This window comes from Galleria mellonella, unplaced genomic scaffold, assembly GCF_026898425.1.
Source record: "Galleria mellonella isolate WM207_F2 unplaced genomic scaffold, CSIRO_AGI_GalMel_v1 utg28, whole genome shotgun sequence".
Lineage (NCBI taxonomy): Eukaryota > Metazoa > Arthropoda > Insecta > Lepidoptera > Pyralidae > Galleria > Galleria mellonella.
In genome coordinates this window covers 4,073,527-4,196,503 of record NW_026442064.1, presented here as the reverse complement: position 1 = coordinate 4,196,503, position 122,977 = coordinate 4,073,527, and the positions used below count along the sequence as shown (strand labels likewise).

The window sequence follows — 122,977 nt, the reverse complement described above, 5'->3', positions numbered from 1 at the left end:
AGATGCCCATCAGCAGTGCGAATATTAACGGTTGTTATAGTGATCTGATGATGACCGCATTTTAAACATTTAAACAACGACAATTATAGTTATTATCAGTCCATCAGTTCCTATTATTGTCCTGTAAAGATTAAAAAGAAAATAAAACAGTCCAGCAATTTCTAACCTTGCCAAGTTGGGGACTGTTGGTGATGTAATTTCCAACATTCATTCGTAAAAGATCAGAAACAGAAGTACATAGATACTGTTCTGACATTAACACAAGTTGCGTTAGAATAATGAAGTAATTAATGAGATCAAATGAAAAAGTTACGTATATATTTTATTTTATTTTATTTTATTTTATTTGACAATAAACACAAAGTTACAAAAACAAGATACAATGGGCGCCACACTAGGCGAACCTGTATCGTGGGCACCCGATAAAGATTAACAAATCACAAATGTGTTGTAATAAAAAGTACATAGTGGGCGGGTATTAATATAAAAAGGAATATAAAATTGAAATAGTGAAAAAAGTAATAAAATCAACAATATAGATACAGAATCAATTATTAAACACTAATAATATAAGCCTTATTATTAGGAACGATTTTGTATAGTAAATTATTGTTCAAATGTGTTGTCTGTTGATATTTTCAATCAATTTCAAAGAGAAGAATGTTCTCAATTCGATTGTCTTTTTTAATGTTTGTTATCTTAACCTTTTGTTAGTTGTAAACCGATTTAAAAATTCTTTTCTCATCTGAAAGAATGTACTTACAGATTGCTTCCATAGAAATTTTTATCAAAATCGATTCACTAGTGAAGTTTTTAAATCAAAATGACTTGTTTTGCCACAGTTTTTGCCGAGTCGTTTTTCTTTCTGTGAAACATAATTTAATTACATTAAGAAATGTTAATTAAAAAGAGCGCTGTGAGTTATATATTATAAAAAAATATGATTAAAAAAATGACAATAGACTAGGTGGATTAATAACTAGCTACGTGCTACCGCATTGCTAACCGAGTTTATATGAATTTACATTGAATTCACTAAAACCATTTTATAAATATCGTTCAACCCTGCATCTAAATTGCGTCTATGCAAAATACGCGGGAAATTTAATCAGAGTAAAATGTAGAGATTAGGGTTGTGAAAAACCCTTTTGCTTTATTTTACCGGCTAAACTTTTAAAGACACTTTGTAGATGGTGTATCTACAAACAATCATAAACTCTACTGCCTTACGTTAAAATCCAAAATTGTTAATTGTATTTGTAATACTTTTGTTGTACTTTATTCAAGACTGCGTTGAGGGCACATTTGCCATGGAGGTAATGGTGGAACCTATCGGGTTACAATAAGGTCCATAATTGCAAAGCGTTACTCTTTATGTAATTTAAGTTGCCATTACCGGGACACACTTCTATCCAGGGAGTGACAAGTCATACTCCATATTACATCATTCCATTAATATTTTTCTGTGCGTAAAGACTATTATATATAGTCTACAGTAGGTAAGTAGATAAAATAATGCCCTAGGAATTTTTGGATACAAAGAATGTAGTAACATAGGCATATATAGCTTTAAAGGGCTTTTTTTAATGGGTGAAAATGGAATGGTAACCCCGTCTGCGCTAACGGTATATACTTACTGGCGGGGCACCAGTGAAGGATGACAGGTGAGAATGAAAAGGCAGGTCAGTTAGCCCATCACGATGAATACACATGGGATTCAGCACAATGGTTTCCAGGAGGGACCACGTGAAGGTCGACCTGACAGGACATATTGCTAGCAATAGGTTTTGTAGTTCTCATTACTAACAATCCCTTCCTCCCTGATTTAAAGGGTGGGATATAGCAGTAACATTACAGGGCATAGAAGTATAACATCTTAGTCCTTAAGAATGACAATGCTTGAGTTGTATCATGGGTGACACAGTATACTTTATTATCATGAACATAACTGTTCAAGTCTATATGCGACGTTTATTACTTTCCATCAGGTGGACCGTCAGCTTGTTTGCCACTATAAGTTGAATAAAAATATTTTGTGTTTTAAGTTAAGATTTCTTTACTGCATTTTTGAACGATCAAATGTGTTATCGTATAGTTTTAATAGAACAATGATAACACCCCGTCGTTATTCGGCGTCGGGGCTTAAAAAGGTTATTGAAATTACGTTTTTTTTTAAGTTTTATAAAAGTATTATTGAAATTACACAAAAATTCTTAATAGAGTAAGAAATTCTACTACGCATTATAAATGTGAAAGTTTTTTTTTTTATAGATGATACTGACCCCGCCTGAACTATTGGTATACACTGGCGGGGCACCCGTGAGGGATGATAGGTGACGATTAAAGCAGCCCATCGTGACGAATTCCACTAGATTTTTTTTTTATACAACTTAGAATAGCAAATAAGGTGACGGCACTATTAGATGCTATTTTAATTTCAGCCTTCCATCATCGTTATCATCATCATCTTCCTACCCTTATCCCAATTATTATTTGGGCTCGGCGTTGTACGGTTTTATCCATATAACTAAAGGATTTGGCTTATAGTTTTACGACCGGCCGCCTGCCTGACGTCAACCTTCTTTGGGAAACCCTTTCATCATCATCACCATTATATTAGCCGTTAATTGTCCAATGTTGACCATCCTCCTTTTTTTATACAACTTAGAATGGCAAACAAGCTGACGGCCCACCTGATGGAATGTGGTAACCGTCGCCTATAGACATGAGCAGTACCATGGACATAACAGAGTATACTGTTTCGCCCATGATACCCCCCATGCGTTGCCATTCCTGAGGACTCAGGCGTTATTCCTCCGTATCCAGTAAATTCACGTCATATCCCACCCTTCAAACTAAAACACAGCCATGCAAACACAACTGCTTTACGGTGGAAATACAAATGAGATAGAGATACGCAAGCAATCGAGTTTTGTACAAAGTCTCCCTCTGGTAAACTACGATGGTTTTCAGGGGGAACCGCGTGGAGATCGAGCTGGTAGGGTGTATTGCTAGTAATGGTTTCATTAGATCCCATTACTAACAATTCCTTTCCCCTAAAATGTGAAAGTTTGTAAAGATATTTGGAAATTTGTTATTCAATTACGTTTAGACTCCTGAAGGGATTTCAGTGAAATTTTGTGCACGAGGTGGTTGACACATAGGATTCTTTATATTATGATGTACGTATTGACATCAGCAGACCATCTTATATATAGTTGCGTCAATTATTCTTTTGTTTACCATTACCATTACATTTTATTGAAAAAGAACACACCTGTCCTATTTGTTTTTATGCTTGTTCATAATTTTCGACATATGCTCGTAATATCAAAACGAAAAATTCAAACGTTAACGACGCGATAAAATACAGAGTAAGTTCAGTTTGCGAGAGTCCATCCGTTTATATCCACCTTTTATAATATCGTGAAATTCAGAGGTTTCATGAAGTCTCAATGTTCTAAGGGACACAGAAAAATTAAGAGGTGTTCTATTTACCAGTTTCTTTTCGTTGCATATCCTTACTAATATTATAAATGTAAATGTGAGTTTGTTTGTTTTTTACCTTATAGCTCTTTAACGGCTTAACCAATCGTTTTGAAATTTGGTACACACGTATTACACGGGATGGAGGAGACTATAGGCTAATTTTTATTACGGTCAATAATAATATTCCTGTCATGCGGACGAAGTCGAGTGTAAAAGCTAGTAATTAATAGTGCTCATATTTTTAACAACAAATATTAATATTCATTTCACGATATTGGATACGATACGACTTATTTTGTGCATGTGAGTGTAATCCCTGAATGGAAATTGAATACGAGCACTACTTATTCAATAAATGAAAGTGCCTTGTAAAAATAAAAAGCTTAAATTTTTTCCTCGTTTTTGACCGATATTTTTACTGTGAAAATGTTTAGTTTCGTTAGTAGAACACTCCCACTATTAGATGCTATTTTAATTTCAGCCTTCCATCATCATTATCATTATCATCTTCCTATCCTTATCCCAATTATTATTTAGGGTCGGCGTTGTATGGTTTTATCCATATTACTAAAGGATTTGTCTTATAGTTTTACGACCGGCCGCCTGCCTGACGTCAACCTTCTTTGGGAAACCCTTTCATCATCATCACCATTATATTAGCCGTTAATTGTCCAATGTTGACCATCCTCCTTTTTTTATACAACTTAGAATGGCAAACAAGCTGACGGCCCACCTGATGGAAAGTGGTAACCGTCGCCTATAGACATGAGCAGTACCATGGACATAACAGAGTATACTGTTTCGCCTATGATACCCCCATGCGCTGCCATTCCTGAGGACTTAGATGTTATTTCTCTGTACCCTGTAAATTCACGCCATATCCCACCCTTCAAACCGAAACACAGCCATGCAAACACAACTGCTTCACGGTTGAAACACGAATGGGACAGAGGTACCCAAGCAATCGACTTTTGTACAAAGTCTCCCTCTCCTATTATAAGGAGAGTTTTCCCAGTAGTTGCCACGATTCATTCTTTTAGTAGCCTCTTACGACCCATGGGAAAGAAAGGGGTAGCCTATCTATACCTGGACCATACTGCGTTCACAATTTCACCCGATATAAATAAGAAACATGGATAACTGAGAAACCATAATAGACCTAATTAAGGTCTATCCAACTCCTTCAAGTTTGATTTATTGTATTTCACAAAATAAGTACTATAAACATATTATTTTCATCTATATTTGTAAGGAATGTTCTTCTACGGGAAATGTTGTATAGAAGCAGCCAAGAAATGAGATTGAACTCCGAAGTTCACTCTCATTTCTTGGCTGCGTAGCATAGTACTATTGTCCATGCATCCCACTCATATCTACCTCGTATATCTAGGTTGTGAAATGACCTTCCGTTTTCAGTTTCATCCTTAATCTGTTTCAATAAACGTGTCTATAAACATTTAAAAGACCGGCAATGCACAAGAAACTTCTCTCGTGTTATAGGTATTCATGAGCGACGCTTTATCAGGTGGATCATCCGCTTGTTTGCCTTTCCAACAATAAAAAGAGTATGTATGAAATTACATGAGTGAAAAAAATATTTTACAGATAATTATATTTTCAAATTTTTATGAGTATACCTAAAGTGCATGTGTTATGTCCATTATTGCTCATGTCTATAGGCGCGGTTACCACTTTTCATCAGGTGGCCCATCAGCTTGTTTGCCATTTCACGCTGCATAAAAAAAGTACCAAATATACGATGCTTCAAGATACAAATAAACAGATGTAATAGAAAAGCTTGATGGAATTACAAAGATTCTATTTAAAAAAGAGCTTTAATCACGTAACATCTTACTCCAGTACTAGAATAAAATATGTATTTATGTTACTGTATTTCACTTGAATTATTCACTTGTCAATATATATTTTTATTTATGGTACAATAAAGAGTTAAATAAATAAATAAAATCACTGATAATATCATAAAAAAAATATCAATGAATTTTGATGATCAAATTTATGAGTTACCAATACGACGGTGAAATAGGCGACAATATAAACTAATTGGAACATCAAATAACTATAATTTAGGTCAACAATTCATCTCTAGGATACTAGCGCAAAGGGACTAATCTCGTTGTACAATCATAAATTATTACTCCACTAACCGAATTATCCATATTTATAGCGGAATGAAAGTGGACAAAACCTTACTTGAATTCGTAATAGGTATTTCCTTAAAGTGGGAAAATTTATACAGACAGGTTTACAGCTTTTATAATTTTTTTATATGCAACTTAGAATGGCAAACTAGCTAACGGCCCACCTGGTGGAATGTGGTAACCGTCGCCTATAGACATGAGCAGTACCATGGACATAATAAACTGTTTCACCTATGATACCTCCTTAATAAATTATTAAGTAATAATAACCATGGGTACTGATTTATAATTATTTATATACCTTTCCACTAAATGGAATGATCTTAAAAACATTGCAATGTATCTTTATAGTGGTTTTAAGGATTTTTTTTTTATGGCCTGTCGTGATGCCAATGAGAGATATAATTTGATTGACAGTTCAAATTACCGTTGTTTAAATTTTGATACAAACTGAAATTTGTGTAATCGGAGTTCAACAATTTAAATTGCTAATTAAAAATATTTTTCCTTATTTCATGCTCATGGGTTTCTTAAACTAATCGGGCAACACCATGGATTATCATACGTGAGTAAAACCGATGATAAACCGATGATACGTGAAACCGATGATACGTGAATAAAACCGATGATGATGATGTATCATCATCATTATAATTACTAACTACATTCTGCGACTTCGATCGCAGTCATATCATCATGTGAAATAGCTTAGAACTTTTTTCAAGAAATAAGCAATCAAACGCAAAATTTTTCAAATCCGACTAATAAGTTAGTAGTTCCAGATATTAGTGTATTCTAACAAACTTTTCCGCTTTTTATATACATAATTGTATACATTTACATAATATATATTTACATAATAATTTGTATACATAATTGAACATGATTATCGGTCGTATTATTTTATTTTTTAAGAAAACTTTATACGAAGTCCACTGCATAGGTATCGCTGTCTTATTAATTCTGTCGCCAAGCAGCTTGCTTGCACGCTGTGAATTTAAATGGCGAGATAGGGCAGTTAAATGGATACTCAAGACTCAAGATCTTCATGTTTTATGACCAGTGACGCCTGTGGTGTTACAGTTTTCATCTATTTACCACGAGCTTACATTACACATGCTTGTTTGCTATCTTGTATTATACTATTTTGTATTTTATTATTGTATTATATAATTATGGTTGAAAAATAACAGTCATGAAATTAAAAAATAAAGTATTAATTTATAATATAAAAAGTACAACGTAAATAAAAAGTACAATGAAATAAATGACTCCATAGGGATGAGGATATTTGCAGTCATTCATTCGTTTTCCCTTCTAAACTTGAGTTGCCGAGAGAAATCTCTGGAGTAATTATTATGAACTTCTTGATATTATGTAACTACGTTCTATGAAAATTTCAAATGACAAATAAAAATATAAAATGTTTGCTAGATTAAATGTTTGCTACATGTAAAGTATTAAATAACTTTTTAACATTTTTTTTATATGTAATAATATTGTGATTCTGGACGGGTTTAAAGTGAAAACTTGCCTATCGCCACCTACATGCACCAACGCCTTCAGTACTTTGAAATATTTGAAATTTTTAACCAAATGTGACCTAGACAATTAAGATAAGCTCATTGTTATCAGTGATATAGAAGGAAATAGGGATCGAGAAAGTTCATCACCAACACGATGCACTGATATAGTGATCGTGCCAGCCACATGAAGTATACACAAAAGTATAAACGGATGTCTGAAGATCACACTGCTTGGAGAACAATGGTGATCCTCAGATGTTCATGACCCTCAACGACGAGAAAACGGGAGAAATATAGTCGGTTGTACTATGATTCAAGAGAACAAGGTTTTAAGAGTAAACAAAGGATTAGTAAGTTGCAAGATTAACCCTTTAATGGTTGATTTATAAGGTTTACCAATTCACAAACCCAATTTTAGAGGTTCATTTAAGTAATGCCACCAAATTGCATGCATATGTGATTAGAATCCGACCCTTTGTTTAAAAATACGAGTATTCGGGTCATTGTTATGGTTGTCAACCTGTGTTACCATTGACGTTAATTAATTAATTATTTCTGATACATTAATGTGGCAACTTTGATTTTATATTTTTAGTGACAGTTTCCATGAAAAATAGTTATTATATGTATCATCATCATCATATCAGCCATTAACTGTCCATTGTTGAATACAGACATCTCCCATAGACTGTCATAAGGAATGGCCTTGAGCTTCCTAAATTCATTGATTCCTTGCAATGCATTTGAGGGCATTGCTTATCTACTGGGGGTTCGTTCTAAACTTCGTTTACTAATATGGAATTGCCTTTCAAGAACCTTTCTTCCCGGTCAGTTGTCAGTTCTTCGAGTTATGTGACCAGCCCACCACCCGCCCAGTGCCACTTCAGCTTGCTTTTCCTTCGGGCTACGTTTACGTGTAGGCAATACCCCCGTATTACTTATACGTACGTCACTAAAATGCTATAATAAATAATATATAACCAGAAATTAGACACAGACTTATTTTAAAATAATTATTTCTTATACCTAAAGCTAAAGAATGGATTTCTCTTCTGGAGTTTGTATTTCTAGACGTCGTAAGAGGCGATTAAAAGTATAATCAAGGCTGGACAGCAGCGTCCTTTTTGAAACATCACCAAAGGCTAACTGCGGTTGTGAATACGCCTTCAAATGCAACCACTGGCAAAACTCTCCTTATAGGGAAGGCTTATGTTCAGCAGTGGACAGTCAATGGCTGATGTAATAAATACAATAATATCACAGTTTTATTTAAAAAGTTTTAATTTAATAATTAAGCACTTATTCTACTCTAATAATACAGTTTTATAGTCTATGCTATATATAAATTATTCAGCTATACTTAAATAACATTATTTGTACAGGGTTGTTGTATATAATTTAAACAGAACCCTCGGTTGTCTATATCCACAGGCGCTTCTACATTGTCTGTATGAAACCATAGACGGAAAGGTTTGACAGTACCTGAAAAAAAAGTAAAAAATTAATTAAGTACACGTATAGTTTTATTACTTATTTTACTGAGTAACTACATTATTAATTCTTTATTTACTAAAGGGAAAATTTGTATAAAAGTTGTTAAAAATTGCCACTGATTTATTTATTTTTATTTAACTCAACTTTAATGCACTAAATACTAAATACGACATGAATATTACTAGCTGTTTCACGTGACTTTATCCTCCATCATAAGTATATTAAAGTATCCTACATGCTAGGGTATTGTACCAAATTTTATTTAAATTCGTTTATCCGTTTATACATAAACAGCAAAACAAAAACAAATATTTTTGCAAACTTGGACATTTATTTAAATAAAAATCAAATGCCAAATATACGAATATGTAAACATCTCATATCAGAATGACTGTACCAATTTGACGCTTTTCTTATTGTGTTTGTAATTTTAATACTAATAACTGCTGGTTTAACTTACGTGTAATTAGATCGAGAAAGCTCGACTAGTTTCGGGATCAATTTGCATCCTTAGCAACTATAACGCGAGCGTGAGTGTGTTTGTAATTATCAGGACAAGATTTATATGAAAGAAATTATTTAAAAAAATATTACGGGGAAAAATAAAAATAAAACAAAAGAAATACTACACCCGAATGATACCTAGTCTATAATATCAATAAGATTACTACTAATTTTATTAAAATAGAGAGACATCAGGTGCAAAATATAACGTCATATATGTCCCAAAGGAAAACAAGCCCAAATTGCCAGTCGTGTATTAAGTTACATTTACGGTTGGGGAAATTAGACGAAAAAGCCTTGATGTCGCCAGCATACCGTAATAATTGACGTTAAATTAACAGTATTTTATATAAATGTTTTGTCTAGGTATTTCATTAGAGCCATTAACTGACTGATGCTGTACATAAGCCTTCCTCATAAGACGAGTTTTGTCAGTAGTTGCCACTCTTGGCAGGTGGACTGGCAACCGCACTTAGGCTTTTAGAGATGTTGGAAGAGAGACGCTGCTGCCCAGTCCTCTATTATTAAATTTAACGTATTTAAGATTATTTCTTGAGGGGCAGGGTGAACTTTTGACAAAAGTGCATATATACTCTTTGTCATAAATTTGCCCATTTCTGAAGGCTTTGCTCCTGATTTTTTGTCGGCTATCAGAGGATTCACTTCCCCCTCCCCGTCGTTCTAAAATAGTCTTACTTATAAACTTACTCAGTACAGTGGCCGGTTGCATAGATAAATCTGCAGAGAAGGTTCCACCGCAAATCCTGTCTGTGCAAAGAGCCTGTGCTGGTTGTATTCTGCCAACATTAGCAGCGCAAGGCACCAGTAGCCAATCGTTGGCGCAATTGTTCGGGCCAGCCCCCGAGCCGATCATAGCGTTCACTGGACTGTTACTGTTACCACTCAGTGTGAAGGATCGGGAGCGATTGTTGACTGAAAAGATTTTTCCAAATTCAAATATCATATTAATGTTATAAATGCGAAAGTTTATAAGGATGTATGAATGTTTGTTACTCTTCCACGCAAAAAACTGCTTAACAGATTTGAATGAAATTTGGTCTACGGATAAGTTATATCGTAACTCAGCACATAATATACCTTATATAATGATTAATAAGGGCGAATCCGCTGGATATAGCAAGTCGTTAATAAAATAGGTTTAAAATATATTTTTCAACATATCGATTTGATGAAATTCAAATCCACTATCTCTTTGTAATTTGGGCCGAGTTGGATACATATTTGTCCTATATTTACAGCATGGATTACTATCAGTACCAATCGAGTGAATCTCCTAAATTTTGTTTTTAAGGAAAATCAATATATATTGTAATATCGATAGATGGTGGCTATATCAAACGTAATTACTAGCTGGTAATAAAGAAAAATAGAAAGAATTTACTCATAGCATTATACGACTCATACAGTTGCATATATAAAAAAAACTAAGTCTAACAATATTAATTACAAACGTAAATAAAATAAATTAAAGAAAAAACTACAAAATCCAATTTTAAAAGCATCTACTATTCTCTGCTCAAATAAAGCCGCAAATGTGTGTGAAGTGACGTAGTTTTTTTTTTAGGTGAAATAATTTTTTAAATCAATTAATTTTTGTTTATACATTGCAAAGAAATAAAGTAAAATCTATCATTTTTATAATAGTAGTTTATATAAACGAGTATACCGGTGTCAGGGCAGGCAGTGTACTGGATGCCACAGAAGTTCCTCTCCATCCTGATACAGATACCGTAGTCCTGGTTACTGAGCTGAAGACCTGACGCGGGGTCGTAATTGAAAGATCGAAGTTGGCCAGAGACACCAGTATAGTATTGAAGACACCCTTCGTCCGCTAACAAACAATGGTTCCATTTAAACAGAAAATACGAAAGTCGTAATAAATAATGCTGGTTTGTAGTACAAATTATAATTATTGTGAAGATTATTATGAAAGATTTAATTTCGAAATAAGTAGTTTTTTAATCTAAAAATAGCAGCTTCATGTATACTTATAAAATCATTTGTCCTGACCAACTCACAGCCATAACATCGTTAACAAAGGACGAAACTGCTGGATACAGCTAGTCGTTAATAAAATAGAAAAAAAAAATATAAAAATACTAACTCTTGAAAGCTGAAGTTTAGAACATAAGTATATTTTATAATGTAAATATCCGCTAAAAGGAGGAACACTACACCATGCGTGCATAGTTGCATTGCATGCAGTTACACCTAGCATTACAAAATCTGTTCAAATCTGGTGATGTTAACTTGTAACATAGTCATCCTATTATTAACATAAATATTATTAATACAATTAAGAGTGAAAAATTTTAAGTATAGATGCACGTTTGTTAGTCTTTCAAGAAAATATTACTAGACGGATTTGAATGAAATTAGATGGCTAAGTTATGTCCTAATTTAGCACACAGGATACTTTAGGTAACAATTTACGCGGGTGAAGCCGCAGGATTAGAGCTAGTTAAAAATATAGACGAATTGAGAACATCTTAATTTGGAAGACATTTTAAAAGATAACCACATTATACCAAAAAGAAATTTTGTGTATAAGTTGTTCGCATGGGTCTCAACCATATTTCTGCCGTGAAGCAGTCGCTTACAGGACAATGTTTCATTTAGAAGGGTGGGATTAAATTAAAACACTATTTTACTATAACAAATTTACAAAATACGGAGACATAACACCACATTCCTTAATAATGACAATACATAAGGGGTACCATGAGCATCTGGGTACTCTGTCTATGGTGCTGTTAATATTCTTAAGCGGCAGACACTGCTTTACGATATGTAGGCTGTCAGCTTGTTTGCTATTTTAAGTATTATAAGAAAAATAAAGCGTTGGAGAGGCAATGCAGGCATGAATAGTACAGGGCTTGCATTAGATAGAATGATAACCTCAACATCGTTACAGGGAGTCGATACGTGCAAAAAACGGGATCGTGCTTTGTGGCGAAATATGAGAAAGACCATAGGCATATATGATGGATGAGGAGTCAGGGTGCAACTGTGTCCACCCCAGAATTGACTGGTGCTCACACCCACACCAGGTTTTGATCATAGCTTCACAAAGATGTTTCTGAGAGTGCATTTACGTCTTTATTAGGGGGCTAGGCTTCTCTGGAAAATAATTCTAAACATGTCAATGAGAAAGACAGAAGTTCAGCAGTAGAAAAAAGTCGGGTTGTAATTACAATGGTGCTAATTGTACCTTTGTATATGGTGTTACATGGAATTTGCGTAACTTTGAGTTTCCACATCCGTTCAAATGAATTGCCACTCGTTACAAACGTCAGTTTAACTGGATTCGTGGTACCAACACCCGCGTCTATGTACACTGGAAAAATTAAAATAAGAATTACTATAATGTTTACATTATGTGACATTATCTACAATATATGTATTACTACTATTATGTACTTGTGTCCGTTATTACAAAAGGGGAAACAGAGCATGAAAATATTAAATGACGGTCTACATCTACTGTCAGTAATGTTTACAAAGTTTTATTGTAAAGAAGAGAAAGTTAATAATTGATTGATAGCAATGAGAGTGTTGTACAGGTTGAAATATTACATTATGATATATGTATGTAATATTACTGTTTATTTCATAAATATAATTCAACAGTGATCGTTAGAAAAATGACCATAATTTAAAATTAAAAAATGAATTTAAATTAAAAAAAAATTAATCTGGGAAAGATCTACAAATGTTAAATTAGTCAAAAATAAATAAATAAACAAGTTGTGACTCATTTTTAACTATGGATTACGTCGTAATGTGTCTAGGATATATGTTCAATACTTACTATGGCTGCCCTGGTTGACACCACAGATAGCCGGAACTGGATTACCTCCTGACACAATGAACTGATCCTGATTACACACATGATTCATCTGCTCCGGGCCAGCGATAGAGAATCGATTGAAATCCAGTCTAAGGACATATGAATATTGTAATAATTATACAAGAGTCCAGGTATCCAATATATAATAATAAAATAATATTTCAATACAGTCCATTCAATATATCTTTTTTTTTTTCTTAATCGAAGTAAAATTAATTAGTCCTTCGAGCGGAGGGAAAGGGATTGTTTGTAGTGGGGTCTAACTGACCCATTGCCAGCAATATACCCTATCAGGTCGACCTCCACGTGGTTCCCCCTGGAAATCATCGTGGTTAATTTTAGTGGAATTCGTCACGATGGGCCAACTGACCTGCTTCATCTTCACATATCATTCCTAATTCATCCATTCCCGTTAGCGCAGTGTGACTACTTCATTTTCATCCATTAAAGAAAAATAGATAATAATTGATTTACCTAATTTGACAAACGTCAGGATGTGATTTGATTATCGTGAGCTCACAGGAACCAGTGCCGTCGTAAGCCGATGGGTATCCAGAATTGACGAAGTAGGTTCCATTCTCAGATGTACTACTACCACAGGACGTCATAACTGTGAAAGTATCGTGAATTAACTGGCACATTTGTTTATTAATATTAAAAGAAAGAAAGAAATAAAGAAAAGAAAGAAAATTAATGTATTTAGTGAGATATATAGACATTATAAAAGCTAACAATAAAAATACAAAAAAAAATTCGAGCCACTAAAAAAGATATTACTCTGCATCAGTCCTTACGGCTCACCGACACTGGTCTTCCGTAAGAGCCTATACAAAGAGTGCTGTTCCCAACAATGAAATTAAATAACAAGCAATAATAAGACAAATATTTGTGCTAAAATTAAGTATATAATATAAAATATATATGAGACACATGCAATATATTGATAAATGCATAATAAATGATATGGTGAATAGAAAATATTAATGAAATGTATTTTGTGATATTACAATAAATAGTTATTAATTATTCGACTGACAATAAATAGATAAAAGCCTCTGACTATCCAAAAAGAGATTACAGTACTGAATATGTATTTTTATTTATACAACTTGATGTATCATTATTTATATAAATAAATTTTTGAAAAAAGTTTAATTATATAAATGTTCTTCTTGGCTTAAATTGCATTTCGAAAGGGCGGTAATGAAAAAATGACTATTCAAAAATGATTAAATCTAAGTTACTTGAATATTTCTTTGTTTCTTATTTTTATTATCACGCTACTAAGGTTCTCGAGTTTAGCGCTTAGAGATACATTTAACAATTCATTTATGTTTAATATTTTTAGCTGTGTACTACTTTTCATTACTTTATTATTATTATTACTTACATATGCAACAAAGTCCGAAGCCATTAGCGCAGTACCCGTTTGCTGAGCCGCCCCGGGAGGAGCACTCTCTTGCCGTCATACATGTGCCGTTGTCTCCGGATGCGCCCGCGCATCCACCGTTTGGGAACGTCACCACCGTAAATAATGATAGAACTAAAAATATGTGAAGAATGTACATCATAAAAGTAGTGTGATGAGATATAGTATCAATAATTTCATGTGTCCTCTACTTTCGTAATGCATACGTAAACTACGCGCAGCAACTAATAACTCTGGGTCTCTTCCATAAGGGGGTAAAAATATAGTTAATAATTTATACATTTTAAATACTAATACATATTGCAACATAAGATTTAGTGTTAGAAGCTATGAATTGATATATTTTATATTTATAGAGACAAAATAAAATTATTTAATAACTTAATACGTAGCAAGCAGTGATGAAAATGTTCGCCATGCAACATACGGTGAAAGTTTAAATTGAGCATTGCAAGATTCTGTACAGTTTAAAGTATCATATTTGAAATACATAAATATAGTTAAGTATTTAATAACATTTAGAGAGTGCAGTTAAAATTATTAGTAACCTTTTAAGGAAACAACATATGGGTGAAATTGAACATTGTTCTCAAAGAAAAATAGGCTAAAAAGCGACAAAAAAATCTTGAGTCCAATGCAAATAAATAGCTAAGTACACCATGTTAATATAAGAGGCTAAAAAATTTTTGTCGTCTGTATAATACATATATTTTGACATCTGTTTTGATACAAACATTATTTATTACTTACACCTACTTTCCTTCTGGGCGGGAGGCCAAAACCTCGCTTCAGGATTCTGCACTTCTCGATTAGGTCTGGACACGATAGAAGACGCTCTATTCCGCTTAGGTAAAGACACTCCATTCAATATACCTCGTCCTATTATGTTTTTTGCATAATTTTTGTTATTAACTTCATTTCCCTGACAAATATTTAGTAGAACGACAAAAACGAATGCATATTTCACAATCATCGTAAACTTCTATTTTGAAACATGTGTCAACGCGTATAAAATGGATATAAATGTGACATTTCAATATATAATATATGTACAGGAAGGGGAACAATTGCATTAAATTTCTCCATTATTATAGCACACAATGCTCGTTTTGGTGACAATTTCTTTGCTTTTGTGTATATTATCCACGCATGTTACATACGCGGCAGCGGCTCGGAACGATTGTTAAATAGTTACGTCTAACGCGCGTAACATAACGTGTAAATGTTTATTTAATGTGCGTATACAGAAACAATAGAGCAACTAAACCAAAATCTTAATATTCGCTCTTAATTTTTTTTTATGTTACTTAGAATGACAAACAAGCTGACGGCCCACCTGATGGAAAGTGGTAAGCGTCGCCTATAGACATGAGCAGTACCATGGACATATAAAATGTAAGCATTGCAAAAAATTTTCTGAAAATTGAACTGAACTGAATTGAACCTTAAAATATATTTTGTTTTGCAAGAAGTAGGATTTTAAAAAGAAAATCGCCAGTTTTAGCTGATACAACATGGTAGGTATTAAAGCATTCTCTATCGACAGGAAAAAAGATCTTTTTGGAAATTGCATAAAAATAAAAGAGAGAAAGAGAAAAATGGAAAGTTTGACATTTACTATTTTACCTCATATTATAATTATTAATAAGAGGTAAAAGAAAGAGAAGCACCAAAAAAGAAGAAGAATAAAGAAAAATAAGTTAAATACTATTTTGTTAAGTTGGTATGGATTTTGATCGAAGGTTAAAAACCTATGGATCTAAAAGGATAGAATGCTTTTTTTGTACTTACGTCAACTTTTTGAATAATATTATTATTACTACTAATTTATTTATTGATATACTGAAATTTATTTCAGTATGTTAATAAACAAATAATACTACCTTTTGTCCACAACTTTGTAAGCAGAAAAATCAAATAAACCACATTTCTTGATGTTGTATCAAGATAAAGTATTATATATACCACATTTTAAGTTACAGAAATGCAATTATTACAACATTGTAACATTGCGGCCAATTCCATGCTTTTGTTTTGTTTGTTATCGACATAAATATAAAGATAAATAGACAAACATTATATAAATAGACTTCCTGATATTAGAAAAAAGGCACGGACATATTCATACTCAAACGAAGGGATCAATGAATCATGATGAGTAAAATAATCATTATATTGTACAATTTTTATCACAATTTCACGATCAACGAGTTGTCACTCTCACTTGACATCCTCCCATTATTCAACAATGTGCCACTATGACCATTACGTTATTAAATATTTAATTTTGTCCGTGGCTACTACTATTTTCATATGAATAGAATACATTTAGAATCATACACATAGATGTAACTAGATGTAGCAACCGCTAGTATTACAAGTATAAATGTCTGGGTTTCAGCTCAAGATTTAGCGCGTTAAGAGCGTTATACTATAGTGCGGATGAGAGACCACTAAAATCTTATAATATTGTATAATTAATAAAAGTAAGTTATGGATTCAACACAACATGTAATCGTGTGTTTTCTTTTTGTTAATTTTGAAGAAACCTCACTCATTAAATATTTTTTTACCGTTAGAAATGCTAAAATTAAACTGTCACTTGCACCATGACACAATGCATAGAATATAAAGTAGACATAAAATTTCTTTTGTCTCATTTTAAACTTCGGTTAAATTTAAATTCCAAATTCCTATATGAAAGTTGCAAAAAGTTAGACAATAAAAGTAGTATTACAGAATGGTAATTTGAAAGATGCAAAAGGGTGGTTTGTTATCAATATTTACAGATTTTGTAATGTTGCTGTAAATAGTTTCGTAATGGCATTTAGTTTTCAGATAGATTGCGTCGTCTATGTTCATCCATGTCTATGTGTAAGACCTTGTCCGAAAGCTACATATACATACGTGCATACATCACGCTATATATGTTGTATACTTTCTATAGGGGTAGGCCATAAAAATATATTGGCAAATTTTTATCCTTCAATTCAAATAAACATTTTTCGCCTCCTCCTATGTTTATAACATATTCATAAAAACTTGGCCATTCTTAACTATATCACTTATTTAATAAATAAAAGACTTAAAAACATCTTATATAATTATTTACTTCTACTAGAAAGCTGAAATTTGAAAGGTGAGTTTATTTTAAAAAGTACCTAAATTAAGAGAACTTTTGGATAGTTCAACTAAAAGGGAAAAGGACACAATGGGTTCAAAGCCACGGGCAGCAGCTTGTAATTTTTGTTCCAGTTACCAGGAAGCAGACCTCTGCTATGTCTATATGTGTAGTTTATAACCTTATAAACAACACAGATAGTAACATTTCTATTACATGAAACTGTAATAAGCCTCTCACAGTGAGGCTGTAATACGAGTATAACAGATTACATGGTAAGAACAGTTTTTTTTTAAATAAAACAAAATTCATCATCATCATCATATCAGCCTTTAACTGTCCACTGCTGAAAATAAGACCCCTTTGGGGGGCCAGTAGTTTTCATGTTTTGCACTCGGATTGGCAACCGCAGTTAAGCTTTAGAGACGGACGCTGCTGTCCATCCCTCGCCCTTCCTTAATCGCCTCTTACGACACCCACGGGAAAGGAAGGAGTGACCTATTCCATGCCAGGGCCACTCAGCCATGACGAAAATTAATTCAGTAAAAATAAGTCATTGGAAGCAAAATATAGCTTATATATATTAAAAATAATATTTTCTTAAATCGATAATCTGGCTTCTGTTGCTTTACAGTAAGATTAGTTTTATTTGGTTTAATGTACTATTTTCATTCAAACCTTTAATTTCTAATCTTACAAATATAATAAAATTGTAAACAAACGATGTCAGTATAAGGTATTTAAAAAAAATATTAGGGATCATAATAAGAAGAATAGATTCCAAAACAATATTTATAAACATTTTGTCTGTTTGTCTGTGTGTTTATATATATATATATATATATATATATATATATATATATAATTTATTTTCTTAAAGTTAAACTTTGGCATAATTGACTTAATATGTGATTTTTTTATTTAAAATTAGACGCATGTAAAATAAAATAATATACAAAGGTAAAATTTTATTACTTAAACCTTTAGATACAATAACATATCAGGTTTCGGTATATGAAGAAAAAAGTTTAACTTTGATATAAAGAAATGACAATAGCTGCTTATAACATATTAGCGGCCCGGCTCGGCTTCTCACGGGCATTTTTACAACATTTTACATTTTTATCTGTACCCACCTAGTTCATAGATGAGCGCGTCCCCACCTGCCCCTCTTCCGCACCGCTAAAATAGGTACGAATAACATGTACACACGTACACACACAAACACACATACGCACGCACGCACACACGCACGTACGCACGCACGCACGCACGCACTCACGCACTCAAGCATGCACGCACGCACGTTTTCACGCACACACGGACGCACGCACGCACGCACGACCGCACGCACGCACTCACTGATGCACGCACGCACACACGCACGCACGCACGCACGCACGCTCGCGCGCACGCACGCACTCACGCACGCACGCAAGCACGCACGCACGCACGCATGCATGCACGCACGCACGCACGTACGCACGCTCTCATGCATGCACGTACGCACGCACTCACGCGCGCATTCACGCACGTGTTTATTAAGTTCTGTTGAAACAGACTATACTGATATAAATACAGTATGCACCTATCTGTATTCTCTTTATAATTATGTTCTTATACTATTCTATACTGGAGGAACACTATGAAATTAAACAAAGAAATATGGCATAAACATATTTTATTGACGTAAAAATAGGTAAAAAAGTTAAAAAGCAAGTTAATAATAAGCATGAATAATTTTTTTTCATTTACAACTAAAAAAGAATACATACAGATCAGGAATGGCACAAATAATAATAAATTATAAACTAAAGTTAATATAACAATATAAAAAAGAGTTTATTATTGTATAATCGCTTAGTATAACCGTCCATCATTTATACCTATTCTACGAAAATATAATACATAGTTATAAACAAACAGCACTCTATGAAGCAGAAGCTTGCCAATTATTCCAATTTAAAGTAAATAATAAAATGGAGTTTAATAAATCCTAAAACTGGGATACACGTTAAAAATATGTCGAAATATATCATCATTTATCTTAAAATTAAGCTTGGTCTAAATTTTCTTACACCTTAAATATTATTAGGTTTATGCATCAACATAACAAACCATAAAGCAATTAATATAAAATAAACAAACATAATAAACTTAAAATTATTTATGAATTATAAAGAGTAATTTTTTTTTAAATTTAAGCCAAAATTAACAACCAATTAATTAATTAACTTAATTCCAACTGTATACTTATTCTTATATGGCCAATTGGTACCCTTTATTTTTAAATTTCTACAGTATATTAACATCTGCTTAATAACTTTTTATAAAGATATTTAATCTTTTGGATAACAAGCACCTTATCTGGTCCTCTACGCCAGTGCAAAGAACTCATTTCCAAATCTATTTTTAGTTGGGTGTGGTTTTTAATTTTATTTTGTAAATTTTGTAACTTTGAAACTTTGTTGTAAACAAAAAAATTTATATACTGATAAATTTCTATATATCTAAATAATTTATTGAAATATGAGATTTATAAAATACGAAATATATCGTAATAATTTAACAGTAGGACTCACTGAGTTAGTACCGGAGACTCGACATTATTTGTCTTTTTTTTTTTGGCAAACAAGCTGACGGCCCACCTGATGGAAAGTGGTAACCGTCGCCTATAGACATGAGCAATACCATGGACATAACAGAGTATACTGTTTCGCCCATGATAATCCCCCATGCGTTGCCATTCCTGAGGACTCAGGTGTTATTCCTCCGTACCCAGTAAATTCACGCCATATCCCACCCTTCAAACCGAAACACAGCTATGCAAACACAACTGCTTTACGGTTGAAACACGTTGTCGTTTATTAAGTCATGTTTTTTCGGGAAATATACTCAGTTTACCTGGTAAAAAGCTACTAATTATAAATTTAGCCTGTATTTTTACGTATATTATATCCTTTACTGGATTTAAATTTGCTTTTACAATCTTTTTTATTAAAAGATCATATTTGATGCCAATGAATTTATCTTCACCTTTATGTGTGTTGCTGATTTATATTTTCTCCAAGTGGGAAAGTCAAATTTCATATTCAATTCTATCAATGATTATGAGACGATCGACGATTTGAAAGTCATTATATTTATTTGGTCTTTAAGCAGTCTTTAACCACTGTTTAGAGGGCCAGATAACTCGTATAACTTTATCCATACCCTGTTTTAGTTAATAATCTATTTGCTGACCTACAACATCTGTAATAAACTTTTTATAAAATCTTAATCAATCATTATTAATTGAAAACATTTATTATAAACATTTGATAATTCCGAACGATAATAAATGAAAAGATAAATATCTAAATAATAAATGCAAAACATTCTACTAAATAATCATTGTAACTGGATATTTAGTATTAATTCTATGGAAGAAACATTAATGTAATTAATTAATTAAAACATAAAACCAATGTTCTTGATTCATAACCAGATCTATATGATTACATTTCTGTCATATAAACACGTCGTTCCAAAAATACGATTTATTCTATTACTATTATCAATTTAATAACTAGACAATTTATAATGTAATGAGATATGGTAATACGTTGCTTTAAAGTTAAAAATTCACTCACAAAAAATATATGCAATTTTAGTAAAAGTGTTATCTCTTGTCTTATGTATAAATTGTAATAATAGAAGCCAATAATATATAGGCTTCTTTTGCCATTGATAATACAGAATATAAAAACAATTTATTTATTACTACGTTACCAGAATAATCGGTTTTAAAAACAAGAAATTTTATAATTATATTAAAAGTAAGTCCTAATACAATTCCATTAAAAATAACACTACAGCTTATTAACTATAAAAAGATACTGTACAAAAGTGCATTAAATAATATAAAACTTTATATTACCTGCATTATTTGCAACATAGAAAATAATAAACGTATCGTGACCAATATTAATAAAGACAACAAAAATAATTGAATTTAAAAAAAATTAAATTAAAATTTATTACCAGCATCAATGTATTTGTAAATTAAAAATAAGAAATAAAACACGTTACATGAATAGTAAAAATAATTACAAATCTAAAAAAAAAATACAAAAATTTAGTAATTATGAAAAGGAACCATAAAAGGTAAAAAGTGAAATAAAAAGTACAAGTCTACAAAAATGATAATATGCTATTTTAAGATTAAATCTCTGTTCTGTTTTACTAATAGAACGAGGTTTTAGTCCATTTTATTATAAGCAACAATTCACTCACAAAATGTATGAAACTTAAACAGAAAATATAGAAAACAGAAACAATTTAGTTAAAATTACCAGAATAATTAGACTTAAAACTAGAAATAATACAATTATATGATAAGTAAGACCTAATGCAATTTATTAACTTTAAAAAGATACGGTAAAAAAGTGTATTAAAAAGTATAAAATTTTTCATTAAACGCATAACTTGCAATGAAGTAAATAATAAGTCAAAAATAATAAACTAATAATTAACAAACCTATACAGTAATGTCTTCTCTTCACTTACAATATATTTTTTTTATCTATATTGTGTAGAAAACAAAATTAACTGAACATATATTATTATACATATTTTAATTAAAACTTCATTACCAGCATCAATGCATTTATAAAGGAATAAAATATTCCCATGAATAGTAAAAATAATCCATTATTTAGGATTTAAGAAAAAAATAACACTACGATTTAATAACTATAAAAAGCAGCATGACAATAAAAAATTAAACAAAAGGTATAAAACTATAAACAATTTAAAAAAGAAACAAAAAAACAATAAAAAATAAAATTAATATTGCTTTTGTAGCTCGCAAATGAGGGGAAAAAAATAATAAACAAAAGGCATAAAATCATTACATATTCTTGTATGTCATGTAACAAATGACAAATATAGTCAATAGGAACTACCTACCGTGTACTCAAAAATGAGACGTTTCCAATACGTTCTCAAATAATTAATAATTCAATGACAACAATTATAAGAAACATTAGTAGAAGGATTTTTTTTTCATGCATTCGTTACTAATGTGGATAATTCAAAATCAATAAATAATAACTCTATTAGTGCAAGGTATTTTTTGTCCTCAATAACAGATATCCATTCCGATCCTATATTTAATTCCAGAGCATTCTAAAAAGATTTAGTAACTATGTATAAAATAAAAAGTGAAATAAAAGGTCTGACAATCTATAAAAAAAAAAAAAAATTAAAAGCAACTATATTACTAGAGACCTTGATTTTTAAGTAGATTAAATGCAGGAAATAAAGTAATCATATTAATGGGGAAAATAAAATATATTACAATTCTTCAAAGAAATTTACAACGATATTTATGTTCTTTTTTTTTATATGAAAATACGACAAACTGGCATTTATACGTATTAGTATTTACAAGAAATAAAAAGCGAAATATAATTATTTTAGCCATTAAGAACTGAAACATTATAAAAATACAGCTGAATAAAACAAATTAAAATGAATGTAGATAATTTAACATTTATATTTGCAGCTGCAAATGGGAAACAAATGGCATATTACGTAGTAAAATAAAAATTACGTGTCATTATACTTTACAATTGTAACATAATTCGTACTTAGTAAAATATATGAATTTCTAATCTAGAACTTAAACAATTATGAGTATATGCGAGGTAGTGTGTTGTATATTAAACTAAAATTATATATATATATATATATATATATATATATATATATATATATATATATATATATATATATATATATATATATATATATATATAAAAGACATTAGTGAAGGTGCAGGGGATAACTTTTTTTCAAATGTATTAGCTCTCAATATGAATAATTAATAACCAATAATTAATGAGTGTTGTAGAATAAGGTTAAAAAGAAATTATTTCAAGTAAACTGCTACTAGTAATTAATTTCAATAAAATTTTTATTTCAGAAATTAGTGTGTTTTAAATAAAAATTGTGGAAAAAATTAAAATGCGATTCAGAAAGTGTAAAAAAAAGTTATGTAGAAAGTATGATAATATATAAAGCGTAAAATTTTGAGAAAGCGACTTCATTGCTAGAATAAAGACTTAAGTAGATTGAGAGCAGGAGAAAAAATAATCATATTAATAACAAAAATAAAATATAATACAGTTTTTGAAAGAAATTTACAACGATGTTTATTAAAAAACTTCGACTTAGTAAATTATATGAATTTCCAACCTAACATATACAAATATGTAAACTTGAGAGGTAGCGTGTTGTATAGTAACTTAAAATTCACTTACATAATACATAGAGAATATTAGTAGAGGCATTATCACAATTTTTTATTAATTAATTGAAAAAAAATTGTACCCAATATTTGATAAATTATAAGGCATTTTTTGTCCTCAATTATACAGAAGAAATCATTTCAAGTTTAGCGGTACGAGGTAACGAGTTCAATTTAGTAACTATAAACAAAAGTTAAGTAGAAAATGCGATAATATATAAATCATAAAAATTATTAAAAGCGACTATATTCCTAGAGTGAAGGCACAAGTGAATTCAGAGCACGAAATAAAATTATAATAGCAAAACTAAAATACATTATAATTATTGAAAGAAATATACACCGATATTTATTATAAATATAAAAAAAACTCCGACTTAGTAAATTATATGAATTTCTAATCCAGAACATAAACGATTATGAACACATGGCAGGTGGTGAGCTGTATAGTAATTTAAAATTCGCTTATATAATATGTACAAAATATTATTTGAAGTACACAGGTAGTAGTTGTACCCACTTCAATCAGAGTTATATCCAAAATCAGTGTGTTTTAAAATAAAACATTGTTATCAAATGTTAGAAAATTTATAATGAGATTTAGTAGCTGTAAAAAAAAGTTCAGTAGAAATTATAATACATAAATTTAAAAAAAATATTAAAAAGTAATTGATACATAAAAATAAAGTAAATTACAATTCTTGAAAGAAATTTATAACGTTATTTATTGTTCTTTTTTTCTTTTTTTTAAATTTTTTTCTTTTTTTTTATATGAAAAGGCGACAAACTAGCATTTATACGTATTAGTATTTACAAAAAGCAAAAAGCAAAATAAATAATTTTACCTATTAAAACCTGAAATGTTATAAAAAAGCAGTAGAATATCTTAAAGTATATTAAAAGCGACTATATTCATAGATAAAAATAAAGTATATAACAATTATTGAAAGAAATTTACAATAGTATTTTTTGTACTTTTTTATTTTTTTTCCTTTTTTTCATTTTTTTTTTTTTTTATTATACAAAAAGGGGACAAACTAGCATTTATACTTATTAGTATTTACAAAAAACAAAAAGCGAAATAAAATAATTTTACCTATTAAAAAATGGAACATTGTAAAAAAGCAGTTGAATATTTTAAAAAAATGTTACTAAGTATAATGATGGACAAAAATTAAGTATATTACTAAATTAGTATATTAGAATTCTTGAAGGAAATTTACAACGGTATATATATTTTTCTTTTTCTTCTTTTATATATTTTTTTCTTTTTTCTTTCTATATGAAAAAGGAACAAACTAGCATTTATATGTATTTACATGAAACAGAAAGCAAAATAAAATGGTTTTACTTACTAAGAAATGGAACATTATAAAAAAGCAGCTGAATATTTTAAAAAATGTTAGAAGCGACTATATTGATGGATAAAAATAAAACATATACAATTCTGGAAAAATAATTTACAACGGTATTTAATGTTCTATTTTTTTAATCTTTTTTTATTCTTTTTTTTTATATGAAAAGAGGACAAACTAGCATTTATACGTATTAGTATTATAAAAAAGTAGCTGAATTTTTTTTAAAATATTGTAAGTGACTATATTGATGGATAAAAATAAAGTATATTACAATTCTTGAAAGAAATTTACAACGGTATTTATTGTTCTATTTTTTATTTTATTTTTTCCTTTTTTATCATTGTTTTTCTTTTTTTAATACGAAAAGGGGACAAACTAGCATTTATACGTATTATTATAATAAAAAAGCAGCTGAAAATTATAAAAAATATGAAAAGCAACTATATTGATAGATAAAAATAAAGTATATTACAATTCTTGAAATAAATTTACAACGGTATTTATTATTGTTTTTAATTTCTTTTTTATTATTTTTTTATTTTTTTCATATGAAAAGGTAACAAACGGGCATTTATACGTATTAGTGTTTACAAAAAATAAAAAGCGAAATAAAATAATGTTCTCTATTAACAACTGGCACATTATAAAAATATTACAATTCTTGAAAGAACTTTACAACCGTATTTATTGTTTTTTTTTATTTGGTTTTTGTTTATTTTAATTTTTTTTTAATATTTTTTATATTAACAGGGGACAAACTAGCATTTATACGTATTAGTATTTACAAGAAACAAAAAGCGAAATAAAATAATTTTACCTATTAAGAACTGGAACATTATAAAAAAAAACAGCTGAATAAAACTAATCAAAATTAGCCTAGATAATTGCACAATATAAGTATATAGGAGGTAGTGTGTTGTATAGAAACCTAAAATTTGCTTGCATAATGTATAGAAAACAGTTGTGGAAGGCTTATATTTTTTTAACGTATTAACTGTCAATGTGAATAATTCTAAACCGATAATTAATAAGTATAATAGTATAAGGCATTTTTTGTTCACAGTAATCGAGAAATAGAAATTATTCTAAGTATACTGGTATAAGGTATCAATTTCAATTGGATCTTATATCCGAAATTAGTGCGTTTTAAACTAAAATTGTAAAAAAAAAATTAAAATGCAATTTAGTAACTGTAAAAAAAGTTAAGTAGAAAGTATGGCAATACGTAAAGTCTAAAAATTATAAAATGCGACTATATTCCTAGAATGGAAACTTTATTCAGAGCAGGAAGTAAAATTATAATGTTAATAGCAAAATTAAAATATATTATAATTATTGCAGGAAATATACACCGATATTTATTATATATGTAACGAAACTCCGACTAACGAAATTATATGAGTTTCTAATCCAAAACATAAATGATTATGAGCATATGTCAGGTGATGTATTGTGTAGTGGTGTAAATTCACTTATATAATATGTACAAAACATTATTATGAGGGTTATCTGTAACCCTATAATTATTTAACCTATTAGTATAACGTTTTCTTTTCCCTCAGTAATAGAGCAATAGGAATTATATCAAATACGAGTATACCATATTTAAATGGGTACTAGGTACCCATTTGAATCAGAATGTAATTTCCAAAATCAGTGCGTTTTAAAACAATAATTATTATCAAAATACTAGAAATTTTATAATGAGGTTAGTAGCTGTACAAAAAAAATTCAGTAGAAATTATAATAATATATAAATTTAAAAAATAATAAACGCGACTAATAATAAAATAATAAAGTATGTTACAATTCTTTAAAAAAAATTACAACGGTATTTATTGTTCTATTTTTAATTTTTTTTTTATTTTTATATTTTTTTTTCTTTTTTTATATGAAAAGAAACAAACTAGCATTTATATGTATTAGTATTACAAAAAAGCGGGTGAAAAGTATAAAAAAATATTAAAAGCGATTTTATTGATGGATTAAAATAAAGTATATTACAATTCTCGAAAGAAACTTACAACGGTATGTATTGCATGGTTTTTATTTATTTTTTTGTTTTTTCATTTTTACTTTTTTTTTATGTAAAAAAGGAACAAACTAGCATTTGGAACTAGAAAATTATAAAAAAAGTATATTACAATTCTTGAAAAAAAAAAATGTTCTATTTTTTTTTCTTATTTATCATTTTTTTCTTTTTTTTTATATGAAAAGGGGGCAAACTAGCAGTTATATGTATTAGTATTTACAAGAAACAAAAAGCAAAATAAAATTATTTTTAACATTATAAAAAAGCAGCTCGATATTTTAAAAAATATTAAAAGCAACCAAGCGATTGATGATATTTTTTATTTATTTTTTCCTTTTTTCTATAAAAAGGGGACAAACTAGCATTAATATATATATAGTGACTATATTGATGGATAGAAATAAAGTATATTACAATTGTTGAAAGAAATTTACAACGTTATTTTTTTTCCTTTTATTTTTCATATTTTTTTCTCTTTTTTATATGTAAAGGGGACAAACTAGCATTTATTCTTATTAGTATTTACAAAAAGCAAAAAGTGAAATAAAATAACTTTACCTATGAAGAACTGGAACATTATAAAAAATCAGCTGAATGAGCCTAGATAATTTTACAATTATATGGGAGGTAGTGTGTTGTATAGTAACCTAAAATTTGCTTGCTTCTATACATTATATAGAAAATAGTTGTGGAAGGCTTATATTTTTTTAACGTATTAACTGTCAATGTGAATAATTCGAATAAGTATAGCAGTATAAGGTTTTTTGTGCAAATTCGAAAAAGAAATTCTAAGCACATTGATATAAGGTACCTATTCTAATCAAATGTTTATTTCCAAAGTTAGTGCGTTTTAAATCAAAATTGTAGAAAAAAATAAATTTGATTTAGTAATTATGAAAAAAGTTAAGTAAGAGTATAATAATATATAAAGCATATATTTAAAAAAAACTACTCAATTGCAAGAATTAAAATTAAGTACATTAAGAGCAGGAGAAAAAACAACATAACAAATAAAATCATAAATATATATTAATTATAAAAATAAAATATAATATAGTCCTTGAAAGGATTTACAACGGTATTTATTATAAATGTTATAAACTCAAACGTATTTAACTATGCAAAATTTGAACCTAAAATATAAAGAATTATGAGTATGTGATTGGTAGTGTGATTGATGTACAAATTATTATTGAGAGGGTATCTCTAGCCCAATAATTAATAAGTGTCTAAGTTTTTTTTTATTGTAGAGAAAAAAAATTAGTTATACTGTTATTAGATTCCAATTTCAATGAATTCTTTATTATCAGAAATTTTTGAATAAATTATAATGCGATTTAGAAACTTTAAAACAATTTAGGTAAAAAAGTATGATAATACTTAATATATTTAAAAATTATTAAAACTAACTATACTGCTAGATAAAAATAAAATATATTACAACTCTTGAAAGAAATTTACAACAATATTTATTTTTATCTTTTTATTTATGGAATGTCGAGAAATCAGCGATTATACGCGTTAATATTTACAAGAAATAACAAAAAAATTGAATTCTTAAAAGTAACTATTAAAAAGCGATATATTATAAAAAAGTGAATGAACAAAAATAATAATCAAAATGAACCTATAACATTTAACAGTTATATTTGCAGCTGCAAATGGAGATAAACAGCATATAACATAATAAAATATTATAAAAATTATGTATTACTTATTTTGCTTTGTAAATGTAACAAAATCGAATGTAATAAACTATATGAATTTTCAACCTAGAACATAAACGATTGTAAGTATATGAGAGGTAGTCTGTGGTATAGTAATTTAAAACTCATTTACATAATATATACAAAACATTAATAGAAGGGTTACCTTTTTTTTAAAGTCTTTTAATTAATTTCGTTATATAGTTTTGTTTTGACTTCTATAAATTATTTTCAGTATACTAGTACTAAGTATATATTTTAATCAGAACTTTATTTTCAAAATTAGTGCATTTAAAACAAGAAATCTACCGAAATTCTAGAAAAAATATTCTTGCGGTTTAGTGACTATAAAAAAGTAAAATGAAAAGTGTGGTAATATATAAATGCCAAAAATTATTATGATTAAATTATGTATGAATTGCCAAAGAAGATAATTCCAATTATTAAATCAAAAACTACTAATTTTATAATGACAAGGTATCCATTTCAGTAAAAACTATATAACCAGAGGTCACGTAAATGTAATAAGATAATAAAATTTTAAAAATATAATGGTACGGTTTTTGAATAATGTTTATAAAAAAATAAAAGATCGAACGGTTTTATTTGCCTTCATTTATGTATTAGACCAAAAAGAAAAATTATTCGTATCTGGAAGATATTTCTGTAAAAACTATGTTAATGGAATCAATGCATTAATGTTGGTAATTTAAAAACATGGAGTAACTTTTATATGTTTATTAAAAATAAATCCTTTTGCAATTAAAAAAATAATAGTACGAGTATTACGATTTAGCGACTATAAAAAGCTCAAATATTATAAAAACAATTGAATCAAAATAAAAATCAAAATTATTCTAGGTAACTTAACAATTAGGTACATTTATAGCTGCTAATAAAACAAAAATTACATATTACGATAAAATAAAAAGTATGCATTATTATGCATTTAAAAGTAAACAGGAATTTAATTAGTTTTCTACGTTTATCATTATCGATAATTGTTTCAACTTAATCCGGGCGTGAGGGTCAGGGTGAGTACGGCGATAGCTATGTCGCAGTATTTGCCCCAAAGAAAATTTCCGAATGAAGTCGAAATATCGTAGTGAGTTCATTAAATTCCCGTTGTCTAGTTACATATTAATTTAAAAAAAAATCGTTCAGGTGCGAGTTGAACTCACATGCCGAGGGTTCCGTACGCAAAAATATAAATATGTATATATATATATGACCTTTACTGTATTTCTTAATTCATATAAAAAGGGACACCTAATTGTTATTATTAATAATACTACAATTTAAAATTTCTTATTTTGAATAAAAAATAGTTAAAAACTGTACCGCATAACTATGTTGGATGGAGTTTTGAATTAAATTTTTTCTTATATTTTTTTTTATAATTTCTCTAAAATTATGCTAGTTAGAAAAAATATTTTATTTCTCCTGTAATATTCATATTTCTCCTGTAATTTTGAAACTGTAATTATTTAAAAATTTTCACGTGAGAATATCAGAGATAAATTTTCAAATTTTGAGCGTTCATTTTGTACCCCGTAGTCAAGAAAATAGAAATGGTTTTTCAATTATTTACATTGTAATATATGCGAGCCAATATGTAAAACTATTCCAAATTTCACATTTATTCAGCATGACAGATTGACAGATGGGAGGATGGATGAACAAAGTCATATTATAAGGGTTCCTTTGTCTTTTTCTGTTACGGAACCCTAACAATATACAACTAATTTTAAAAAACAAATGATTAAACGTAGTTAATACTTATAATAATGAGTTAAACTAACATTTTCATAATAAATAGTTTATACTTTGAATTACAAATTTACAATTGCTCAACTACATGAAAATCGATTTATAGTTTGATATATGAAAAACTATAATAATATAATTAATTAGGTACAAAAGACTCATTATCGTTCGTAATAGTGTATTCTAAACTAATGTACTAAATATATATAGATAGATAGTCAGAATGTATAACAAAAATATATCAAACGTTTTTAAAAAAACACGAATGGCTGTTGTAAAGTGCAATAAATTTTGAATTTTACCGACTTTGTGTAAGAATAATATTGGAATAATAATTACTAACTGTAGTAGCATTGATAGGTGATCTTTCTTTCTAGATTACTAATTAAAATAAATATGGCAGCGCTAAATTAATACTTCACTAATTAAAACAGAACTCAAATATTTCATCCGATAACTGAAGATTTCAAACAAAAGTTTAATGAACTATTTAATTATTTTGAAGTAATGATTTTTGTTGTGACAATTTTAATGTTCTTTTCATATAATTTACATTAGAAATACAATTTATAAAACGTAGTATTAAACTGAGTGAAGCTTTGTCCGCTCGGCTATTTTTGACCTAAATTCATGAGAAATTTATTTGGTGTTATTGAACAAAGGTTATAGATATTGAATTGACAGTATAAACAGTGACTAATCGGGAAGAGAACTAAGGATTCCAACGATTTCTATTCCATCCTATATATAGGGCTGAAAATTCAAAACGTAAATATATAATATGTAAATTATTCTATTTTACTAAAGTGAAATAGAATAATTCACATATTTATGCAGCTTATTATACAGGGCTAGTCGTAAAGGCGAGCAAGCCGAAACTCGGTGATAGTATCTACGAAACTGCACAGGCTACCTCATAGAACATATTTGAAATATTAAAATATTTTTTTTTTATACAAGAAACATGATTACATGAAATTTTTATACAAGAAACATGGTCACATTATAGATTTTGTGTATGAGATTGAAAAAATACTGCCCGATTTTAATATGTTCTTTTTAAAAGGAAAAAATGTTCACTTCCTTCAGTTTTATCATCGAATTTGGGTTCTGAAATTTTACTAATATAATTAAATTGTAATTAGTCGATGTTTGTACATGGTATTGATTTAAGAAAAATGCATATGAGGGACCTAACAAGAGCAATAGAAGCCAAATCAATAATTTTGTCTGTTTATCTGCCTGTGCGTTTGTTTCGTCATCACACAGAAACTACTGCATCCAATTGAATGAATTTTAACATTTGTATTTTTGAAGGTTTAATTTAAAAACTGGTATATATTTTATCTTGATAATTTCATTGGTTTTACTACTTCTAAAATCCACGCTTACGCAGTAGCGGTCAAAATGCTAGTTTCAAATTTAAAAACTTTAAAATTTCCGTAAAAATTTTGCGTTCACGTTTATTCCTTTATTCATAAAAATATCAAACCTCTCATAAACCTTTTTTAGCTATTGAACTGTTTGGTCTCTTTGTTTTGTGCTGAATTCGTAATTTGAAAAAATTAATAAAGTTGTCCAAAAATTTAAATAAATTTGTTGAATTTCTTATATATATACCATTTACGAGAAAGTTTCAATAAATATAGTAAGTAAATTATATTTTTAATAATATATTTTAATACAATGTTTTGCCGCTTTCTTTCAAACTGATAATTTAGTTTTTTTTCTTTTTTTTATGACACAAGCGGCAAACGATCATGCGGCTCACCTGATGGTAAGTGACTACCGCCGCCCATGATCACCCACAACACTAACGGCATTGCAGGTGTACTGCCGGCCTTTTAAAAAGGAATATGCTCTTTTCTTGAAGGTTATGTTAGTACAAAATAAAGAGACAAAACAGTACAATAACTAAAGTAGGTTTATGTGATGTTTGACGTTTTTATGTATAAGAAAGTGTTTAGGAATTATGAATCCTATATACAGATTACAAGATAAATTTGTCAAAAATTAAAAAAAAGTCCGGGACAAACAAATCTACACAAAACAAAAGCTTGATCATTACATGTCTAACAACTACGCATCGAGACCATTGTAATGAAATATCAGTAAGTTGATGAGGAATTGGATATTTAACAATCTCCTTGATGTTACAGCGTCAGGTCAAGATTACCATGTTATGGAATACACCCAATTTCAAATTAATCAGATGTTGGTGTAATCTCTTCGTTAAGTAGAGAATGAGTTGATAGTCTTTAAAGAGAGATGATAGGTGAGAATGAAGCAGGTCAGTTAGCTCATCGTGACGAATTCAAAAATAAATCAATCACGATGATTTCCAGGGGATACCGCATGGAGGTCGACCTGATAGGGTATATTGCTAGCAATGAGGTTTATAATCCCCATTACTAACAATCTCCTCTCCCCCGATCTATCCGTTTGGAGAGCTATGACGCCATAGACCTACACACAGACAGACAAATAGACATGTTAAACTTATAATCCCTCTTTTTTGCGAAGGAGGTTAAAATAGAAATCGCTGGAACCCTTTAAGATAGTGTTTTATTAATGTTTGTGTGTGTGTGTTTGTGTGTGTGTGTCTGTGTGTGCGTGTGTGTGTGTGTGTTTGTGTGTTTGTGTGTGTGTGTGTGTGTGTGTGTGTGTGTGTGTGTGTGTGTGTGTGTGTGTCTGTGTGTTTGTGTGTGTGTGTGTGTGTGTGTGTATGTTTTATTACTAAACATTTGTGAAAACAAAACAAACGACGGTCAAAAATTTTTCCATAATAACTAGTTGTTGTAGGGGTTACTTAGACAATGTGGAAAGTAGGATATTTTTGTTGTATTACAAATCGTGTTTTTTTTTTTTGGGAAAAATATTGAATACGTGATATTTCTTTAAAATTAGTGTCACCTGTATTTTTTTGCGCTCTTTCCGATTTCAATTTATAGTATTTTTGAAAGATTTTATTCTTAAATCTAACAGTTATTATCAATTATATGAAGGTATAGTTGAGCAATTGATATATAGTATAAATATTTATTCAAACACTACTACTACGGTCATAATTAATTTTTAACGTCGGATTTGTCACGATGATCTTATCGACTAATACGAATTATTATGCTTTACTTGGATGTCAAATCAATGTACAGAGACTAAAAACTAATAATTAAAATATAATATTATACATAAAACTTAAGGGGATATTACACTATCAAATATTAGAATTTATATGTACATATATATTCTCGATAAATATTTAATTGAAACAGTACTATCATTTCGGCTAAATTGTGCTAGGTGCAGATCGTTCATTCTATCATGTTCAGCAGCTCCCCCCCCCCCCTATTCATGCTGTATAACTACAAGCGCCCTCTGTTGCACGGAATGCGATTGTTAGTTTTTGACAGTTAAAAAAGAACTCATGACGTGTGGTGTGTGTAAAAGATGAAAATTTCCGAAAGGCTGAAAACTAGTGTCCTGGGACTAAAGAAATGGCAGCAGACGAAATCCAGTAAGTCCTTATCCTTTCCCTTTTATTCGGTTCTCTATTAAATAAATAAAAGAGCAAAATTTTAATATAAATCGAACACTGCCCACTGTTGAACACAGACCATCCCCAAAAGGAGGGCCAGTAGTTGTCACGCTTATCAGGCGAGTCGGCAACCGCAGTTATGCTTTGGTGACGAGGGACGCTGCTGCCCATCCGTCGACCGTTAAGTTCCCTTAGTCGCCTTTTACGACACCCATACGAACAAAAGGGGTGGCCTATTCTATGCCGGAACCACACGGCAACTTTCATTGTATGTTCGCTACAAATGTGGACGTATGGGGGGAAAGGGATTGTTAGTAATAGAGACAGAGAATCCCATTGCTAGCAATATATCTAACCAGGTCGACCTCCTCGCGGTTCCCTCTGGAAACTATCATGGTTAATTCCTGATATATTCATCATGATGGGCTAACTGGTCTGTTTTCATTCTCATCTATCACTCTTCACTGGTGCTCCGCCAGCGTATCCCGTTAGCGCAAGCGGGGTTACCATACCATTTTCATCCATCAAAAAAAAAATGTGGACGTATTGCGCGTCTGAATTGTGCATTCGCTACCTACCTTGCTCGTGCAACTGTTGTAATACTGCGAACAGCCAAGTTACTTACTCCACTCGTCGTCAGCTCATCCTATGTTTCAATGCTTGCACAAGCGCGTCTCCCAATCGCCCGTCCACGCTGCTGTCCATATGTTATTAATGCGCGTGAAATGCACAGTTCACGCGCCCAAGGTTTCCATACTATTTGAATTGTATCCAAAGTGTATCCATGATAAATTGTATCAATTTAGACGTTATATTACTTCAATGCATGTTAAATTTCATATTATATTACATCGATCTGGACCCAGCGTAAGAGAAAGCGGCAAAATTTTCAACTTTGTAGTTGAACAAACATATTATATTTTTACTTGTAAGATTCAAGATATTGCAAAATGTGTTATTGATACTAAAAATGTCCATTATCTTATATATTTGACAGTGTAATACAACCCACAGAGTACCTCGAATTTAAGATCCTTTGTTGAAAGATTGCGCCGTGCGGAGCTTTTTGCGGATCCTCGGGGAACTCCAGCGGGGAACGACCTTCGTGTCGGACGGTGACACACCTTCGTCAACGTCATCCGCTTCAGTTTTTATTTCCATTTTCTAGAGAAGGGACGAAATACAATTAAGCATGCCTCTTATAACGTCACTAGAAATCCATCCCGGCTTCGTACATTTTTTTTTTAAATAAAATACAGTCATCGTTACTCGCTGATAATTATAACTTTTTATAAAAAGTGAAAAAAAAAATTAAATGGGTTAAAAATTTTCTGTGTTTATCCATTGCAAACAAATTTTTCAAATAAGACGTTACAAGGTAAATGTAATTCGTGAGGCTATCAAAGTGTTAAGAGATAAGTTTATAGAAACGACGTCTCAGAATCGACCCCACCGCCAAATAATTTAAAAGGGTTAAAGTTCAATCATTAAAACGGGAACAAAGGTGGCTTGGTGTCAGTCGTTTGTTCGGAAGTGAATACAAAAGTTATAGTGATGCTTATTAATCTTCATCCAAGCAAAGGTATCCAATATCTACTTATTTCTTTTATTTTAATAATAGCTATTTTCTACAGCCTGTAGAATATTTTGTCTATGTTTTAAGTTAGGACATAACATACATGTGTACCCAAATTACATTAAAATTCATTCAGTAGTTTTTACATAACAGACACCCATCTATATATATATATATATATATATATATATATATATATATATCCATGGTTATGAATTTTCCTATTTATTATACTAATAGAAGAGATGTATACTAATAAATGTAAAGAAAAATCTACCTGTACAATAAGCCGGACGAGTACGTGCTGCTGCTCCAATAACTGCGACATCTCGCGGAGACGACGCTTCTGTTTGTCCAGCTGAGCTGTTATGTAGTCCTCATTGCTTTCCAGCACCAAGTCTAGGCCAGCTGATGGACAAATAGAGATTTTACTTCTTATAGTACTTAAGAAAACAGCAGGTGTCACGTCATATAGAGTGGTTAAAAAGGTATGACCTGGGATAGAGCTGGCTGGAAGAAAATGCATGAACTAGTTGCACCAACAAGAGGAAACTCTTAAATGAAAAGAAAAAGACTACTCAAAATGGTAAGCTTACAACTTACGTGATGGAAAGTGCTAACTGTTGCCTGTAGACATGAACAATACCATGGATATTTCAGAGTACCTACACTGTAATATCGATGGTACCTCTCATGCATTGCCATTCCTGAGGACTAAGATATTATGCCTTTATACCGTGTAATTTCTCTGCCATATTTCATCCTTCAAAATCTCTATGCAGACTAGTTTTGAACAAAATCTTATATAGTGTTATATGATTTATTATTTTACTTATAATGTAATGGAAATCAAGTTAATAACACACTCGATGAAAAGTAATAATTACAGGAATTTATGTAAAATTATAATAATAATAACAAAAACTAAAAGATAATTTACTATAAAAAGTTTGTTATTATGTAACAGTTATATTGTTATTATTTACAAAATTTATATAAGTAAAATTTTAGAATTATCAGTATTATTGTATTTACAGCTTTTAAATTATCTAATTATAAATAAAATAGCGAAAGATTAAGATAATCATTCGTTTTGGAATCGTTTTGGAATTATAATATTAGCAGAGTATAAAGAATTACTCTCCTTACATTGTAATACTAGTCAATAGTATAATTACTTACTGATAATGTACCTTTCTATAGATGAAATAATTTTGAAAAACGGTTGAGTAGTTTTTGAGTTTATTATTTATAACAAATAAATCGTCGAATCTTTTAATTTTATAACATTAGTATAGTATTTTTATAGAAGATACCATGTGGTCACGGTATCGAATGGGTCATCCCTTCCCATTCTCTGGACATTGTAAAAGGCGACTAAGAGAATTTAATGGTCGAGGGATGGGCTGCTAACTGCAGTTGCCAACCCACCTGCTAAGCGTGGCAACTACTGGCAATATCCTCCTTATAGTGAAGGTTCAGGAAATTCATGAATGGACAATTAACAACAGATATAATATGACATTTTTATAGATGGTCTGAAGTAGAGAAGTTACAATAAAATTATGAATTTATCATGTACATACCATCATCAGTGAATGGATTGCAGAACCATTTTCTCAATATAAAATCGAGAAATCCAAGTTTGCATTTGTTCGTGTTGGGATACTCTATCAGTTCGTCTTTATCCACTTTCTCGAACAAAATAGTCGGCAGCTTACGTTCCAACTCCGTGTGCAATACCACCTTTAAAAAAACAGTTATTATATGTTGACATAAGGATTTTACTAATATATGAGTAATAATTTTAGTTCAAATACAAGAAGATACTTTTAATTTTTACTGTTTTGTAGTAAAATACACTAATATCTGTTATTCATTAATAGTCCAAGTAATATAAAAAAATTAATTGTCTGTAAAAGCCTTGAAAAGGAAAATGGCGTATACAGGAAAAATAAGAGTGGATAAAACAAGAAATCTTTTGTGTTCAGGTTTCTCTGTCTATCTTGTAAGAGATTTGTCGTAAAGACAGATAAATTTAATAAGTATCAAAATCTTCAAAATATAACTTATAAAAAAAAATTATCAGCGTAAAATAAGAACAGATAAGAATTATATTAAAAAAATGATTTTAAAAAACTTACTTGCATAGCTAAGCGTTTCAACTGCGCATTCCTCCTTACACTCTCAATGTCGCCTACAGCCAAACCGATGAGCAGGTTCATCAGAAGGATCGGCATTAGTACCATAAACACTCCCAAAATTAGAAACGTCGGTAGGGGGAATGGTAACATGATATCTGCTTCCTCTTTGTAATACGGTATGACGTATGTGCCAACGAAATCTATCTCGCCCAGCATCATAGCAAATGTCCTCATCAAAGCCATTGGAATACTGCTGAAAGATAAGTGCTGACCCTGGAAAGTATTTGAGTCGGTATTGGACAGTAATGTGGTATTATAGATATTGTTTGACAAATGATTTAAATTACTGTCGTTAGGAAGAGAAAGTTGTTTGTAATTCGATTTAGCAATACCATAAGTAACAATGGTCAGGGTATATCTTTTCAGATAAGATTTTGGAAATTATTGTGATTAGTTCCTGTTGAATTCATCATGATGGATTAAATGACTTGATTTATCCTTGTCTATCATCCCTTAATGGTACACCGCTAGAGCAAACATAGAATCATTTCGCTTCGCAATTGTAATTCGCATTTGCTAATATTTCGACTCAGCATCCAGTTATTCAGTCTTGACTTTTAAAATTATTCATAAATTAGTAAGTAATTTTTGATATTATATTAAGTATCAAAATATATGAAATATTAATAATAGCGACAATTAATTATTATATAGTTATTAGGAAAAAAGTCAATTGATGAATAATTAGATGAGTCGACAAAAATATTTAAAAATTATTTTTTTGATATAAATCCCTAAATGATTATAGTTTTCATGACGTCATGATTGCAAGCCGTGATTTGGTAGGTCTACATACATAGGGTCTGGTAGGTATAAACGAGTATGTTTGACATTATTAATGTTTGTTTCGAACAAACGCAAATGTATCGACTGTGAAGATACAAAACTTAACGAAGTGAGTTAACAAGATTATGACCTTGTTATAATGTGCATGAAAAATAAAAAATGTGAAAATTATATATGTAGACTTAGCACGATCATATTTTTATATATGAATAGAATAAAAAATTTGTACATAATAAATTTGTATGTAAAAATAAAGTCTCACTGAAGCTCACTTTAGAGAGTAGAATATAAAATGCCAATCCAAATGCTATGATCAGAATGGAGAAGACCATAAGCACTTTGATGAGGGTCTGCAAGATCTCCAGGAACATCACCACGTAGATTCCAACTTGGTCGAATCTCTGAAGGAGCAGCAGCAACTCGAACCACGACAGGAACACTGTTAGAGACGCCGCTGAAAACTGTGAAGAAAGAAATAAGGAAATTAATTTACATAAATCGACACACACTGATAAAAACATGCTATGATAAAAAAAATAGCATAAAAATATTTTCAATTATAACAAAATAGCGATGCAGACACCTTAGATGGAAAATATTTTATTGTAAAACGCGGAATATTGTAAATAAAATTAAAGGGAAAACATTGGTCTGAAACGGGGCCAGAAACACGGCAAAATTAATATGGAAGCAACACAGTAAATGCTATCGATTCAGTTCCATTCATGTAGAAATTGTAATAGTTTTGTAAAAACATACTTTAACAGGATTTCTAATTGACAGTAGATTTTATGTTTTTAATAAAAATTTAAAAAATAGGAAATTTAAATCTTTAATTGGATAATGTAGTAGTTATGATTTGGTAATGATTATGTATTAGTTAACAGATATGAAGTTATTAACTTTAGTATTATAGTACGGCTGATTATAGTAACGATTCATATGATGGACAAAAAACGAGTATTTACAATATTGTTAATAATAAGTATATTTTAGCTTACCTGTATGTCAGTATAGTTGGCAGCTAATGTTGGAACGACCATAAGTGTGGAGCAGATGTACAGACTCCAAGACACAAAGTTCGATGGGTCTACCAAATAATGCCATTTCTGTTCCTTTATGTTGACAGCCTCTCGAATCAAGCAGATGGCGTTATATACCAGAATACATATTGTACTTGTATACATGGCTACGATGATTTCAAATTCTAGAAAAAGAAATTAAGTTTATGAAATGAAACAACAAAAAATACATTCGACTATCAGTGATCAGGAGATGAAATTTTTTATATTTTCAACAAAATAAAATTGAATTTTTTTGCGGAAGTACATAAAAGTACACATAATAAACTACTAGAAACAAAGTAAATTACCTGCATGAAATTCTGAATTTCTTCTTATAGTTGCATTATTTTCTAGAGTGTGTGATTCGGAAATATTAGTCGTATTTGAAATATCTGTTAAACATTTGTTAGTCTTCTTGTTGTGCGAAGAGACGGCGCCGGGGGTAGCACTCGTCATCAACAGATATGTATAAACAGTAACAAATGTGAGATAAATACAGTAAAATAGCAAGTTTGCTAAGTGAAAGTATTTTCCGTAAGAATTCCACTTCATTTGCAGATATTTTTGACTCAGAGGATGTGCTAATAATTCAACACGTCCATGAGCAACCATAGCCTGAAAGGAATATAAGATCAAATTTATTTAACATAAGGTACAAAAAATTATAATTTAGAGGTCAATAAGTTTAGTTAATTGAGGTGCTTATACAAGTCTCAATTAAGAGGACGTAAGATAATAATGAATTGAGACTAAATTGTATTGAATGGTAAAAAAATAGTGATTAATAAATAACATCATATTTTACATAGTAATATTATTATTTCCAATCGGCTTTATCAAATTTAAATATGAATAAAATATAAAAGCCAGGTACATGTGCATATCAACAGTGAAATACATAAAGCAAACATTAAATTCCAACCACCAAATACCATATCAACGTATGTGTATTATAGTGAGACATAAGCATTGCTTGTGAACGTGATTGAATGCCATCAAGTTATTGCTTATGTAATATATACAAAACAATTTGATTTGTCAAAAGCTTTAGTTAAACCATATAAATTTAAATACGTTCCTTTAACTGTTTAGAAAAAGGATAGCAAAGAAACCAAATCGAGAAATTATGTAATTAGATTGCACACACATTATTCTATTAAAGCTTTTGAAAAATCAACCAAAACCATATGAGCAACTTGAACACATTAATTTGTTAAATCCATGGCACTCTTGGACTGACAGACAAGCTATTGTGCTGTAGTGACTTTCCACTCACGTTGATTACACACAACGGTTCTGGTCGGAATTTTGGGTCATTCAGTGCCAGTCTTAGCGCATCTACCTCGAGTTTCGAGCGTTGGTAGAATTTGAACGAGTATCTAATCTGTACCAAGTGAGAAATATTTAATGATTACAGTATCTTAGTATACAACTTACATTTAGGGCTGGCAAAGGTATTTTCTGCGATTTAGGAACACTGTCCGTTTTCTTAATCCCATCTTCGTCCTTCAATTGAGGACATAGTGCGTCGAAGTTGTACTTGATCTAAATTTGGCAAGATTATTTAATTTCCATTTTTATGTTAGTAATTTGTATACATTTAATAATTATACCAGCTCATAAACAAAGAATATAATGATTATAAAATTGTAATTAAACATTAAACACTAGTATGAAATGAGACAAATATGAAATGCATGATTAATTTGAATAATTTAAAGAAGCTTGGATTAAATGGAACTTTTATAAAGTTAATAATACATGTAATTCATATCATTGAACTAAAGATACAATATTAGACTCACGTAAAAGCTTTTCGAGTCCTTCTTGCAGTTAGCTTTGGTGATGCATTTATCTTGAACTGCTTCGAATACTCTGGGCATGTAAGCGATAAGAGCTAAAGTCACGCAGGGATGACGATCTGAGCGAAGAGCCATTACTTCTTTTGCTCTGAAATTTATTCATAATTCTCTAGTATTTATATAATCAATATTATCAGCTTTTAAATGTAACTTTCTAAATTATACCATACTACAACTATGTAGGTTTAAATATACAAATGTAAATTATATTCATTTAAGGCAAAATTTATTGAAATCCGTTTAGTTATTTTCATTTTAAAAAATAAGACTTAACAAAAGCTTGTATATTTATAATATTAATGACTTTTATTAAAATATACAGTAAATAAATCTAAAATTAGACGTATATAAAACATAATGAAAGATTAGATGATACCTTTGCTCATGGGTGACCATAGCGAGAGCAGCTTCAGGGAATTTATAATATATGGCGTAATCGATAGCGCTCATGTCCAAATTGTTATAGCTAAGTCTACATCCCATCGAGAGGAGCAGCGCTATGGAGTTTGGTTTGTTCTCCATGGTAGCTAGATGCAAAGGAGTATTCTGAAAGAAATAATTACATAAGTGAAACTTTATTTCTTATTTTCCCTTATTTACAAATATTTGCGGGGATTTTTATTTAATTAATTAAGTTGGTCCAACTTTAAAATTTAAAAAGATCCTATTATAGCTAATGTTTATTTTGTGGATCATTTTCATTATCCTTAAGGAAAATTATGTATTATTTTACTGTATTAACTATTCGATTTTATGGGGACGTTAAATAGCCAAGCCGTTAATAAATCCTTATATAATTTTTATTTGATTTTTTATTTATATTAAAAAAAATTTATTAAAAAAATATTTGATACTACTACAATTTAATCTGTGTCTATTTTACGCCCAGTCGTAAATGACTGTAATTTATATTGACTTTTTTTAAGGCTACTTAGAATGGCAAACAAGTTGAGTGATAGTATATTTTTAATCGAATCAATAACCTCCTTTTTACGGAACATATTTAAAAAGGCACAATTTTAGCTTTATTTTTATGTAAACCAGACTGGTAAACAAGTCGAGGGCCCACCTGATGGAAAGTTGTAACCGTCGCCTATAGATATGAACAGTACCATAGGCATACTGTTTCGCCCATGATACCTCCCATGCGTTGCCATTGCTGAGAACTAAAGTATTATACCTCTGTACCTTATAAATTCATTGTCATATCCCACCCTTCAAACCGAAATACTGCCATGCAATTATAACTACTTCACGGTAGTAAAATGTATGATTACATAAATTATTGGGAAATTCTAACAAAAAGTATCTAAACAAAGCAAGTGTTAATAAAATAAATAAAAAGTATAAGCACTAACCCCGTCTTTGTCCACTTGGTCCAATAGATGGGAATGAACGGAATGTAGCAATTCGATAGTTTGTGTGTATCCGCTCATGGCGGCCAGGTGGAGAGGGTTTCTGCCATTATGGTCTCTATGGAGTAAAGCACCCCTATTGAGGAGCAATTGAACAACCCTCGTGTGACCTTCCCGAGAAGCGATATGGAGAGGGGTAAGACCTTCCCCATCGCTTTCATTGATAATAAATGTTCCCTTGTCAGAGTCTAGGAGCTGGCAGGCTGTATGATATCGCCCGTATCTAAAAATCAACGTGGACATAAATTAATATTTATTTTTCTATAATATTGAAATAATAATTTTTATAGTATTGATAAAACTGAAAGGATTAAATAATTAAAATATATAGTAAATAATTAATTCAGGTTTTTTTAATACAATTTAGAATGGCAAACAAGCTGACGGCCCACCTGATGGAAAGTGGTAACTGTCGCCTATAGACATGAGCAGTACCATGGACATAACAGAGTATACTGTTTCGCCCATGATACCCCCCATGCGTTGCCATTCCTGAGGACTCAGATGTTATTCCTCCGTACCCAGTAAATTCACGCCATATCCCACCCTTCAAACCGAAACACAGCCATGCAAACACAACTGCTTCACGATTGAACCACAAATGGGACAGAGGTACCCAAGCAATAGACTTTTGTACAAAGTCTCCCTCTGGTAAATTATCATGTATAGATTAATTGATATTTGATTTAATATTCGTTCTAAAAGAAAAGATTAGAATAGGAAGAATAGAAATTATAAGAAAAATATCACACTGAGACAACGTAATTATGCCTAATTATTTTTCAAGCGACATTCACCTATAGTTTTTAACGTAAAATAGGAAAAATATGAATATAGATTTATAACTAATTGCATAATATAAACATACATATTTTGTCATATAATAACTGCTACAATTTTGAATTAATTAAACAACAATGTTTTTTTCTACCTGGGATCATATCTGTTTTGAATTAAATTATTTAACTTTTTAAGAAATCACAAGAATCATACCTGGCAGCAAAATGCAAAGGACTCTCGTTATTATTGTTTTTCAGATTAATACAAGCTCCAAGCTTGATCAGGTTTTCCAAGGATCTGATGTGACCTTCCCGGCTAGCGTAGTGCAGCGGCGAGCAACCGGTGCTGTCTTTTTCATTAAGAAGCTGTGCAAGGCTTTTGTCGCAGCGATTCTGTGATATATGAAATGAAAACATGTTATATGTGTTGGAAACAGTTATAAACTTATTATCATATCATATATCAGCCTTTAACTGTCCACTGCTGAACATAAACCTCTCCTTTAGGGGGTTTTTCCAGTTGTTGCCATGCTTAACAGGTGGATTGGCTATCGCAGTTAGACTTTAAAGATGTTTTAAGAGGGACGTTGCTGCCTATCTTTCGACTTCTCTTAATCGCTTTTTACAACACCTACGGGAAAGGAAGCGGTAGCCTATTCTATGCTGGAACTACACGGCTTAATTTTCTCCGTCATCGGATATAAAATATTCATAAATATTAGTAATTTGTATATATGTTATTACTAGTTATAAACTAGTAATAATGTATATATACATCACACACACACTTTCACACAACTTTGTCTGCGTAATTTGATATGCTCTTTAACTGGGATAAAAAATAGCGTACGTCCTATTGTAGCAATTAATTGAGAAGTTATTACGCTAAGAGGTCACAAGGTAACAAAAAGACCTACTTTTAAATTTATAAAATTAGCAAAAATAACAAGAATTATACCCAGTGATATATGAAGTAAAAATTCTATTTATTATATTATGATTTGATTTTTTTTTTATATTATCACAGAAATGGCTTTGCTAAATCGAAGCCACATTTCCTATTATTTAAGTTTAATATGTTTAAACCATACATTATATTAAACGTCATTTTAAAGTATGCCTTCGATGTTTTGCTCTGAAACCCAATAAAGACTAACCAACAAATAATCTAATTAGAATCCTTTGGAAGCTACCATGCAGTTAATTTCTAGACGTACATATAAAAATATTTAGTTAAATTACTTGTGAGCGCAACATTGTATTTAAAATAGTTTGAATTTCTCTTTCAAGATAATCATATGTATATATTTATTTACAATGCTAAATAACACGTTCAATGACCTAGTGTTAGACTAGGTTATAAAGACTGTCTTATAGGTAACTTTTACCAAGTTTTTATAGTCAGTAATAAATATTAAAATGATGAATTTTGATATACAAAAAACCCAAGATGCACAGTTGGGGACTAAAGAACGCTGCTGAATATCCAGTGCATTCAAGCAAATGAAACTAATTTCTAATCATTGAATATTTGTACTCTAACGGACGAAAATAGTGGATGATTATATTTCAGATGTCCTAATGATTATTTTAATTTAGAGCACTATTGGGTGTAACTATTTTTTATTTATACGAACGTGAATCTAGATTATTTTTTTTTAATCTACAGTCATACATACAATTGCCTCTATTATATTAATATTACATACTAATAGTACTAACATACAAAGATAATATAATTGCGAATACAGAAGCATCAAAATTATAATACATCAGTGCTTTAAGATATTAGTTTTCCGGCAGTTAGCAAGATGTGCACTACTTTAAAATTAATTTAGCAAACTCCAGTTCCGTAAGATGTTCGCAACTATGAGACAATTATCATCTGGATCTAAATTATGTATGACAGAGTAACTTTCTCTAGATATACAATGCCAAAAATATCCCCACTTTTGGATTTATGACCGTGAATTGTCACGTATGGTTCCACGATTCATCAGTATGTGCGTTAGTAGAGATATCAAAAATTACGTTCACATCAAATACAAATTTTAAACAATTTAATTTTTGCAATGTAGAGTAGGTATTTTTTTCTTAATAAAAATAATATTTATTCAAATAGATTTGTGTACAAGATCTTTTAAATTGACATTTTTTATGACTATACTGTTAGGTTGGGTACGAATAGTTATATTAATTCCAAAGATCAGATTTTAAAGAATTATCTTAATTATAATTATATTATAATTATAATTATTTTATTTATTTATTTATTTAAGGATTACCAACATAAGATACAGCTAAACATTTTAGTACAATACACTGGTAGATTAAATCTAACTGTTCTTACATTTATAGGCAACCACAGCATGCCTTGTGTTTGACAAACATTAAAATAGAATTACATTAAATTAATTATTATTATAATAATAAAGAATTATATTAATAAGGACTTTTTGTAAGAGAGTTTCAAAAGAAAGGAGGTTTTCATTTCTATTTTTTATATCTGTCTAACAACTTATACTTTTAAAAATTATGCTAAAAACTATTATTTAAATCTACAAAAAGCATGTAACTCCTTGTGATTGCATAACATTGCTGCTTCGTTGTATAATGTAGTGTTGTTGTATTGTTATTGTATTATTGTTGTACATATCTATATGGGTATATCTTGTCAGTTAAGTGTATGTATGTATGTATATGTATGTGTATGTGTGTGTGTGTGTGTATGTATGTATATGTAGGTATGTATATGTGTATGTGTAGGTGTATATATATATATATATATATATATATATATATATATATATATATATATATATATATATATATATATATATATATATATATATATATATATATATATATATATATATGTATATGTATATATATATATGCGTATGTTTGCTGTCGTCGTTCGTAATGTCACGTATGGGCACCACAGAATATCAGCGCTGTAGCAATTAAATTGCTGCAGCACATGCTGAGTGGTGACCATGTTGGCAATAATAAATGTAAAGTTTTTTTTTTAATTCATAATGTATGTAACTTTTTGTTGTTGTCAATAAATGTTTTCTTTCTTTCTTTCTTTCTATCTGTCTTCAATTTTTAAGCGATTTTTCTTTTTTTCTTGTAAATGTTTGTTATTTGATCATTTGAATAAATATGAGATCAATACAGAACGTAAAATTTAACTTGTTCTTTCTTTTTATGTATTATAAGTAATAATAATAAACTCTTTATTGCGCACAGTAGAGATGTATACAAGGAGTATTTATACAGAATGTGCATATACAAAAGGCGGCCTTATCGCTAGAAGCAATCTCTTACAGACAACTTAAGTACCCATTTAATTAGATATACCTAGAGTAAAATTATAATATTCTTGTAACCAAGTGTCAAATAGTTTTATCCTTATAACTGACTAACCTAATTAGGTTACACTAAGTTTCTTGTGCCTAATTATAAACTTTAATAGGTTTAGTAAAGATTTAATCTATCTTAGATTTTCAATATTGAATAATCATTAGACGATGTAATTAATTTTTATATACAAGATGAGAATTGAGCTATTTGAAGTTGTGTTGTTGAATTTATTGCCAGCTATTTTATTAGTAACGTTTAACAAATTACTACCAAAAATTGTCTATTTGCCATGTGGTCCCATAGTGACATAGAATGGGCCATCCCTCCCCCCACTTTATACGTAGGTGTGGTAAGAGGCGAGCGAGCAACTTCCATCTTAAAACCTCACCATAAGCCATACTGCCAAGCGTGGCAACTGCTCGCAAATTGTAAACTGTCAAAAGGAACGCTTCCATTTCTTATGGCAGTCTGTAGAGAAGGCTGTGGTCAGTAATAGACAAATAAATTTCGATCCAGGATTTAAAGGGACTTATCCTCCCATTTTTTTTAAATCCTCTCATGAGCTGTATATGTAAGTCTATATTTAACTTTTTTCGTTATGTATTTGTGAATATTCCAAGAGTCATGAATAAAACATTAAATAAATATAATGGAATTATATAAGAATTTTGCTCCGGAAAAACAATGATATCGAGCATGCAGAATCAATATGGTAGCGACCAAAACGGCAATAAATTGTATCAATCGCAAATAAAATTATTAAGATTGAATCGGAATTCTTGAAGACAACGCGTAATAGTATATTCGTAATCGAATAAATAACCTCCTTTTTACGGAACTTATTTAAAAAGGTACAATTTTAGCTTTTTTTTTTATGCAAGCCAGAATGGTAAACAAGTTGAGGGCCCTCCCGGTTGAAAATGGTAACCGTCGCCTATATACATGAGCAGTAACATGGATATAACAGAGTATAAAGTTACGTCCTTGATACCCCCCATGCACGGATTGCTATTGCTGAGAACTTAGGTGTTATGCCACTGTTCCCTGTAAATTTACCGCCACGTCTTACCCATGCATTGCTTGAACCAAGTGAGATTTGTTAATAAACTGAGAAATAAATTGAAATAACACAATCGTAGAAATTATAGACACTAATATTAACACAGTTAGTATTATTTTTACTTACTAATATTAAAAATATAAAAGTTTGTTTGTTTTTGTCTGTTAGTCAACTCTTAGCGTATTAACTGCTGAACCAATGGGCATGAAATTTGCTATATACGATGGAGAAGGTTACTATAACCCGAACTATAATGCCGATGAAATTGTGGGCAAACATTAGTAATAGCAGATATAATAAACTATTGCCTAATAAAAATAAATATAAAATTGGCATAATGATCATTTACTAATCAGGTAATTCTAAAACTTTTAACATTAGTGAAATCAAACAATTATAATGCACAAGCAATTATAAGATATTACTAAATATATGTAAATATATATAAGAGAAATAACAAGTTGCTTATTAAATTATGGAATTATGCAGAAGTATAAATGAATGCGAGTACGAGTATGTTCGTGAATAATTATGTGAAAGATGTATAGTACGTATATGTTATTATTTTCCAGACCACAGTTTTTCAGTTGCCTTGTAACATAATGATAAAAGATATAAAAGATATATATTATAAGTAAAGATTTACTTACTTTACAATTAGCCGCGAATTCCTCCAGTCGCCCACCATTCATTACGACCAAATGAAGAACGTTTCTCGAATTGATGTCCTTAAGTTGTATATCAGCTCCCAGTTTAATCTGTTGAATTATAAATAAAATTAGAAAGAAAAATAGAAATAAAGTAATAAAATTTGTACTAAGTCTTATCAGGGATACTGGATAGTAATGATAAATAAATAAAATCCATAAAGAAATTGTTATTCTTTGAGAGCATACGAGTATTGCCTAAGGATTAAGATTTTCCTTAAGTTCTGATTTGTCTTAAGTTGTGAAATCTACATTTCTTTAAATGAGTAATTCAGTTAAAGCCTTCTATTTTGAGTTAAATCCGTATTATATTGATACAACCGTACGATCGATAAAAAAAAATTCTTTAAGACAAATAAAAATACGTTATAGTGCTTTAAGAACGACGTCATGTTTACTTATAATTTATAATTATTTATAATAATATCATTGAGCCGTAATACAAATGTTAATTTTAATATTGCATAATAGAATGCAAAAGATATATATGTAAACAATTTTACAATAACTTTTTTTTTTACTTATTATACATTTTCTGTATCATATATAAAAAAGCAATGTCTGAAGTTTTCAATTTCCGAAAAAATAAATGGATTTCCTTAATAACTCCTTGAATGTTGCTGAATGTTCGATGTTATTTTATTTTTGAAAATACATATTTAAGTATGTATAGAATGTTCTATTGTGTACATTCTTCCCATGTGAAATTGAATGCAATTTTTTTTGTTACACATTTCAAAATAGAATCCTATTTTTCTCAAAAGATACGCTAATAAGGGTCAAATTCAAGTAATACAATGGGTCTCATACAAAGGACCCTTTATATAGTATATGATATATTATGTGAAAAAATATGAATATGAATCTTATTTAAATATAAATCTGAAATATTATTCCTGTTTCTTATTTGTCGTTGTACCTAATTGAGAAGACAAACTATTTAGAGAACTTCAAAAATAACACTTTTTAATTGCCAATAATACAAAATTTTATTAATTATTTGTTCGACCTGTTTGTTTACTTGCTTATTACCAACAACTTTTAATAGGGTTACAATATACAAGAGTTAAAGGGAGGAGTATTAGTAAAGTTCTTATTTTAATTAATGTGTACTCTCTTGGGAGTATAATATTACTATTGTAAATAACACTTTAGCAACGGTAATTGTCGTTTATAAAAGTGTACAACACACAACACGACGGAGACCACAGAATATATTGTAATTCCCGTAGTATCACTTATGTAGTGGTTTTGATTCACTGCCATATTAAAATAATACTGCTTTGTGATACAGAAACACCCATGCAGACATTTTTTTTGTCAGTCCTTTTGCTATCAATATACCCTATCAGGCCGATCTTCTCGGGTTCCCCCCTAGAAACCACCGTGCTTAATTCCAAGTGATCGCAATGGTTTAATTGAACTGCTTTTTTATCCTCACTTATCATCCCTCACTGGTACTTCATCAGCATATACCGTTAGTACAAATGGTATTACAATTTCATTATCACCCATGAAAAAAAAACTTTTGTACATAGCCTCTCACTGGTGAAACATCAATACCTGTCGGGATTAAAAGACATTTATAAATAATTTACTAACTCACCAGTATATGAACAGTTCTCCAGCCCGCTCTGGATGCCGCAAGGAGTAATGGCGACCTTCTCTCCTTATCCAAGGGATTTATATCGGAACCTTCGGATATTAGGTAGTTTACAATATCCGGATGGTCAAACATGGCAGCACAGTGTATCGGCGTCATCTTCTGTACATCGCAAGATGTCAAGCAAGCCAATTTCTCTTTGGGTTGCATTGTAAACATTAATTTTACAATCTCTAGTGCACCCTGGAAAGAAATGAGAGTTCAAAATTACTAAATCTCGTGTTCAGCAAAAGAGCACGAATATTAAATAAAACAATAAGAATATATTTGTGTCATGTCAATAATCCAATATATAATAAATTACATTAATATTGAATATCAAATATCAATATAAATTCTGAAAAATATGTCAATCTATAAATAGCTTTTGTCCACAACTTCGTAAGTGTCGATTCTGGAAGTCGGTAATCATTTTTAGATGATGTATCAAAATAAAACATACATGATATTTTAAGTTTAACCTACAGGAATGAAACTATGAAAACCGTATCTAATTTGGTGTAGTAGTTTTTGCGTATTAGGAACTTAGGAATAGGTTATTAGGAACCTTCAAATATTTTTTTCATCAATTATATAATAACTAATGTAACTAATATATTTATATATTAGTTACAATTTTATCAGAAAACTTTTTGTTCTTATTAGCTATATACTAGTAATCATAGACTATACATAGAAAACATATAACAGACTTACGTTATATATTTTCTATATAAAGTTTCTTGTAAACATTATTTTTTGAAAAAACCGTATCTAATTTGGTGTAGTAGTTTTTGCGTATTACTGGAACAAACATATAGACACACAAAAATCCTAAAAAATATTATTTTGTCTTTCATTACTGTTATTAAGAACCTTCAAATATTTTTTTCATCACTTATATAATAACTAATGTAACTAATATATTTATATATTAGTTACAATTTTATCAGTAAAACTTTTTGTTCTTATTAGCATATAGCTAATCATAGACTATACATAGAAAACATATAACAGACTTACGTTATATATTTTCTATATAAAGTTTCTTGTAAACATTATTTTTTGAAAAAAGGATTCAATAAAAAAATTTAAACGAGGTATGGTTGATGATAATATTTAATATTTTTTCCTTTCAAAATAATATCTAAAGTTTAACAATTTTGTAACATTATTTTTTTACAAACAAAACTCAATTAAAAGTTAAACTCGCAATTAAAAATAAGAACAGACTTCAAGGTGACTTTGTAACCTTTTTATATTTTTCTATAACGAATATAAAATTAATGATATTTTTCTTTTCCTTTAAATAAATTATTCAAAGTAATGATGAGCAGTAGACTGTTTAAAGATTTACAGACATTACGATCGTTTAAAACATAACAAAGTTACAACAGACACTTGTTAATCTAGGCGGTTTAAATAAAATTTTGTATAAGGGAAAAATATGACGTTAGTAACTAATATTAATATTATCAACCTTGGTAACGAAATAACAAGTTGATATCAACGAGAAGTTACGAAAATCAATTATAAAGTTTTTTTTTTTATACAGTCTTTATATCATGTACATATTTTAATATTCTTTATAGCTATAAATAATGTAACGTAAAAGTTTATATATGCCTTTTATATTATAATATTTATGCCTAAACTAATGACAGCAATACATTAAAAGAAATCTAAAAAAAATAATAATGAAATAAGACTCTTTAAAAATATTAAAAAAAAAAGCTGCAGCTATTTTAAAATTATGTCATTTATTTTATCGTTACCTACTGTTCAAACCTTTTCATTTGATACCTATAATTAATTAGATAGAAATAATATACACCATCCGCCATTTTGTGGTGACGGCCATTTTGAACATATTATAATGTCGAGTACATATTTGTATTGTGGCGTGAATTTACTGGGTACAGAGGAATAACACCTGAGTCCTCAGGAATGGCAACGCATGGGGGGTATCATGGGCGAAACAGTATACTCTATTATGTCCATGGTACTGCTTATGTCTATAGGCGACGGTTACCACTTTCCATCAGGTGGACTGTAAGCTTGTTTGCCATTCTAAGTTGTATAAAAATAAAATAAAAATAAAAAAAATGTCTCCAGAACTACAATGTATGTAAAATTCAAGTAAAATCGATTAGGACGAATTGTTTCTATTTCAGCTTGAAAGATTAGATCTAAACAAACAGAATAACAAGCAAACTAAACAATAAACAAACATTGTAAATCAAACAAAATTTTATAAATAATGATTATATTACCTGAGCGCAAGCCAAATGAACGGGTGTCGATAAATCATGTTGCTGGGTGGATATCTTTGCGCCTGATCTAAGGCAAAGCTCAACTGCCTTGATGTCTCCACCATGAACTGCTGAATGGAGCGGCACATTTCCTTCGTTATCGTAGAGAGAGATCATTTGCTCTCTGGTACACCCCCTTGCCTCTCCCCACTGCAGGAACACCTCCATGGTCCTGGATGATGCGTTCTTAGCCGCCTCGTGTATTGGATAGTATCCGTTGTTACAGGGCCGTTTCCATACAGCACCCAAATCCGTAATCTATTTGTATAGAATCTAGATTAATTTACAATTACTACCTAAAATATAACTTCACAGGTTACTGGTATGTCTAGGTCGGTAAAGTAAAGCACATACTATAAAAAATGTATTTTTTTTTTAACAAATTTTTCGCAATTTTCGATACATCGAATGACTAAAGCACAATAATGGTAAAATTGTAAAGATTTTGATATTATAGAAATATTATTTATTTATATCTTACCATTATACTCGTACCTTATTTAAGCAATTATGCTTACATAAATATAAATTATTTTGAACAAAGGTATACAACAAGCGAAGTTAACACTGGAAGAGTTCTCTTCCAGCAAACCCAGAGTGGAAAGGAGAATTAATTGATATTATTAAAAAATCCAAATATCGTGTGATCGAAAATATTCGAAGCATGCGGAATTTGAACTCGCACCATCTATGCCGGGCTGCTACAAGTTAAAATGCCTACTATTTTTCATAATTTTTTTTTTGCGTTCAATTTACTTTGTTTTTTCGATTATTTGTGGAATTGATAATTAGCATCATTTCACCAACCAGCGATAAAATGTTAAAAATATTAAAAAATAATAAAATAGGATAAAAAATTGCTTTTCATATTTTTTAATTATTTCCTCGAATTGGTTTACATTTAAGTCTCTGTTTATTGCGATGGCTGGCAAATAAAGTAAACAAGGATTTGTAAACAAAGGTTATAGGTATTCTATTTTATGAAGAAATAAAGTTAAAAGGAAATTTTATAACCTATGAAACAGGCCCCTTTATTGCGATATGCTCATCTGTCGTTAACTGCTCATTGCTGAATGCCTACGTTCAGCAAAGGACAGTTAACAGGTCCCGCATAAAGGCGGATTTTGCCAATAATTGTCACGCTTGGCAGACGGGTTGGCAACTGCGGTTAGCGTTTGGTGATGTTTTAAGATGGGCATTGCTCTCTATCTCTCGACTAATAAGTTCCCTCTAACGCCTCTTACGACACCCACGGGTAAGGAAGGAGTGGCCTATTCTATAACGGGAGCATACAGCAACGAAAACTATGCCTATGGTATTTCTTTATGTTGCAATTTCGTTTTAAGTATACCATTGATGAATTTATAGATAAAATATAAAAAAGAATAAAGACAGTTACCAGAATACGGGCGCACAAGTCGTGATCGTGGATCGCGGCAAAGTGCAGAGCTGTCCTGCCGTGTTCCCCGCCGAGATCAACGTCGAACTGGGACTTGTATTTCGCGAATACTTGTAACACTGATATCTGAAGAAAAAAAATATTTATTGGACAAACAGAATGGTAACTCTGACTACGTTATTGGTAAAGGCTGATGGGATACTAGAGGGTGATAGGTGTGGATGTGGATGAATGAAGTCATGTCAGTTGACTCACTAACCCATTCTGAATTCCTCATGAATGAATTCCATTAAGAGCTCCCAAGAATTAAATATAATTTCCAAAGAATATTTCTAGTAATACGAAACCAACCTCCTTAGTTCCCCTACTTATATACATTGTACTACATAAGTTAATATTCTTAAACACAGCGACAGCTCATCCGTCCCACTCGTGAATGGATGCTTCTTGTCTGTTCAAGAAGACTGCTGATATATGAAATTTATGATATTAATTTTGTCTATTCACTTTTTTTTTATAAACTTAGAATTTGTTTGAAAAAAGCAACAGCGGAGTTTTTGCTTGTTCTTAAATTGAATTCTGAATTAGGTGGTAGATTCACAAAAAAAGCTTATATTTAAGTTTATTTAATGAACTACGTGCAGTACTGGTAGGTTTTGCGTAAATGCGTCCCAGGTTCGATTGTCGGTTGATTTAAAAAAATATTTTTTAATTACCTACCGACACTCCCCTACAATTAACTGCATAGCTGAATGTACGCTGAATACGTGAATTTACTGGGCACAGAGGAATAATACCTGAGTCCTCAAGAATGGCAACGTATGGGGGGTATCATGGGCGAAACAGTATACTCTGTTATGTCCATGGTACTGCTCATGTCTATAGGCTATGGTTACCACTATCCATTAGGTGGGCCGTCAGCTTGTTTGCCATTCTAAGTTGTATAAAAAAAAAAGCTATAATATACTTTTTATTTATTATAAAGCAAAGTCACCTATTTCGTAGTTTGCGTACTTAACCATTGATTGCCGATATTTATGTAGAGGTTATAACACCTACGATTTCCTGCTGAGCAAATGTTACTAAGACTCATTAGTAATACTGTTATTAATTGCTTATTATTATTACTAAGAAGGAAAACGTCTCTGTCGTCGTAGACGTGTAAAAACAAAATCAATCAATTTATCAGAATTATAGCATATTAATTTAATTACTAATAGTAGGTAGGTTTCGTTTACTGTGTCTGTAATGAAATTTAATAATAATATTTTTTTATTTAGTTGTGTTTCTTAATAATAATTAAAGATAAATGCTATGTAATAATGTTACCACAATACTGCTACCACAATACGTACTAAAATTATTATCTAAAATTAATTGTATACCTTGTAATAAAAACATATACTAGCAAGAAGCATTGCGATTGTGTGGGTCATAATTCTTTCACAACCGTACACGGTTGTGAAATAACAAATAAGAAAATAAAAATTCACTTCTTAATCTAGAAATCTTACTTCAAATTTTTCAATTACAGTTTAATCAACAAAGAATGCAAATCTCGATTCTAACACCACCTAGTATTTTTTCTCCAATTTTATTTAGTGAGTAACATTTTCTTGAATAAATTAAGTATAATTTACACAATCGTATTGTTTCTTGCCAGTATGTACTTTTTACAAATTTATACAATACAAGAGAATGAAGACAAAAGTAATTATAAATTATTATTATTATATCGATAAAAAATAAATATAACCATTATAGAAATTTTCAAGCCAATATAGAAATTTCGCTTCAAATTATCTTTAATATCAAAATAATCAACAAAAACTACAAGTCTTGATTATAGACATTAGCATTCATAATAACATCTAAAGCAACACTCTCTGCATAAATCTCAGCAATGAAGTTGCCCCTGATCCAAATCAGATTGGTTCTTCCATCGATTCAAACACCTGCTCAAACCTTTATTGTGCCCTCTCCATATGATTTAACTTCCGGCCAAAATTTCAAAGGTTCTTAACATTCAGAGATTCTCCAAACTCGAGTACGTCTTGTATCTGGCTTCATATTGATACGAGATTCGCCAGCAAAGCAAAAACAATGCCAGTCTTCTTTCTCCCAATTCCTGAATTCGCGACCCCATATTAAACGGGCCCTACGATTGCAAGATCCTATAAGTGGAAATCTTAGCGGCCTTCGAGAATGTAGACTTACTTTACGTACACGATTTCGGATGGTTTGTTTGCTTATCAGTAAGCCTGAAGAATTGTGAAGCCTCTTAACCAACATCATGGCGGGCATCGTACGATTCTGTCGAGCAGTATTTTGTATGTATCGGTCCTGTTTGCGAGTGGTGATATAAGATCGTCCACGTAACCACGCGAAAACACTACTTGAGATACGATAGCGTATTCAGACGTGGATTATGACGTTCGGTGTAATTCCAAGAGCGACAGTCACAGTACGTTGCCAAGAATCAGCTTGTAACATTCCGACGGCTTTCATCATCTCATCTTCTCGTGTTTCTTTTTCAGTTCTGATGCAGAAATTGTAATGGTTTTGTAAAAACGTTATTACGCTTAAAATAAATCACAAAATGCACTGTGATGCCCATGATACACTTAGATTGGCATTCTTGAGGAGTATGGTATTATGTCTCTGAATATACACGGTATATAATTTCACTGTTATATCTTGCCTGTGATATTGAAACACGGTCATATAAGCACATTTTGCGGCAGAAACAGCAATGCGACAGACGATTTTTCTACAAACTCTCCGTCTAGATCCATCCTCCTTTATCGATGAATTAATATTTAAAATTAGTTGCACTAGACCAACGTCGATCCTTTGATGTTACAGGATATTTTTCGCCAAAGCAAATGCTTACATAAGGCTGTATCGATATTCAGGTCAGTAGTTATTGGAGTTACTAGAAATATTATATTCACTTCCAGTGAGTGTACAGTCTTGTATTTTTAAATATAAAAAATGAAACGTGAATGTATATGATTGATAAAACATATCTAGTGATATGTTTTATCAACCATATACATTCAAAAAAAAAAAGGTTTTACCAGTAGTTGCTATGCTTGGTAGGCGGATTGTTACACGCAGTTTGCTTTTGGTGATGTTTTAAGAGGGTTGCGATCATTAAATTACTTAATCTAAGAATATCACTCTTAAACTGCTGGTTGATCCATCGTTTGTCTTTTATAATCCAGAATGTCGCCGCTTCACTTGCTTGTTTATCTATTTTGTAATCCTCTTTACTTAGTTTGCCTCCGCTGTGCTTACTTTATGAGATATTGCATTAACATGAATATATTATATTCCATTCTTGTTGGTTAGCAAAAGACATTATGTTTTTTCAATATTTTTTTAAAGAAACTGAGTTCAAATTTATTAACTTTTTTTTTAGATTTTCATACTGCACGTTTTATATTTTAATAATGAGAGGAATTAACACGATCATTAAATAAATTACGATAATTTGCCTGAATTGAAATTTTCAAAACCAGTATGAATGTCAAGACAAAAAACTTTTTGCATCTAATCCCATCGTCTTATGCTATGCGATATATGTTAATAAGCTAATCAGTGTTAGAGTATGTAAATATTTTAAATCATATCTATTGTATATTTTTAAACAAAAAAATGAGATGTCATCTTATCGAAATGTAGGGAACTTACAGATATATTTATAAATATGGTAAAAATCTCTTTCATAAAGTGTAAGATAAATGAAAAAATAAATAAGTGCTACACTATCACACTGATCTTCTAGCGGTCAAGCTAAGGTACCCTGTACTATGAGGAACTCATGAATACTTGAAGGCAGAAGCCAGTACACTAAATCTAAATCAATTCAGAAAAATGTTTTCTAAATCGTCTCGACTAGAAATTGACCTCTGGACTTCATTTACATAAACATAAAAAATAATTTATGTACTACTTTTATAACAAATAAATTTAAATTTCAAAATAAATTTCAAAAGCGATGTACTCACCACTATATCACAGTGGTCGCCAGAGTGCAAAGAGGTACCAATTTATCTAAAAATTTATATCTATTTACATCGTACTAATATAACAGAATAATAAAGTTGTAACTAGACGATGTCTATACATAGAAGATATTTAAAAAAAGATCAAGTTGGAGGTCTTAATAGGCATAAGATGGGAAAACAATTATTTTTAGATTTTTTGTCTATCTTTCTACCAGTCTGTTTGTATAATTGTTCTGGCATTACGCAAAAACTACTTCACCCAATTGAATGCCAGTTTTTAAGTTAGTCAGAAATATAACTGTAAACCAGTTATATTTCTGACTAACTTAAAAACTGGTATATGTTTTATCTTAATACGACTTATAGAAATGGTTAGATTCATAGGATTTTCTTACTTCTAAAATCGTTGTCGATAAAGTAGTGATAGCATATAATTAGTCATTAATATCCTAAGTTCGAATCAATTATAACATTACAAAATCAATTACATCCTTTTATCTTCTGTCCTACTTTTGAGTCAAGTTATGCTTATAATCAAAAGTCAAAACACACAGGTTTACTAAAATAAACCGAGTCGCGTGCACTCAGATGGCAAAGACCTATGATTTATTGAAATAGGTCTTTTGCTTGAGAATATTGACTACCGTGAAAAATTTGTGACTACGTTTCGTTGTAACCATTGAAGTTGAAGAATCACTTATGACATTTGGATAGGATATAAAAGAATATTTCATACCTAACCTATCGCCGCAGAAAGGTGAATAATGATATAATATTTATAATCAATTTTATTCAATTCTTTATTCAATCTCTGATCATACTCTAGATTTTATATATTATGAGAAAACGACGTGAATTGTGGTCCAAATCTTCAACGTTTACGTCTAAATATAGGTAGCTTAATAAGCAAATTTCATTAAAATCTAGAGTAATATATATGTTATGATATACGCCAATTCAATACTATGTGCATGCAACAGGCAATAGAGCGAGATCAAGACTCCAAAGTGTTTGTCAGAGATTTGGCTATTGGGCGAAGCCAACTGACAAATTGAAGACCGATACCGGTGATATAATTTCCGCCTTATCTGAGATTTTTAGTGAGATTGAGAAGTTCTATGGAGAGTACACAGCGTCGTTAACACCGCATACCAAGACGAATAACGACCAAAGAGCTAGTCACCCGATAATATACCGATGATATCCAGAATGTCGGTTTGCAGAAGGTTAAAATGGCTGATTGCTTGATGGATAGTGTGAATGCAGGTAGCTCAGGGGCGTTTCCCATGCAGTCTACGGGAGAGGCTTATAATAATAATGAAGAAGACAAAAAATAAATCCTAGTAACAACAGGTTTAGTAATTATTACTCCATATAATATATAATAACAATAGACTGTCAAAAACTTTCAACAGTTTTTTAACTTTAGAAATTCATTCGGTTGTAGTTCAAGTTGTGAGCATAAATATTCATACAACGCCTTAGCCTCGATTACTAGCCAGTCTTGAATAAAAATATCTATAATGTATTCATCTTAATACTTGGTCATGTACTTCAACGCTTATCCATTAGGCTAGCAATTCATGATATACATCTATATCAAAAAATATAATAATACCTAGTTACGTTGTCTTATTTTATCCTTTGGTTGATTTATAACTGATTTATAATACAGATGATGATGGATTGGTTACCTCGCCTGCACTAACGGTATACGCTGGCAAGGCACCAGTGAGGTATGATAGGTGTGAATGAAAAGGCAGATCAGTTCGCCCGCTATATATATGATAAATACATTTGGAGGTCAGCACGATGGTTTCCAAGGAGGAGTGCGAGGAGGTCAATCTAATAGGGTATATATTAACAATGGAATTAGAAGTCCGCATTAATAATAATCTCTTTTCCTTGATTTATAACTATTGTATTAAATTAGTCCAGTAAGATACTTATATTACAAGATTGTAATAAATTAGTAGGGGAAAAAGGAATTGTCAATAATGGGGATTAATAGCCACATTGCTAGCAATACACCCTGTCAGATCGATCTTCTCGCAATTCCTCCTAGAAACGATAGTGTTCAGTACCAAGTAAATTCATCACAATAGGCTAACTGACTCGACTTTTCAACCTCACCTAACATCTCGCACTGGTGCTCCACTAACGTATATAGGGATATCTTTCTATTACTGTCTGTTAAAAAAAATGTTACTTATGTTAATGAACCGTTTTCCCTTTAACCATCTTACTGTGATAATATATAACTACTATGCCTATAAATTATATATTACTTCTCTTACACCTTCTAAAGTTGTAAGAAATCATATTAGAATAATAAGAAAAGAAAAGAAATTAAATAATACAAGAATATTGTTAAGACATACTGCATGTAAAATACGTGTTATATTATTTAGAATTACATAAAAACTTACCTTATTTAACTCCGTCGCCAAATGTATAGGCGCCTGGGTTTTCTCATTCAGTACACTTGTATCAACGTGCCTGCAACAGAAGGCACTTGATTATATTCTGACCCCCGGAAAAGAGGACAAAGACAAACGAAATTGCCACTTAGAGGCGCATTTTCTTACACTTTGTATACAAAAAGTGACGTCGCGATTCAAGTGAATATTCCGTAACATTTCATTATTAATTGGTGTTGAGAAATAGAAACTGAAATTATTCAAAAACACCTAAATTACTGATTGGCTAACTTTCCCTTTCAAGAGCGTTTAGGTAATTTGTTGAAGTTATTCACAAATAGGTACCTAAAGTTGAATTATTTATGTTTTTACATAAATGGCTTGATTATTAGATGAAAAATTTTGGGAAACAAATTATAATTTACCCGTTGGGATACATTGTGTAATTTTTTTTATTCAACTTAGAATGGCAAACAAGCTAACGGCCCACCTGATGGAAAGTGGTAACCGTCGCCTATAGACATGAGCAGTACCATGGACACAACAGAGTATACTGTTTCACCCATGATACCCCACATTCGTTGCCATTCCTGAGGACTCAGGTGTTGTTCCTCTGTACCCTGTAAATTCACGCCATATCCCATCCTTCAAACCGAAACACAGCCATGCAAACACAACTGCTTCACGGTAGAAACACGAATGGGACAGAGGTACCCAAGCAATCGACTTTTGTACAAAGTCCTTCTGGTGAGACTAATCTAAAATCTAATCTAATATAATCTTTTTTGTAGCGGCGAACAAGTGTACGGCCTACCTGATGGTAAGTGGTTATCACAGACTATGAACGTTTCAATAAATGGCAGTTGTGATATAAACAATTGCATCATACTATTTATTCTCTCAAATTCGTTCATTTACTAGACTAAAACTAAACTATTACTAACTTAATTAATATCGTAATTTATTTATTTAGAGATCATGGTCTAGGAGCTTCCTTGCATGATAATAACCAATTAAAAAAACTTCTATGTTATATGCGACTTCATATAATGGGGGGTTCAAGCTGTATTTAGTAGTTCGTTGAGTCGATTCTAAATTTGGCTAATATTTTACTAGATTAACAAATATTGTTAAAATATGTACAATCATTTTATAGACGTAACAAACAGATATTAATACTAAAATTACTTAAGTGACTACAGTGGCTTATTTATAAGATTTACTTAATTTTTGTTAAAATTTAATGTAAAAATATTTCAACACATATTTTACGTAGTTTAGTTTTTTATGATATCAGCCCCTTTGAAAAAGATATATTTACATTGTAAGTACATTATCATACGCTAATAAAGCCGAGCTGTAATATATTATTATAGTACTTACTGCTGCAATAAAAACTCTATAGAGTCAAGAGCTTCGTTCTCCACTGCCACGTGGAGAGGTGTATTGCCGTTATTGTCCTTGACGTTCAAATCTAAAAAAAAAACAGTATAGGTTATTTTTTATTGGAATTTTTACTTTTTTTTTTTGTTAATATGTAACATATTGTACATAGAAATATTTGTAATGTGCAGGGATCGAACCTGCAGTGTTGAAGTGGTATGTTAAACCGCTAGACCACCAATATCATCGTCACTAACTATAAATATAAATAATATTATTGACATGAAGATATGCTCACCTCCGCCGTAGTTGTTGATAAAATGCAATATATTGGTGTTATTCCTTGCAGCTGCTTGGTGGGCGGCGGTGCGGCCCCGAGCGTCCCTCACAGCGAGGCGGGAAGGCTCGCTCAAGTACAACCGCATAAAATCCTCTACATTGCCACTTTCAGCTGCCTGTAGAAACATTAAAGCTTTTAAATACATTTTGTCATTATATATTTGGAATATGGCAAACAATGGACTACCGTTTCCTTTCCCGCGGGTGTCGTAAGAGACGACTAAGGGAACTTAATGATTGAGAAATAGGCAGCAGCGTCCCTCTTAAAACACCACGAAAGCTTAACTGCAGTTGCAACCCGCTTGCCAATCGTGGCAACTACTAGCAAAACCCTCTTATGAAAGAGGCCTATGTTCACCAGTGGACGATAAAGGAAAAGGCTTGTTGAAATCGAAATTGGTTTGGTTGGTTGGTTTGGTGTTCCATTTTTTCTGTCCACCCTAATGGAAGACAGGTGTAATAAACGGGGGTTTTGTCAATAGTTGCCATGCTTAGCAGGTAGTTTGACAACCGTAGTTAGGCTTTTAGTGATGTTTAAGAAAGACGCTGCTGCCCATCCTTCGACTATTCAGTTCCTTTAGTCATCTCTTACACTTAGAGTAAAGGTAGAGAGTACAGAGTAGCTCTTTCTATGCCGGGACCACACGGCTAATATTATATATTGACAGAATACTCTAAGTACTCTATTAATGTTATAAATGGAAAAGTTTGTAAACATAGATGGATGCATGGATGTGAAAAAAATACTAAACAGACTTAAAGATTTAGTACACAGGTACATAATATCTTTAGATTATATACATAGAGTATCTCCACACAAATGCTTCGAGAAAAGTGGGTCAACTTTTTCATATAATTGTGTACGTGTGTGTGTGTGTATGTATATATATATATATATATATATATATATACAATGATTTATTATTTATGTAAATATTTATTTTAATTTCTGTTTTGCGCTACTACTGTCCACTCACTACTTCCTATGCCACTGTGTTAGGTTGACTGGAAGAGATCTCTTCTAGAGATAAGTTCTCCTTTGCTAACATTGTTATTAACTTATTGTTGTTACTGTATGTTTTAGTGCAATAAAGAATATATATATATATATATATATATATATATATATATATATATATATATATATATATATATATATATATATATATATATATATATATATATATATATATATATATATAATTTTGCGTGATAAATAGTTATAAGTGATTCCTTTATAACTTCTATATTTATTTTATCTTATAAATTCTGCACCTTTTTAATGCATAAACACTCATTTTATTTATTAAATAATATGTCAAGATACATTTTATGCGTAAATATATAGAACACTGATAAGAAAAACGAGTCAGCTAATTTGACAATTAGCTGACAACTAATTGACCCATTTTTGAGGCTCGATGCTCTATATAATCTAAGGCTATATCTTAATTTAGCGCATAGGATACGTTACATATATACTAATTCACATGGTTGAAGCCGCAGGATAAGTTATAAATAAGAATTGAAACCTAATAAGTAATATTAATGAAACTGAATAACTTTTTTCAAGTAACACGAATCGGCATGCTGATAGTCCACCTGACAGAAAGTGGTGACCACTACTTATAGACACGAACAATGTCATCTGCAATACAGACATTGTATTTTTTATCTTACTTTCAAGGAATCAATTGAGTTGATTCAGATGCTTTTATCTGTAAAACTAAAAATAGAATGTAAGAATACTGCGCTATTATTAATTTATGAACGGGTTTAAATTAAATTTGTAGTAGATGCTGTGTTTCGGTTTGAAGGGTGGTATATGGCGTGAATTTACTGGGTACAGAGGAATAACAGCTGAGTCCTCCGGAATGGCAACGTATGGGGAGTATCATGGGCGAAACAGTATACCCTGTTATGTCCATGGTACTGCTCATATCTATAGGCGATGGTTACTACTTTCCATCAGGTGGGCCGTCAGCTTGTTTGCCATTCTAAGTTGTATAAAAAAAAAGAAAAGATTTGAGTTATGCCTACGTTATAAGTAGAGTTCGATGTAACATTAATGTTTCGGTAAACTGTCAAACTAAAATTTCAATTTTTGAGATATAACATATTTAGAGAATTTTTTATGCAACTTAGAATACTAAACAAGCTGATGGCCCACCTGATAGAAAGTAGTAACCGTTGCCTATAAACATGAGCAGTACCATGGATATAAAGTTAGAATGGTGTTATTTCTCTGTACCCTGTAAATTCGATGCCATATGCCACAGAATGCGAAAAGGCAATTCTAATGTCGTTATAATTTAAAAATATCTTATAAATAATATTATTAAAACCTATGTAAGAGCGTGATCTTCCGCATTGTCATTTATAAAGATGAATTCCTAACTCCACCAAATGTCAACAATCACCAGCGACAACATTCGTAGAAGTCATTGTCGGAAAGCGTAGAAAAGAATCTTTTGTAGTGTATTTAGGTATTCAAGCTTTGGATTTTTTTGTTGGAATTAATTGGGGTCTTGCATTTAACATGAAGGGTGTTACGAAGGAAACATTCTATAAGGTCATTGTGTAAAATATATAACCTTTCTTCTGGTACAGAATTGATGCTCGTCAGTATTAATAATAAGATTTTTTTATATACCCTGCATCTCATAATAGTAAACGAGCTAACAGCCCATCTAATAAAAATTGGCAACAGTCGCTTATTGTGAATAGTCCCATAAACGTCATAGTACCTATCCTAACTTTTGTGCTTAGCCACCTCTGTGAACTAGGGTAATGTGGATTCGTACTAATTCGCCAAAAGTCTTTTAATTTGTATACACCCTGGAACGACAAACAAGTTGACGTTCCACGTGATCGAAAATGATAACTGTCGCTTATAGATATGAATAGCAACTATCTATATCTATACTATTATTATAAGGAAAAATTTTTTTTTTCTAATGGATAAACTCAAAAATTAATTAATCGATTTCAAAAATTCTTTCATCAATAGAAAACTATTTTATCAGTGAGTAACATAGGCTATAAATTATTAATTTATTATTTATTTTATTAAAAAAGAATATAGATCTTTAGGAAAAGTACAATAACGTAACGTAGTTCAAGATATCATAAACTTGTTTGGAAAAGTCATTATTTAGCACGCGCTGTGAAGACTGTTGATGATACATAAAATAATGTATTACACATTTATAGTACTTATTATTTCCCACAAAAAAAAATCTCAAGACATCTAACTATGTATTATAATAACACAATAAAAGGTTTTTGTTCAAATCAATGGATTAAATACGAGTAGAATCAAAACATGATGATAAATCATATCATAATATTATATATATAATTAGTTTTACAATCAAAGTTATGTACATCTAAATTTCTGTTTAAATTATTCGAATCAGACCTTTCGTTTATAAATTACGACTGAACTAAAAATGGTAAAAGCAAGAAAAATGCCGTGGTGTGAGTGAACAGCCTTCTACTGGTCCAAGTAAAATATCAATTTAAAATACTAATTTATCTTATTGTCTACCATCTATCCAGTGCGAAGTCAGAGCGGGCCACTGGTGATTTCATAAAACATTAATGTACGAATTTTTTTTTTAATGTTATGATATTCAGTGTCTATAGTAAAAAAGAATCACGTGTGCGAAGCCTCAAATAAGATCAAATCAAAGTGAGCGTGCTCTGAATACGACTTGCTATACATAAGATATTATTTGAAAGACTGATTTATAACAATCTATATTGTTTCTACCCGTAAATGTAGCACAATAATATTTTCTACATTTCCGTGATGAAATTTTTCATGGTTTTTTTTTTTTAATTATTTGGTTCGCGATTGGGTGATGAATATTTTGCTTAAGCGTCTTAGTTGACTTAAGCTGCGATTTGATACAGCATAAATCTCTAATAGCTATTTAATTCTTGCACGCGTAATTTATTTTGATAGTGCTTCGGTTGCTTAATTTTTTTTTTGATGGATGAAAATGGTATGGTAACTCCGCCTGCGCTAACGGGATAGGCTGGCGGAGCACCAGTGAAGGGTGATAGATGAGAATGAAAACAGGCCAATTAGCCCATCATGATGAATTCATCAGGAATTAACCATGATAGTTTCCAGAGAGAACCACGAGGAGGTCGACCTGGTTGGGTATATTGCTGGCAATGGGATTCTCAGTCTTCATTACTAACAATCCCTTTCCCCCCGGTGCTTAATGGTTATTTACATTGATTTAGTAATATAGTAACTTGAAGTTCGAAAATTAGTTAATGGCTGATACAAAAATACAGTAGTACGCTTATTGGCAAAATAGTGTCGGACGAGAAAAATATGTCAAAAAATCATTTATAGTTTTTGAAATATAAAATTTATTTATACATAATGTTTAGGAATTTATGTTTATATTAATATAAGATTATATTATTCAAATACACGAAATACAGGAGAAAGGATATACCTAAATATATTATTTTATGTGCTTTGTTCTCATCATAATATGTCATTTAATAAAAAGAGATGAATAATAGGTGTATATAATTTTCTTAAGAATTATTATCTAGCAGATTTAAAAAAAAACAGTTAATAATATAAGTGGGTAGTCACTGTCATAATTTCAAAACGAAGTTTGTTTTTTTCAAAACACATTTTATATAGACTTACTAATATAATACAATTATAACTAGACAATGTGAAAAAAATATACAAAAAAGAAAACTATAATAATATATATGAGCGGTTCGAATTATAGGAACAGAAGTTAAAACAATGATTTTAAGAGATTTTGTCTATCTGTCTGTCTGTATATTTATTCCGGCATTATGTAAAAACTACTACATCAAATTGAATGTGATTTTTGCGGTTGTATCCTTGAAGGTCTAACTTAAAAATTGATGTACGTTTTATCTTAAAATGCTATATAAAAGGAATCTATTTCATTAGTTCCCCTACTTCTGAAGTACATGTGTATCAAATAACGGGCAAAAATCTAAATGTATAAAAATATAAAAAGGTACTAGATCACCCTTACAAGTGGTACTCGTACGACGCCATCGTTTCGAAGGCTATTCATTAAAACTGCACCAAATTAAATTTCCCCGATAATGGTATTGCCCGAAAATAGATTTCTTCGTCTTAAAATATCTTCCCAGTAAATCTCGCCAAAATAGCGAAGTGCTTCGTGAATCCTTTTAAATTCCTACATTATTTTATGGGATATATTAGATTAAGCATTTTTTTTAATGGATGATAATGGAATGAAAGCTACACTGGCGCTAACGGTATACGACAGACAGGATGGAAAGACAGGTCAGTTAGCCCATCGTGCTTAATGCACCAGGAATTCATCACGATAGTTTCCAGGGGGAACACGTGGAGTTCGACCTGATAGCGTATATAGCTAGTAATGGTAGTCCGCGTTACTAACAATCCCTGCGCCACCCCCGTGATTAAGCATATTACATGCTTGAAATTTAGAAGCATTTCATTGACTTTGTTAGAAATAAGTTGAAGATGTAAATATCCGTTGTGTGGTTTAGAAGCAGGAACCAGGGAAACAGACAGACGCGAACAGCGGATTTTTTTTATATTAGGTACATATTTGATGATAATACTAAATAATTGTACATGGAATTTAAAAGCGTAACATATTCAGTTACGACAGAAATGTATGTGGTCCCTTTGGACAAACAATACAAATTAATTATAATTTCATTTTGTTTTCTTTATAATAAGGGTGAATATTAAATGTTAGCAAAATATTATATGTCTTTCAAAATACAACCTTAATGCCAAAGTAATTAAGTTTAATTTTAATATGTACTTCGCGGAAATTCAACCGTGAAATGTTATCTACATACGTCCGCCACGTTTTCAAAATGTAATTATAATAATATATTTATATATATTCTTTTTAATTTAAGGTATTTTTTATGTAACAAACAATAGCAGATAAGCTTACGGTCCACTTTACTGAAAACTAGCTGTTTCCCGCGGCGCTGCCCGCGTGAATCGGTATGTAAAATATCCTAGGAGTTAAAATATGATTATTAATCTACCTTCATAAAGTTTCAGCCAATTCAACTTCGGTTATTTTATAGCATCTTATATATAATTTCTTTAGTTTAATATAACTTAACATTTATGAACTAGTAGAAATAAAACAAACACAAATGTAAAGTGGAGAAAATAGCAACGTACTAGTGAAAACTGCATTCAAATCAGTTAAGCCGTTTCTAAGATATTTTTTGACTATTATATTTTATTTCATCAGTCAATAAAGTTTAAATAAATATTACAAAGACCCAATATTATGCATCCCTATTATGTTATTTCACTATTACAGGAGTATCCCATTTTTCAATTTACCTTGATAAACTTAGTGGCAGAAATAGAATGTGAGACAGAGGTACCTAACTATCTATACAGATTACTTTATCCAATATCTGTCTTTGGTAATAAAACCTTGGTGACTCTTCTTACACATTATTTTTTTATCGTAGAATCGTACAACATTAATATTAAATTTATATTAAAATTTCTATATCTTATTTGTTGCTTCTTGGGTACCACATATTATAATAATTATACGTACTCTAAAGTGATATCTTTCAAATATTGTATAATCTAATATTGTATTGTATGAAAGATGTTTGGATATTGATGACTCATTTACTTAAATCAATTATTGGTCAATTGTGGTACCATATGTATAGACTGTTTTAAAAGAACATAATGAAAACGTGACAAAGTATTGTAAAATTATCATAAAAAACACTCTATATACGAACTCTTACTTAATCTTACAAATGTGAAAGTGGAATAGCACATTGGCTTACACGTGGTCCTGCACGTGACATTTAATAAATCCAATTTAAAGTAAACAACTTATTAAAATTGACTTCGAAATTCGCTGTGGATAATTTAGAAACGTAAACTTTTCAAATTGGTTTAGATTTGAGAATTCGACTGGCCTTGGTCACGAGTAGGTGGCTGGTGTAACTTGAGGGCCTACCATGAAATGTTTTCCAAAATTTTGGCGCCAAATGAATCACAAATTTCAAGTTAAAATTACAGGATATGTACCGTTTAAAAATATGAATATACTATATGTTAAATATAAAATAATATTTTTCTTTGAATTTTATGGTAGGATTTATGACGAACGAAATGTTAAGTTCCATTTACTGGGCTGAATTCGGTATGAACAAAAACACGTAATTGAGTTCCAAAATTAGGAATTTCGTTTCATGGTAGCCCTGGTCGAAACGTCGAGATAACCTAGATGATACGTTAAATTTATGCAAATCACCGCGTTAATTACCATCTCTTATAAATAGTCATGTGCCAGATAATGCTCAAGTAACCACTGTCATAATCCTTACTATAATTATAAAAGTAAAGGTGAGTTTAGTTCGTGTAATCCCGGCATAGAATAGTCCACCCTTTCCTTTTCTGTGAGTGTCGTAAGAAGCGACTAAGGGAAAGCGATTGGATAGACAGCAGGGTTCCTGTTAAAACACCTCTAAAACCTAACTGTGGTTGCCAATCCACCTGCCAAGCATGGCAACTGGCAAAGCCCCTAAGCCTCTTCGGCTTACGTTCAACAGTGGACCATTACGGGCTGATATAATGATGATGATGTAAAGTGAGTTTGTTTATTTGTTACCTCTTATTGCCTTAACGAATTAATCCATTGAAAATTAATATATACATATGTACTATATAGAAATGAAGAAGAATATAGGTTAGTTTTCAATTCGTCATTGAACATATTTCAGTCACGTATGAAATCACGGGTAAAAGCTAGCAATAATCAAATAGATTGCCATGTGGTCCCGGTATAGAATGGGCCACCCTTTTCTTTCCCATTGGTGTCGTAAAGGCGACTCATGGGAGCCGCTATTTAGAACTGGTCTATTTCATTGGTTTTCCATCTCCTGAAATTCACGCGAGCGAAGCAACGTGTAAAAAGTTAGTGTGTAATATTAGTTTGTTTATTTCTAATACTTTTTTTTATACAACTTAGAATGGCAAACAAGCTGACGGCCCACCTGATGGAAAGTGGTAACCGTCGCCTATAGACATGATCAGTACCATATAACAGAATATACTATCTCGCCCATGATACCCCCCATAAGTTGCCATTCCTGAGGACTCAGGTGTTATTCCTCTGTACCCTGTAAATTCACACCATATCCCACCCTTCACACCGAAACATAGCCATACAAACACAACTGTTTTACGGTTGAAACACGAATGGGACAGAGGTATCCAAGCAAACGACTTTTGTACAAAGTCTCCCTCTGGTTATTATAAAGTATTAAATTATATGATATAGGGTTTTTAAGAAAAGAATAAGTACCATGGCGGATTTATCTCATAATACGTATTTCTTCCAATCAACCTTTGAATGTTTGAACCTTTGAAAATGCGAAGACAAAAAATAATAGCTAATTAAAAAATAAGAAAATAACAGATACTCAGCTACATAAGCATTTATTATTATTAAAATTTTATAATTTATCGTAAATATAACAATTAAAATTCTCAAGTTTCTTTCTAATTATATTTAACTTTAGAACTCTGAAGGTTCCAATATTTTCATATACGAGTATACAGCGTATGTGTAACAATATGAACTTATCATGAACCGAATGATTTCGCGCGAAATCAAATTTCTGCACATTTTTCGTTCTTTAAATATAAATTCTAATGTGAAAATTTGGAATATTATGTTAAAATGTATGTATTTTTGTTGTCCAATTAGTTTTAATTGGATTTGTACGAATTTTTTTTTGGAGTAACTCATGCTGGATATTCCAGAATTGTCGAATACAGATAGTCTATATCGATATTATAAAGAAGTGAAGTTTGTGAATTTGGATGTTCGCGATAATATCCGATAATACTAATCTGATTTAAAAAAAATTCTTTCACTGTTAGAAAAATATATTACTCTTGAATGCTAGCGACTACTTCTAATTTTGGTAAATTTATTTATTTATTTATGTATTCTTTATTAACCTTATAGTAAATATATGGTTTCAATAATTAATTACAATGAATGTAATTGTTGTCGGCTAAAATTTTATAAAATGGCGTGCACTACTTAAACGGTTTTCAGGAACGTAATCTGTAGCAAATATATTAAGTACTTTTAGCAGTACAAAAGTCCACGACACCATATCTCTAAGTATCTCAGCCTAGAAGATGGTTTTTATGTTAAAAGTAAAATAAATTTTACAAGCCATTCATTTTAAAATCTTAAAAAATATTATTGCAGTACTTTCACATACGGTAAAATACCAGTCTTACTAAAATATTTGGAACAGTTTAAAAGTTACACAGACAAATATTGTACCCATGCGAAGCCAACGCGGGTCGCTAGTTTATAATAATTGTTTGAAATACCAGGACTTTGTCATTGCATCGTTACTGATAAGGAATTCATCTTAACCGACACCTTTGTACATAGTTGCGTACAGTGCAGTTTCAGAGGAATTTCATTCCACGAATGCTAAAGCTGTGGAATGAGCTTCATACCGAAATTTTACCTACAGAATACATTAGCTATGGCGTACTTTAAAAAATGTATATTAAAATTTCTTTAGTGATGGCAGCATGCAACACGTCTGGTGTTAATAAAGCAGACAGAATATATTTGTTTGAGAAACATATATATTTCACATATTAAAGTGGTATAGTCTGATTAATTGAAACTTAAATGAAAATGTAAACAAAAGTAAAATAAAAGTAAGTAAAAATGACCCAATCGTGAGACTTTTATTTTTATTATTTTATTTTATCTTTATTTGGTCTCCTAGCAATTGTTACACTGACAAGATTTTATATTAAGATTACTGTCTATTTATACTTAGTGTACAATCATTTTAAGGGGAACACAGCATGCTAATTACCAATAAACAATAATATACTTACTCTCGTAAAGCTTTTAAATTCAATAAATAATAACTTTATATAAACGTATGCTATTCAATTAACTGCAATACTTTCCTATAGAAATTCCCTTTCATATCAAATTGAATATCCAAGTGTTTGCTTGCAATTTTTCAATAGTTTGCAAAGACGCGAAAACTATAACGCATGCACGCATAAATTGCATGCGGTTTAGTTAGTTATGTTTCTGATGTTTCAAGTTAAAAACTGGTAAAATCTTGGTATGCCAGCTAGAAGTGACCAACATCATTGGTTTTCCTACTTCTGAAATCAAAGCGTACAAAATACCGAATATATATATATATATATATATATATATATATATATATATATATATATATATATATATATTTATAAATAAAAAACGATATTTTTCATAATTAATGATTGCCTTGTACGTTTGTTCAAATATTACTTCACAAAATTGGATGCGGCTTTATAGTTATGTACAGTAAACGAATAATACCATATCAACTAGATCTATAAGTGATCTATTTTTATAGTGTTTCTTTTTAACCTATAAAGGAGTATTACTTGTTTAGAGAAAATTTACAGTTACTTTAAAAATCCACGCGTGTAAAATTGCGGGTAGAAGCTAATTATTTATATAAATATTATGACACAATAATTACTTATCATATGCACATATGAAATAATAAATGCAAAAGAATAAATAGATAGGAAATTAAAAAAAAATCTACACACTGATTAAATCCGACGGAAACTAAGATGAGTGCCTGAATCCATCAAATATCTTTGTACAGAACGGATTTTCAAACTCACAGCAAACGGAAATTGCTATAATTTTAAAACTTTTATCTCAATCGACCAACCCTTGATTTGGGGGGAAAGGGATTGTTAGTAATGGAGACTAAGAATCCCATCGCTAGCAGTATACCCAGCTAGGTCGACCTCGTCGCGGTTTCCCCCGGAAACTACGGTTAATTCCTGATGAATTCATCATGATGGGCTAGCTGGCCTGTTTTCATTCTCATCGATCACCCTTCACTGGTGCACCGCCGGCGTTTTCCGTTAGCGCAGGTGGAGTTACTATTCATACATACTATTTTCATCCATAAAAAAACCCTTGATTCATGCGAATGAACTCGTTTCTCTATAAACTTGAATAGATGAAGGATTCTATTGATACTGCTGTTTGTTTATTTCCATCCGATTGCGCGTAAACTAGAATTTTCTCTATTTACAGCCAAAGTAAAATAATATAAAGATCAACAATATAACTACAGTGTACAGAATTTTCTATTTGAAACTTGGAAAATAATCGTGTTTTGTAATAAGTCCGCTTGCAAGAGATATCGTGACGCGACATCAATCAATACATATAATATAATAAAATCGTAACTGATCGCTGTCTGTACATGGAAGATATATAAGAAAAACTACTATAGGGGGGTTTTATGAATGCAATGAAACTTAAAAGAATTATTTTTTAAATTTTTGTTTGTTTGTCTGTACGTTTGTCTAATTATAGACAGCTTAACTGATTAAAATGCGGTTTTAACTAATATTTTATAACGCTAGGTATAGTTGCAAGAGCGCCAGTCACAAGTATATTGCTTGGAACCAGCTTACAACGTTCCGACGGCTCTTGTCATCTCATCTTCTCGTGTCGAATAATGTCGTTGCTCCATATCGATGCAATTTTTCAGTTCCAATACAGAAATTTTAATGGTTTTTTAAAAGCGCTATTAAATAAGAATACTCACTTAAATAAGAATCTTGACTGATAGTTAATTATTTATTTTTTAACAAAACTTAAAAAAAAAATCTTTATTTAAATAGTGACATTCATTGAAAATAATCAATAATGATCCAAAAATATCAAAATAATAATCCTAAATTGCGACAATACTCTAATACGTACTTGATCCCTAGATCTTTTTGATATATGTGTGTATTATATGTGATACTATAAAACGTTCAAAACATTTTTCTGTATTTTTACATCAATTCAAGGTACGATAGGGCTGTTATACCTAAAGAAGGTAAAAGCCTTTAAAAATTTAAAACAAAATTTTGTATCAATCACAAATAGAAAACGACCAAATGCTGTGGTTGGCTATTTCTTGACTCGGCTAAATCGCACTCAGTTGCTTTGATTAGTTTATTAAATATAATTTAGTAAATATATATAAATTCAATAATATTATGACAGGCATATAAATAATTATTGGCTAATGAGACGCTTAATACATTTTGTTGTTTTAGCGTCGATATTAAATCTGTATATAAAATTGTAGCTAACTTTATATTTGTAATAAAGTTTTTTTTGTAAAATATGTCCAGTAATAATTAATTTAAACACTTTTCAGATAAAATATGTACGTAAATGAAAATTCTTTAATTTTTCTTCTTCTTCTTCTAAACTCAAAATTATTCTATTAAGTTTTGAAAACAATTGCTCGAAAGAATATTACACCTATAAAAATCAGACATAATATCTGACAGTCCTACGAGACAAATTTTAAACAGCTTAAGGAAAATATACTCGAATATATATAAAAAAAAGGTTCTAATTTAAAGTGACCTAAGAGCTAATTAATGTGATATAAGTACATTTTTGTGGGTAGATAAATTAGTTAAAAGCTTTGATCTCATAACATCATAGTGCTACAGATACTATGTAATTAGATGCCTACGGCAGAATGTCAATACATAATGTCTAAATTAACGGAAAATTCAACAGTTGAAATTTCCAAATATAGTATTTCATTTGATAGATTTCCAAAATTCTTCCAATGACTTTTATATGACCTAGTGAATTTTCCACACAATCGAAATAGATATTTTATATACACTATCGGGACTAAACGATTAAAATGAAAACTTACTGTAATTTACTATAAATATAATTTACCAACAACTTTTCATCGCGTTGATTCCCAACAGTGTACATAAAATATGTGTCAACAACGCGAAAATTTATAATTAACTTATCTAAATATGCTGTCAAATTTATTTTTTTAACATTAATAAATTAAAGTTAATATACAATTCCTTAAGTACGAATACTAATTATAAGTGATCTCCCAATGCACCGAGGCAGCGTACCCAAGATACTGGCAGCATTACCTCTTTGATTACCCAACTTATATTATCTAAATATATCCCAAATTACGTAATTTTAATTCTTTAATAATATTTTGTCGTCTCATTTTTAATTGGAAAAATATATACACCAAAATTGTCGATTTAATATAGCAAATATAAAAAGCGATGTAGATTTGCTTAGACAATTTTCAGTGCCGAAAAAATTAGTCTGCAAAACTAGTCTGTAGTTTATAGCGACTCAGTCTTATCAAAAATATGAACAGATAATTTTATTACAAAAGATCAGGCTATATGACTCAGTACTTAGCTACAAACTAAACAAGAACATGGCCAAAGTAGGCTTATGCCCAAAAAGAGTTTGCAAATTTTGTCACATTGAGAAAAAAAACGACGCAGCACTCAATTTGTGGCTGTAGCCCACTCATACATAATTGATATATCTTCTTTGTAAAATATACATTATATCATGAGGAGATAAAAAACATCGGTACAGAGAACATCTTAAAATTAATATCATTAAGCATAAAAGATCATGGAGAAACGCAATAGCATAGGGTTTTTTGCCTGAATAAGCCCGTCTATCAATAATAATAATCCCTTAATACCTTTGCCTTTTTTGTTTATAAAAAAAAACTGTTACAACTATTACTAAATGAAATAGACGTAATATAAACATATTTTGCAGGAAGTATTGTAAAATATTTTTAAAAAGTCTTCTCCTAAACTGTCATATATGTACAATACTCGTCTAAGCATGTCATCTAAAGCAGTTTCCAAGTTGACAGCGATCCCTTTCTTTCTGGTATTTCAATAGTATTACCAGGAAATAACGGGTTTTCCGAAAGAATTTACTCGTCAAAGTCAAAAAAAGGAAGAGTGAAATCCGATGAATACGAAAAAAATACTTATTTTATTTTGTTTATTTTGTCATAGTCAATCTACCTTAACAGTAATAGACACAATATTAATAAAAAGAGAACATTAGTAAATCTTTTGTTTGACAATAAAATTTTTGTTTTTGTTTTCATAAAACTGAAATAATACCTTAAAACGTCAAGTAAAAATGAATAGTTGTTTTGAAATGAAAAAAAATAAAAAAAATGTGAGTTTGTAAAAATGTTTCATTTAAATAATTTAAATGTACACATAAATAATTTAACAGATTTGAATGAAAAGTCAATTTAATACTTTCTCCCAATTTGTAAAGACAGTTAAAAAAAATTACATGGTATTTAAAATGTATACATATGTTTAATTTAGCATTTATTACTTATTATATTTTTAAACCTTGTTTAATAATCAAAAGTAATAAATTTCTTTTTGTTTTAAAATAATGAACATTATAATTATTAATTATTAAAAAAGAATTAAATAAAAAACAAAGTAAAAACAAAACAAAAAAGTCTTACCCGATCAGGGTCTTTCATTACATTTCATTCACTCACTACACACTTCACTAAACGTTAAAAAAATTTAAAAAGAAAAAAAAACAAAAAAAATATGTAATAAACAAAAAATATATACATATTTAGTTAATTAAAATAAAAATAAAAACACTAATAACACTATAAAACGCGTCGCGACGGCGCCCTCTAGGAACTGCCTGCATTTCAGAATGTCACGTGTGCTCCGATGCACGATGCAAGTGACAATAAATGTGTCATTCATAATTCAAATTATTATAAAAAGGTTGTAATCTTTAAATGCATTATAATAAAGTGTTTTATCGCTTGATTAACCGTCAGCGTGCACTATGCATCTTTTCAGGGTTCCATCTATACGACAAAGAAACCCGTACAATACAACTTTTCCCGTCCATCCGTCTGTTATAGCTCTTTATTATTATTTCAGTAAATAATAATGCTATTTAAAATATTAAATAGTTTTAGAAATCACTACCTATATCCCCTGACTTGGCCCGCATTAATCAGTAGGTGTATAAAGTGTTCTATAAGTTAGGTTATAACCTATCCATACTCGTACACCATAATAGACCCAAATTCGTTCAGTTTTTACGTAAAAAAATAACAAGCTCTCGTTTATGCATCCTTCGGCATAACAGTTCAGCCCACTCTTATATATATTATGTAATTTCAAATTAAATCTATTAGCTCAGATATCATATGAAATCAATTTGTCTTTTCAAACGACTCCAAAAAGAAGATACTTAAATTGGTTGTATTTTTTAGTCACTTTTAATATAAATATTAAGGTATAACAGAAATTTACACAGGCAAACGTATCTTTCTTTCTTTATTTTTTATTGTACACAAAAGGTTATTAAAATGTAAAAACAAACATAATAGTGCACAAAGGCGAGCCCATCTCCAATAGAGATTTCTTCCAGCAAACCCAATATGAGAAAACTGACAGTTCATTAGTAGTTACAGTCATACATCCCTTAAAGGGATTTCTTCCAATTAATCTTTTTTATGTCATATTTCTTAACTCCGTCAATTCTAAGCTGATTTATTAAACACTTTTTTTTATCTGGAAGGATATACTTACACATTATTTCCATAGAAATTTTATCAAAATCGGTTTAGTAGTTTGTATTTTAAATCAAAATAACTGTTTTTATTACAATGGAAGTAGTTTTTTTTTGTGGAATAATATCTTTAATTATTAAGACATTGAAAATATGTCCTTTTTCGATTTATAGAATATTTAAAAAAATATCGTTTATAAATATATAAAAAGCAGTAACACATTTTATTTGTTTCGGTTAAAATATCATAAATAATTATTTACTTAAAACCATCGCTTTGCTCGTGCTGTTAAATCTTTGGGTTTTACTGTTCTTTATTAACTACTTACTACTAAGTTCTTATAATTTAATATCATATTCAATATTTCTATGCTTTAAACTCAGAGTTTATCATTATACACATGATTGGAACTTAGTTTAGTTACTTCGTAGACAAGTTTTGTAAAGTCTTCCTCTGATAAAATGTTATAGTATTCATATTGGAAAACTATCACAAAGTCTTCCGAGTCACAAGGAAAATAATAGAGATTTCAGTTAATGTAAGATAGTATTCGGGAAAATTCGCAAGTCTGCAAAGAATGGATCTCGTCGTTGCAATTTTAAAATAAAGTTTCTAAAGGATATATTATAAGGTAAACATAGTATATATATAGTAGCATATATATATATATATATATATATATATATATATATATATATACTGACAGATTACTTCTTGGCGTCTTAACGGCTCAATCACTCATCAATAAGTTCGATATTCATATACGTTAATAACTATTTTCAAATGAAGGAGAAAATAAGCTAATTTATCCCGTATAATCAATATATCCCTGTCACATAGACAAAGTCGCGGGTCAAAACTAGTATAAATATTTTAATTAAAAATGTCGAATTCACTCCATGATTGGAAAACTTGATCTTTAAATTTTAACTACAATAAAATTACATACAGTCATTACGCGTACTAAATTTAAAAAGAATTGTTTTAATAAACAATAATCGTACTTGTCCATTTTTCATACTTGACATTATTTTTCAAAATTAGCGAAAAAAAAATTATATCATAAATGTCTTTCAACAGTTACGTGGGGATACATTTATATTATTGTTTTACACACGATTCCACGTATTGAATAGTGTTACATATTCTTATATAGAAAGAATAACATAGTATGTGCATTGTAATGCGATATATAACTTTGTTACAACAATGTCAAGTCTGAATGTTTCTGATAATTGTGCTACTGGGAATATTAAATTAGGTATCTTTGGACCGACCAGGTCGCGCGGTAAATAGTTACTGCATCAGAGATATTGGATTACTAGTAATTCACATAAGTACTGCATTCACATGGCAGGGAAATGACGTAAGTTCTCCATATATGTGAAAGCTATGCATATTTTTACCCGACTTCTGAACGAAGAGGGTAATGTTTTTCAGGATCTTAATATAAACTTATTATCATCATATCTCTGCTGAACATAAGCCTCCTCTTGAGGGGTTTTGCAGCAGTTGCCATGCTTGACAGATAGATTGGCAATCGTAGTTAGGTTTTGGAGATGTTTTAGAAGAGATGCTGCTGCTCATCCCTCGCCCTCCCTAAGTTGCCTTTTACAACACACACGGGAAAAGAAGGGGTGACCTATTCTATGCCAGGACCACATAGCATAAACTTATTATATATATATATATATATATATATATATATATATATATATATATATATATATATATATATATTTTGAATATTATTTTGAATCTGCTATTTTTCTTTGCACAGCAAAAAATTTGTCTATCGACGCGGTACCGTGTTCTAAAATATTTTCTGTGTAACGTGACTATGAAACATTTCGTTCATTCTACAATCATATTTTCAATATGTTACAATTTTATTGCAACAAACAACAATACAACAAAGGGACATTTAGTAACCGAAATTGTTTACTAAACGTTTCTTTAAAAAATCCAATTAAGTCAACCAATTAATTAAAACTAGATAAACATAGTAGTAGGCGTAGATTCAGGTAGGCGTTAAGTACGTGTAGTACATCGGGAATGTCCGTGGAGTATCCTTTAGTAGGTACGTTAATTGTTTATTTGTTATAATAATATTTATCTATTTATATATATATATATGTATATTTAGTTATATATATATAAATTTTGGATTTTTGTTACTCAATCACGCAAGTTGGTTTAGTACAAACGTACATTATATCTTAACAAATAGTATACAATATATGACCTCTAATGCAGTGTAGTCCCGGCATAGAATAGGCCACCTCTTTACTGCCCGTAGGTGTCATAAGAAGCGACTAAGGATGGAAGAGGGACAGCCAGCAGCGTTCCTTTTAAAACATCTCCAAAGCCTAACTGCGGTTGCGAATTCGCCTGCCATGATGATATGACTGCTATTATTACTACTGATGTACTCTAGCAAAATCGCGGGAAATAACTAATATTATATATATATATATATATATATATATATATATATATATATATATATATATATATATATATATATATATATAATTCGGTCTAAAAATAGAAAATGAAAAGTTAGAAAGTTAGTTAAAAAATAATAAGTTTTGTATGCCTTCCTAATGCTGTACATAAGGGGGAAAAGGATTGTTAGCAATGGAGTTTGACAGGTCCATTGCTAGCAATATACCTAATTAAGTCGACCTCCACGTGGTTCCCTCTGGAAACGAGCGTGAACAATTCTTGTTGAATTCGTCACGGTGGGCTTAGTCAGACTTGCTTCATCCTCACCTATCATCTCTCACTGGTGCCCCGCCGGTGTATACCGATAGCGCGGGTGGGGTTACCATTCCCATTATCATACATTTAAAAAAAATGCTGTACATATACATATACATACTGCGTACTGTAATGCATAATGTACTGTGATGCATAATCAGCAGCAAAAATGACCACTAAAGGTCACATTTGAATGATTGTTTTATCTTTCCAAATTACATTATGATATCAAGTGCAGTAAGGAGGTCGCATTATGTTTAATATACATAAATTATAACAGCAGCTTGATTTACAAACCTCTGTAGGTCTGTCTTAAACAAAAATTGATATTTAGCCGATGATAAATTATTAAAGTGCTTCAAAGAGATTTATTTTAGTTGATCCGAATGGCAACAAAGTAATACAATAAATGAATTGAAACAATTTTTATCTTTAGAGTGAACAAATCGCATTTAAATTTAAACAAGACCTCTATTGGGTTTGCTAGTAATAAATATAACAATCTTACTATATCTTACTAATATAATAAATGTAACCAAGCGAAATCTGTACAGAAGAAATATTTAAGGCATGTTGACGTCAGAGGTAAGAACGACAGAAAGTAATAATAATAAATTATTTCTTTATAGAAAGGCAGTTAGTTACAGGGTTTGGTATCTCCTGTTAAGCAAAGATTGCTTGTGTTAGGAGAAACCGCTCTTTCATAACAATAATTAAATTTCATAATCATTACAATTTACTTTTTTTGAAAAACAATAATTTTGAGAATTTTCATCTGTTTACTGTTTTCACATGTTTGCATCACGCAAATACCAATACGCCAATATGGATGTGGTTTCGATAGTTGTATTTCTTGATATACTAATCACATACATCTCTTGTTACAGATCTAGAAGTGATCAATTTGTTTGTTGCTTATTTTTCAAATGTTTACATAAAAAATCGTAGACGAAAGCTTTTTTTATACCACAAAGATAGCCTTTGCTGATTACCATAGCTGACCCTTAAGAAACACTTATATACTCTTTTTAAAGAACCCATACTGTAGTCTCTAGGAAAAACCTAGTCAAGGAGCTCATAGTACAGCCATTTACAGTTTTACAGTTTTTTTGCTGACCACCATAGCTACTGCTGACCATGAGGAAATATTAATACACTGTTGAAGAACCCCATACTGTAGACTCTAAAGAAAACCTGGGCATCCCTAAATCTCCCGTACATACTAAAATCTTTTACAGTTTTGGATTTAAGTTTTTTTGTCGTTAATGTAGCTATTAATATACAATGTTATGTTACTTGGTCTAACTTGTCCCTTTCTAGAATAATCGTACAACATAAAATTGTATTTCAGTCATTGACAACAACATCTAGGATTGCAAAATACAAAAACAATAATATGTTTATCATAATAGATGTATTTTGCTTAACATATTTGAAACTAATATGGTTTACTCACGGATTAATTTACTTTATATCCCTTTATTTTAGTCTACCATTTAAACAGATATAAAATTTTCAATATCTGCCTGATTAACCGTGACTTATTATAAATCAGGACAATAATACACTAGGCTACAATGCTTACATGAAACAAAATCGTATGAATTATGTTGATAAATTCCCGCCTAAGAAATAATCCTCTTATTCATAAAAACTAAGACGTTCTACAAACTCATTTTAACTATTACACTGCTCACTCACTTTCTTTCAAATTGGGAATTTTGCATAAAAAAAGGAGACAAAATAATTGGTGTTAATATTTTAATAACATTACATACATTGTTAAGTAGGATGTAGTAGGAATTTCAACAATCTCTTACATGATCAAATCTGTTTAGATATTTAGAAATTATGTTGGAATAAATATACTCATAGACAGACATAAACCCTGAAAACATTATGCTTCTCATGGACATTCGCCAGGAAAGGCGACTGAAATATAATCCTTTTATATAAAAAAGAAATTTCCAAGTTGGTTTAAAACTGACGGAAAGAAAAACTTAAAAAATACAACCGGTTTGAAACCCTCCTTTTTTATGAAGTCGATTGAAAATGGAAGCCAGCTATTGAATTCATAAAGAGCGTAAATAAACTTCATGTACACCCGACATCGAATAGGCTACCCTTTCTATTTTCGTGGGTAAGCCTAATTAGTTACATCCTTGTGGTTATACGGCAGTAATTAAATATTTGTCCCTGATCTTCGCGAAATTTTAGTCACCTTCTATAAGATAGAAGAAGAAAAAATATAAAATCATACTAATATTATAAAATTCTAACCAGGCTATGTCTGTACATGCGAGATATTTAAGAAAAATTACCAAAACAACCATTCTTTTTATATTTATTACTTTATGTTTATTTCGGCATCGTGCAAAAACCACTGCATCAAATTGGATGACATTTTCACAGTAATGTCCCTAATTATGTAATTTAAAAAAGCTAGTAAAGATTAAAAGCAGAGTCAGGCAATAGTATGACAACGACAACAATATAAGACATTATCTTTAGATATGTATCTCCAAATGTCAACGTATTGATGGAACTGAAGAACTTTAATTATAAATTTAATTATATACTTATATAATTATATATCCCATAATAAACATTTAAATGCCTAGGTATAAAGAGAAAGGGTAACGCCCTCCGAACACGATGTAGCAGATGCCTTGGAACCTCATTTAGGCGATTTTTTTTTATGCAACTTAAAATTACAATCTTATGTCCTATCTAATGGAAAGTGGTAACTAACGCCTACAGGCATGAATAGCACCACGTATATGAAAGGATAACATGAGTAAAAGCGTCTACTAGCCTGTTCATCCTTACTACTTTAACAAGTACACTGCCAAGCAGTTCCTCTAGGAAACCATAGTGACTAAATCCTGGTAAATTTACCATTATGCGTCAACTGGCCTGTTTCATCCTCACCTATCATCCCTTACTGGTACCTAATTAAAAATTGTAATAACTATTGATGAGGTCTGACTTCGCACGGGTATATAGTGTATTCAAAATACATACATACACATATATATATATATATATAATACATATATATATTCCATAATACATAGCGAATATTACTTGTTAATAATGTAGTTTTCAATAAATTTAAATTGTAACCTATGTGGTAACCAGAGGGAGACTTTGTACAAAAATTGATTGCTTGGGTACCTCTGTCCCATTCGTGTTTCAACCGTAAAGTAGTTGTGTTTGCATGGCTGTGTTTCGGTTTGTAAGAAGGGATATGGCGTGAATGTACTGGATACAGAAGAATAACACCTGAGTTCTCAGGAATGGCAACGCATGGGGGGTATCATGGGTGAAACAGTATACTCTGTTGTGTTCATAGTACTGCTCATGTTTATAGGCGACGGTTACCATTTGCCATCAGGTGGGCCGTCAGCTTGTTTACCATTCAAAGTTTTATAAAAAAAATGTGGCTGTAAATTTTATTATATTGTTATTTTATGAGAGAACATTACACATTTACAATATACATTTACAATAGGCGAAAGAATTTTCAAAATCGATTGAATAGGTTTCATGTTTTTTCATTATAAATAAACAAACAAATTTTTCCTCTTTATAATATTAGTAAAAGTAAACAATCGTGTGTATGGTTGTTTTAAAATGATAAGTAGATAAGAATGTAGTTGGACACTAGCATAAGAAAAAGGGCTTTATTCTCATGACATTAGCGATTATGCAGTTGAGAGTCGTAGATATACGAGTACATTGCATTACAAGCTCAGCTGCAGTGCGGATGAAACTTAAGCCAAAAAGTTGTGATTACTGTTATCCTTGATGCTGTTCATGTTTATAAGCATAGTTTTATTTAGAGGGCCTCTTTAAATACTAAATACGAATGGGTCGTGCCCACCCTAAAATCGTCTGATGTCCACTTAAGAATGCTAGAAAATCTTTGCAAAGACAGACAGTTTGGGGGTACATACAGGCCCCCCAAACTGTCTGTCTGTCAGAACATATTTTATATATACTTTTTTAAAATATGCCAGTGTCTCTAAGATAGCAGTTATCAGCTTATATAGATAGCTCCTGTTTTTTTCTTGGCTTTTCAAAATTATTAAAAAAGATGTATTTATGTATTAAACTATTTAAAATTAGAATTTTTAGTATTTATTGCATTTTCATTTTTGGTATTGGGTTGTATTATAAATTGTGCACATTAATAATAAATAAGGAAAATAATTGCTTAAAATAAAAAAAAAATAGTTTAAATGCTTAGCTTACTATGATTTAACGTGTAGTATTTAATTAATAAAACCATTCATATTTTAAAATACAAATTAATACTTACTTGTAGTAATTCTTCAATAGAAGCTTTGCTCACGTTAACAAGACCCAACATTTTCGACCAATGGCGCGGCAGTTTAATGGCGCCACTTTTTAAATTTTGCAAATTCCGAAGCCGTTTCGAATGATTGAACGAACCCATATTTTTTTACTAAATGAAATTAATTCAAATTCAGAATGTATAATTTTTAATTTGCGATACAGTCATCGCTTGTTGTCGATTGCCAGTTCACGCGCGTGGTGATAGCCGCGTGTCTACTATGGCTACATGTCTCCGACTGAGACGTTGCGATCAAACGGCTGAGTTTCATAGCCCTAGAGCAAGGGTCCAATTAGTTTTATTCGTTTTGACGTCACGGGGTACAATTGATATTCGAGTTGATTCAAAACCCTATCTATAGTTGCTAACTTGTTAGGTAAAGAATTACTCTATAACGAATATGTACATGACTTTTTTATAACATTGAAATTAATTTTAGGGCATGCAGATATATATATATATATATATATATATATATATATATATGTATATGTATATGTATATGTATATTATATATATATTATATATTATATTATATATATATATATATATATATATATATATATATATATATATATATATATATATGTATGTATATGTATATATATATTATATATGTACATATATATATATATATATATATATATATATATATATATATATATATATATATATATATATATATACTAAACCCTTTTCTAGACCATTTCTATTTTTGTTGAAGGATAGGATATGTCACTAAATTATATTCTATATATTATTTTGACGCGCATTTTGTAACAAATAATTACTAGGCGCACATATCAATCACCAAGTTTGCTAGATTGTCATTAAAAATATATACATAAAAAGTAAATTACAATATTAATTATCGGAACATTCATTTGGCACACTGGCTCCAAAATTAACACAAAACTTGTACAGTAAACCACATGTTCTCGGGATCTCACCTCAATGTTCACGTAAAGGTGTTTTTTGCTTTAATAAGCGAGAATGTTTGTCTTAGTTACAAATACAAAGGTGAGAAAATTAAAGCTTAGCAACAGGAAGATTTGTATTTTTCTATTCATATGAATTTATTTTTTTTGCCTTTCATCCTGCCTAATTATTCTTCCCAATATTACAAATGTGGAAGCGAGTTTGTTACCTCTTGGCACTTTAATGGCCTGAGTAATATTAATTGACCGAGATAAAAAAATAGCTTGTAACTCCATATTAACTGTGTGGACAGTGCTGAACATATACCTCCCCCTTGGGGGAAGTTACCAGCAGTTACCACACTTGAAAAGCGGGTTGGCAACCGCTGATAGACTATGATAGTGTCTTAAGAGGGACGCTGCTGCACATCCCTCGAGCGTTCTCTTAGTCGCCTCTTACGGCACATTTTATAGTTTTATTTTAGCTTCTCGAAGGTTAACTGTAAGAGATCCTTATATTTATTGCAACTGATCCAATTCACTCACGCATGTTAAATGAATTTTCCATTCATATGCAATTTCTCTTATGGGCAAAGCTGTTAGTTATTATACTATTTCTATTAATACTATACTGTATGATTGTTACTTTAGTATACATTAACACTTCTCTGTAAGAGCTGTATAAGCTTCTAATTATGTTTATCTCATGTAGAAAGAAAGAAAGAAATATTTTTCTTCAAGTAAACCTGGATTTAGGCATTTTTGAATAATCATTTTTTATTACATACTTACTTATAACATTGTAAACAGTCTGTTTAATTATTGTGAACGTATTGTTGGTGTATCTTTTATAAATAAATAAATTATAAATAAAGGTTATTTATTTGGAAGAGATTTCATTAAGTTATTATCATTTCTATTACGTTTAAAAATGCAATTGTTTTGTTTTCTATCACTTCTTATAATAATAATGTTCGACCATTGAATAGGCGGATGATCGCCTAATCGATGGTCGGACCAAGTAACCGCCGTTATGGGACTGTCAATTGCAGCTGCCCTGCGAGAAGCTGAAGACCGTGCAAAATGGAATAACATCATAAGAGAGGCAACGGACACCTCTCAAGGACACGACCTTCAGTAATGAAGAGGACGAAGAGGGAGAGAGAGATAATTATAATTTGTCAGTATTGATGCAATAAAGTGTTCTATATAATATTCCTGTTCTGTGGTTCCGGAATAGCATCTAATGACCTATTAGCCACGCCTTCCTTTCCCGTGGGCGTCGTAAGATGCGACTAAGGGGATTTAATGGTCGAGGGATGGGCAGCAGCGTCTCTCTTATAACATCACCAAAGCCTAACTGCGGCTTTTTTTTTAATGGGTGACAATGGATTGGTAACCCCACCCGTGCTATCGGTATACACCGGCAGGGCACCAGTGAAGGATGATAGGTGAGGATGAAGCAGGTCAGTTAGCCCATCGTGACGAATTCAACAAGAATTGTTCACGACAATTTCTAGGGGGAACTACGTGGAGGTCGACCCAATAGAGCATATTGCTAGCAATGGGGCTGTCAAACTCCTTTGTTAACAATCCCTTTCCCCCCTTCTACCTGCCGTTGTTAACCCGCCTGCCAAGCGTGGCAACTACGGGCGAAACCTCCCTTTATTGGAGAGGCTATGTTTAGCAGTAGACACTTAGGGTTAATACGATACAATGAACTTACATACTATCTCATATTACTATAGATATAAGATACGACTAGTTATTTTATAAATGTAAGTAAACATTATAAATGTTTTAAAGTTTGTGATTTATATATTACCCGGACACGCTTAAACAATTTAATACATTTAAATGAAATTTGATATAGGTAGATGAAAATAACTATAGCTATAATAATATAATAATTACATTACCAGAGGGAGATTTTGTACAAAAGTTGTTTGCTTGGGTACCTCTGTCCCATTCGTTTTTCTACCGTGAAGTTAATTTGCATGGCTGTGTTTCGGTTTGAAGGGTGGGATATGACAGTTAATTTACAAGATACAGAGAAATAATATCTGAGTTCTCAGGAATGGCAACTCATGGGGGGTATCATGGACATAACAGAGTATACTCTGTTATGTCTATGGTACTGCTCATGTCTATAGACGACGGGTACCACTTTCCATCAGGTGGACCGTCAGCTTGTTCGCCATTTCAAGTTGCATAAAAAAAAATATAATACATACATAATATATATATATATATATATATATATATATATATATATATATATATATATATATATATATATATATATATAATTCTAAATTAACGTAAAGAGCAGATATCCACCTTGATGATGATATCAGCCGTTAATTATCCCCATAGGCCTCCGCCATATTTAATTATATAATTAGTATATTATATAAAAAATAGAAATAAATAATTTCCTGAAACTGTCAAAAATATTATCTGTATAAAGTACAAAAAATATTATTTAATATTACAAATGATTGTACAAATACAAATTAGATTATTTTCAGAAATCACTTGTCACAAACATTTCTCCGAATTAGGTCCTATATACCCTACATACATTCCTGCATTGTGGATATTAAAAATTTTTGACGAAAAAATTGTGCAAATTAATCGCCGCCATTTCTAGTGTAAATGTAACCGAGAAATTATTTTTAAGTTCCATTCCTTAATCTCTATGTAGGATGACAATTTGCATTTCTTTCCTTGGTCTTCCCAGTCCTTAGACTTTCCATTTTTATATTTTTTTTAAGGCAGTAATTTAATAACTTCATATAAAAATAAGCGTGTAACATTGTGCTCATTACTGTGTGCTATTCTTACGTTATACTTAATTCAATACTTCTGAGACTGTTCAGGTGGAAAATGATATTGTTTATTTTTAAATTAAACGAATTGGGTCGAAAAGAGATCGAAGTACATTTATATCTCTATTGCTTCTATTGCTTCGCGCAATTTTATTATAAATAAAATACAGCCCATGTCATTCAGTGACAATGTATTCGTAGCTTTCTACAGCTAAAGTAATTTAATAATTGATTTAGTATATTAGGAATTTATTCATTATAAACAAAAAATCAAATTATTCTTTTTTTATGATATTAGCTTAAACTACCTTCAATCTTTGCCTTTACAATCAGAATAAAAAATATCTGAATGTTAATAAAATAATGCCACAATTACACCTATTTTTCAAATTTTATTCAAATTCTTTAAGCTGTTTATGTATAACAAATCCCCATAAAATTTTTCAGGCTTCTTTTTTTTTTACAACACAGGGGGCAAACGAGCATGCGGCTCACCTAATGGCAAGTGACTACCGCCGCTCAAAAAACAGTTCAACTTTTTTATTAATGTATGGGCGAATAGAGGGAGCACCAAAGGGGAGTTCACTCCCATACCTTAGGGCCTAAATGATCGCGTATAGCATGATTTCAGAGATGTTTCCTCCCGTGAAAGCATTCCGGAAAATCATAGAACATTTGCTGATTATAAATAGTTTTTATAAATATCATGATGTTATGTTTTTTTTCTATTTAAAATACATAGAAGTGGTCCATTCTATACCGGATCTACACGGCGACTACTTTATCCTATGATTTTGTCCACGTAAATCACTATAAAAAGTGTTAAATATTAAGTTAGAATATAACCTACTCCGGTAACAAATTTTATACATATCCGTTTAGTTATTTAAGCGTAATTCAGTAACAAACATACTAACATCTTTACTACTTATTGAACATTAGAGAAAACACTTCTTTTGCATTAAAACTCATGCATATATAGACATATTTAATTGGTATTTTTTTTTATTATTATTATCGAGAAAATGAATACTTGAATACATTAAATTTAATAAAAGTGGTTGTATGAGCTCAAGCTTGCCTTTTCGCTAACGTAATTTAAAAAAAAAAAGTATTTGAGCGATTATGTTCTTTTTTCAGAAAAAAATTAGAATATAAGATAATTTAATAATTAACTTTATTAATTAACTTTTTTACTGACCTGATTAAATTGTGTTGTATTTAATGGTATACTGGACAGTGTCTGAGCTCTTTTAAATATCCACATCTTCAATAAATTATTTAATGACCGTCATGACTGAATAGAAACTGAATTGTACGCCAATGCTTTCTAGTTATATCGACACTATCTAGTATAATCAAAAACAACACAACTCCATTAGCAGTGCGAGTACGAAAAAGGATCATTCAGAATGTAGTTGCTGTTATCTGTGATAAAAAAAAAATACAGCTGCGGAATTATGTTGGAGAGGCATGTATAAAAATTAAAAAAAAAATACTAGTAGTTATGTAAATTTCAGAGGAGTTTATAAAATATGTAGTTTTTATGTTACCTATACAAACTTGGATAATATTATTTAAATTTAATTTCGACCTTTACGAATTTTATTCGTAGTTAAGATATTTTGTGAGATTATACGAACAAATGTGTCTTAATTGCACGTCAATAGCTGAACTTTTAGTCATAATTAATATATAAGTAGACTACATTTCAAACTAATGTATATATTAGACATGGACTCATGGATTCTCTTTTCGAAATTTACCAAATTCAAGCTAGGTATCCATTTAAAATTATTTCACAGAGCAAGGAATTAGTATATTACTTGAAGAATCGGCACTGCCCTTGTATTGATGGAATAGGAAAAGGAATCTATGTAACCATCTAGAAGTATCAATACAATAAAAATTGAATATTCGTGGTGTTGTAGATAGACGTAGCATATATACTGTGTCTACGTACAAATAAACGTAATGACGTTTTGACAGATTAGAAATGCAATCACAATAACGAAACAAAAACTAATTACATTTGTGTGCGTGTAATGTAAATATATGTATGTGATGATTTTAATTTATGAGGGGAAATGTTGCAAATATATTTATATTTATTATAATTTTTATTTCAATTTATGGACATTCAGATTTTTATTTTGGTTAAATTTGACATTTTTTCTACCAATTCTTATGGTGATTCTGTAATACTGCATTTAAGCGGCTGAACGTTTAAAGCGTACTATTGATTGTCTTTTATATTGCCAATCTTTATGTTTTTAATCTAAGATATTATATAATTACTTATAGTTTGTCTCAATTTCAAGTATAAAAAAGAAAACTGTAACAAAAGACCTAGCTACATTAAAGTGTGACGTTTTCGAATTTAATAAAATAATTGCATAGAAACATTCAAATATTTTTTTGTTCGAAGGTACGTGACCTAGATTATTCTAGATCAGATCTACTACAGTAATTAAATTCTCATTCGTGATGGCCACAGATAAAACAAATGATACCTATACATGTCAATTTCCTGAAAGTTCATAGATTAAGAATAATACCTGCAATGTACTTACTACAAGTACTATGAAGTAGGTACTTGTTATTTCCATGGTCAAACAATGGTTAACGGGCTGTCATGCTGATTAATCTGATAGTATTTTTATCATAAGTGTATAATCACTCCATTAGATACTTGATAAAATAGTGGAACTTGACATTGCTATAATCCACTTATCCTGTATTATAATCCAACTTTGTAACAAATTCGAGTGATATCCACAATTTTTTTTTATACCACTGAGGTGGCAAGCAAGCATACGGCCCACCTGATGGTAAGTGGTTACCGTACCCTATGAACACCTGCATTACCAGAGGTATTACGCGTGCGTAATGGGGTTTTCTTAGCGGTGAACGCGCAAGCTTGTGTCTTAGCGGGGTTAAACTAAAACGGGGTTGGTTTGGCGTAATAAAGTAACAAAGATCCGAATATTTCTACAAACATTCAAATTTATAACCTATTATTGTATGAAAAAAAAAATTATCTTTATATTTTATTATTTTACGAATTAAACAACAGATAATATATATATTTTAATGAAATAACTACCGGTTTTATTTACGTGTAATTAGGTCTAGGAAGTTCGACTAGTTCGGGATCACTCGAGACCATAGATAATACATACATACATATCCATCACGCCCAATACTATAATAAACATTAATTGAAAATTATTAGTATTGATTATTAGTATTGATTGAAAAATATTAATTACCTACTTTATTACACACTTTTAGTAGGTATGCAATGCTACGAATGTTCTACATTGTTCTACGAAGCCTAACCTATTCGCACGTAGACTCGACTAAGTAATAATGCCAGACTCTGTCCACAGATGGCACTTTTCCATTTATTGACAATTAAACATGTCTAACAACAGTTGTTCTAACAGTTCCATTGCTAGCACTGTACCTTATCAGATCGACCTCCACGCGGTCTCCCATGGAAACCATCATGGTTAATGACTTACTGACATTGGTAGGCAGGTAACAGTATGCCCCGGCAGGGCGCCGGGGCGCGTTAGCGCGGGCAGAGTTCCATTAAATATCCATTAAAAAAAAGTCGAGAGAAAATTATTCACTTTTCGGTTGATCTTTTTTTATTTTTATACAACTTAGAATGGCAAACAAGCTGACGGCCCACCTGATGGAAAGTGGTAACCGTCGCCTATAGACATGAGCAGTACCATGGACATAACAGAGTATGCTGTTTCGCTCATGATACCCCCCATGCGTTGCCATTCCTGAGGACTCAGATGTTATTCCTCTGTACCCTGTAAATTCACGCCATATCCCACCCTTCAAACCGAAACACAGCCATGCAAACACAACTGCTTCACGGTAGAAACACGAATGGGACAGAGGTACGCAAGACAAGGACAAGAGGTAAGAAGAATCGACTTTTGTACAAAGTCTCCCTCTGGTATAAATTGGTTTATGGACCACATTGTTCCTGTATTCACTCAGCACGCTGTGATCACATTTCGTTCATAAAATATAATACCTGGGTAACCGAGCATTGCTTGGCTTTTTTTTGGCTTAGTCCTGCTCAACAACGCCATCTATCTATTGCATTATTGATTTGACTTTTATCTTTGTACCGAGTCTTCGCCTATAGGATAAATTTTATTCATTTTTTTTAAAACACTTAGATACGTTGATAAAGGGCTTCCAATAATTTTAATAAAAGGGGAAAAATAATCATCTGATTATTTTTCCCCAAACCGGACTCGAACCGAGTTCATTTAGTTTTGTTCTCGAAATTCCCTACATACTTAATTTCATGAAAATTGTTATATTATATATTATATTTTATATATAATATTATTAACATTATTATCAAAAAACACAAAAAAAATACCGCGTGAAGCTGGGTCATTCAGACACTTTAGTAATGAATTGAAATATTAATTCAATTAATCGATTTTTTATTTTTATTACCATTGAGAATTAATTTCATTAGCAGACTATGGTCCGGTTAGTTATTCGTTTGTATATACGAATAAAATTTGGTGAAACTCAGGCTATCTAGGTATCTTATGAAAAAAGAACCGAAAAGGTTCAAATTTAAATCATCTTTATTCAAATAGTGTTGTTTACAACCACATTTTTAATAGCCATTCTTTTTTTAAATCTACAGCAGGGTTCAGAAAATTGTTATCTGTTTAGTTTTAAATTTATTAAAAGATAGATGCAAAATATGAACCCCGGACGACTGTGCTTCTGCCAGGGGTTAGTTGCCATCTCCTTTCCTTAAGAGGGGATTGTAAAATTTAAAATAATAATAATAATAATAAAGACTCTGCCCGCATTGTACGCCGGTTTCTCTCCCTGGGGCCCTGAACCCCGGCCGACTGTGCTTTTGCGGGGGGTTAGTTTGCCATCTCCTCTCCTTGAGAGGGGAGATGTGCGATTTCTAAAAATTTGAATAATAATAATAAATAGTATAACATTTAATTTTAATAAGTAAGTAATTGATTAACACAATAAAAATAAATATTAGGTTCCCGTTGAACATATGGTCCCAGAATAAAATAGATCACCCCTTCCTTTCCTGTAATGTCGTAAGCGGCGACTAAGGGAACATAACGGTAGACAGATAGGCAGCAGTATTCCTCTTAAACATCTCTAAAAGCCTAACTATGGTTACCAACCCGCCTGCCAAGATTGACAGCTACTGGCAAAACTCTCCTTATGGGAAAGACTTATGTTCAGCAGTGGACAGTTAACGGCTGTGAAAATAGGTTCAGAAAATAAACTATTTTTGCCAAATATAAATAACTATTATCGTTAACATTTATTTGATTGCCAGGATAAATACAGAATCTTAGTAGTACTTATATAATAAAATTGGAACCAGACGTTGTTTCTACATGGACGATACTTAAGAAAAAATAATATACGAGTGGTCTTAATAAGACGAATATTTTTTAGGAATTTCGTCTTTTTTTCTGTATCTTTGTTCCGCTATAACATAAAAAGTATTGCACGGAGTTGGATGCAGTTTGCACAGTTGTGTTACTAAAGGTTCCTAAAGAAAACCTAGTTCATGTTTTATTTTGATGCGCCATCTAGGGTGTTGGTTTTCTAACTTTTGAAACCTACGAATGCGAAGTAACGACTAAAAGCTAGTATAAAATAAAGATTTATTGCATTATAAAATATGTTCTCAAAAATATAAGAATAATATAATTAATATAATGTTTAAAAATTTTAACTACTTTTTCTTGTTATTTATACCACGTAGATGTAAAAATAGAAAGAAATAAAAATTAATTTGTTTTTAGTATAATGTATGTGTTATATGTATACATTGTACATAGTAATTGTACCGCAAAGTTTTATGATTTTGTAAAACAATTATTATTGTTTGATAGAAAATGTCGCCCGCGCGTCAGCTAGCAGCGGACCCGTTGCTAGCTGATATATACCTTGTCAGGTCGACTTTTTAATGGTTCTCCCTGGACCTCACTATCTGAAAGCATATACTGATTGGGAGGCAGGACGCCATTTTGTATTTATTTTTTTAAATGTTGCATACATAATAAATATTAAAAAAAAAAGTTACATACCCGTAATATTCTGTAAGGACTTTCTGCTAGAAGACAGACCTCCCCCGAGTTAAGTCGGTCTGACGCTTGATGAGGCAACATACTCTGCAACTCCCCACCGTAGTCAATTTTTGTTGTTTGTTCCCGATTATGCCCGGTCAATGACCACATCCATTCCTGAAAGAAATAACACATTTGTAAATTCATACTATTGTGCATTGTCAGACACACTATCTGGGAGAGGAGAAAACATGGAGGAAGGGATAGGAGGTTCTAGGGGATTTTCTTTTTAATGGATGAAAATGGAATGATAAAGTAAATGATAAGTATGACAGATAAGTATGAAGGTAAGTCAGTTAGCCCATTATGACCAATTTAACAAGAATTAACCTCTTTGCTTTCCAAGGAGAAATTGCGTGGAAGTTGACCTGACAGTGTATATCGCTGGCAACGGAATTTGTATACCCAATTACTAACAATCCTTTTCCCCCAACCTTTTAATAGTATACCCTGACAAGTTAACCTTCACGCGATCATCTAGATACTACCATGATTGAACCCTGGTAAACTCATCACGATGGGCTAACCGACCTGCTATCATCCTCACCTATTATTCCATACTGGTGCTTTGCTAATTCATACCAATAGTCACGATGAACATACCATTATATTCTATTAAAAAGACGCTTATTTGTCAATACGAGTATCTATAACAGAAAACACTCAAAAAATATCCTTTAAAAATTGTTTTATTATTCATTTTAATACTTCTATACATTCATTCTTAATATATCTTATATAGAAACAGGTTATAACGAAACTGACAAGCTACATAGGCGGATTTATTCCTTGAAAGCATTTCTCCCAATCAAACTTGAAAACTTGAAAAAAACAATAACTATAGGGTTTGTATATAAAACAAAACAAATATGGTGTAAAAATAATATGATAAATAATTAACTACATTATTAATAACTTAACTAAAGAAAGAATATATATATATATATATATATATATATATATATATATATATATATATATATATATATATATATATATATATATAAGTAAGCAAAGAATAACTATTATACATATAAGTATCTCAACTGTCAAATGTATTGTAAAATGTTTTTGTATGAGCTTAGAAGATATGAATAGTCTGCGCCATTTTGGTGTCATTTGAGGAGTTTCACCAGCTTACCCTGTAAAGGATTTAGTGTAGGAGTGGGATTTCTAGATGGGTAATTCCTATGTATGATATTGTTCTTATATCTAAGTGTAAACTGCCTGTGCCTGGAAGCTTATCTACAATTTGACTCAAAACTCATTTACCAGGTGATAACCCGTTATCGTTTATAAGGACGTTATGTCTATAGAAACGGGGTAATTTCTCTAAACTAGGTCATAAAATCTGCCTTTTTAGGTCTTAAACTTTTTTTACCAATTATATCGATATTTTACCAAAACAACGACAGTCTGATGTTTATTCCGTAATTTAAAATATTTTGTAATTATTAAAACTTCTATTTAATATTTTCTTTATGCAATTTAGAATGGCAAATAAGCTGACGGCCCACCTGATGGAAAGTAGTAACCGTCGTCTATGTGAGATGAGATGAGATGGTCGTGAGCAGTATCATGGACATAACAGAGTATACTGTTTCATCCATGCTATCTCTCATGCGTTGCCATTCCTGAGGACTAAGATGTTATTCCTCTGTACCCTGTAAATTCACTGCCATATCCCACCCTTCAAGCCGAAACACAGCCATGCAAACACAACTGCTTCACGGCAGAAACACGAATGGGACAGAGGTGCACAAGCAAACGACTTTCGTACAACCTCTCCCTGCTATGAGTGATATTAAAAATACTTTAAACACGTAAATAAAATAAAATATCTGGGTATGTTACATGATATTTTTGCTATTTCTGCATCAATTTTAATTATTCTTTTTATAAACAAATGAACGTTAAAACTCCAATTAGAGAGTCGCCGTATTAGTTGATTTCATTACAAAAAGCAAGGTTTATTTAAAAAAACAAAATCTAAAATTATTGTCTTTCATATTCAGTCTATCTTTACTATTCTTACTATAGTTTTACAATACATATACGCAAACATTTTGTATATAAGAAATAATCTTTAACTGTTTCTTAAATAGGGCAATCTCATTAATCTTAACTCTAAATACAGGGGGGAAAGGGATTGTTAGTAATGGAGACTGAGAATCCCATTGCTAGCAATATACCCAATCAGGTCCACCTCCTCGCGGTTCCCCCTGGAAACTATCATGATTAATTCCTGACGAATTCATCATGATGGGCTAACTGGCCTATTTTCATTCTCATCTATCACCCTTCACTGGTGCTCCGCCAGCGTATCCCGTTAGCGCAGGCGGGTTACCATACCATTTTCACCCATAAAAGAAAACACTAAATACAAATTTTAACTTGCTATTCTAAAGTATGATTTAGAAAAAGTTAATAGATTTTTTTAGGAAATGGGCATTAAATGTTGTAAAAAGATATCAAAGAATATAGTGTTATTATAAACACTTATTAAAAAAGCCTATTACAAACTAAACGATTAACTGAATGACAAATATGCATGATGTTAACCGATTATATACGGACTTTTTAATGACTATTTAATTTTAGACATAGTACATTTAAATAAATACACATAATGTTAACAGATTTAGAAGGGTAAATGTTGAGTTTCTTGAGGGTTCTTATTATCAGATAACAACACATTTCTTAATAAAAAAACAATTACAAAGTGCTTGTAAACAAGTCTATTTAAATAAATGATTCGCTTATATTTGTTTTTAAATTAAGAATCTCATTTACGAGATGTGTAAATTGTTTAATAACTTATTTCTTTTTTCTTTATCTGTGGTAGGTAGCAGTGATCTTTATACTTAAAATCAAAGGTGACGTCACTGTATGGTTACACAGGACCACCGTAATTACCAGGTAATTATGCAAACTGGAATTGCATTATAAAATTATGCTGAGTGGTGGCAAGTTAGTGTTAGTTTGGCAACGTTGGCAACATAATTACATTATATTTTAGCATTTCTGTATCACTACTGTATAGATTTTTATCTCTGTATAATATTATATATATATATATATATATATATATATATATATATATATATATGCATCAAAATAATTATATATGCGCTTGTAGAATTTTGTATTGTGAAACAAAAGTATTTGCAACCATCATTGCAAATTTTATTCCTATATTTTCGTACTATAAATAAACATCTATATTTCTTATTTTTATATATCGTAAACAAGATCAGAATCTGATTGGATTTAATTTTTTTAATTAATTACATTTAAAATATTTTTATGCTATTTTTAGCGGTAGGTCAAAAGATCGACGAGAATAAATACGGTGGTACTGCGAAATTAATTGTTTTTAATAAATGTAATCCGATTCTTAGGGCAACAGAGGTTATTCCAACCCGAAATGACGTCTGTTTTTATGTAACGAGTCCCGTGATAGGCCACGTGATGTTTATACACAACTCATAATATTTGATGTCGTAGTATTTTATACTATATTAGCTATCCGCGACGGCTTCTCATGGGTAGATAGATAGACAGAAATTTTTGATACCTTAAGCTACATTATTGCAGTTTTCATAGGAACATCAATTTTTTTTTTTAAATAATATATATAAATAATAGCCTGAGATACTCGCTGATAAAGTTTATAAGTGACATTTTTAAAATCGGTTTAGTAATATTTTAATTTATTCATTATAATCAAACAAATAACGACAATAAAATGGTAGCTTATTGTTGTCATGCATAATTAATTATTTGGTTACTCGTATTATAGCTGTAAGCTTTCCTTAAAAATAGTAAATAAATAAAATAAATCAAAGCAATCCTTATAATATTTGCATACATTAATGCGCATGAATAATAATATACTTACATATATTGTCTTGCTTTTTGTCATTAAGATTTTTTGTGTACATATTACTATAATGGTTCAATGGATGATAATAGAATGGTAACCCCACCCGCGCTATCGGTATACACCGGCGGGGCACCAGTGAAGGATGATAAGTAAGAATGAAGTAGGTCAACTAGCCCATTGTGACGAATTCAACAAGAATTTTTCACGATGGTTTCCAGGGGGACCCACATGGAGGTCGACCTAATAAGGCATATTGCTAGCAATGGGGCTATCAAACTCCATTGCTAACAATTCCTTTCCCCCTATTTCTATAATGGTAGGACTCTAAAGCTATTTCTCTCGATTGATTTTTACATATTTATTTCCTTTTTTTTTTATTAAGCCTAATATATTTAATTAAGATTGTGTTCTACAAAATAAAATTGTGACGACTGAAATTGTGGTGAAACTAATTATTTGATATCAAACCTAAATTACTGGACCGATTTTGATAATATTACTATGGGACCAATCTATAAGTATATCTTTTCAGAAAACAAAACAATTGCTGTAATTGATTAAGAACTGACGAAGTTACGAGGTAACAAACATAAACAAAATACTACCGAATTTATAACTTCCGAAAATTTATAATTTTCAATCGACTATAAAATCTTTTTATAGTCGATTGAAAATTAATCGAATATCTATAACATCTAATATAAATATTGTATTGTATATTAGTTACATTTTAGCGCCAAAATTATTGAGTAGCATAGTTTAATATTTTTTTATACAACTTAGAATGGCAAACGGCCCACCTGATGGAAAGTGGTAACCGTCGCCTATAGACATGAGCAGTATCATGCACATAACAGAGTATACTGTTTCGCCCATGATACCCCCCATGCGTTGCCATTCCTGAGGACTCAGGTGTTATTCCTCTGTACCCTGTAAATTCACGGCACATCCCACCCTTCAAACCGAAACACAGCCATGCAAACACAACTGCTTTACGGTAGAAACACGAATTGGACAGAGGTACCCAAGCAATCGACTTTTGTACAAAGTCTCCATCTGTGAAACGGTCTGGTTTTCAGTATTCATAATAAGTTTTCAGGTACAATATAGCTGTTAAAGTTATTAACGTCGCTATAAAATAACAAAAAAAACATAATAGTATTACTTTGGAAAACAGGATCCCGTGAGTACATAGTTGTTAACGTAACACGATTAATTTGCGACTGAAAGCGTTCACTTATCATTTCGGAGCGATTTCTTTGTGCCAACTAATATATGTAATTCGATGTTTCACTTCTGTCATTTTATCGCAAAGTCAATAAACTTCTTTACAATATTATAAACGTACATAAAATCCACAAATATGCTTTAAGTACAGCTTAATTTAATGCAAAAGCTTCGTTTATGTTACATAATGTGTTATTATTGCAAAATATAACAATAACTGATTTGATAACTGGCAAATTGGGAACCTTCTACTTTTAAAGTCACTTATAATTTTTTTTTTGTTTTATATTTCGAGCTTTGTCTCTTGGGAAAAATTGTTCAGTTTAACGAATACTGTCGTTGAATCTCGGCTTTTTATATTTGTTCCGTTATACGCTATATACATATAAGTGGAATATATATTTATTTTGTGCAATTTGCTCGAGTTAGTTTATAATTTTGTTGCCTACTTCTCTTAGTTATTGACGTGAAGATAATAAGACAGTTTTTTTTTAATATTCTCAGTGGGAAGAGTTATTTTATGATATTAAAAGGCTATATTTAAAAACAATCGACAAGCATGCTTGAAGTACACCTTAGTTTACTATAATGAGCTTGTAAGTATTCTTCCAGTACAACTTAATTTACTAAAACAAATTTAGTAATTTATTTATTTTATAATAAATTATAAAATAGAGGTTTTTCGCCCGCAACTTTGTTATATGATTTTTGTGAGACAAAGACGAAAATAAGCCTATGTGCTTCTCCCTGCCAAATAGTAAGTGTTTACTAAATTTTATGACGATTAGTGGATCCGTTAAAGAGTCGAATGGTTACAAACTTACTTTCAAGTTTATAGTTTTAGGTGTACAGCGAGACTTTACCTATGAGTATTAGTAAATGTATCCCATATGTTCACTTAAAATATAAGCTATTCGTGTACTAAATTTCATTCAAATCTGTTCAGTAGTTTTACGTTAAAGAACAACAAATACCCATCCAAACATCCTCAAAAACTTCCGCGTTTATAACAGTAGTGGAATTAGATTATATGGCTATCTAAATAACTTTCTGAAGAACATTATCTCACAGTATTATCGAAATAGATGAGAACCTGGTAAGTTTCTCAGGTAAAATACCTCGCTTCAAGGTTTGTATTAATTATACAATCTCTAAATTTCTAACCAAAGAGAATATCCAAGCGGCATTGTAAAGTATAATTAATTTTACACGCCAGTCATCTCTTCAAGTTGTAGATATATCTCCTTTGCTAGGCGTTAATTCTATTAATTTTGTTAGTAAAATATATATCATCACCATATCAGCCCTTGACTGTTCCCTGCTGAAGATAAGCCTCCCCTTGGGGGGGTACTGCCAGTAGTTGCCACGCTTGGCAGGTGGATTGTGAACCGCAGTCAAGCTTTACAGATGTTTTAAGAGGTACGCTGCTGCTCATCCCTAGCCGTCCCTTAGTCGATTTTTACAACACCCACGGGAAAGGAAGGGGTGGACTATTCTATATTAGGACCACACGGCCATAACACATTAGTCCTTAGAAATGGTAACGCATAGGAGAAACAGTATACTCTGTTATATCCATGGTACTATTCATGTCTATAAGTGACGGTTACCACTTTCCATCAGGTGAGGCGTCAGCTTGTTTGCCATATATAAATATCTACATGTTTTACTAATAGAATATACTCAAATGTAACTTTGCTAGATAAAATATTATTGACATAGAATGAAATAAAAATTTAATTAACATTTATTATTACTGTTCACACAGCGACAAATTATAAGAACTATTGAGGTCAGAAGGGAAAAAATGTTAGGACACTTGATACGACACGAACTTATGAACATTATAATAGAAGGTAAGATAGAAGGAAGAAGGGGAAGAGGAAGACCAAGGCATTGTTACATCAGGTAGATCAAGGAAGTAGTTGGTGTCGTGTCGTATCAAGAGGTAAAGAGATTCGCTGAAAATCGTAGTGAGTGGCAAGAGCTCCATTGACAAAAGCGCAGCTTTTAAATAGGATAGATAGATAGATTGTTCATACTATACAATTGGCCCCGTGGTCTCAGTATCGACCACCCCTCATATTACTGTAGTTGTCGTAAAAGGCGACTAAGGGAACTTAATAGTCGAGGGATGGGCAGCAACATTCGTCTTAAACATCGTCAAAGCCTAACTGCAGTTACCAACTCGCCTACCAAGCATAGCAACTACTGGCAAAATTTTTATTACGGACAGACCTATGTTTAACAGTGCACAGTTAACGGCTGATGATGATGATATTAATTATATTAATGCATTTTTTTTGAACCTACAATAAATTGCAAATTATTTCAAAGGAGCATCTTTTGTAGTTTTGTCTCCATACAATTTGCTAAAGAGAGCTACTTGACGATCCTGAGTTATTGCCTCATACGTGGCGTATCTTGAATTGTTTGTACGTGACTCCAGGCTACTTTGTGTACAGAGATTTTTTTGACCTTGGATCCTTTTTCAAATATGTATGAAGGACATATATCACAGTAAAAAAAAACGATAAAAATACTTTTACTCTAATTTAATAAAAATATCGAACAGAATTAGTGATATTTTATAAATATTAAATAATAGGATGAAATCAAAACCATTAGTGGTACATAAACTACTAAACTAATATAATTAGGACTGATGTTTTGTAGTACAACTATTGAAAAACTACTTTTTTCCCTGGTTAACCATAAATCCAGTCACGAGAACGAAGTCTAGGGAATAATAATAAAAAATAAATAAATAATTTTAATACTTCAATTTTTTTTTATACAACTTAGAATGGCAAACAAGCTGACGGCCCACCTGATGGAAAGTGGTAACCGTCACCTATAGACATGAGCAGTACCATGGACATAACAGAGTATACTGTTTCGCCCATGATACCCCCATGCGCTGCCATTCCTGAGGACTCAGGTGTTATTCCTCTGTGCCCTGTAAATTCACGCCATATCCCACCCTTCAAACCGAAACACAGCCATGAAAAAACACAACAGCTTCACGGTAGAAACATGACAGAGGTACTCAAGCAATCGACTTTTGTACAAAGTAAACTAAAATACTTATTTACGTTAATTGTAGATATTTCCCAAACTACGAATTATGTAAAATATGTACTAGAGTGATATCTTTGAGGAGTAATGAATGAATAAATTATTCGGAATTACTTAAGTTTACATTAGTCGTTACCTATTAAAATATCTGTATCTCTAAAAAAATCTACATAATTTTGACTTACTGTATACTGCGGCACCGTCTACATTAAACAGTACATAATGTGTATTAAGTATAACCAACTAGTGTACCAAATTTTATTTAAATTAATTCAGCAGTTTTTTTCGTGAAAGACTAACAAACACCCAGTTACACATCCATCGATAGTTACAAACTTTCACGTTTATTATACTAACATAGTTGCTTGTGTAACTTTTAAACTGTTCAACGCATTTTAGTAAGGCTGGTATTTTGGCATGTGTGAAAGTACTGCATTAATATTCTTTAAGGTTTAAAATAGAACGGCTTGTAAAATTTATTTTTTTTCTAACATAAAACCCTTTTTTTGCTGAGATATTAAAATTAGATATATGGTATTACAAATTTTTCTGTAAAGCAAAAATAATTAATATTTTTCCTTCTCTTTTTTCCCCATTCCACATTTTTTAACACAGTTCAGGCAGCGCATACCATATTACAGAATTTTTGCCGGCTTCAATTATAATTTATTGTGATTATTAAAAATATATATTTATCAAAATAAAAACTAGTCTATAGTATTTAGATATAACATACCTTTCTAACCGTGAAAGAATTTTTAAAATCGGATCAGTGGTACTGTAAATCCAAATTCTCAAATTTTACATCTTACATTTTACTAAAAATTATTTTAATTTGGTTTATTATCTATTAAAATACCTACTTAAGTGCCTCCTACCAAATTGTTTATAATTACTCCTCTCCATCCAAAGGTTGCCTGGAAGAGATCGCTCTTAGCGATAAGGTCGCCCATTGTTTTCTCATTGTGATTATTTCTTGTAATTATTTATATTTATAATAAGTTTACTATTGTAATCTTTTGGAGGAAACAATAAAGAGTATCTATCTATCTATCTATCTATCTTTCTATCTACTTGGACAGCGCATATTTTTAATCTATGACTTATGCAAAATGAGCATGCATTAAACAAAGTGATCTCTCTAAGGGGTAATAAATGAAATGGAAATCAATAATCAATTACCATAATGGCGTATGTCACTTCTACGAAACAATATGGTTGTGATTAATTAAACTCAGTATACTGTTATTGACTATTAGTACATTTTTTTTTAAAAAAAAAAGACAATTTAATTTGTATGTAGTGTTATGGCCAAAACGCTTTTGCTCTTTAATATGACGACTAACATTTTTTAAAACAAAAACCAGTATCCGTAAAACACTTTGATAATTGGGTCAATTCTGTGGTACCATTCTCTGTATCCATACTCTAAAATAAAAATTTTAATTCAATATGTTTTTAAACTAAACTGAGTTAGTTTAGGGGAACTATCGCGTTAAATATCACTAATTGCACTATTGCGAACTAACTACTTTCTAATGTAATGGAATGGTAACTCTGCTCGCGGTATACGCTGGTGAGTTATCAGTGAGGGGTGACAGGTGAAATGAAAGGGCAGGTTAGTTAGCCTCTTGTGGTGAATACATCTGGAATTCAACACGATGGTTTCCAGGGGGACCATGTGGAGGTCGAGCTGATATAGTCGAGCTGGGCATATTGCTAGCAATAGGACCGATAGTCCGCATAACTAACAATCCCTTTCCCCCCTCATTTATGAAGTTCTAAAGTGTTATAAATTTGTCCTACCTTTTTTTTAATTAAATGGATTTTCTTGATGTTAGTCAGTGTATGTTTATTTATAATTTTAAATACCAAAATTGAACCGAATATAGATTATATAATAACTTAAATCTTTTTTTAAAATTTTAATGTGATATACTTCCTGTATAGACATAAATAAACAATAGATATATATTTTTAGTAAGTCCACTAAACATAATATCGATCACCTGTCTGTTAAAAGTTTCACTTTTGTGTGGTAAAACAGTGCATTTTTATTGTGGCCAAATGATGCCATATGCCAATAAAATGTTTTCAAATATAATATTCGATCCTTTAATAATTTACCGCAAGTCCTTTTCTCCTCGGTTGGGAGTCGAAGTCGTTACTCATGACCCTCACTTGAGGCACTCCACCGGTGGAGCTGGACAACACGGCTGGACCACACGGTCGCTGCGGTTGCGGGCTTGACCTTGCTCTGAACAACCACATTTTGGGCATCACATTCAGACCTGAAATAGAAAAACCAATTTCGAATATCATTGACAGGAGTGTTTTTTATTACATTTCTTTTGCAACAAATAGCTACCTAGCTCTTTCTTTTTCCTTCTACTCAAAAGTTGTCTGAAAGTGATAGCGTTATTGATAATACCGCCTTTTGTTCTTTATGAGTGTAATATTTCTTTCTTTAACTGGGGTAAAAAGAGTAAATAATTATAAAACATCGATATCAATACATTATTATCTAAATCTTTAATTGTAATCAATATTATAAATTCATTTTTTGGTCATTATTTATTACTGGATAATCAATTCAATTTGAATTCATACATATATATATATATATATGACTGACTGTCCCATATATATATGACAATATAATGATATATAAGAAAGGTTCAGTTCCACGGCACGTCTCTTAACATCTCTAAAAACATTGGGATCCTTGGTGTCGACATCTCTAGTGATGTACAATTCCGTGGCCACCTCGAAGATAAGGTGAAGCTGGCATCTAAAAAACTCGGTGTGCTCAATAGAGCGAACCATTGCTTCACGCCGGATCAGCGATTAATGCTCTACAAATCGCAAATCCGGCCCCAGATGGAGTATTGCTGTCACTTATGGGCCGGAGCACATAAATACCAGCTTGAATCTTTCGACTCGTTGGAACGACGAGCTATGAGAGTTGTCGATGATCCCAGGCTCACAAGCGGTATCGAACCTTTAAGTCTTAGGAGAGATTTTGCCTCACTCTGCGTGTTCTATTGCCTGTACAATGGACTGTGCTCAGAGGAATTGTTCAATATCACGGCCACTGTCTACCATCGTACGGGTCGCCATCGACAGGTAGTTCATCCTCATGTCCTACAGCCTCAATGGTCGCGTACTGCGCAGTTTCAGAGATGTTTCCTCTCACGAACATTCAGGTTGTGGAATGAGCTCCCTGCCCAGGTTTTCCCAAGAGACTACAGCATGGGGTTTTTCAAAAGGGGGGTAAAGAGGTTTCTTCAGGGCCGGCAACGCACGCGTAATACCTCTGGTATTGCAGGTGTTCATAGGCTACGGTAACCACTTACCATCAGGTGGGCCGTATACTTGTTTGCCACCTAAATGGTATAAAAAAAAACATTACACAGCTGAAACCGCTGATTCTAAAATATTGAAATTTTGCGAATAGATTCATATAAAACGTAGTTCCTACACCTACGAAAGTTCAAATAGAAAGAAATTTAAAAAAAAACCCCAAATGTATTTAGTAGTATAAAATTTCATTAGTTTAGAAGTCTAACTTGTAACAAGTATAATTTTAGAGAACAATAACTCAAATACTACACGCGAGTGAAGTCGCGGGCAAAAGCTAGTATGTTAATACTCGTACATCTTATACTAATTTCATGGCAATAATTGTAAGAGACATTATTATATATGTAAGCATTTTTATATCTAATGAAGGCAATTTATATAACCTAAATCAATTTTTTTGTTTATTACCTAAATGTGTAATGGATAAATTAAAAAATACTTGAAACGTAGAAATTTTATCAAAATCGATCGAGATTTAGTTTTTTTCAATTAACGATACGATTTTATACAACATTATAACCTTAAAAAAAACATTCCTTTTTTAAAAGGCCGGCAGCACAATGCAATGCCGTTAGTGTTGTGGGTGATCGTGGGCGACGGTAGTCACTTACTGGTAGGTGAGCCGCATGCTTGTTTGCCCTCTGTGTTGTAAAAAAATTGATTTTTTTTTATGGAATACAATATTGAATTATCTTCGTAGAACGTCTTTTTTTCCTCTAAGTTCAATTAACATAACAGTTTTGTATTTTCATATCTTTGATATCTCTTCTTTATAACTTCCACAATCAGATCCTGTCAAAACTAGTTACGGCTCACGTACTGATTCCAATCCCGCGGGATTGTGTCCCTATATCGTTCTACAGTTGTTTAAAATGATAATGTAATTTACGGTACGTATACTAACTGCCTGATTTACTTCTGATTTAGTTCATATTGAAATTATACATGTAAACATAAAAATTTTGGTAGTTACACGTTTTTTATTCAAATTCGAGTATATAGCCTAATATATCCTTTATACGACGAGTGTGGTATGTCCCAGTATAGAATAGGCAATCCCTTCCTTTCCCGTGGGTGTAATAAGAGACGACTAAGGATTTTTGAAGTGTGGGATATGGCGTGAATGTACAGGGTACAGAGGAACAACATCTAAGTCCTCAGGAATGGCAACGAATGGGAGGTATCATGGGCGAAACAGTATACTCTGTTATGTCCATGGTATTGCTCATGTCTATAGGCGACGGTTACCACTTTCCATCAGATGGGCCGTCAGCTTGTTTGCCATTCTAAGTTGTATAAAAAAAAACTAAGGAGAACTTAATGATCGAGGGATGGGCAGCAGAATCCCTCTTATAACATCACCAAAGCCTAATTGCGGTTACCAATTCTGCCAAGCGTTGTAACTACTGGAAAACCCTACCTTATAGGGAAGGCCTATGTTCAGCAGTGGACGTTTAACGGATGATATGACGATATAGCCAAATATATGTTTGCAAAAGTTTATATACTTGTGTGTTTGTATATTTACAATTATTTGTTAGTGTATTAAATTTCATTTAACTCATAATTTTTTTTTTTTTTATACAACTTAGAATGGCATACAAGCTGGCGGCCCACCTGATGGAAAGTGGCAACCGTCGCCTATAGACATGAGCAGTACCATGAACATAATAGAGTATACTGTTTCGCCCATGATACCCCCCATGCGTTGCCATTCCTGAGGACTCAGATGTTATTCCTCTGTACACTGTAAATTCACGCCATATCCTACCTTTCAAACCGAACCACAGCCATGCAAACACAACTGCTTCACTGTAGAAACACGAATGGGACAGAGATACCCAAGCAATCGACTTTTGTACAAAGTCTCCCTCTGGTGAGGAGGTGGATTTTTTTCTACATTTATATTACTAGGATGTATATTTAACTAGCTAATATATCTATTTACAATATATGACAGTTGGGGTGGGAGGAAGGGATTGTTAGTAATGCGGAATTACTGCTCCCATTGCTAACAATATACCCTAACAGGTCAACATCCCTGTGATTTCCCCTGGAAATCATCATGCTAAATTCCAAGTTTATTTATCACGATAGGCTCAATGACCTACGTTACGTTACGTTTTCATTCTCATGAATGATTCATGACTTCACCCTTACTGGTGCTCCACCGGGGTATACCGTTAGCGCAGGCCAAGTTACCATTCCATTATCATCCATTAAAAAAAAATAGTTTGCACTGTATTCCTTCATTAGGTTGATAGTAATTAATTGAAATAAAATATTAGTTCCGAACCTTAGCAATGATGTCATTAGTCGTTTGTTGACATAACCTTTAAACTGTTTTTATTGCGTAATCAACATGTTTACTCAACTTCGCCATACAGGAAGGGTGATGTTTTATTAAGTACCTATTAACGAGTGCTTGTAGTGTAAAACATAGTACCTAACACCCATGTGTTGCTGCGCCGTCACGAAGAGGGTAGAGACTTTTTCTATGTACAGTTTAGCTTATCATGATGTATACACCTGGAATTTAGCACGATGGTTTCCAGGGGAAACCACAGAGATGTCGACCTGATAGGGTATATTACTAGCAATTGGACTGATAGTGCGCGTTACTAACAATCCCTGGAAGGGTAGGGATTGTACCCTGTTAGTTCTTCTCCCAAGGAATTAACCACAATAGATATTAGATGGGACACGTCTAAAAATATCATTCCATTATCATCAAAGGAAAAAACACTGTACAAATATTTTTTTTTATGTTGTATATAAGTGCCAATAAAAGCTACTTTATTTCTTTTATTCCCCATAGAGACGTTAAGGGCGATTATTCTAAATCTCATAATGTAGTACACAATGTATTTGATCTATATTTCTTTCTTTTTTTTATTATTTTTTTTTCAGTAGTATTTCGCGGCTCACTTTTGGCCACAACAGAATATCAGTGTTTTGCTCTTTTCAGGGCAAACCAAAAAGCTGAGTTGTGGCCTTTTTGTATTATGGTGGCACACGCATGAAGAAAAAAAAATTGTTACTAATTTTATGCATTCTGATTATGATTTTGTTTTTTTTTTTTGTACATGTATTTTTTTTTTCAATTTTTTCACTTTGCATTTGTGTCTTTTGCTGTTTGTGTGCTGTAAGTGATGCAAATAAATTATCTATCTATCTGTCTATCTAGTACAATGTGTTGTATAGCTGTAAATATTTCGTTTTGATTTAAGCGTGTTTTTTAATAACATAGGGGGCAAACGAGTATGCAACTCACTTGATTATAGGTGATCATCGCCAATCATAGGCACACGCAACATCAAAGAAACTGCAGGTGTGTTGCCAGTCTTTTGGGAAGAAATATGCTACTTTCTTGAAGGTTGTAATGTCGTATCTGTACTGATTTATTGCTACTGGGAATTTTTTTAATGGGTGTTAATGAAATGGTATCCTGCTTACGCTATTGGTATATGCTAGTGGGGCACCAGTGAGGGATGGTAGATAACGATGAAAACAGGTCAGTTAAACCATCGTGATGAATTCATAAAGAATTAATCAAGATTGTTTCTAGAAAGAATCGCGTGGAGGTTGACCTGATGCCCATTAGGTGCCCATTACTAATAATCCCTTTTCCCCTTGCTGCTGAGAGTTTTTTTTTTGGTGGATGAAATAGGAATGATACCCCGCCTGTGCTATCGGTATACGCTGGCCGGGTACCAATGAGAGATGATAGGTGAGCATGAAATCAGGTCAGTTGACCTATCGTGATAGAATTCAACAGGAATTAATCACAATGGATTCCAGGGGAAACTGCGTGGAGGCCGACCTGTTATGGTGTATTGCTAGCAATAGGGCTGTCAGATCCCCATTACTAACAATTCCGTTCCCCCTGCTGCTGGGAGTTGGTTCCATACTTAAGTTGTGCGTAGAGAAAATGCCTATATAGAAACACATGATGGAGGACTGTCACTTATCCAGACGTTTGGAATGAAACTAGCTTGTAGCGGGTTATGATTACATAACACTTGTATAATTACTAATTTACCTATTTTCCCGTGTGAATAAAAATAAGGCGTGTCATATTATCGCTTTGTGTATCAAATTTCATTTATATTCACCTTTCATTTCCGTTTTATCCATTCAGCAATTTCGCAATACTAACGAGTAAACAGGTAAGAATTTAAATGTCAGTAGGATTATCGACCTTAATGAAATGCACTTAAAAAGTATTTAGCAATATTTTGATTACTAGTTATCGAAAAAAAAGACAGATGTTTTATTATTTTTGTTATTTATATTGAGTATTAGTTTTTTTTTTATTTAAGAATAAAAATTTGGTTGTTTCTTTATCGACCCAACTAATTCAGTTAATATTTCCTTTCAGTGTGATAAACCAATATATTGATAGATACGTCATAGCTGCCACGTGCATGAAATGAAGCGAGACAATGAAATCTGGCATCTTGTTCTTTTTCACGCGTATCCAAACGAAAAATTCGTCTGCATCTTTTCTAGACCTGACGGTTTTATTTATACTAATACAAAAAAATGGAAGAGTTGGTTTGTTTACTTGATCGCATTTCTTATTGCACTTGATAGCTTATTTCTTGAGAAAGGTTATTATAGGATATTCAATATCACGATACAGTAACGAACGAAGCTGCGGTATACAGCTAGTTTTTTTTTTTATAAAAATGAACGTGATTAGTAAATAAAAATTTCCGATTGGTAAATGTCAATGTCACCTCAAAGTTTACCAAGAGCCACACCCCTAACTCCATTACCTGACGAAGCCCCAGTGATCGTCAGATAGAACGTACTAGATACGGAGTACCCACTATCAAATTATATAAATTGATAACACACCCGCCAGCAATTGCTTTTGATAAGTAATTGCAAAAATTGTTTTTAATAGACACGTGTTAATTGAATTTTTTTTTTGTATGATATGGTTTTGAGGAATACAAGATGAACTATTTAGATAGAATTGAATAGAAAATATCTATTCGACAATTCATAAGTCATTTTTACAATATATCTAACTATAGAAATGATGAAATTTTGTATCTATTATATTTGTTTTATAACATTTGATGGTTGTAATTTTTTATGCAACTTAGAATAGCAAACAAGCTGACGGCCCACCTTATAGAAAGTGGTAACCGTCACCTATAGACATGAGCAGCACCATGAATATAACTGTTACGCCCATAATACCCCCCCATGCGTTGCCATTCCTGAGGACTCAGGTGTTATTCCTCTGTATCTCGTAAATTCATTCGTATTAAAGTTGTTAATTTCTTGTAGTGTTATTTATGTTAGACCTTCTATGAGAATATCTGGCAGCTTTGTTATTCATATACGCCTTTTCTAAAAATAGACTAATATTTATCTTTTGCTTTACTTTCACTTGTATCATAGCTCTGGCCTGAAATACGTCTTCTAAAACTTTTCTCTTTATAACTATTTAAATAAATGCCAATGATAGCAGGACGCGGAGAAGCCGTAAGGTTTATGACTTGTTCCGTTTGTAACATAACATTTTAATTTTTATTTAATAAATTATTAATTCATCATCATCATCACTTCAGCCGTTAACTGTCCACTGTTGAGCACAGATCTTTCTTATAGAGGGGGGCTTTGCCAGTAGTTTCCACGCATGACAGGCGGGATGGCAACCGCTTTCGTGATGTTTTAAGAAGAACGCTTCTGTTCATTTTAATGAATTTAGAAATCTGCATAATTTTTCTTATGACGATGCAGTGACAGCGTAAATATGTTATATGTTTTACTTATTTATTCTTGATTAATTCGGATTGCAAAACTATACAGCTTCCTCCCCCATAAATCTTTATTGTACGTAATTTATATTGGACACATTAAAAAGAATATATTGCTAGCAATGAAGAATAGTCGTCACAGTTCTATGATCCCCGTGGTTTATTTATGTCATACAGGCAACGGTGATAATGGTTCATAAAGTGAACCATCAGCTTGATTATCTATCAGTTACAAAAATAATAAATGGTTAGTAAAGATGCATAGACACATTTTATTTGTTATTTTCATATAAAAAAAAACTACTATATTAGTTATTTGTATCTATGTGAATTCCGACTGACCAACTATCTGAATATGGTTCAAAATGGAATGCACGAAATTTTTTACAGTGAATGGAAGCCAGCCAGTTGGCATCAAATGTTATTAGTATTTATACAGATTTTTTGTTATGACATTCGAGTGAGTGTTATGATACATTCAAAATGCACCTATTTGCATTCCATGTAGCCGTTAAGATAGATAGGCAGTTTTCGACCTATTAAAAAAGTCCAACATCAATAAAAAAATAGTATTTTCTAACTATTAAACAAAATAGGTATATTTAACATAAATAAAAAATTTATTAGGCACGAAACAGTATTCATTCGACAAAGAAAAACGTCTGATTCGATTGTCATAAAGTTAATACAAAACCAACGAGAAAGCAAACCCTATCGAATCGAAAAGAATTGTGAAAATTGATTCTGAACTACTGACGTTATTGAGTCGCGAAAAAAAAATCATACGAATTAAGAACTTCTTTCTTTAGCGATAAGGACTCTCTGCAAGGGCGGCGTAATTCGATAGGCAATTTTTGACACTTTGACCGGACATTCTATTGATGGTTCGATGTTTACCGAGCAATTATATACAATCTGACATCGTATAGGCTTCGGCAACTGATTAAAGTCATTCAATCATAATGTGACGCTGGGAATTCTTTGATGTGGGATTTCTACATGGTATCATACATTTCGGAAACAGTCTCATTGTTTTTATTAATCCTTACACTAATATGAAAAGTAGTTCTTTATAGTATTTCAAATGTTTGTTAATCAACCACGATTCAAAAGCTGAATGGATTTGAATGAAATTCGATACACAGGTTTGTCTGTTCCAAATTTAAACTTAATAGACAGGTTAATTTATATACTAATTCGAAAGGACAAAGCTGCGGGAAACGGTTAGTATGTATATATCATAGATTACAAGACACATTTTATTTTAATTCACATATATGTATAAACATGTTATCAGACGGTTTCAATCAATTCGCGCTTGATTCACCGCTTTATAATTAATTAAATCCATACGACTACCATTTACTGACTACATTAAAACAAATGTAGATCTAGTATTTATTTATTCTTCACTAGCTTTTACCCACGACTTCGGTCGCGTGACCGAGATATGTACTACATGGGATGGAGCCTTTTCCATTCCATAAAGTATACCAGAGGGAGACTTTGTACAAAAGTCGTTTACTATCGTTCTACCGTGAAGCAGTTGTATTTATAAGGCTGTGTTTCGATTTAAAAGATGGTATGTAGCAGTGAATTTAGAGTTTTTTAATTCTAAGTTGCATACTAAGATACTTTGAATAATAAGAATTTACGCGAAAACATTCGCGGAATACAACTACTTTAATATACGCCACGAGCGTTTACCTTTCACGACATTCCAAGACTCTGTGTCGCACACTTTGGAAACCCTCGGATCAAGGTGTTCAAACATAATAGGAAAATATTAAATCACGAACTATCAATTGGTAATCGAATCCAAAACGTTGCGGATTGATTTTGTGTCAACGTGAGGCACGTGTCGTGATGTGTGATTTAGTAAATTAATAACACGTCAGAAATTTCGGTAATCCATTATGGTAATAATACTTACAAATGGTAAGTTATAAGTGAAAATTGATGAAATAAAGAAATTGACCTTAATTTTTTTTTTATTCTTAAAATGGAATGCTCAACCCGTCTCACTCTTTTCCCCAGTTTAACTAGTTTTTTTTTCTTTTTATGGGTGAGAATGAAACGGTAACCTCGTCTATGCAATCGGTATACGCTGGCGCCCCACTAAATATATCCTCACATTTTTACTAGTGCCCCAGTAAAAAATGTGAGGATAAAAGCATGCCAGCCTGATGAATTCTACAAGAATTAACGACGATGGTTTCCAAGGGCAACGCGTGGAGGTCGACCCGATAGGGTATACTGCTAATATTGGGGTTATTACACCTTGTTACTAACAATTTCTGTACGTCTGAAAGAGCTTCTTAGCTAAAAAGGGCGCCGGCATGTAAAAGAAGCGCTATCAATTTTTTTAATGGATGAAAGTGAAATAGTGCACTACCGGTATACACTGGCGGAGAACCAGTGAGGGATGATAGGTGAGGATGAAAGCAGGTCAGTTAGCCCATCGTGACAAGTCCACAAGAATTAACCACGATGGTTTCCAGGAGGAACCGCGTGGAAGTCAACCTAATAGGGTATATTACTAGAAAAGGGGGTGTTAGACCCCATTACTAACAATCCCTTTCCCCCAGCGCTATGAGTTTAATAAAGCATCACATCAAATTTAATTATGGAGTGATACCTAATGACCTCGTTTCCTCGTCACCAGTGTAGACAGCTTCTGGTCAGCACTTTGCTCGAGAGAACCACAATAAATGGCTGTGACCTTTTTTGTCGTCAGATCAAACATCATAGTATGTTAACTATGTAATTTATTTACATGATTTATCAATTAATCAATACATATAATAAAATCGTAACTGGTCGCTCTCTATACAGGGAAGATATATAAGAAAAACTATTATACGGGGACTTTATGAACGCAATAGAATCCAAAACAATGATTTTTAGAATTTTTGTTTGTTTGTTTGTTTGTACGTTAGTGCACGCTAATCTCAGAAAAAGCTTAGCCGATTTGAATGCGGTTTTCAATAATGCGCTTAATACTTCACCACATTTAACATTTAGTGTTTATTTTATTTAAATTTATAAAAAAAAAGTTATATTAAAATAAAAATCACATATAAAACGCTATAAAATAACAGATAAGTTTAACTGGCTAAAACTTTATGAAGGTACGCATTATAATTATCATTTAAGTATATAATACAATATAAGACCGGATTTACGAATAGTTCCATATATATATATATATATATATATATATATATATATATATATATATATATATATATATATATATATATATATATATGAGATCTACCTTTGATTTCGGGCAGTGTTATCTATCGTGTTTATTGTTCGATTAGCCTTGTACATACATAACATATATGCAATATGTATACCTAACAACAGAGAAATTTGTACAAATTATTGCGTAAGGCCTACTAACTTATTGTTAACATGTATTGAATATAATTCAGTACCCGACTAGCTATATTAAATCTTAACAGATAAATAATTAATACCACTAAAAGTGATCGTATTAGTTTTACAATGCTGAATTTTAACGTATTTACCTCAATAAAGATTAACTCGGTTTTTTTTACAACATAGGGGGCAAGAGGAAGACCGAGGAATAACTACATGAGACAGATAAAAGAAACACTAAGTGTCATGTCGTATAGGGAGATCAAGGATATGGCCTGGGATAGAGCTGGCTGTAAGAAGATGCATGAATTAGTTGCACCGACAAGAGGAAACACTTAAATGAAAAAAAGAAGGGGGCAAACGAGCATGCGACTCACCTGATGGTAAATGACTACTGCTGCCCATGATTACCCACAACACCAACGGCATTGCAGGTGTGCTACCGGCCTTTTAAAAAGGAATATGCTCTTTTCTTGAAGGTTATGATGTCGTATCGGTTCGGAAATACTGCTGCTGTAAGTTGATTCCAAAGAGTGGTTGTGCGTGGAAGAAAGGGCCTTAAAAATGCACGATGTAAAACTGCCACTCGTCCTGATGGTTGGGTTGAAACTTTAGTTTATGGAGGGTTGTACGTTGGTGAAAATCACCAGCAGGTATCAATTCGAACAATTCCTCAGAGCACTCCTCATGATTAATTCGGTAGAAGATGCACAGGGATGCAACATCTCTGTGCATCATCATACATACATCCAATGCCCTAACCTGGATATTTTGAGTTTTGAATATTGACGTCATGGGGGCGTTTTTACGTGATTCATTAGCTAAATTGGCATAAAAAATAACACTTATTAATTCGTATTAATATTAGAATTAATAACTTATACTATGATAAATTCTTATGCAACAATTTTATATATCAACGAAAGCAATTTAATTAATTGAATATATCTCGCCTTAGCATAGTACAAGTGCAATACTGAATCGCCAAGCAAAAATACGCACTTATCATACGACTAGGTACCCGCCCCGGAGTTGCACCGTTTTTTTAACATAAAATACAATCCATATTACTCGATGATAAAGTAACTTTATGTGGTGTGTGTGTGTGTGTGTGTGTGCGTGAGCGTGCGTGCGTGCGAGCGTGCGTGCGTGCGTGCGAGCGAGCGTGCGTGCGAGGGTACGTGCGTGCGTGTGTGTGTGTGCGATTTTTTTTAAATTTATCCATAATAAAAAATCAATTTTTTCCTCTTCATAATATTACCTAGTTTAGATCTAAACCTTAATAGTCCCTTTATAGAGTAATATGAAAGAATCGTATTTCGAAAACTTTCATAAATATATCAAAAATTGTCGTGATGTAGTAGTGAAACACACCTGAAGAGATTACTAAAATATCACTTTATCAATTAACAAGCTGCTGTCCTTAGTTATGCACGCGCGGTGTCATGTTTCCCCTTTAAGTTGCAATTTTCAAAAACCCTTTCTTAGCGGATGGTTACTCTGTAAAATAAATATATGTCCAAACTCCAGCTTCATATATTTATTAATTTATTATACTTATAAATTTTCATAATTATAATTGTATTATTTTGTCAAATTTTTATTTACATACATACATTACATTGGATACATCAAGAAGATTTAATACACAATGGCGGACTTAACCCATAGAGGGATCTTTTAAAGTCTTTGAGAAGGCAAAAGAAATCTACAAAATGTTCGAAGATAAAAATTGTACAGCTGAAGATGTAATTTATAACTTAATATTAAAAGAATTAATATATTTCGAGGGTTCCATTCCAAAACGCTACATGAAACGCTGATGATGCGACTTTATCCGTCCATCCACACGTCACCTGCCTTTATTTGTTACTATAATTCTTAAAATTAAGCTTTCTAGACTTAATAGTTATGCATGTGCATTTATAGTCAGTCAGGACAAACGATTTTATAGATATAGGTTGTTATTTTATTTAAAATGTTAGGTAGGTATTTTCTTATAGCTCAATTGTAGAAAACAAGCGTACAATTAGCTTTATGTAAACAATAACTAAAAGGCTTGAAATGTCAGGTGCATCACGTGCGAGTTGCTGCTTTACAAAAAAAACATTATTAACATTCTGCCTATAGTTGCGGGTTCGGTGCCCGCACAATATAAACATTTGGACTCACGAATACTTCGGGGTTTGTTTGTATTAATATGGATGTTTGCATAACATGCACCGAGGTATTTCTAAATTAATACATATTTAAACATTTCTATTAGTGTATAATTCTCAGAGCTAAAGTTCTGTTTATTTGGGATTAGATTACTTTGTGTAATATGTACTCTATAATATAGAAGTTATAAACCTATATAATATATATATATATATATATATATATATATATATATATATATATATATATATATATATATATATATAATTGAATGGAATATATATATATAATTGAAGGTAATAATTTTTTATTTATGAAAAGATTTTGCTGGAAGAAATCTCTTATTAGAGATAAGCTCGCCTTTGTACATTATGTTTATAATGAATTGTGGTTAACAGTATGTTTTGTGTACAATAAAGAATAAAGAAAACTCCCCTTATGGGGAAGGTTTATATTCAGCAGTGGATAGTTAATAGCTAATATGGTTGATTAATTTTATTTAAATAACTTTATTGATAGATATTCCGGAGAGGAAGGGGAGAAAAGAACAGAGTAAAGAGTGCAAAGTAAGCTTATCTTCGCTGACGAATGGGGAGACAGTTAAGCTTCGTCCAATAATGACAGATGTGATCATATGATGATGATAGTACATATTTAGAAAAAAAAATAAGATTGTTACTCTGTGACGCGGACGGTAGCCTTCTTACCATTCCTACAGATTAAGATATAAGTTCTAGTTCTTTACCATTCCTACAGATTAAGATATAATATCAATTATGTTAATATCTTCGAGTAATGTCACTGCAAAAGAACCAAAATAACCGACATAGCCTTAAAGATAAGCAAGCTAACTTAAAAACTGATGTACGTTTTTTATCTTGGTACGCCATCTAGAATATCGCCATCATCTATTTCATTAGATTTCACACTTCTGAAATTCATGGGTACGAAATAGTTACGATAACGAAATACGAAAAGCTAGTATGAGCATTAAAAGATATTGGCGTGAATTCACTGGGTACAGAGAAATAACACCTGAGTCCTCAGGAATGGCAACGCATGGGGGGTATCATGGGCGAAACAGTATACTCTGTTATGTCCATGGTACTGCTCATGTCTATAGGCGACGGTTACCACTTTCCATCAGGTGGGCTGTCAGCTTGTTTGCCATTCTAAGTTGTATTAAAAAAAAGACATTCTTAATTGATTAGAGCGTCTTGTCGCAAATGAGCTTTCGTCATCGTCAGTCATCAATCAAATAATTCCATCAATATTAATAATAATATTTTTTTATTGAGTTCAATAAAACAAAATAGTATATATAATAAAATTACATGTATTCCTGATTGCCGAACTAGTAAACTGTATGTCAGGAGCTAATGCCTTCCCAATTTACAATTTAGTTATAGTTCAATAATCGCAGATTTACATCAATTAAAACAATTATTATCTAGTGTGTAACATGTATGTGTACGCGTGTATAAGACTATGTGTGTGTATGCGTGTGTGAGTGTTGCATGCATGTGAGCGTGCGTACGTGCATGCGTGCGCGCGTGCGTGTGGATATAAGTGTGTTTGTTTGTATGTATATGTGTGTATTTAAAAGAATAATACGTAATCTTTTTTTATCATTCATATTGTCAACTGACTTCATGTAGTAATCTTGGGTATTACAATAGCTTAATAAATTGTATAATAATAATATTTTTATTTGCAATGATTTTGAGTATAGAATTTGATATTTTTTTTAATTAAAAGTGCCTTACAAGGTCTATTTAGGTCAAGCATGCAAATATTAAAAACAAAAGTTACAATGATATGATTTCGAATTTTTAGGAACATTAAAAAGCCAATTTTTAAGAATATAATAACAAAATATTATATAATAATAAAATAACATTAATTGGAATATAAAGGAATGAAAGTCAATTAGTAAGTTTAATTAGTCAAAGTAAGTTATACAATAAATAAATGTCAAATGATCAACAATAAAAATTAAATGTACTTTAAAAAAAATAAAAAAGTCAATAAGTAAGATACGAGTATCAATAATAACAACAATAGTTACAAATTTCCATCATTTTGATCTGATATAACACCTTTAATGGAGTATAAACACGATTTAACTAGTCATTCATGCAATTTTCTCTTAAATATCACTCCAGAGAGGGTTCTTAAATTATCTAGAAGATTATTAAAAAATTCTTACAGCCATATTATATGGACGTTTTTTATGTCAACGACCTATTTTTTGTTTTATTGTGGGTAATTTCATTTTATTTGAGGGTCTGTGGTATTGCAGTTGTCTGTTTTAGTGGAAAGTATTATGTGATATGTTAAGTATATATATATATATATATTCTATAAACAAAAATCAATTTCCGAATCTATGTATGTGCAACTAAGCTCGTCACTTCCAGGCACCTGCACCTATTAGACTAGTTATTTTTTATTGCATTTGTAAATTACCTAGATATGGTTTAAGTTCAAAAGTGCATGAGTGATTGAAACAAAATACAGTAGCGACAGTAGGGCTAACTTCAAAAATATCGTACATTTAACAGACATTACAAAGCATTGCAATAAATTATGGTTGAATTTTTTTATTATTTTTATATTTTGTCAACCTCATTGAGGGAGAAAAAAGCATTGCTAGTAATGAGTATAACTACCCCATTGCTAGCAATATGTGGTACATAAGGAATTCCTAGTGAATTCATCACGATAACACCTATCATCCCTCACTGGTATCTCACTAACACATGCCGAAAGCACAGGCAGGGTTATCATTCCATTTTTTCCAATGGCGATTTTAACCAACTCTTTCAAAGGTTATTCTTAGTAAAGTGTAATTAATAGAATTGACTGTATCGTCCAATATAGGTGTAGGGTAATTACTCTAATTCACTATATAAGTGTACTGTCGCCACACGTATTTCATCAGTGGGTAACACGCCATCAGTCCTCAGACTAGTTGCCTGATGACTGATGATCACGTGGCCGAAGCCACACGATATAATCGATATTATAAATTTAAACATAAGTTTGTTACATTTTGGCCTCTAAACAGCTTAAGCAATTGTTATAAAATTTGATATAAAAATATTATACGATATAAAGAGGGACATAGGCTATTATTTATTCCGATCACGAATGAAATCGCGGGTAAAAACTGGTAATGAATATCTATTTTATTTACAATGTGGGAGTGCATTAAAAAAATTTTTCGTGCTGGAATACACGTATATAATATCCCGGGAAAGATGCAGAAAGCGGTGCTCTTAGATTCTATCCGCATTGTACGCCGGTTTCTCTCCCTGGGGCCCTGAACCCCTGCCGACTGTGCTTCTGCCGGGGGTTAGTTGCCATCTCCTCTCCTTAAGAAGGGAGATGGAATTTTTGTAAAATTTAAAAAAAAATATTTAATATTTATTTAGACAACATAAGGCTCATTTTGTTAGTAATAATTTTACAAAACCTATGTTAGTACATTGATTTATTTTTTATTGATTTATTGATTAATTTAATACCATTCATAATCAATAGTTTTCCCAATACGAATTCTGATAAAAGTATCCTGTATGGGTATATATATATAGTCTGTATGAGTATTAAGTTTAATTTAAGTTTGATCAGCAAATTATTTGTTTTACTAAGACACAATAGATATCTAACCATTTTTATATATATTTTAGCCATTTGGTCACAGCATAGAATGGGTAATTTTTTCCATTCCCGTGGGTGTTGTAAAAAATGATTAGGAACTTAATGGTCGAGGGATAGATAGCAGTGTCCCGCTTGAAACTAACTAGCTGAAGTCTAACTACAGTTGCTGACCCGCATGCCAAGCGTGGCAACTACTGGCAAAGCTCCCCAACAGGAGAAGACCGAGGGGGAGACATTTAACGGCTGACATGGTATGGTATACATTTTCATAATTATAATTGTATTGTGTTTTAAAATCTTTACTTACATACATACTTTACATTGGATACATTAAGAAGATTTAATACACAAACACGGCCTACACATACATAGCCACATTGAGTAGCTAAAAACATTATAAAATGTTCGAGAGTACAACTTGTACAGCTCAAGATAAAACCTAATATTAGTAGGATTAATATATTTGAGGATTCCATTCCAAAATGGTAAAAGGTACTCTGATGATGTGACTATCTGTCCGTCCACACATCACAGCCCTTTACTTATTTTTCAATATATTTTTTAAAATTACTTACAAGTAAACTGCCTACGCAACGGAAAGTTTACCACTGTCCATTGTCGTCTATAGGGAGAAAAGGGGTTATTAGTAATGGGATCTAAGTCTTAAACCTAACTCTGCCAGGTCGACCTCCCGTGGTCTTCCTTGGAAAGTATCGTGGTTAACTCTTGATCAATTTGTCACAATGGACTAACTGACCTGCATTGAGGGGAAAGGGATTGGTAGCAATGGAGTTTGATAGCCCCATTGTTAGCAATATGCCCTACATATACGACCTCCAAGTGGTTCCCCCTGGAAACCATCGTGAATAATTCTTGTTGAATTCGTCATACTGGGCTAACTGACCTGCTTCATCCTCATCTACCATCTCTCACTGATGCCCCGCCAGTGTATATTGATAGCGCAGGCGGGGTTACCATTCCATTATCACCCATAAAAAAAAACCAACAACTACATATACAAATGCCATTGATTTGAAATAGTTTTAGGTAACGTTGGCCTATACATATTGCAGAAGAAATATTTGAAAATATAATATAAAAAAAAATCTTTTTATTTCCCATGAGGTCGAAGGTTGGAACGGACGAATTTATCAGGGATTAATTATAATAATGGTTTCCTGGAGAGACCGCGCAACGGGAATTTAATGAACCTAATACGTTCGCCGTTTGCGTTAATTGTTT

General features: G+C 31.3%; 3 protein-coding genes across 3 annotated transcripts; 1 reads left to right on the top strand and 2 right to left on the bottom strand.

Annotated features, from left to right (window-relative positions):
* Positions 1–8,517: 8,517 nt before the first annotated feature.
* Positions 8,518–13,187, bottom strand: LOC113522161 (uncharacterized). Its single transcript, XM_052895476.1, has 5 exons — positions 13,008–13,187; positions 12,408–12,533; positions 10,863–11,027; positions 9,884–10,108; positions 8,518–8,659 (listed from the first exon to the last, which is right to left on the bottom strand). The coding sequence occupies exons 1-5, from the start codon at positions 13,093–13,095 to the stop codon at positions 8,538–8,540; spliced, it is 726 nt and encodes a 241-aa protein (XP_052751436.1). The 5' UTR covers positions 13,096–13,187; the 3' UTR covers positions 8,518–8,537.
* Positions 13,188–35,315: 22,128 nt separating this feature from the next.
* On the bottom strand, positions 35,316–85,378 carry LOC113517950 (transient receptor potential cation channel subfamily A member 1). The gene is made up of 20 exons (XM_052895448.1): positions 85,241–85,378; positions 62,576–62,732; positions 62,278–62,368; positions 60,904–60,973; positions 54,462–54,587; positions 53,024–53,320; positions 50,715–50,954; positions 49,052–49,159; positions 44,190–44,368; positions 43,140–43,419; positions 42,158–42,327; positions 41,725–41,869; positions 41,357–41,464; positions 40,228–40,534; positions 39,857–40,062; positions 39,128–39,316; positions 38,010–38,282; positions 37,452–37,611; positions 36,143–36,273; positions 35,316–35,453 (listed from the first exon to the last, which is right to left on the bottom strand). Exons 1-20 carry the CDS (start codon positions 85,376–85,378, stop codon positions 35,316–35,318), a joined length of 3,513 nt encoding a protein of 1,170 aa, XP_052751408.1.
* A 20,450-nt stretch (positions 85,379–105,828) lies between these two features.
* LOC128200816 (uncharacterized) lies at positions 105,829–106,679 on the top strand (the record flags this gene model as incomplete). Its single annotated transcript, XM_052895470.1, has 2 exons — positions 105,829–105,834; positions 106,059–106,679. Coding segments are annotated over exons 1-2 (627 nt in total), but the record flags the coding sequence as incomplete, so codon positions are not given.
* Between the last annotated feature and the right edge of the window lie 16,298 nt (positions 106,680–122,977).

Coding starts and splice junctions, on each gene's coding strand:
- LOC113522161 (XM_052895476.1), bottom strand. CDS start 13,095: ATGAATCATGTGTGTAATCAGGATCAGTTCATTGTGTCAGGAGGTAAT. Junction 11,028..12,407: donor ATGTAACACCATATACAAAG/GTACAATTAGCA, acceptor ATTGTTTGTTAG/CGGACGAAGGGTGTCTTCAA. Junction 8,660..9,883: donor GCAACCGGCCACTGTACTGA/GTAAGTTTATAA, acceptor CTTTTTTTTCAG/GTACTGTCAAACCTTTCCGT.
- LOC113517950 (XM_052895448.1), bottom strand. CDS start 85,378: ATGGGTTCGTTCAATCATTCGAAACGGCTTCGGAATTTGCAAAATTTA. Junction 43,420..44,189: donor CCTTTGCATTTTGCTGCCAG/GTATGATTCTTG, acceptor GTTGATTTTTAG/ATACGGGCGATATCATACAG. Junction 35,454..36,142: donor TCGTCCGGCTTATTGTACAG/GTAGATTTTTCT, acceptor TCCCTTCTCTAG/AAAATGGAAATAAAAACTGA.